Source organism: Tiliqua scincoides, chromosome 9 (genome assembly GCF_035046505.1).
Source record: "Tiliqua scincoides isolate rTilSci1 chromosome 9, rTilSci1.hap2, whole genome shotgun sequence".
NCBI classification, from domain to species: domain Eukaryota; kingdom Metazoa; phylum Chordata; class Lepidosauria; order Squamata; family Scincidae; genus Tiliqua; species Tiliqua scincoides.
In genome coordinates this window covers 598991-712909 of record NC_089829.1, presented here as the reverse complement: position 1 = coordinate 712909, position 113919 = coordinate 598991, and the positions used below count along the sequence as shown (strand labels likewise).

Here is a 113919-nt window from a genome sequence, read left to right as displayed (position 1 = left end):
AGAAAGCGCCTCAGGTTGCATTAGGCATAGTGGACATAGTGGAAATGGAAAAGGTGCAAAAGAGAGCGACTAAGATGATTACTGGGCTGGGGCACCTTCCTTATGAGGAAAGGCGTTTGGGCCTCTTCAGCCTAGAAAAGAGGCGCCTGAGGGGGGACATGATTGAGACATATAAAATTATGCAGGGGGTGGACAGAGTGGATAGGGAGATGCTCTTTACACTCTCACATAACACCAGAACCAGGGGACATCCACTAAAATTGAGTGTTGGGAGAGTTAGAACAGACAAGAGAAAAATAACCACACGCTGTGTGTGTGGTTGGTCTGTGGAACTCCTTGCCACAGGATGTGGTGACGGCATCTGGCCTGGACGCCTTTGAAAGGGGATTGGACAAGTTTCTGGAGGAAAAATCCATTACGGGGTACAAGCCATGATGTGTATGCACAACCTCCTGATTTTAGAAATGGGTTATGTCAGAATGCCAGATGCAAGGCAAGGCACCAGGATGAGGTCTCTTGTTATCTGGTGTGCTCCCTGGGGCATTTGGTGGGCCGCTGTGAGATACAGGAAGCTGGACTAGATGGGCCTATGGCCTGATCCAGTGGGGCAGTTCTTATGTAGGCCCAAGGAGCTGTTCCTTCGGCTTAAGTTCAGGGACTTCGCAGAAATGGAAAGCCTGGTTTTATCCAACCACCCACTGGGCCTGTTGCCATGGAATCTCCAGATTTGGGAAGGGGACCCTTTCTTCAACATGTTCTTGTTTTCTGTGCAATTACTTGCTTGAAAGGCTACCTCCATTACATCTTTTGGTTTAAGACAGCGCTTTTCAAACTGGGGCATCGTGACGCCCCAGCCTGTGGGCCCTGGCCTCTTTCCTCTTCAGGGGCGGGGGCAGCAAGGAGGTATGGAGGAGGCAGCGGCGCAATCCCCAGGATTGCGCCGCTCTGGGGGCTGCAGGGGCTTGGCTGCACTTACCAGAGCCTCCTGCAGCCTACCAGGGGTGCAGGGAGCCCTGCGCGAGTGTCCGCAGGGCTCCCGACGCTATAGAAGTGAAAGTGGAACGATTGTGCCCCGCCTCAGCTAAACTGGAAGTGGGGCGCAATTGCTCCACTTTCACTGTTGAAACATCAGGGAGCTCTGCAGACTCTTGCGCAGGCTCCCTGCACCCCTGGGAGGCTGCAGGAGGCTCTGGTAAGTGCAGCCAAGCGCCTGCAGCCCCCTGAGCGGCACGATCCTGGGGATTGCGCCTCTGCCTACCCCCTGCCTCCTCCCCTGCCCCTGCAAGAACTTAGAGTGGTTTCCAAACTCCCGGCAAATTTGAAAACTGCTGGTTTAAGACTTCTTCGTCTTGCCTCTTTCTATCTGCAATTATGATGTCTCCCGGCATCTCTTCCCAAGTTCTTGAAGTAGCCAGAGAGTAATTGTCTGAGAAACCAAAGGAAAGAGGTAGATTTCAAACACTGTCTCAGAGACTTGTTGCCTGGTGGATAACAAGGAAGTTCATTCCCAAAGCCAGCGACACCTGCCTGAAAATTTTAAGATGTCAGAGGTGAAATCATTGGGGCTTCTGGAACAGCCAACAGAAGCAGGAGCTTGAAGAAAATAATAGGTCCTCCCCAGTGAGTACATTAAATGGTGATCAGTGGCAAAATGTAGTCATGGGACTTCCATGTTATGCCACTTGGAACTTTCCCTGTGACAGTGACAGGGCTAGCTGGACCGTGGGGCTTGTAAGTGCCATGGTGACCACAGTGGGGCCATGGGAGCATTTGCTGTGTTCTGCCCATGCATATATGCGACAGGGACCAATGTGTACACCTGGGGGCCGGGCAAAAATGGGTTAAACTGAGCTGTAAATTTGAAGGTGCTGCCTGGGTGTTGCTTCACAGCATCTCTGCAGAGGCAATCAGACCATGCCCAGCTGCAGCGCACGGGCCCACCCAGCTAGTAACCTCCATTGCTGAGGCTACCAGAGGGAGGAAAAGGCTGCAGCCAGTCCCCTCTCAGCCAGGATGCAGCTCCAACCAATCCCCCAGCCCAAAGCATTTTTTAAACTGCATTTACATTGTTATTTGTGTTGGATTTAATTCACTTGGAACCAGGTTTGAGCTGGAGAGTGCCATAAATGTGAGTTTCAATAAACTGGGTTTCAAAGAAAGATGAGTTTCTGGGATGGAAAGCTTCAGCTTCCCACGTGGAGGGTTCTGAGTTTCCTCCCTCCCCACCCCAGTCCAAAGAGCTCATGAAATCTCTGACCTCTGTCAAGAGTTCTCTGCAGCAGGAAACAGGACATGAGGCAGGAAGGAGTGCAGTGGCTGGAGAGGATTGGTCCCTGCGTGATGGACAAGAACCTGCACGTTAGGGAAAGCACCCCGGGCCGTGCCATGGATGGTGATTCAGAGCCTGGAGCCCACAAAAGGGTGACTTCATAAGATATAAACCCAAGAGGCTGCACCCAAATTCTTCACAGGGCCTGTTCATTTTCCTCTTTTTCCTTTTAAGCAGGCAAAGTGGGAAGAGGGAAGGCGGCTGAGTCATGCAGGTGCTTGTGTTGTGTTGTATAAAGAACAGGGCTGGCCGCTTTGATATTTCTCTGGAAGCGTCACTCATGCGAGGAGGTCAGGTCTGCCAAGGACCCCGCCTGGCTCTTTCACCCAGGCAGAGATAAAGAGGAACAGGTGACATCACCATGGGATTCGTGGCCAAGCTGGCTACCAGCATGGCAATCCATCCAACAGTCACCTGGAAGAGATTCAGCCCAGACCCAGGAAGAGGAGATTAAGGGCCTGGAAAGCAGAGCCCAGGACAACCAGCAGGGCTGTAAAGTCTCATTAATGTATTGGCCGGAACTGCCACACGCCTTCTGACAGGCTAACAAGAGTCATACTAAGTCCATCTCAGAAGAGGACCCCCCTTCTCTCTCACCCATAAGGCCAGGCCTCCACCAGGATGCACTGTTTTCCAGGATCTCATCAGGGTTAGCAACCAGCAGCCTCCAAGCCACATCTGGTTTCCTTGGTGGTGCCGTCTGCCACCCCCCATCACATGTGCATATCCAGTTGCCAGAATAAAGGCAAGTGATGGAGGTGGGTGAGGTGGAGCCCCTTGGCAATGGGAGGTGGCAGCAGGGAGTTGTCTGTGGGGATTTCCTGCAGCTAAGAAGGTTTCAGTTCGGAGAGGAGGCTGCTCAACAACTCCCCTTGACCTATTGCTCTGGCTGTGCAATACAGCTGCTCTGAGGACAAGCTGAAACTGGCCCCATAGGCTTCAGCTCCATAGCCATTCTACCTGCACAGGGGAGTTGGCCGTGCCCAAAAGCCAGAAATGTGACGGAATGGCTGAAAGTTTTGCAGAAAGCACCAACATCGGGGTTGGGCAGACACTGGAGGAAGTCACCCAGGCCATCAGGATGTGTGGCTCTTGGGCTGCAAGGCAAGAAGGGACAAGGTGTGGTTCTCCAAGAACAGCCCGCAGATGAGAAACGGGTGTAGGGGCTAAGTGTCAGTGCCTGCACAGCAGTCCAGCAGGTGCATAGTTAGGCCATGCTGATGTCATGCTGCTGCTGCTGGAGAGACGGGCCGGGGCCCTTTGAAACCAACCTCGTGCCTTTGATGACGGCCTTAAACTGCACTCAGATGCAAGGGACGGCACCAGAATGCAGGTCTCTTGTTGTTTTGTGTGCTCCCTGAGGCATTTGGTGGGCCGCTGTGAGATACAGGAAGCTGGACCTATGGCCTGATCCGGCAGGGCTGTTCTTGTGTTCACTCCCTATCAAGCCAGAGAGACGGTGCACCCAGGCAGAGCCGCAGGAAAGCTTTGGTGTCAGCAGCATGAGTCAGCCCAAAGGAGCCGCAACTCCTTCAGAGCATTTGCTAACATCTAAGTGTTTTGGGGCGACGGCCCAGGGTGGAGTGGCAATGCCACCACACAGCCCCACCTGTCATTACTTTGCAGGTGCATAGCAGAGGCACCAGTCATGCCTGTGATGGTAGAACAGTCGAGGGAGGCAGAAGGGATTGTTCCAGATCCGCACCCAGCACTCTTGCCCCAAAGTGCCTCCTTTGTTTACAGGCAGACACAGAATCGGTCCTGCAGGCATTGGACTGGCTCACCTTAACACCAGAAGGAGCAGCGTCTCAAGTGAGATAACTCTGTTCAAAAGCTGGCATTCCTGCCCCTCATTGAACACATCGCATTAATATACCCAACTACGGAGTTATTTTTTTATTGTTGGCAACCTTCAGTCTCGAAAGACTATGGTATCGCGCTCTGGATGGTGGTTCTGGCACAGTGTCTAGTGTGGCTGAAAAGGCCGATTCGGGAGTGACAATCCCTTCCACACCGGGAGCAAGTGCAGTCTGTCCCTGGTCTGTCTCCCTGGCTGTGGGCCTTCCTTCTTTGCCTCTTTGCCTCAGTCTGTTGGCCAATTGTTTCTTCAAACTGGGAAAGGCCATGCTGCACAGCCTGCCTCCAAGCGGGTCGCTCAGAGGCCAGGGTTCCCCACCTGTTGAGGTCCACTCCTAAGGCTTTCAGATCCCTCTTGCAGATGTCCTTGTATCGCAGCTGTGGTCTACCTGTAGGGCGCTTTCCTTGCACGAGTTCTCGATAGAGGAGATCCTTTGGGATCCGGCCATCATCCATTCTCACGACATGACTGAGCCAATGCAGGCATCTCTGTTTCAGCAGTGCATACATGCTAGGGATTCCAGCACGTTCCAGGACTGTGTTGTTAGGAACTTTGTCCTGCCAGGTGATGCCGAGAATGCATCGGAGGCAGCGCATGTGGAAAGCATTCAGTTTCCTCTCCTGTTGTGAGCGGAGAGTCCATGACTCGCTGCAGTACAGAAGTGTACTCAGGATGCAAGCTCTGTAGACCTGGATCTTGGTATGTTCCGTCAGCTTCTTGTTGGACCAGACTCTCTTTGTGAGTCTGGAAAACGTGGTAGCTGCTTTACCGATGCATTTGTCTAGCTCGGTATCGAGAGAAAGAGTGTCGGAGATCGTTGAGCCAAGGTACACAAAGTCATGGACAACCTCCAGTTCATGCGCAGAGATTGTAATGCAGGGAGGTGAGTCCACATCCTGAACCATGACCTGTGTTTTCTTCAGGCTGATTGTCAGCCTTAACTATGGAGTTAAGTTAAGCCTTAACTATGGAGTTAAGGTTGGGGGAATGGGGTTTGGCAGGCCTGGTGTCAGTTACACAGCCAGGAGGCCCCTGCTTCTGACCTGGCTTCCACCACAAGCTGCCCAGGTAGCCTTGGGCAAGCCACAGTCAGCCTGTTTCCATGGGGCTGTTAAGGGAGAACAGGACATGTTTGCAAAGCACTATGAGCTTTTGAGAGGGCCGCATCAATGCAGGCATTCACTGTCTTCAGATACCACCTTGGAAGAGACTGCTCAACTTGGCAGCACACCACTGGTGAGACAGAGTGGGGACCCTTTCCCCAGGGCTCAGCAAAGCAGAAGCCACTGCAGGCCCACCAGACAGCATCTCTTACATGCCTCCCACCTAGTGCCCTGCTGGTGGAAGATGAGCCAGGGGTTGCCTGGTGCGCACCCCAGAGACCTTGACCGCACTGCAGGGCTCCATAAGGCAGATGCAATTCCTGTCTAGCAATGCCACTTGTCTTAATTGGTCTGCACGGTGCCCTTGCAAGGTTTAACCTTCCAATAAATCTCATTTCATTTGAAAGCAGGGTCTAATCTGGGAAAGTGTGCTATTAAAGCATTTAATTTAATAAAGAAATTTAATAAAGCATTTAATAAAGAAATTATTTTCCCCTGGCGGCTGGGGATAAGAACAGGCCCTCAGTTTGGCTGTACTTGTCGTAAGAGGCGACTAAACAGCCACCGGGTAGATGGGACTCGATAGCCTGGGAAGGCAGCTCATCTGAGAGAAGGAGAACTCTGATCCTAAACCTCCACTGCCTTGTGGCTACATCCAGTTATGGAAAAGGCTTCAGGAGTCAACCTCGAGGCAAAATCCGGAGCCGGAGTCCCTGAGGCAGTTCATGGCTGAACACAGTCACATTGTGGCAACTCCTGCGACGCCGCTGGAACCAACCGTATTGGCCTCTGCCTTTCCATTGGACCATTTCAGCGACGTGGAGAGGGGGGATTTGTTGCATGGGTAACGGTCTATCCTCCATATCTACTTTAACTAGGCTTTGCGCACTGGAGAGGACACTGTTCCAGAACCACCATTCAGCGCGTGACACCATAGTCTTCCGAGACTGAAGGATGCCAACACACAATTAAAGCAGAGCCTTCGCACCTTAAAGAATTATTCAGTCCCTCCTTCCATCCCCTCCTGAGCAGGCTATCCTGGGAGTGGAAGTCCTCTGTGACCAAGTGTCAGCAGGCACAACCTGTGCGTGGGAAATGATATGTTTCTACTTCCTCCCCCGTGGCATGTGAGACCAAACAGCCCTTGCCGACAGCCAAGCTGTTGGGCTAATTTCACTTACTCATGTATAAAAATAATTAAGGTGACACCTTCCCATCAAGACAGCTTATTGATGACTTGGCTACAAAGCAACAACATTTCATAAGAAGACTAGGAATTAAACACACAAAGAAGACAAAGCTCCACTTGAGACTGAGTCTTCTTCACCTGGAGCCTCACCCCAGCCTGCTAGAGAACTGGCAGATGGGCCTTGTGTGAAGAGGCCTAGAGCCTCCGTGGGGAGTGCAGGTGGATGGAGCAGCCCTCCCAGCAAGGGCCTCACTCCTCTCTCCCAGCTCTCTCTCTGAACAAAGCCTGGAATGATGTGGATGGGTCAAGATGTGCAGGCGCAGGTAGTGGGAATCTACACGTGTGCAGAGCTACCCTGCATTGAAGTGGGGAGGGGGCTGCACCTAGGCGGGTGCCTTGAGCGTAGGTGGGCCTCCCAAGTCCTCCGTTCCTTCTTGGCCACCGCTGAAACAGAACTGGGAGGAGGCAACCCCTTCTTGGTCTTTTCGGCCTTCACAAAGAAGACTCTTCCTTCAGTTTATCCCCTTGGTTTACTGTGTGCACCGTCCTAGAGCAATGATGGCATTGTTGCCAAAGGGGGGGGGGGCATCTGAGTGTTCCACACCAACCAGGACTTAAGACTGCCTGGCCTTTTCCAAGCCCAACTTCAGAGGGGAAAACCGCTCTGCAGCTGTTGTACATCAAGCAACCTGCCTCCTCCTGCACCAACAGAACCGTGACATTTCGGGCAGCCCACAGGCTCTTTTCTATGTTCCCAAGGACTCCACAAGAATGTCTCCCTCCACTTTGCTGAGAACCTTTGAGAACCTCCACCAGTCCCATTGAGAAGGGTCTCCTCCTCCGCCAGCCATGGAAGTCTTTCACTCCCATTGCTCAGCAGAGGAGCAGCATCCGTTTCCATCAGGCACTGTGCCCTGGCCCCAGCGTTTCTCGGTTTGTTCACTGGGTCATGCTGTTCTGCAGGCAGCTTCTCCTGACCCACCTGCACCTGCCTCCAGGTCAGGGAATAGGATCCTGGAGGAGGAGAACAGTTGCTCACCTATCCATACGGTTCCTCCAGTGGTCATTTGGACAGGCACCTGACCCACACAAACTATGGGTCTGGCTGCACCTAACTCCTTGGAGGGGGCAGTCCTCCTGGGAGTGGGAGGGGGTAGAATGCTTGAGCAGGCCCTGGCAGCCTCCATGGAGTACAGAGTTGCTCAAATGAAGGGAAGGCCCAGGTGAGCAACTTGCCTCGCCCCTCAGCCACTGCTTCTTTTTTGCCTGCAGGTCATGTCCCTTCCCCAGCCTCCCTTTGCATCTCTGACATGCTCTTCCCCCCCTTTTCTTGTACTCATTTTAAAGAGAGAAGCACAGGTGGGATGAAAGGGAGGCCAAATCACACCCAAGGAGATCCATTCACGCTCCTCCTGACGCAGCCAGCTGGTCTGTCTGTGGCACAGGACTGGCCACAGCTCTCCAAGACCTTCTGCAGCCCTGGCACCAGTGGAACCTGGGACCTTCCCCCTGCAAAAGCTCACATACCACCTCCAAGCTCTACCCCTGCCCTCCTCTCCTGCCAGGCAGGCACCTTTGTGTCTCTGCAGCGGTTCTGTGCGAAGCTGGCGTGTGTATGGGAGAGGGAGAGCTTGGCGACCACAGTTGCTGTGGGGTGAACTAGCACAAGCACCCCATTGCCTATTAAACAAGTCTGAGTAATTACCCAACTTGCTTGCGTTGTTCCTACTCTGAAGTGCGCTCTTAAGCCTGTGGATGTGTGCCAGGGTGTGCCAATTGCTCCAGGTCCTCACTTGCCTCCGTAATGAAAAGCCCAATAACTTCTGGATCTTAATTACTCCCGCACCAGGATCAAAGGACTTCCAGGGAAGCCAACTCCCTGTGATATGCCCAGATTCAAATGATTTGGGGAGGGGGGGGAATGAGGAAGGCTTGAGGTACTGGCCTAGTATGTAATTCAGAAAAATGCTGCCTGGGCTGGATTTACCAGCAGATACGGGAACCCAGCCCAGAATGAACCCAATCCTGGAAGCCCACAGAGCAAGCGTTCTTCAGGGGCACTCACACACCTAGGAAAACAAGGCCAAACTGGAAAGGTGGCTTGGCCAGCTGAGGCCACGGTCCATGCCACTGCTGCTAGGAGTTGATTGCCAAGAAAGCTCAGGTCTGTGGAGCTCACGTTGTCCTTGCCCAACTTCTCCAGCTGGGGAGACAGCAGAGTTTGAAGCTGATCCCTCAAGTTTTGCAACTATCCTGATCAACTATGTGGCCTGTTCAGGTAAATTGCACAGGAGCGAAGCTTACTAGGTCAAAGCCCAGCAATGTGCTTTGGCTTCCTCAGCCGCTCAGTTATCACAATCGTGTTAATATACCTCAGCAGCGAGGGCTTGCGAGGAGATCTTGCCAGACCTTCACTTTGTGCTATCAAACCAGGTTATTGGTCAAGGTTCAATTTCCAGCAGTCGAGCTTAACCAAAACTCCTTTGAAATGCAGCCCTGTCCCCTTGCAACTCAGCAGCAAGGGAGCAAGGCAACTGTGCTGGATCTGAATGGCCCTGTGGCTCAGGATTTATGCTCTTGCAAGCAGATCTCCCTGCAGTTTGCATTGGAGCAAGCTGGCTGGTCTGTCTTTGTTTGGAAAGTGTCTTCATAAGCTGTTTGTTTTGCCAGCAAGGTAAGCAGGAGCTGCGAATGTGCAGAGCAGAAAATACTGATCCCAATCGCTGTCATTAGTGCTCCCTCAATTACGCAATCTGAGCCGAAGCAAATATTAAACTTCACTTTTTATGACTTGGGGTGGAGGATTTCAGGGCCTGGGGAGGAGCTGGCGAGGGCCCTAAACTAGTTTGCCCTTGCTGGCTCTCCTCTATTGCAGTGGAGTTTGTGCAGGAGAACCTCCCAGTGGCTTGTGCCCCATAACCTCCTTGGATTTCCAAACGTTAACTTCCTTAACAGCTGAGCTGGCGGAGAGGGAAATGGGGTTTATATAACCCTCCTATTTCATCTCCTGCACATCTCAGCAGGATAATTGGAAGTATTAAGCACATGTGGAAATCCGTGACAGGCACTTCATTGTCACTCCCCGGATCACCATTGATCTCCACACCCATCCCTGAGGCTCCTGAAGGCAAAAAGGCAAGATAAAAAAAAATATCTTCGCATGATGAGGCACAAGGTTCTGTCAGCAGCTCAGTACCTTAGTGGACTTCTCAGGGCCACGCCAAGGTAAGGCCAGATTCACTGTTCGGAGGGAGACAGTCAGCAGTGAAGAAGCAGCAGGCAACAATTCCTGACATAAAGTGTGGGGCCTGCCCAAACAGGGGTGCCAAGTGGAGCAACACCTTGTTCACAGTTTATGGGTGGGTTAAGGACACAGCACTGCATGATGTCAGAAAGAGAACATGTTTGCAGTAACCTCTTGCAGGCACTGCTGTGCATCACTGTCGAAGCAGCTGTCCATGCAAGCAGGAAGGTGCACGTCCCATTTGGACTTCAAAAGAGTTCAAACTCAACTCAAAGACCTCAACTCAAACGTCTCTCCGCCACCCCAACAATTCCTTATATCGAACGTGCCTCTTTTGTGGCTGCCAAGTATTCATTTGGTGTTTTCAGTGAGCAGCTGGAGAACTCAAAGGTGCAAGAGGGCAAGAGCCACTGCCTGCGCTCCTTGTCAGGAGGCAGATTAAAACTCAATTTCATGGAAGTGCAGAACATTTGCAGAACGTGGCACTGAAGGCAGACTTGAGCTTCCTAAGAATCGCAGTTCCGAGCTTTCCTCCGTGCTTGAAAGCAGCGCCTGCAGAAATCTGCAGAAGCCCGAGTGGTGGTCAAGGAAGATTCCCCGAGATTGCTGACCCCGCCGGCTTCCTCCTCTCCTTCTCCAGCTCGTAAACCCAGTTATACAAAAACTGGCAGCACACACACCAATTAGGAGAAATTATGCAAATCGGCCCACTGTACGGAGGGTGCAGAACAGGGATTGTTTTGGCAGAAAGGCTCAGCGGCCCAGGTTCTTCCTCAGGTCTTTCAAGGGCAGCTGTGATTGTAGCAAGCCAGAATTGGAGGTTTGCTTCAAGGCTGTCTCGGTGGCGCCTGCGAAAAGGTGAGGTTAATGATTTGGACCTCAGCAAGCTGGGATTCCCAACACAGGCTCCTCCTGGCCCCTCCAAGGGTTTGCTCTCAGACTCAAATGTGACCTGATATCACCAACAAAGAACTTTGCTGGCTCCAGATAAAATCTGCGGCACCCGTGCAAAGCATTCCCCGGCAGCGTTACTACAAAGGGCCAGCCTGCCTGTCCTGACTACAGCAGCTTGAGAAACGGGGCTTCGCCTGCTCCTGCAAGAGTCACCCAACCCAACCTTCTCAGGCCACACCAGGAAGCTTTTCCATCTCCTGCTTCCAGCCCCTGCTTTGCCCCTCCCAGGATCAGGAGGTGAATGACAGAGAGTAAGCCCATGCGGGCCCATTGCCCTGAGGGTGGTTTGTGGTGGGGCCGTGCTTTGGTGCACTTGGAGTTGGTGTTTGGAGTGCAGAACCCATGGCGCCTGCTTGCCTGTTGGCACCCATTTCACAAGCTCTGCAGGTGGGAGCCAGGCCCTTGGACACCCAGGCAAGGGGCACGTTTGTCCAAGGGAAAAATCAACATCTTCCAAAGGGAACGTGATGTTGGTTGCTAAAATAGCACATCATGTACAGAGAGAGAGAGACAGGTTTCCCTCCTCTCATATGATGCAAGAACTTGGAGTCCATTGAATGCAATGGACGGGATTCAAGATAGAGGCAAGGGAGGACTTCCTCCTCAGTGCAGTGCATAACTAGCGCGTGACACTCACTATCACAAGCTGCGATGGCCACTGATTTATATGGCTTTGCAAGGAGTAAGACAAGTGTGGTGAGGAAGAAGGGTCTGGCAGCAGCAGTGGGTCAGGACCTGCGGGGCAAAATGCCCCACGTGCTGGCAGGCAGGCCAGCCTTCAATCCCTGGCCTCAACATCAGATGCCCCCGACTCTTTCAAGGCTCTTCTGTTCTGACCCATCATGGGGGCTGCAGCTCCCTCAGGGCTCCCTAGACCCAAGCATTGTGGCACCTTGGTTTCTGGAGTCAGCTGGGAGTCCCGCCAGGCAGGGGCGCCCAGCGAGCCCTGTGCTCTGCCTCTCCCACCTCTCCCTGGAGCGCTGGGACTGAAAGGCTCTTTGCTTGCCAGGCCACACAAAGCACAGCAAGGCAGATCAAATCTGCCAAGTAGATGCAGGCTTCCGAGATTGTTTTCTTCCTGCACGGCTCTTGTTTAGAATGGAATTTAGTGTCTGTCTTCTGGCTGCCCAGCCTTGTGAGAGACACACACACAGAACCTGGCACTCACTTTTGCTAGCAAACACTGACACAACACAGCATGAAGGTCTGTCTCTCCCCCCCCCCCCCCCATGATCCTGACAGGCTCTGGTTTCCTGCTTGAGGGTCAGACTAGCTCCTTTGACTCAGCCCATCCCACTCATCCTACAGCGGTCATGTCCCTCAGAGGAAGAGTTGTGGCCATTTGTCAGCCTCACACACAATGGGAGAGGTCTGGCTCATCCCAGAAGAGGCAGAGTGACTGTTTTCTAGCTAACAGTAAAGGAACTGGCAGCCACCAGAGCAGCATCTAAGCACACAACAGTGGCATGTCTTCCAGGTCTTTCCCACCATCCGCAAGGCCTCTAAATATTTTCCCAACTTTTTCCATGAAAAGGGGGGGGGTAGTTTAAAGTACTGCCAGTATAAACAGCTCAGAGCAGTTGCAGCAAGGTAGCTGGTTAATGCTGGGGCTCCAAGAAAGTGAAGCCTCACCCAGAAAGGAGGGCAAGCAAGAGCCAATGGTGCCTTCTCTGCTTTCCGGCTGGCACAGAGGCCAGGTGGAGTGCCTGGAAGCACAGAGGGTCTTGGCTGCTGGCATCATGGCTGCTCCAACATACACCTTGAATTTGGGTGCCAACTCCTGCAAACTCAAGCAACAGTGCTGCTCTCTGACACAGTCATTCCTGCGAGAACCATTCAAGGAAGGAAGCAGCGTTTGGGGCAGGCAAAAGAGGCTGTCGCTTTGCTGTTATGTGACACCCACCAAGCTGTGCGCAGCTGAGGGATGACCCTCCTTCACTCTCCTTTCCAGTAAACCTGGGAGCACTTCTGAGATCTGCTGGTATCTGTCACATTTGCACCCAAGCTCCAAGGAGCAAACAATCCTTTAATCACCCAAAAACTCCATGGAATGAGCCATGCCAATAAATGCCTCGGGCCGAGCAGTGAGCTTCATGGCTGCCCTGAGAGTGCTCTCCTCCTCCCACTTGTGCAGCCATCCCTGTTCTTCTCCAGTTCTGTCCTAAATGTCCTCACTGCTCTTCTTTGACATGCAGCTCACGGAACTCTTTCTGCTCCAACATCACTTGTGAAAAAGACTCATCTCCTGCCTTCCTTGCCTGACATGGGTGAAAACAGGGTGCTGAATTCAGATGGACCCTGGGTGTGATTGAGAAGGTAGCTCTTAGTGGTAGGCTGAATAGCAAGCATGATCCAAGGCAGCATACCAGATGGTGGGGATAAACAGGGCAGGGGGGGTTGTTGCCCTTAAGTGCCCTGCCTGGGAAACAGGAGCTTTGGCTTAGAGCAGCAGAGCTCTTACAATCACTGTTAACCTCCAATGACATCACTCTCCAAACATGTGGTTGTATCACCCCAAACACAGTGCAGCTCAGGACCAGCCTGGCCCCTCCCAAAAGCAGCCTGCAGGGGCCAAGGGAACAGCCAGGCCCAGCAACCTCGCACCATCGCTGTGTGTCTGATAAACGTGATGCCATTTGGAAAGAGCCAGTGAGCCCTGGAGACACTTGTGTGGGCACACGTGGAGCTGGTTGAAAAGCACCACAAAAAAGCCAGGGCCCCTGTGGTTTGGAGCGATGCTCTGGAAAGGTGTGTCTGAGAGAAACAGAGAACTGCTGGAGGCCAAAGGAGGAGCTGGCTTCAGGAGAGAAAGGAGAACGTCAAAGTGGCAAAGGAGGCTGGCCAGGAAAGAGCAGTGGTGCTCTTGCACACACCTTGCCTGGCGGCGCATAGCTGCCAATTCGCACTCCAGCAGGAGCCACCACAGGTGTAGGTGCACATGGGTTGTTTGCACATTCACAGCATCTCACTGGTACATGCAGTGCTGTTGTAAACATAGTGGGAGAAGCATCTTGTACCCTGGGAAGATGGACAGAGGAGACAAAACACTTTTATGACAGCTGTGGGACTCCGTTCTGCCCAAGTCAAATGTTCTAACCCAGCGGTTCTCAAACTTTTAGCAGCAGAACCCACTGTTTAGAATGACAATTTGTCTGGGACCCAACAGAAGTGATGCCATGCCTGGACGTGACATCATCAAGCAAATTAACTATAAATAATTAAAGAAAAACATAATTAAATAAGGGGAAGCCAGCCCTGTTCCACCAAGTGAATTTTCTCAGTAGCCTGCCAGTAAAAACACCTCCCCTCAAAAAAAGATTTTCAGCCCTACCAAGTGCCCAGATCAAGTTCTTATATTTAAACCATATCACTATCAGGACCACCTAGCTTTACAAGTCTTTTAAAAAGAGAAAAATTCACCTTACCAGCTCAAGCATGTTTTATTCTTTTTATGGGGGGGGGGATACCCTCTGGAGCATTTGTTGAGCTCCACTTTTATCAGATCAGGGATCATTCTGGTGGCCTTGCATTCCTCTTTGCCTGACCTGACCACGAGCCAAGGCACGTTTTCTTACTCACGAGTAAATGCAAACGTATAGCTCACAGTAGTTTCATTTTCCATAGGGCTCGATACATTCATCAGCTTTGAGGAAGGAACTTCCTTCTTGGGTGTTTTGCGGGGGCTGTGTTCATCAGATTGGGACCATTCTGGTATTGCTGGATTCCTCTCAGCCTGCCCTTTCCAGTGGACTAAGGCAAGTTCGCCTACTTGTGAATAAACGGCAATATGGCTCAGGCTGCAATCCTAACCTGTTTTCTGGGAGTAAGTCCCATTGAACACAATAGGACTTACTTCTGAGTAGACCTGGTTAGGATTGTGCCCTCAGTTTCACTTTCCATAGGGCTCCATGCATTTGCCTTTTCAGCTATCAGCTTTGTCAGTTAAAGCTTCACAACCCACCACAATCAGGTCACAACCCACCAAGTGGGTCATGACCCATAGCTGGAGAAACCCTGTTCTAACCACTTGGCAAGCAGAGTTCTGTTTTTCCTCTAGTGCTGGACTTCAAAGACAGCAAGTGGGCTGTCAAACCTGGCCCTGAGCTGGAAGCCAGTCTTAAGCTTACTGATGAAAACAATGACAGAGAAGAGGCACTTCCACTAGCTGCAGAAGACCACTTTGCCAGCCCCCTCCGACAGCAGGAGTCTCAAGGTCTGGGCTGATTACCTCCGGCGTTGCTTGTGTGACTGCCACAGAGTTCAGGGTTTGGGTGCCGCAACAGCGCAACGTGACTCCGGCTGGCTCTTTGCTGAAAAAGCAGCAGTCCCAAGGCCCAAGATGAGAAGCAAGAGGAAGGCTGCCAGGAGCCCCAAGGCAGGGTCAGTCTCACGAGTCTCTGTCTCTGTGAAGGCTCCATTCAGAAGCTGCCCAACAATAGGTAGTGTGTTTGGCGGGCCCCCTTCTGAATGCCCATTGGACACACTTCAGAGCACATTTGGCAGAAAGGCCCGTCCTGGACCCTGGCTGGAAATTAAAGCTTCAGTGACAAAATGTTCCCAGTAGGGCTTGCCCCGGACCTGCCAGTGCGGTCAATGTCTTGTCCGTTTCTGGTGAAAGAAGAGATTCTCCTGACAGGCTGCCTCTGCTGGATCTCAGCATCAACTCACACTTCGATCTCCTCTCCTTCAGCCCCTCTTCCTCCTGCTGCTTCCTGCACCTGGAGCAACTTTCCAGAACACCAGCAGGGTGTGCCCTCCCTTCCTGCAGTCAACTCCCTCCACAACAGCATTTTTGGCACAACCCCAGACCCCTCCGCTGCTGAATGCAAGCCAGCGTCCTTGTCACTGCGTCTGGGGCGCCTTCTTGCCCTGCGTTCTCCTGCCTCCTTCCACCATCATTGCCCCTGTGTCTCCCTTCTCAGCTGTGAGCCTCTTGGGGCAAGGACTTCTCCTCTTGGGCATCGTCCAGTGCAATGCAGCTGGATGGCCTGGCAATATTGCCTCTCAACAGCATTCTGGTGTGCACATCAAGTACAGGAAGGGGGAGGCCAAGACCTTCAGTGCTTCGCCAGCAGGCTTCACCCCTGTGTGTGTCACCATACTGTGCCCCACTTGCAGGTGCGCCCTCCCCCACCACTGCCACCCTGTCATCACAGCAGCAGCACAGAGAGGGAGAGTTGCCAGTGACTGTGAGCAACCACTTGGCAACCCATCCCATCTCCTTTTGGACCATCCAGTGACAATGAAGACCTGCTCCCTACTGTCCTGGGGAAGCATGGGCATCCCTGATGCTTCTTTTGGGTATGTGACCCCAGCTGTTCCAAAGGCTCAGGGCATGGAAGAAAAGCAATGCCCCCCCCCCCCCCAGCAGTACAAGCAAGTCCATCAAACCAACCAGCAAGACACCGGCGGCCACTCTTCCTGTTAACTGAGTCACAATGAACCGGCCTTGCCTGTTCAAAATGCAGCGCAGGCACAGTTATGGGGCTCAGGTGGGGCTTCCCTGTGCACAGGGCGACTTGGGAAAACATGACGGTTCCCCCACAGCGCCCTGTGAAAGTTTGTTTAACAAGCAGGCAGAGCCCAGTGCCAGTTCCCTGCCAGCTCAGCCAAACCACATCAAGGCTCCAGCTTGCGGACTTGCCAAGAGCTGCTGACACTGAAAGAAGCAGTGCTCCAGGTTCTGGGCTGTTCCCGGAATGTTCTCACACACCTTCTGGTGAGGCTGGCCCAGTTCCTCCTCCTCCTGATGAAAACGTGATCAAGGCTTACAGGCCAGGAATCGGCCAAGATGTAAAAGGTGGTCATACAAAACATCCCCACTAAGGGAAGGCAGGATGGGGGCCGAGAGGTGCTCACAGATGACAACAGCGGCAGACACGACTCCTTCAGGTCAAGTCGCCTCACCCGTGATGACGTGATTGGAGGACACTGAGCTGGGATGGAGATGGGGCAACACTCCCCTGCCTGACTCTATATACTACAAATGGTTGGCAACCTTCAGTCTCGAAAGACTATGGTATAAGCCTGCAGCACCCGGTATTCCCAGGTGGTCTCCCATCCAAGTACTAACCAGGCCTGACCCTGCTTAGCCTCCGAGATCAGATGAGATCGGGCAATATATACCACAAGGGGATTCTAAAATCACAGCCCCTTTAGGCACCGGTAAGGGAGTCTTACAATCTCCTTCCTTTCCCACTAACCACCTGCTGCAAGTCCTAAAAACTGACCCCCCACCTGAGGGATCACACAGCCCAACATTACACTGAACCAACACAACAAACCCTATTTAGGAAAACAAATAGTATCGACTTAGACGCAACACTATCTGCTTAACTTACTTTCATCCCAGCCTCTTACAAATGACTAGACCTGGTGAACCAGTACAATTCCCCAAGTAATTTTGGGAGCCAATTATCCCTCCCTGCCTCCACCCCAGCCACACACACTATTGCTCCTGAGACAAACAGGCTGGGCTCCACACTTCAGGCCAGCCCAGGGCCCTCGGGCCTCAAGAGGACATTCGTGGCTTCTGCCGCGTGGCTGGCTCAGCTCTTCACTCCAAAGCAGCCCTTGCAAGCTCCCTCCTATGACTCCCCCAGCTACGACACACCAGCTCCCATCCTGACCTCACAGGGACCCCTCTGGAATCGCAGCAGCCGCCGCCACCTCCAGGGCTCTGCTGTCCCTTTCAGCCCCCAAGACAAGGCATAAGATGCTCCCTCTGCAGGCTGCTGATTACTGGTCTGTTGCTACAAACCAACTGCATCTCACAGAGTGAATGGGGACTGACCAATTGAAAGGGGTCATCACCTGTTGCGCCCAACTGGAGCTGCAGGTTTAGGGCACCTCAGGCCACCCAGCTAGCCCTGGCACTTTCCTCCATGGTTCTGCTGCCTTCCAGTTGCTGGTGCACTTCTCTGTGCCTGGTGCAGACTCTGCCTCCTCCCCCCTTCAGCAGCAAGGCCCATGGAATGCCACATCCGTTTTCTTGCAGGTTCCCGGGATTCTCTTGACCAACCCATGAAGTGCCATCCTGAAAACAGTTGAGTGCATTGCCAGAGACACCTGGGGAGACGGGCATGCTCACACCTGTGTCTCTGCAAGGGCGTGGGTGGAGCCAAGAGTCTCCTCTGCCCAAGCCCCACACACTGCTGAGAAAACAGGGGTGCTTGGCTTGACCTCCACATGTGAATGCTTCTCCCCGGCTACTCCTTGGGCCTGGAGCTCCCTCCCAGGACTGTGTCCTCCCAGCCTATGCCTGGTTGCCTTCCCCAAGGCCCACAGATTTCCTGCTCCCCCCCCCCCAGCAATCCAACCCTTTCTCCTTCACCACCCCTTAGGCCAGACACTCCTTCCCCACATTTCCATGAGGCCACATCTGTTGTTCTGCAGATTCCTCCTCAGAAACTGCCTTTCCCATGAAGTGTTCTGCTTCTCACCCCAATACAGCAACCAAGCCAAAGCCACAAGAGTAACTGACCCAGGTGAGAGATAGCCAGCTAGCTTTGTTATGCCTATCTTCATTACACCTGTCTCTCACCTGGGTCAGTTACTCTTGTAGTTCTCTTAGCTCCAGGGCTACCTATGGGGCCAGGTGCCCATGATGGACAATGGAGCTCACACACGTGCAGGATGTCGCACCCAAAAAATCTGTCCAAGAAGGAACATTCACAGCCCCCGGGCACTCATTATTATACTTCTTATGCTAATAGTACTGAGGTGACTTCATACTTATTAGACTGTCCAATCAGAACCCTTGAGGAACAGAACCTTCTGGAAGTTGGCCTGGTTGCTATCCCCTCATTGTTCTTACCCCTCCCAACTGAAGATCCACAGCTGCACTCAATCACCCTTGATAAGGCGCCTCTCTGTCTGCTAAGGTGCTAAACATTCCAATGGGTTGTAATTCTTGTTATCTGTCCTTCCTGGCCAGCAAAGGAGAGACAACAAATCCTTTTGTTCATTTACTCACATTGCTGCAACTGGGAACTGCTAGCAAAGTCTCCCTTACACTGTCTTAGTTTGGTTCAGGCTTTGCATGCCAACCTAGGCCTAACATGCACTTATTCATGACATCCCTCCTCCCCCCAGTGTTGGTGCCACAGGGTGGTGGCCTGAGATGCTCATTCTGCTCTGGGGCAGAATAACAGTCATTACCTTCCCCAGGAATAACCAGGCCAGGCCTCACAGCAGCAGAGTCAGTTCCGCACCCCTTGCCACCAAAGGAATGGGCATCTCAACTCCCTGGTCTCTGTGACTCTCCTTCAGGCCAGGGCGCCCCACCCTCTGTTTCTTTTGCAGGGCAGCCAATTAATTTAATCAGGTCAAAGAAGACAACGGAAGGGGTGCCTCCAGAAATCGCCCAGGGAGGGCAGTAAGACAAGTGGGGGTGCCTCCAATCATCTGCCCCATCACTGGCTAAGCACATCCTAAGTCATGAACGCCTCCACAGCATCTGCTTGCAACAGGCAGACCCATTGCAAAAGGTGCCTGTTCTCTTGTTCTGAGCTCCTCCTGCCATCACCATTCTGATTACAGCCAGCAAGGGGCAATTCCGTTTCGTAGCCGGGGCAGGGAAGGACTCTGGATGCCAGGAAGCAGCTCAGCTCAGAAATCACCATCTCTTAGAAGACCAGGGGAGCATCTGAAAATCCAGGGGCTGAGACAGGCAGGTGGCAGAAAAAGGCCTCAGTTTGTTCCCATACACATGGTTCTTACACATCTCTGGCAAACACCAGAACAATTTTAAGCCCAGGTGCCATAGAAAGGATGTGAACAGCTCAGACCCCTTTTCCTAACAAGAAATGCATCAGGCTGAGTCCACCATCTGAATAGGCTTCCCAGCAGGACTGAAATGCGACTCCCTCCCTCTCTCAATGGGGTCCTATGCTTTGGCCTCTCCAGACTCTGCCCAGACGTACAGCTTGGGGGGGCATGCAAGGCAGCTCAGGACTTGCAAGAGCGAGAGATCTGACCCAAGTCAATGTGCTCCAACCCTGCCCTGCAGTGCCTCCTCCATGGCGCTCTGGTTGGAGTGAGACGAGGCTACTCAGTCTATAGCTTCAAGGTCACCTCACACGACTCCCTTAGGACAAGGTGCTGATTCCAACCCGTTGGGTACCCAACCCAGAACTGGTCAACACAGAGGAGGAGGAGCCAACAGTGGACGAACAGAAAGGTCCCCAGGAGCTCCTGGGAGGCTGTTTGTTTTCCCCCAAATACTGCAGGTCTGAAGAGGACCTGAAGATCTTTGTTAGGAGAGACAAGATCTTCATCGGTGCAGGTATCTGGGAAACCAAAAGCCAGACTGGGGTGGGGGCTTTCTTCTCAGAGGAATCTAACCGTTTGTGACAGTATTGGGGGAGGTGCAGTGATCTGCAATCAAGCTGCTGGCTCCGTGCTGAGATGCCATATGGAGGGGGAAAAAAGTGTGAAGTGTAAGGTTTAAGCTGGAAATTTAAGATCCATGTTGGCATCCTTCAGTCTCGGAAGACTAGGGTATCATGCTCTGAATGGTGGTTCTGGAACAGAGTGTCCTCTCCAGTGCGCGAAGCCTGGGTAAAGTAGATATGGAGGATAGACTGTTTCCCATGCAGCAAATCCCCCCTCTCCACGGCGCTGAAATGGTCCAATGGAAAGGCAGAGGCCAATACGTTTGGTTCCAGCGGCGTCGCAGGAGTTGCCAGAACGTGACTGTGTTCAGCCATGAACTGCCTCAGGGACTCTGGCTCTGGATTTTGCCTCGATGTTGACTCCTGAAGCCTTTTCCATAACTGGATGTAGCTGCATGGCAGTGGAGGTTTGGGGTCAGAGTTTTCCTTCTCTCAGATGAGCTGCCTTCCCAGGCTAACGAGTCCCATCTATCCGGTGGCTGTTTAGTCGCCTCCAACGACAAGTACAGCCAAACTGAGGGCCTATTCTTATCCCCAGCCCCCAGGGGAACAATTTAATTAAAGATAAGCAAGTGTTAATATTGTCCCCGGTTCTGATTGACTGATTGGCTAAAAGCCCTGGATATATTGGAGGCTTTTTAAGGAGCCTTTTAAAAGCCTAACGAGAGACTTTTTAAGGAGGTTGAAAGTGCTCTTTTTCTCTGTCGTGGAATAAATTGGTGGTGGATTATAATTACAACTATAACTTGGGTATGAACTAAAATCCAGAATTATTCTTGGACATAATTTAATATAAATAAAATTCTCATTAGATTTGAAAGAGCTTTGTTTTCTCTGCACCAGAGACAGTGAGACTGTTTTCTTTCGTTTTGTTTTTCTCTCCGTTAACCGCACTGGACTGTTATCTGCAAGAGGTATGTAAGGAATGTGAATGGCAGAGTAGTAATGACCGTGGTGGAAGTGAGGAGAATAATATGTTGTGGACATCTAATGGACTAGAGAGAAATTGCAAAATGGACTCTGTTCCAGAAATGTGGATACAGAAAATCTTGATTAATACGGAGAGATTGCTTGTTATGGAGCAACAACAGCTGAATTGGTCCTCACAGATTCAAGCCAGTCTGGAAACTCTTTCCCAACAGATAGATGTCTGTAAGGAACAATTGGAAGATGTGAAGAAACAAGCAGAAGATAAACAAGGGAGTGAAAAAGAAGACAAGGAGGAAAATCAACAGGATGATCAACAGGACAAAGAAGAGGCGCTAATGGAGATTAAGATGGACAGAGTAACAGGAGTGCACAAGTCACAAAATTTGTTGGAACAAGGAGAAAATATACCCCAGTTAACTGGAAGAATGAACACATCCTATATAAGAAAGTGTGGATTTATCAGATTCTGTTATAGAGATAAATTATTAAAGATATTACAGGAGAAAAAATGGAAAGTAAGAAAGAAAAAGAACCCTGAGGCGTAATCTGAGGGTTAAAGAAAATTGGAGGATTGGAGCTAATAACAATTGGAGCTAATAACAATGGTCCAAATTTATTTGAAGAAAAAAAAAGAATACGTATGAAATTGATAAATATGAATAAGAATGTATTAAAAAAATATAGCTGGAAATGTAAACGTGTGGAAGAATTGTTTTATATGTGGTTATTATGTCAAAGAAAAAAGTGTAATTAGATTGGAGTTGAAATAGCAGAGGTGATAATTTTGGTAATTAGATTATTTTGTTTTAATATTAATGAGCAATTGAAGTTAGTTTACGCTTGGTAGAAAGTGAATATTTAGAAAATATAGTATACGGCATTAGGGAAAATTTATTGTATATTATATAAATAAATGGATAAATCAATAAGAGGTAGAAATAGATGAGTAAGTAGATTAGGAGATATAGTATGATTAATTAGCAATGGTATATGGTATTTAGCACTCTTAAATGTATGTTATATGTTTGTATGTTTGTGTGTGTTAATAAAAAAAAAAAGAACTGGTCAACACCACCAGCAGCCAAGCCTTGTCCTCCTGGTCATAATTAACTTATTTATTGACTGGCAAAAGGGTCACACACACAGAAGCAGTAAAACCAACTGGGGCTGGCTTGGATCCCTCAAGTCTTGACGTGTCCCCCCTTCAGTGGCTTGGCGCACGCAAGGCAGAACATCGAGAAGGAGAAAGGGGGCCCAGAAAGACAAGCCAACTCCAGCATCACTCCGAGAACAGGACTGGAGGTGGGAGAGGGGAATTGGGCGGGGGGGGGGGGCTGGAGATAATGTAACTGCAACACTCCTGGGAGGCAGGATCCAGAGGAACAGAGGGAGGCGAGCTTGTCGCGTTCTCTTCAGACTGCCACTCCGGGCAGCAGGCTCAGGGGATGGAGTTGAGGAGGTCTCGGAGGAAGCCGTCAGGGTCACTGATGTCTGACAACAGTCCTGGAAGCAGAAGAGGAGTCAGTCCTGCACCGCCAAGAGCCATATCCAGGCCACCAAGGGAGCAAAATCAGATGGGTGGAACATTCCAGTGTAATTTCTCTGTGTACACGTCTGAACTGACATGCTCACAAACACAGTACAGCCCAGGCAACCAGTAAGCTGGATGTTACACACACACACACACACACACAGACAGGGGGTGGCCATCAGCACTAACCAGCCACGTCCAGAAACTCCGAGAACGTCTCCACCGGCATGAACTCCTCCTGGAAGGTTTTCAGAGCTTTGTCGGCCGCCTCGTGGATGGGCATGTCATTGTGGCGGATGTACTCAGCTAGAGAGCAGGACCAGCCCCCCTCCGTGTTACTCGTAGGCACCTTCTGAAGGAAGGAAGGAAGGGTTATGGTGGAGAACAATCAACTTTAAGAGGCATGCTTTGGACACAGATAGATGAACATGTTTGGAAGCTCTCTATCTCTGGACTGCACACAGCAGAAGAGGGCTTTTGCCTACCCTGGCAGAATCCAGCAGATTTCTTCTGAGGTTCTTATTCAAAGGATGCTGAACTCATTTATCAGGTTTATGTAGGAGGAAAGGCTTTTAGAACACACAGCCCATCACTCTACAGTGGTCAAAACTAATTGGGGTGGGGAAGGAAGACTCCACAAGCAAATTCTCCAGCTGCCAACAGTCATGCAACAATTTAGGCAACTCTCAATTGGGATCTTTCCCTGACAACCCCCACTCCATAGGCGGGGCCATACGAGGCCTGTGGGCAGGCCTAGGGGACGCTGGAGAAAGGAGCAACAATAGATGTGCTTGGAGTCACAGGTCTTACTTTGAACATGTTGTAGATGAGATCAACGAGGGCCCAGAAGAGGAGGCCAGAGCGGTAGGCAGAATAGTCCTTCACAGCTTTATCGGTGAGCCTGCGGGAAGAGGGAAGTCTCAAGCCCCAGTGCTCCATTTCTCTGCCAAACACTCAACCGGTAAATAAACCGTTCAAGGCAGCAGCTGGAAGGAAGCCCATCAAGAACACACAGCAGGCAGCACCCCAGTTGGACAGAGGCCTGCAAAAGGCTTCCCCTCCCCTCCCCATCACAAGCATGTTCATCAGGGGCACTCCTCGGTTCTCCGGAGGTTAACACCCCTCTGCCAGGACTGCAAGCCCTCGAACTGCAGGCAGCCCCCTTGGGGGTACTTTCCCAGCACTCCAGAGCAGGCCTGTGTTGGAGGCAGACTTCTCCAACGGCAGCAGAAACCTGGAAAGCGATCAATACTGCAGTCTGCGGCCCCTCGGACGGTTATGAGCCCACTCCAGTCCTGCTGGAAGGCATCCAAAAAGCACACCTTCTGTCCAGTGCACAGAGAACAACTGTGCTTGTGCAGGAAAGCGAGAGAGCTTGGGGCAAGAAGACGGACAGTGTGACCCTGGAAGACCCCTGTCTTCTTCTCGGTTCACACAGCCAGATCAGCCGCTAAACGGCCCAATCTCACCACCACCACCCAACTTCACACAAGCTCCACTCTTCTGTGCTGAGCGGAGAGAGAACCTGAAGCCCACAGTGACTTCAGTGCAGCGGCCGCAGGGAGCTGCGGCCACAGGAAAGCAGGCCTCCTGGCAGCCTTAAAGCAGGGTAGCTGTGACCTGTGGGGGTCATGGCTACGAAGCAAAATGAACAGACAAACGAGAAAAGGTCAGACTGTCAGCGTTTCCTGAGCTGCAGGGACTTCTCTTGCCTGCCAGTCACAGAGGCAGCCGGGGCAAGGTCTTCTTTTCCTCTGCTACTGAGCTGCACACATGCATTCATGTCACATGTCACACAGATCAGACACATCGTCTGGCCTAGACAAGGACTCTGGGGCAGCCCATTACATGCGAGAGCCCCACTCCAATCTGCCTGCCTCGCTGCAGGACAGAAGCACAAGCTTTCCACTCGCCTGCTCGCTCCCGCTGGAGACACCACCCGGGCTTGGGAGGTCACCAGCAGCCGCCTGAGGATGTCGATGCGCACGGCCTTCCACTTCTCTGGGGGCAGGATGTGGAGCGCCAGGACTGTGTAGTAGTGCGGCCCATCCACCTCAAAGGCACTGTCCACCCACTTCTCTTTTGGGTGCTCCAGAAAGCTCTGAAGGTTCTTCTCTTCCCGGGAGGTGGCTCGTGTTCTGGAGGGTGGGCAGCAAGAGAGAAGTCGGCAAAACCTCAGCTGCTCGCGACAAGAATGTAGCAGAAGGACTGTGCCAACTGCCCACATAACCCCGCCCCCCCTGCACAAAGATGTCCAGAGCAGGTGCAAGATTCTCTGCCTGCACAGGAAGCTGGGCTTCCACCAAGGCAGCTTCCTGGCCCACCCTCTGCCCCGCCCACTGGGACAGGAGGGGACGATACTGACGTGTTGAGGACGTAAAGCACCGTGTGAATGATGTAGGGGATGAGGTGGATGTTGCTCTCCCGCCCTCCACCGCCCGTGTCCACACTGAATGACTGCTCCATCGCAAAGCGGAGAAACAGCAGCTTGGTGTCATGGACGTTGAGCTGGTACGTGGGCTCCCGCTGCCCCGTGCACTCCTGCAGGTAGGTGTTGTGCCTACAGGGAATGCCCCCTGGGTCAGTCTGCAGGTCTCACCCCAGAGCTGAGAAAATCCCAGAACGCCCAGTGTGCAGTGGAGGGGGGCAGTTTCAACTTCAATATTCCAAGGGAATGCTGGCATCCCAGGGGCGTCAGAAAGGGAAGACATGCAGGCACAGCTGTGACCGCTGTGACAGGGCTGAACTCTCCCTCTGCTTGCTCCCTTCCCCAGGCATAATGATGGTGCTTATGAGAGAATGGGCCAGCTGCCCCTGCACAGACACACATTCCCCACCCAGAAACACAAGGTGGGCAGCTCCATGGGGTCCCTGGAAGGCCACAGGGTTGTTTCCCAGACTCACCGGGCTAAGCAGGTAGCAAACGCTGACTCTGGGACATGTGGCCCCCACACTGGCAGGAGGCCATTGCACTTCGTGTTGGCGTTCTGCAGGGCTGCGCTTTCCCACTCCTCTCGGCCACGCGCCAACCTGGGGGGGCAAAGTGGTGCTCACCCTGTCAAGAAAATCCCCACGGAAGCCTCTCCCCACAGAACCCACTCTTTTGGCAGCCCTCCAGATCCCAGGGCGCAGGCTGGGCCTCCCCTTGTGATGAGCTCTCAAGTCACAGGATTTCGGCTGCTTTGCCAAATACGTGCTATTAGCTTGTTAACAGAGCGACAACTAATTAAGGGCAGGGCCTTCTGCAGCTCCAGCAGGGCACCGGCACGGTGGAATCACACGCCTCCCAACGGGCAGGCACACGAGGGCCCCCACACCAGAGCCTTACCGAACTGCGGCCAAGTGGCAGTCGTAGTGGACGATGTTGAAGTGCGAGACGGTGCTGTAGCCCTGCTGCTTGCGGGGCTTGTTCTCAAACTCCTCCAAGGCCACCCGTTTGGTGAAGGTGTAAATGCCCAGGACTTTGGTTGGCTGCAGCAGAGGACAGAAGTGGCACTAGAGAGCTCCGCCAGGCCTTCACTGGCTAAAGGGCAGCCTGGGAGGGCAGCAGCTCTCTGGCACTTGGCCTGCAGAGACCAGCCTTGCTCCACTACCTGGGCCTATTTAGAGCCCACCGTTTCTTCCCCACAGAGATTAGCAAAGCAGCTCAGCTGCAACAAGAGTGACCTAAAATGCAAAAAGATCCAGAAGCCAGAGGCAGAGCATCAACCAGGCTTAAAAAAGCTGGAAAAGGTCTGCCTTCAGCACTCACCGAAAAGCTGCTGACCACCGAGCCAGCCGAATTTTCTTGGAGAGGGAATTCCACTGCCCGGGCCCTCCCTGAAAGCACCCCCTGCCCAGTTAACTGTGGTTCTGCAGGCAGCATGACATGCAAGACAGGCAAGAGGGCCAGTGCTGGGCTCTGCTTTGCTACCACAGCCAACACGTACCTGGAACTTGTAGCCCTCCCTGCAAATACAGCAGGTCAAGCCGGGCTCTTCGATCAGCTCCTCCATCTGCTTCAACAGCGCCGTCTTTGTTACTACCTGGCCCTTCTCATTGGTCTGAAAGAGGAAGTAGGACAAGTATGCGAAGAAGGGAAAAGTGGGGCGGGGAGAGCACCTGCAGCCAGCCCCAGGCTCTAAACAACAGGGGGGCTGTCCCTGTCTTACACCTGCCACAGCCAGGGTCTGCAGGCAAAGCCGTCACTTACTCCCCCCCCCAGCTCTTGCTCAAGGAGCAGCTTCCCACCAATCAATTCTCTGCCGTGCAGGCCTTGCACATCACCTACAGTAGAGGGAAAAAGAGCATCCTCTTACTGTCATGCCAAGGGTGCCTAAGGCCTTCTGGCGCATGGCCATGGCCATGCGCTTCTTCTCAGCCCGTGTCTCCTTCCGGGCAGCATCGATCTTCTTGTTCACATCTGGGTGCTCTCGCAGCGCCTCCAGGAGGTTCTCTGCCAGCGTCCCAATCCCCTCGTCACTGGAAACTTGCTCCAGCTTGTGCAGGTTTGTGATGGAGTCTGTGCCGATCAGCACCTGTTTGGGGATGGTAAAGCACACAGCTGTTGTGGGACAGCAGGCTTCTGCAGGAGGAGGGCAGCAAACCCTCATGCATGGACCCCTGGTGGGTTTGCTCTGGAGAAGGCCAACCGAGCGCAGCCACTGTCCTCTGGAACCAGATGTGGTGCAGGGAGGGGTACAGAGGAAGACCATGGAGGGGGGGGCTGGATTGGGCCTATTGGTACTTGACAGGAAGGCTGAACGTTCCCTGCCACTACAAGGTTAGGGGTGGAAGGGCAGGGCCAGGGACACTTCCCCTCACCTGCGTGGCAGAGTGCTGCGTGGCAAGCCCTCGGAGCAGCCTCAGGATGAACGGAAGGGCTGGCCGAGACAAGAACTTCTTCCACACATCAGCATCAAGACTGCACAGGGATAGCAAAACATCTGTCAGTATGGAGGCACCAGGGTGGACTGGGAACCACAATGTCCCCCCACCAGCCCCCAGCCTCCTGGCTTTAACCTGGGCCATTCTGTGGGATGGGAGACCGCCTGGGAATACCGGGTGCTGTAGGCTTATACCATAGTCTTTCGAGACTGAAGGTTGCCAACCAAATTGTCTGTGGGTAAAGTCTGGGGGAGCAACCCAGGGACCTTGCCCCCACCTCCTATCCCAGGGAGGGCACTCGGCCCAATGGCAGAGATGGACCACTGAGAAGCACATCATGAGACCCCCAGCCCTGCAATGGCCCTCACTTCTTAGCAGTGGGGATGTGCTTCTTCATGTAGTCCAGGGCGTTCTGCGTGATGCCCTTCTGCAGGATAAGGTCCTTTAGCAGGTGCCCGTTGGTGTTGTTCTTGATGCCGGCAGCTATTTTGCAGAAGCAGTCCAGGAAGACCTTGTCATCCCCACTGTGATCCTCATCATACCTAAGGAGGAAAAGGGAGGGGGGCTGTCCGAATCTGTGCATCAAGATGACCAGTATCGCAAATGGTCAGATCTTTGGGAACACTGTCCCCTGAAGAGGCCCAGCCAACCTGCAGTGTCCAGCTCTGGCCTCATTGCCCCAGCTTTGCAGATTTGGACCCCCATTCAGAATGCAATACCAATGACAAAGAGACATTCCTGCAGACGTACTACTCCTCCACAGCCCCTTACACATTAGGGGAGACAAGCAACACCTTTCCATGCCTGCTTTGCCTGGGGCAGGAAGCATGACCTCAAGAGCCCATCAGACAGGCCCCGTCCATCAGAGAGGTTCAGTAACCAGGGACTCGGGCGAGTCAGAGCTTTGCAGGAACACAAAGAAGGTACAGAGAGCAGCTGTGAGTTTAGAGGCCCAGGTACAGCGGCTCTTGAGGCCTTGACAGAAAACACACAGGCAATGCCTGCTGAAGGCCCAGGAACACAAGTGAGGGCTGAGGCAGGCACTCTTCCCATGGCTGGCAGCAGAGCTGCAAGGTCCTGCTCCCGCCACGACCAACACAGCAAGCCTCCGAGAGGCAAGCTGGCTGCGCCTGCATGATGCAGACAGTTGTTCTTTGGTGTCGTGTGCAGTCTGTCCTGGACATTACCCGACTATGCAGGTCATCCCGCAAAGGGGGCGACCCCCTCCCCGTTCACTCAACAGATGCCCCTGCTGGCGTGAAATGGAGCAAAGGGTCAGCTTGCAGTGCTCCTACTTGTCGAAACTGCAGCAGGGCTTGAAGCGGTCCACCAGGATCTGCATCTTCTCTGTCTCCCCAAAGGACAGGTACGGGATGATGCGCAACAGCCCCTGGAGGACGCTGGGGTTCGAGCGGACGAAGGTGCTGTTAATCTGGTCCAGCAGCATGACCAGCTGGTCCTTGTCCCCAGTCAGGAGGAGGTTCCCCTGCAGATACACCAGTGAACCATTGCTCCGGTCAGGCCAGGTCTCTCTTGGCCTCCTCTTTTCCTGCCCCATGCTGTACCTCCCCCCCACACAGAGCAGGCCTGCTGTTCTTGTCCTCAGCACAAGCTGGAGGCCTGGCAGCCATCAAATGTGGAGACACTGCATGCTGCAAGCTCCCCCCCCAATGCTCCTGTGCCTGCCTTTCTCAGGCCCACCACAGTGGCCACCCCACCTCCCCTCCCCCCTCTCTTCTGGCTGTAAATTAGCAGCAGAGCCACCTCCCTGCCCCCAACGTTTCTCTTCTGGGCCTAAAGTTTTAGCTGCCTCTGGGCTGCAGTGAATCACTGGCTTAACCTTCGCCCCAGTCTTCTGCTTTTACGTTTTGTGGCCTCCGAAAACACATTTCCTACATTTGTTTTCCCTCTAATTAGGTGATGGGGGAGGCAGGGAGAGCCAATTCACATCTCTCTGGAAGCCGGATTTGACCCAGGGATGGGGGCTCCCACTGCCTGAGTTAGCTGGCCTGAAAGGGAAGTGTGAGAATAAGAATTGCCTGTCACCAGGTGTGCCCCTCCATGAGTTCCTGTTCTGCACATGCCTCCTTATTGAAAGGCAATGCAACCTCCTCTCTCAAAATTGCAATTCTCCTTTAGAGATGCAATCACAGTGATGAGGCAGACGCACCAGAACAGCAACTCCTCATGAGGCACAATGGGAGGCTTCCCCTGTACTTTGAGCTCTTGTTTTGATCTTTTGGCACATCAGCTCTGTTCCTGGCAGTGCATGGAGACCTCCGAGGCCACCACTGGAGCTCCCCCCTCCCTCTCCCCCAGGAAGGACATGCGACAGGCTCCATCAATCCACCCACCTGACTTCCTGCGACTGCCATTAAAGCCCTCTCAGGGTCAGACCTCCTTCAAACCCCAGCCCCAAAGGCAGGAAGGGCTCCTGGCTATTAGTGATCCCAATGGAGCCAGCAACATAATGGAGGAGTGAGGTAATGGAAGGCTGAACTCTTGCACAGACCTGCTTGATAACCACAGGCATGGCCCAGACCAGAGCACGGGGGGTGGGGGGGCACAGCACTTCCAGCCCCTCAGGCCTTGTTCTCCCCGAGGGGGCACTCCCGGCACTGGCCTCTGCATCTCACGAACAACACACCAGGCAAGCCATGGAAGAGGGGAAGGGAGGCTTGCGAGCAGGAGGGCGGCATCGCTCCACCCAAGCCAGAAGGCACCAGCCAGCTCCACGTTCTCCTCCAGTGCCCTGCCTGTCCGTCACCCTCCCCAGCAGGCACGCACCTTGTCCTCACTCAGGGGCTCCGCGTTGGACTCATCCAGGATGATCTCCATGATGCTGAGCACCTGCTCAGCCACAGCTGCCCCCCCACTGTCTTTGCTCTCCTGCTCGGCCACCAGCGCCTGCGGAGAAGACGGCAGCACACGTGGCTCAGCTGCAGGCAGTCAGAGTCCCCCAGCCTGCAGGCAGCTTCCCTTTGGCCCGCACAAGGCACAGGGGGAGGGGTAGCCGCGCGGCTGAACAATTCGGGCAAGAGGCTAGATGAAGTTTGGCCACATGAGCACCTTGCAGAAGCCATGCTTGGAAGGCCAAAGCCTGTGGGGCCCCTGCTCTTCCCCCAGGACGGGAAACTCACCAAGTTCAGCGTCCCCAGCATGACGTTGAGGGTGTTCATCTCCAGCTTGACCAGCTGCTGCCGGTTGACCTTCACTTTGACGCAGTAGCTGAAGAGCTTCAGAAGCACCTGCACGGGGGAAGAGGTGGCAGTTGTGGGGCCCTCAACAAGCACCTCAGTCTACTGCAGATGGCCCCCCCCAGCCTTCCGCCCAGCACTCTTCCCCACCAGGTGCCACAAGCCACAGACCAAGATCCATGTTTCCCTACGCCAACAGGGCTGCTAGGGTGGCAGATACAGCTAGTTCCTTTGTGTGAGAGCCCAGAAGCCTTCTAGGGATACTGGAGCAGCTGCTCCCCTGGACTCCAAGTCCTCCCTCTGCACCATCAACCTGTTGGCCCTCAGCCCACCTGTCCTCACCCTCCTTGGACCTGGCACCTCGTCTACCTGACCCCCCCAGAACTACTTTTAAGGTCCAAAAGGAAAAGAAAATGCTGGTAGCACTGGTGCCACTGATGCAATCACCCACAAGACGCACCAGGAAAACACAGCACTGCAAAACTGAGAAGAAACTTTGCAACCCATTTCTGGTCAGCAATTAGCAGATTCTTAAAAACAGATCACAGAACTACCCCCTCGCAAACACCCCTTGGCTGGTTCTCAGATTCAGACTCTGTAAACCAGAGGAGGATCCCAGGAAACTTGGGGCTGTGTCGGAAACAGGCACTCACAGTCAAGAGGTGCCGGCCCTGCTTGAAGTCTTTGATGCCTGTCAAGCGGTTCAGCATGCAGCCCAGGCCACCACACTGTGCCATCACGCCTGCCATCTTGTACACCTCCTCTTCATCCTCCTCTTCATCTGCAGAAAAGAAAGAGGCTGGTAGGAGAGAGGCAGTGGCATCAACAAAGCTTGGAGGAACCACACCAGCCGCGGGCAGTCACAGGGTTAAGCCAGCAACCCCTCCCTCCAAGGACCCTGCCAAAGGCCTCACTTACCCACAAGGGGCTGGTGAAAATGGGTGAATTGATCAACTCAGCCATTACTGTTTAATTCCCCAGAAACCACAAAGTCACCCTAAATTGGAGTCCAAATCCAAAAACCAAGTCAAAGGCTTTTTGGGTGAACCAGAACTGCCCCAATCCTGAGGCCTCTTGGAAACATTGAACCAGAACTGAGCCTTCTAAACACAAAAAGTGTCGAGAGCAAAACCAGAGGTTCACTAGCCAGGCATTCCGTTTTCTGCTATGTAATTAATGGATTGCACACCCCACCCCCATTCATTTTTATCTTGTTTTGTATTTTTGTATATTTATTGTAGAACTCCTTAAAAATTCAGCAGCAAACAGTTTTTACAGATAATTTTTTTCTCTGGTTTGTCAGTACTGATGGTGGCACTTGTGCTGTGCCCACTGCAAGTCTGGTATCGCTCCTCTGCATGGCCATGCGTCTAAACTGGTTCACAAATTCCTTTGCAGAGCAGCTGTCTGAACCGAGAGCTAACACGGGTGGCGAGTGACCAAGAGGCAAAGCCGAATGGTCCGTCGTTCAGTGCCCCGCCCAGAAGCACCATCCCTTTGGCAGGGGCCGGCTTGCCTGTCACTTCCTTGCACGGGGGTCCAGCTGGCTGAGTGGTGGAGGCAGGCTTGGCCCTGCTGTGCTCCACAGTCCCTGGAGATGCCACAGAGCCCCTCCTCAGGAGCCAGCAAGAGGAGCAGCCCTCCTGTGCCAAGGGAGCAGCCGGCACTGTACCTGTCGTGGAGTCCAGAGACTCAATGAATTCTTCTGTGGCGTCTCCCAGCAGCCCTCGCATGCGATAGATGATCCTCATTGGTTCTCCCTGAGAAGGGGTGGAAAGGAAGAGAACACCAACATAGCTCCTTCCCTTCAGGTGGGCAGGAGGAACAGCCGTCCTCAGAAATGAGCTCCTCTGAGGGGGGGGCGAACACTACAGGCAGGCAGGCAGGAGAGAGGAGACCTTGGTGGACTCTCCAGGCTCTGGGACAAGCAAATCTCTAACCACCCCATTCCTAGCCTTGCCCCCTAGTGCAGCCCGCAGGGTCTCAAGCAGGGAAGCTGGGAAAGGGCTCAGGCCTTCAATGGACTGCAGCAACATCTTGAAACAAAACTCCTGTGGGTGGAATTTGCAGAACACATTCTCAACAACGAAGTGACCCAACAAATAGAGCAGGAAGTACTCTTAATGAGATGGGAGCTTTAAGAGAGAAAAGACACAAATCTCCCACTGACGAAGAGATGCTGGCGGGCATCGAGGGAGGGAGGGAGGAGAGAATGGCAGCTTAATAAGCTTTTAAGTTAAACAGGGTATTAGGGGGAAAGTGGCTCAGCAGAGCAGGGACTGGTGACGACTTCCCCGGTGGGGAGAGAGCTCGCTCCGTGCCAGGAGCCTGCCTGCTTCCCTCTCTCTCACACTGAACTTTCTATTTTAATACTGTTTAAGTCTCAAGACAGAGCAGAGAAGAAAGGAGGGTGGGGAGAAATCCCGGCTTTGGAGAAGGGGGCTATCTGGGGGGAGCAGGAGCGGGAGAGGGGGGGGACCTGTCAGGGAGCCTGGTGCTAAGCCGACTGAGGAATCAGCAGCGCTTACTGTCAGAAGATCTCGAAAGCGCTGGGGAAACCCTCGGGGGAGGATCGGCTCAAAGGCCGCGCCAGAGCCCTGCAATTAGCACCACGGGGGCGCTGGTAAAATGGCAGGCGAACAAAGAGAACGCCGGTAAAAGCGAGACAAGGGGAACAAACACAGCCCTGAGGTGAGCTCCTTGTGAGCCTGTCTATTTCCTAGGGAACCAGAGAAGGGGGCTCCGGGAGGAGGGAGGCATCACAACAAGGGAGACAGATGAAAGCCAGCCTGATGACAGCGATGCCGACAAACTCCAAGCCTCTCTCAAGCAGCTCGGCATCCTGGGAAGCAGAGCTGCAGCCGGGCGCAACAGGCAGCCAGGCACGATCTGCACTCCAGTAGGTGGGTGGCCCCTTCCATGCTCCTGGCAGACCTGCAGGGGCTGTCAGGCCCAGCGAGTGGGACATGGCTCAATCTGGGTTGTTTTCCCTCTGCCCTCAGATGCTACAGGATGCATCCCGCTCACACAGATACATTGGCTCATTCTGTGGTCTAACACATACATTGCAACCCTCACACTCTGCCTTAAGAACCTAGTTGGGTATGAGAAGAGAGCATAAGCTAAACTCTAACGCATTTTTAAGCCACATTTCAACTCATCCCCTTGCGCATCTCAGTTTTCCTTCACCTCTCCATAAAGACGGGCCTCGTGCCAACATTCAGTGTGGTAAAAATACCACAAGGCGAGTTTTGCGGTGCTGGTTTTCCCTACACACCCTCAAGTGGCAACAGCTGGTACTGCACTGGTGAAAGTCATCTACAGACACAAGCTGTCATTTGATGCACAAACTCAGAGTTTCCCCCCTCAAACAGGCTGGCAAAGAAAACAAACTGAAATGCGGGGCAGAGGAGCATGCTCAAGGACGCACCAGCTCCCATTTGCCACCTTGTGCACACATCAAGCGAGGTCCTCCTCCTTACTGACTCAGGTTCGTTTTGAACAAAAATATGTGCCATTTCACCAGCCTGCCACTTTTAATGCTTCTTTCTCTGGCTTCAAAACACTGCATGTGACAACACGCTGTGCTTGCGCAGCATGCCCTGCACCTGGCCTGGCCTTCTTGCTCCCTTTCCACCCTTGCCAGGGTTCTGTCAAACCCCACTCCAAAAGGCAGGCCCCTATGCGACAACTGACAGCCTCTTCTGAGATGAGGGTTGTTCGGATCCAGTTATCATCACTGTGCACTAATCTCCCAGCTGCTTCTCCACAAACATGAGATCCTTCTGAACAGGGATGACAAGGCAGGGGCATTTTAGCATATTCATTCCTACAGGCGTTTTGAGGGGATAATACCCAATGTTTGGCACTGATATAGTCAAAGCAAAGATGTCAAAGACTTCCCAAAATGCCCCTTTTGCACAGACAAAACCCTCCCAAGTTTCTCTGCCTTCAGAAGAGTACTGCCATTCTGCATCCCTGCTGGCTGTCACCTACACCTCTTTTTCCACGAAGCCTTTTGTGACACAACCCTCAGTTGCAGTAAGAGCTGAGAACTAAGTACAAGCACATACACTTCAAGTACTGCACGTACCCCCCAGCTCCTCCTCACCATTTCTGACCCCCTTCCTCAAGCTCACCCACTGATGGCTCTTGCTGCATCAACCACTCTTTGAGAACTCTTCTGCTAGGAAGCTCCACACAATGGCAGCACCTCAGCAGCCCACCTGAATCTTACACATACTCTAGCTGACAGAACCAACTCCTGTTAACAAGCTCAGCAATGCCTTGTCTCTGCACTATCTCTTCTTCCTTAAACCTGGCCTCTGCAAACTTAGGGTCTAGAAACTTCCTAATTCGGATCCCCAATAGCCTAATCAGCTACTAAATTGCCTTGGGGTGTCTGGCAGCCCTCAATGCAACAGCACAGCCAGAACGCAGAAGGCACCTTTCTTTGGCAACTCAACTCCAAAATGGAGCCATTCTGGACAAGGGAGACTTCGGCACCCACTCCTCTTTGTAAAAAGGGGGCTCTGCCTGCTTGCCAGGATCAAGATCTCGGAGACCCATGAAGAACAGTCAGAGGACAATGTGGGGATCTCTGTGCAGAGAACAGTAGCCTGGGTCCCTGGCTGAGCATACTGGCTGCAAGCAGGGAGTCAGCAGCCAAGGAGCAAGCTTGACCACAACCCTCAGGAGGAGGGAGGAGAAACCTCTGGATGAAAAGAGGCCAATCAAAAGTTTCCCTCAACACACACACAACATGAGAAATGTCAGGAGCTGTTCCTGAATGTCTAAAATCCCTAGATGCTGCCCTTCTGGGAAGATGCCCAAAAGCACAAGACCAGTGTCTGGGAAAGGCAAAGAGCCCAGCACAATACCTCATTAGTTGGACACCAGACTTTCTTGTACACCTCAGCCACAGGGAGGTCCAAGCTGATAATTTTGTTGTTCACCAGAAGCTGAAAGCGAGGGTGAGGGACAAAGGAAAGATTAGTAACCTAATTGCTAAGGACTCATTGCCTCAAGAGGCCTTCGCGGTCTTCCTTTCTGGGCAGCACTTTGAACAGGCTTCTGACAGAGGCCTTCACAACTCCCATTTTTCCGGATGGGGAACTCAAGCTGAAGCCACCCAATAAATCCCAGGTCGAGTCAGTGGAACTGGGACTCAGATGTTGGATTTGAAGTCTGCCCTCTCAACCTCACATACCACACGTGACACAGGGAGGGGCTGGTGACATCCTGACACAAAGACTGCCCCACCACCCCTGTTCAGGCCCTGAAAGAGCTGCCAGGAAAGCTGCCTGCCCTGCACAAGCAGCAGCTCACCTCCATCCCGCTGTCGTCCTCCAGCAGTGCCACCAGGTCGCAATCCTGGCAGATCTTGTTCTTGATGTCACGCATGAGGGGTCCAATGCCCGGCTCGTTGCTGCTGTAGGGGTTCCCCGGCATCCGACCCTGCAGGAAGTCCTCCTGCTGAGGGTCCTTCTCCAGTGTCACAAAGAACTCCGTCACCTCGTTCTCCTCCTGGAATGCAGTGCAGGAAGCGGGTGAAAAGCCAGCCACCGCCCCCCCTGCCCAGGCTTAGCCCCAACACGCTGCTGCCAGTGACAGACCCAGACTATTGGGGAACCGCAACAGGCCCACTGAGCTTTGCAAATGAACAACACAGACAAGTTATTCCCCATGTTGCTGCAACGCTGTGCCAGGGGAAATGAAACTCATTCCTCAGTGAAAGGGCCCTGGTGGGCCAAAGCGCCCGCACCATCTCTGGTTCGGTCACAGCTTAGCCTTGCATCTCCCATCACCACAATGCTGGGGGAAGGGGGCACACCCGCAATTCCGCCATTCCGACCGCAGGTACAACTCGATTGTTCCGTTGCTCCCGGGTGGACAGGTGGCACAACAATTCTCAGAGGAGGGTGCCCACTACTGATGACTCACTGCTCTGGGCTGCCCTCCTGCCGATCAAGAGGCACCACCAGAACAGAGAAAGCAGAGGGGAGAGGGGAGGAGGCTCGTTCAGAAAAAAGCACCACACAAACGCTGGCATTGGAGGGTTGGCACTTTTTTATGAAACAATTTTAACTGTGATCCAATGGAATTTACTGTGTCTTATTATTTTAATTACTTTCATGTTAATGTTTTAGTCACTATTGTATTGTTTTATTTTGTAAGTCGCTTTGAGGGCCCTTAATTTTTTTAAGTAAATATCCAAGATCTGGAAGTAAAGCACGACCAGGGAGACTGCCTGCTCTTCCACTGGAAGCCTCCCTTGTTCTTCCCATCCCTACCCCTTGCACCTGTGCTTAAATCTCAGGCAGCCACAGTGGAGAGCAAAGGCTCCCAAGGCCTGTCCCACAACCGCAGGAGCTGACCACTCACAGCTCAGAGGATCCAGGGCTGCCTCACACCCACAGCCAAGCAGATACCCTGCTTTGTCTGCCTGGCTAGGTTCACCCTACGGGTCTCCTACCGGGTAGATAATGCTGCAAAGCCTCTCAAAAATGAAGACGGGTGTCCGGTAGTCATCCAGGCTGTAGCGCTTGGCTGTCTCGATGCAGACAGCCATGAAGGCTTTCGTTTCCGATTCTGTACCTGCCAAAAGAGGCAAGGGGTGGAGAGAGTCTTTCTTACAGGGGTTCCCTACTGCAGCTCTGGCCCATCATGGAGATGCAGGGAGGCAAGAGCAGAGGGGGAGGCCAAGCAACTTCTCCCCATCCGTAACACAGAGTTCCTGCTGGGAAAGGGGATGTGAACCTGCATTCCTCCCCCCCCCCCCGGGTGACATGCAACTCTGCCATCAACTCACCATGTGGCCTTAAGTAAGAAACTGCCTGGCTCCACTCCCCCCCCCCAGGTATCCCCCAACAGGGGGATCTTGCCACCTGACAGCGAGGCTGACAAGACTGCAGGGATTGCATGCAGCAAATCCTTGACTGGCTCCCTCTCCCTCACTGAGGGCATCTGGCAAGGCCTCTACCTGTGGTCATGTCCTCCAGCATCTCGAGAAGCATGTCCTGCGTCTCATCAATCAGCTTGGTCCGCTGCACCACCAGCTTCCTCAGGCACAGGTAGCCGTTCAGCACCGTCCCCACCAGCCGGCTCTTGAAATGCCTCTTGATGGACTCCACCTCCACGAAGGAGGACAGCAGGCCTACAAAGCAGGAGGGGGAGGGAGGGAGGGAGAGCAGACTCAGTCCAGGAATGGGGGGGAGTCAGTGGTGGCACAGGAGGGGTGGGGCTTCCCCGTCACAGGGCAACACACCTGTGATGCTCTTCAAGGCATATCCCTGCTGCAGGTCTGTGCTGAGCGTTGCCTCCTCCAGGGCCAGGAGACGGGCAATTTCCTGCAGGAAGGAGCAAGAATTGTGAACACGGCACAGGGGAAGGGTGAGGGATGCAGGGCACTGGCCTGGGAGCAACTGTTGACCATCAAAAGCCCCCACCCCCACTCAAAGGACAAACTCTCTGGGTGCTGGGATGGGGAAAGCAGCAAGACTGCTCCTCCTCTGCAACAGCCGCAAGGAGGGCAACCACCTGCTCCCTACCTTGGTGATGAGGTTGCCAACATAAGGCAGGACCCCCCTCGCAGCCAGGTAGACCTTCCAGCGGGCAGGCTTGATGAGTTTTTGGTAGAGTGCCAGGTACTCTGCCGCACACTCCCCTGCGACACTCAACTCGTCCAGGTAACTAGTGGGAGGAGAACACAGCGGGAAGCTGCTGGCTCAAATCCAACAACTACTTTGCAATGTTTACTGTACATTTATTTTCTGCAACTCAATTATTTAAGATTACTTATCCTCACTCAAGATTCAGGTGGGCTGACAGTACAGACACGTGAGAGGAAGTGGGAATGGCTTAATACATCTGGCAGGTGATGTGGAACTGGAGCGTAGAGAGGTCCCGGGGGGGGGGGGAGGAACTGCAGTGCCATACCTGGTGAGCAGGTCGAGGACTTGCTGCTTCCGACTAGGGATGGTCGCCAGAGCTTCAACGATGGTGCAGGCGGCCTGCCGGGCAGCCTGGGTCGCAGGCGTGAATAGGACCTGCAGCACGGATAGCAATGAGGTGCCAGATGCCCAAGAGGTTGCGGGTGCCACAAGGAACCACCACCAGCCCACTCCCACTGCCTTGTTTAAATCTCTGGAGCACAGGCCACTGGGGGCAGGGGGCTCTCACCTGTCGCAGCCAGTTGTTGTGGCCCAGCTTGAGGTCAAGGGGGCAGGTCCGCTTCCCCCGCCTGCTCATGAATTGCTTCCACTTCCAGGTGTACTTCTCTGTCAAATAGAGATGGCGCAGCTCTGCCTTGCTGGGCGACTTCCCATTGGTGTCAATGCCTGGGTCAGAGAGCAAGTGGCAGTGAGAGGGAGGCCTGGGCCGGCACTCAAGAACACCAGTCATGGGGTGGCAAAGAGGAAGTCACAGGGAAACCAACATTCCCTTTCTCCTCGGGTTTTGGGGGCTCTGGGATGCAGGGCTTTCTGAGGCGGGACCTCCACTGCCAAGCTCTTCCCCACTCTTGGGAGGACTGCTTGCCCAAGGTAGCATCAATGAGGCCAGCACCAGCGTGGCAGTGCTTTGGAAAGGGCTGGGTCGCACAGCTTGAAAACCACTTTGACAGGCGGGCAACTCCTGCATGTGGCAGAGTGGCAGAGAATAAGCCCCCGTGTCTGGAGATGCCAGGCAGCATCTCAGAAGACTTTCAGCCTTCTAGAGACAATAGCTGAGGAAGCCTTGGCTCCCATGCGATGCAGCAGAAAAGGGCATGGACAAGATTCAATTTCCTGCACTCTGTTGCTCTGGCCAAACTGCAACAAGGATAAGTACACATGCCCAAGGCATACGAGTCCCCATGGTACAAAGGAACTGGGGCAAAACAAGGGAGATGCCACTGCTTCTGAGCACTGACAGCTAGAACCAGCCTTAGGGTCAACACTGGGGCAGTTCCAAGCACGCCCTCTTCCTCAGGAAAAAGACAAGGCCCACTGCCAAGGGGCCAGGTCCTGACAAGCTGAGGGGCTGCCAGCCAGAAAGGCCATCCTACAGGTCAGTTCACAGAGGAGCAGGTGGCCATGGGCTCAGCCACCCTCAAGGCCTTGAGGACCAAATTAAGGTTCTAGGCAGGTGGTCTGAGAGGAGAACCACCATTCAGAGTTTCCAGGCATGGCACAGACCTAGAAGGAACAAGGCAATACCCCCAAGCTCTAGAGCAGGAGTCTCTAAACTTTTCAGCCAAAAGGCCGCATCAAATACCTGGCACAGTGGCGAGGCCCAGAAAAAAATATATAAAATTTAAAAAAATGCATTAGAGATGGAACTTAGATGAAGGAATAAATGAAAGGGCTCACATATCCAGGACTTCTCCAAGCACGAACACAGCCCAGAAATAAAGCACACACGTAGATGGACCCCCTTCCGCCACCCCAAAAGCACAACTCTGGTTGTGTTTGGTCAACTGGGCCAGAGGCTCTCAGGAGATCAGAGGCTGGCCACAGGCCGGACAGGGACTCTCCGCAGGCTGCATCTGGCCTCCGGGCCAGGGTCTGGAGACCCCTGCTCTAGAGGGAAGGAGAACTGAGTGCTCCCTGCCCCAATGAGGTGGAAATGAGGCTTCCAGTACCTCTGGCTGGCAGGCACTTCTTCCAAGCCTCATATGAAGCTTTGGGGTCCCTCTTTAGCCACAGTTGAGCCTGAGCGTGGATTTCGTTGCTGTACGGTTTGACTGTAGTCAGGGAGTCGACAGGGATGTCCTGGAAAGCAAAGGGAAAGGGTGAGAGTCTCTGGGAGCTGATACAGGTCACCCACCACAAATCTCAGTCACACTCCAGCCACTCAGATCCCCAGCATACACCTCTATACCAGTGCAACCCTAGTGCCAAGCTAGGCTGGCATCAACACAAACGTTAAGAAATTTTGCTCTGCCAAAGTACATTCCACACAACTCCCCCCCCCACTCCAGCAAGGGGAATTCACAACGGGTGGACATGGAGTGTTTCACTAGGAAACCGGCTTAAAGTAAGATGCCATTATTGAACTTGTGAGGACAAAAATGTCCCTGCTAACAATCCTGATCAAAAGGTGCTGTGCCTAAGTTCAGTGGTTTTCCTCATCTTTTTAGGAGAAGGGAGAGTGACTGACCCCAGGCATCCCATCCGGTGACAGCTGTCTCTTCCGTGTCTAGGTTTTGGACTGCAAGTCCCTTTGGGACAGAAAACCCCGCCCCCCCCATTTATTCTGGTCTGTGGACACTGTGCCCTGGAAAACCAGCAAATAGATATTCTACAAACCCAGCGCTTTCCTGTGTGTTTACCTGGACCTGAGCTCACCTGCTGATCCAAAGTTCACATGGCCTGTTTCCTCAATAGCCCTTTAGCCCTCTCCCCAAAGGCTGCCAAACCCATCACCAGATGCAGGCAAAATCTGGAACAATTCCTCCCTGCTCCTGAGCACAACCCAGCCAATTCTCAAATGGGCCAGGAGTCATAAGAATTTTGCTGGGATGAGGAGCCACCAGGTACCTTGTTCTTCTTGCTGGTGGGTGCAGGGGGCCTGATCAGCTTCTGCAGGATGCGAAGGCACATCAGTGTGATGTTCTCCACCACCACAGGGGTCTTGACATTCACTGCCATCAAGAAGAGACTAAGAGCTGGAGCAAAAAGAACAAGGAAGAAATAAGTCAGGACTCCACAGTGTGTCACAAGCAGTGGAAAAGCCTCCCTCCCCCACCAGGCCGTGACAAAGCTTTAAGGGTGAAAATTCTCCTACACAGCAAGGGGAATGATCCAGTAGTAGCACTAGAAGCTGGGAAAAGGAGGGAATTGACAAGTGATCGGGGGAGAAGGAGCGCTTTCAGCACTTAGAAGAAATGCTTTCGGGGGGGCCTCTCTCTCTGTCTCAGCTTATCCATAACTGCAGAGAGATTATCCATTCCTGGGATGAATGTGTGAGTGAGGCAGTGGAGCTGAACTGTCTTCAGTTCAACTGAGCTGCAAAACTATACCACCTTTAGTTTCTGATAAACCATTTAAAGAATGGCAGAAAGATATGGCAAAATTTATATGGCAAGGGAAAAACCCAAGAGTAAAGTTTAAAATTTTGCAGTATGCAAAAGAAAGAGGAGGAGGACAGATGCCAGATTTGAAAATATATTATGCATCATATTGTTTTCTGTGGTTGAAAGGATGGCTGTTATTCTAAAATAGAAAACTGCTAAACTTAGGACATAATTTAAGATTTGGTAGGCATGGATACTTGTGGTATAATAAAACACATGTTGAATTTAAGAACCATTATGTTAGACGTACATTGAGGAGGATATGGAACTGAAAAATAGGTTTTGCAGCAAAACTCCACTATCGACTTAACCACAAGAAGCATATTTTGTTCTGGGTACAGTACAGAGAGATAAATGGTTATTATAAAGAAATTTACTGAACAATATAAGTTGAAGAGAACTGAATTGAAAGGAATAGAGAATGTTAATCTGAAATAATCTGAAATGGAATACTCATAATAACAAGATAAGAGGGACTGTTGGAAATGTAACAAATATAAGGATTGAAATTTAGATTATTAAGATATAAAACTGTAAGTACTTAGAACATTCGACTTCGCCCATCCAACACTATTAGAGGTATTTTTTAATGTATCTTTAACGTTGTTTGTTTTTCTTTTCATTTTATTGTGTTTCTTTTTTTCCTTTTCTTATTATAAATAAATAAAACATATGGGGGGGGGGGAAAAAGAAGAAAAACTGAGCTGGGCAGTTCTACTGCTGGACCTGAATCTGCAACAAGCCAGAGCTCCAGCTGGCCAGGCTCCCTCCTCTCTGAGGCAGCCAGTGAGGGGATGCCCACCAAAGAAGAAGCCAACATCCTTAGGCATTCAGCCAGCCATCCTTCCAAACTGGAGGGGAGCCGCTACCCATGTGTCTGAGAACCCACTGCCACCCGCACGCAGCCTCAGGTCTCACTGCTGAGGCAGGGACTCACCACAGCGCAGTCGCAACTCCCAGCAGCTGTCCTCTTTTGAGATGGAGTCCGTCAGCAGCAGCATCTCATACTGGAGGCTACTGGCCTGCAACCGGGATGGGGGGGGGAGAGAGAGTGCTATTTGATAAGGAGACCAGAGGAATGGGCAAGCCTGAAATATTGCTAGCCAACACCATGTGGGAGCTTACTGTCCTCCAAAAAATCTCCATTAGGCTGGATGTTATGCAAAACCCTGGGGCAGGATTGGAAGAAAGAGGCTGCCACTGCGCAACGCAAGAGCCACAGCCTACGAAAACTGAGATATTTCCAGAATGGAGAGAGGGAGAATTTGAACAAGCAGAGTTTGAAATACAGCTTTGCAGCCAAGGCTGCAGGGACGCTGCTCGAAACAGAAGCCAGTCTAGGGCAGAGATTGGAGAGTCAGGCAAGGACCAGAGCTCACTACGGAGACTCACGCTTCGCCGACCCCCTTCCTCAGGCACCTCCAAAGGGAAGCCAGGGAACCCACTAGCTCTTTCCAAACCTGCACACCCCCAGGCATGGAGCGCCAGGCGTCTCAACTACACTAGGGTCGAAGCCGCTGCCTCTTTGTGCAAGACACAGCTGGGAGGGACAGCAGAGAGAGGGAGACACAAACACTGGCTCTCCTCACCAGGTCGGGGTTTGCCCAGTGGCCCTTGAGAGCAGCAGACACCTTGCCAATGATCAGGTCGTTCATCTGCTGGGTGGCGTCCGGGTTGTCTCTGTTTCCAAACACAGAAAAGGGCCTGATTAGGAAACTCCTCACACTGCCATTTCTCAGCACACAGACCCTGCGCACTGCCTCCTTCTGTCCGGCTCATGGTCTGATGAGCTGCTACTTCAGAGTCAGCACAGCTCCCTTCTTTTCTCTGCACAGACAGTCTGAAAGTCTCTCCCTTTGGTTGGGTGCTGGCAGCAGCAGCAAGAATACCAAGGACCGACAAAGCACCTCACAGCCATGACAGCCCCAGGTTCCATGGTAGTATACCCCTGCATTTCAGCTGCTGGGGGACAGCACTTGCCTTCACACCCTGCCTGGTGCCTGGAGTACTGGGTGTGTTCCAAAGGCACTCAGTTTACACAGAGACCTGACTGGGAATTCAGGCAGCTGCCTTATGACAGACGCACCCTTGTGGCCGAGCCAGTTCCCCCCCTGGAAGTGTAACTCAACCCTGTCAAGGAGGAAAATGGCCAAGCTCCTCCAACCTGGTGAGAAGACACATGAGCTGCCGGACTTCCTCCCGCATGGATGCGGCCCCACGACGCAGGTTGTAATCAAAGAGCTCGCGGATGAGGCCCTGGGAGACAAGGATGTGACGGATGGCGGCATTGGTGGCCAGGGCCCGCAGCAGGGTGATGCAGTGCTCTGTGACAGCCGAGGCGCAGCCATAGCACTTGGTGGAGGATGTGTGGCCACAGCCTAGGACCGAGAGAGCCCGGTACTGGCTGGCAGTGAAGGTTGGCTGCACTGCAGAGCGCGAGGACTTGCTGGCTGCTTCTCTTTGCTGCAGATCATACTCTAGGAGCTCCTTCCGGGAAGCAAAGACTTTCTGCAGAGAGGCAAAGGAGGGAAGACTTTAGGCAGGCTGCCGCTCTCCTCCCACATAACTCAGCCTGTCCAAGCCAAGGTAACACGAAGTGCACTTGTGTGGAAGGCAGTCCCTTGCTGCAACCTTCCCCCCCATTACGTTCAGCAACATCACCACCAAATGTTGAGACAAGCACACGTACATGTGCTTTGACACATGTACTTTGACACATGTGCTTTGACACATGTGCTTTGGCAGCATGGAGACCTTTACCTGGATAATCTTGGAAAGCTCGTCAAAAGAGTTCTTGCAGTCTCCACAGTACTCCTGAGCAAGCTGCAGGATGTATCTGTTCACGCTGGCTGAGGTGGAGCTCATCCCTCCACTGCCACCAGAGTCATCCTGAAGATACAAAAAGGGAAAAAGCCTCACACAGCTGAAGCTTGGAGCTGCATGGACTGCCAGAGGAGGGTTCCTTGTGCCTTCAGCATAAGAACTGAGCAGGGCACCCGGCTACATGATGCTCCATCATCAGAACACGGGCTGCAAATGTTGTGAAATTCTCCACCAGGGCAGGAGTTCATGTTGGGTGCAAAACGCAGAATGCTGAAAAGACCTAGCTCAGTCACCTGGCAAGCTTCAAGCCTCTAAGGCCACAAGCACTTTAGACATGCACAAGCAATGCCCAAGGTCCTCATTCTCTGGCCCTCAAATCCAGCATCAGCCAGTTCCTGTCTCCTGGTTCTCTAGCGCCCCGCAGGTGAGCCACCTGCCTCTCCTCACCTGTGGCTTTTCGGGCGCAGCCTCGTTCACTTTGCAGAGCAGGTTCTCCAGCTGGGGCCTGTGACCCATCAGCTGATGATACACTCGGTCGGCCTTGTCCAGAAGGGTGTTGATGTTGGTGACGGCCTTCAGAGCGGAAACAAAACACAGAATCTAAACATTATTTCAGAACTGACTTTCATCCCATCCCTGAAAGGCCCAGATGATGCAAGCAGCAGAAAACCCTTTGCTGCCACTTCATCGCTGCTGTTTTTGGAGTGTTCATCTTCCCAGCCCACCTTCTTCCTGTCCTCCTCATTCTCAATCGGGTCCACTGCGCAGCAGGGCTTGGCATACAGCATGAAGTCAAAGCGGGCGTACTTGCAGAAGCCACAGGCGTTGCACAGGAAGGGGTCTTTCTCGTCATAGTTGATGGACCTGGGAAGCAGAGCCAGGAGAAAAGCAGCCTGCTGAGGTCCTGCGACTCCCCTCGGGGTTGAACAATATTTCCACTTTTTGTATTCCCCATCAACAGCATACTCTCAGTTTTGTTACATATTTTCTATTCTGCTTTTTTTTTAAAAAAAAATTGCTGTGATTGTCTCACTTAGCACTTCACATCTTGTGGAGAAAGTGAAATGTGAATCTTTAAAATGAACCACAACTTTGGTGATTGCTGCAGGGTCTGCTATGGTCAGCCATGTGCGCTGGAAGGCCTTCCTCCCAAGGTCACGCTCCTGCCCCCACCCAACCCCTGCTCTGAGCAGCCAGCCCACCTGCACTTGTGACACTGGTAGACATTCTCTCCGCAGTTCCCACACACCCCGGGGTTGGCAGGGACGGAGGCACTGCACCGTGGGCACTGCAAGGTCTCTGTTGAGGCCTGGTAGTTCTCGTAGAAGTCAGCAAACTCAATCATCAGGTTGGAGGCCACAATGGGCAACGGCAGGTCGATCTTCACCTCCGTCTGGCCTGGGGTGAGCTGCGCCTTCTTGGCTCGATGCCACCGGGCCGGCCTGGGCAGGCAGGATCAGAGACAAGAGGGAAGTAATTGAGAAGCAGCAAAGCAAGACAAGAGCACCTCACAGTCCATCACCCCTTGCTCCAGCCAAGTGCTGCTGTAGCCATAAAAAATCCCCTTTAAACAAGATGCCTGGAGAGGGGCTCTCGGATTCATTTCCTCCACTTCTGTGTCAATGTGATAGGGAACCAGAAACACACTTTAAGCCATTATCCTCTCCATTGCAAGGATGCTTTGGATTAAAGAGCTGCTGATGCCTCACAGAAACAAAATCATATATCTTTAATTCTACTTATTAATTTCCCTCCCCCTTGGGATTTTAACCTCTTTTGTCTCATAGGGAAGGCTGTTTAGTGCTGAAGGAAACAGGGGAGAGGGAGAGCAGGGAGAAACAAGCCTGACCCTCAAAATGTCCTCTGTTCCTCATCCTTACTTCTTAGATCAGACCTCCATGCACCCAACCCCTCTGCAACTCACTGAGTCTCAGCACTCCACACTCTCCTCGAGGCCACGCCTCTCTCCAAACTCTGCTATCTCCGACCTTTAGAACTGGATTGAATCTCAGAACTTCTGCATGAAAAGCATGTCCTGCAGCCCACTGCCACCTGTTCTGACTGGCTGCAGCCTACAGGGTCTTGGGCAGTCTGCTGGCCTTGGCCTAGCTACCCCAGATCCTGTTCTAGTTGGAGACATTGGGACAGCGCATGGAAAGCAGTGCTCTACCAAGCTGAGCCCCTCCCCAGAACTTGGGACGCTTGTGAGTCAGCCAGTGTGGTTGCATAAGAGGATCTTAGCTGTGATCAGAAGAGTTCAGGGAACGTCAAGGGTGGGCCTACAGCTCTGTGGGCAAACCCCCAGGTTCTCCAAAAACACCACCCCCTGGTGAGGGCCCCATACTTGTTCTTCAGCTCCACAATTGCCTGCACCGTCCTGTTGTTGTAGTAGAGGTTGATGGTGCGGACCATCTTGGTGCGCTTCAGGTCCCCGATCTTCACTGTCACTTTGCTGATGGTGTGGCTGCCAATAAGCTTCACCACCTGCTGGGTGGTGGTGTAGCGGGTGTCCACTTTGATAGAGGAGAGCTTGATGTACTGCAGAGAAGAAGTCAGGTAGAGAACGGCTCTTAGCGCCCAACCCGTGTGGAACCAATGGGCCAAGAGACCCATTTTTTTTTAAAAAGCACTAAGTGATACTGAGCAGTGGCCACTTACACAGAACGGCACTTCGGGGTTGTTGCAAACTAGGCAGGGGTCACTTTCCAAGTAGTATCCGTCAAATTCAACCAGACCAGAGAGGGTGCTGGAAGGGGGGAAAGGGACACTTGGAAAATCAGGCAACAGAGATGACGATAATATCCTGAGCCCTCTAAGAGCCACCCAGAGCAGCATTCTGCTTTCCAGAGCAGCCGACTGGATGCCCTTGGGAAGCCCACAGCCCTCTCCCACTGGGCTTGGAAGGCAGGCTGCCTTTGAACACAGGTGGCTCTTGTCTGGCCATCGCAGCCTCCTCTGTGGTAGCCAAGGTGGCACACATGCATTGCTTGCTGGCAGAACAGACCACGAAGATGCTCACTTGTAGATATTGGAGTTGGGATGGTTGGTTAGGATGTGGTTTTGCATTCGCAGGATCTCAACAGCCTTCTGGGAATACTCCTTTAACTGAAACAGGAAGAGAAAAGGAGTGGTCAACACACTTGCCAGGCAGGTCAGCATCATTCCTGGCTGAAGCCCTGACCAGGAATGGGAAAGACCAGGCTCAGAGCCAAGCCCATCACACCCCTCCAGCCTATCCTCTCTCACAGGCTTGTGATCAGAACAGAAGGAACAGGGAGTGGATTCTATGCACCACCCTGAGCTCACTTTCTTTATGAGCAAAATGTTTCAACAGCAGCAGCTGTGGCTCAGAGTGTCTCAGAGCAGAATGTTTCTGTACCTGCAGCCTCTCTCAGCAAGGCTGTAGTTGCACCTGGAAAGGCACTCAGGCCTCATGACCAGTTTCTCTCCTAGCAACAGTCCACTGCAAGCATCTGCCTGGACAACCAACAGGACAACACCCCTGACCTCTAGGCAGCAGAATGTCTTAAGAGAAAAAACCCAGAAAGCTTCTGCAAGCGGATGGGAGGACACACACGGACCAAAGGCTTCCCTACCTTTTTCTCAGTCTGCTGCGTTTTCAAGGAGAAGTAGCCCAGCAGATCCACAAACTGGGCAGCCTTCCGCCCGTATGCCGGGAGCTCTGGCCAGATGGACCACATGAGATCCAGCAGCAACTCCTGCTGAGACTTGCTCGAGTTCCTGCAGGACGGGTGACAAACAGGTGCAGATCAGCACTGGGGTCTGCTCCTAGTCCAGGTTTGCTGCCACCACCCATCCTATGTGCTCTCTCCTCACGCCTGCTGCGCTGACCCCCAGATGCGAGGGGGGGGCCTCAAGCCACACCTGGGCCCCAGAACTGGCTCAGAGAGGATGCTGAATAAACTGGAACCGAGCCAAGAACTCGAGCCATCTGGGCTGCCTTGAGTGCTTCCCTGTCCTGTTCCCTCAGTGCAGTACTTTCTCGACACTCACCTGTAGATATGGAGGGTCAGGCAGTGCGCCTGCCACCGAACGGAGGACGAGTTGGACTCCAGCAGGAAGCAGCGCAAGAACTGGACCAGGGTCTCCTTGTCGGCAAACTTGTTCAGTTGATTCACCAGAGCCGTGCATAGCTGGTCCTCCTGGCTGCTGGAGCCCTCCCCTGGAAGACAGCCGGAGCCTGTCTTTGGACTGAAGGCGCTACGCATGCACTTCAGAGCCCTGCAAGATCAGCCTCATCCTCCCACTGCAAGCACACCTGTCTGCTTGTAGGCTCTGCACAGGCTTACAGGTGAACTCACAAAGCTTGGAGCAGGGACAGCATGTGTGATCCTGACCCACCCACCGTGTTCCTGAACACAGGAAAAGAGGGCCCTTTCTTGCAGCATTCCCAGTTTCAGTGCAGGAACAGAAGCTACAGGGGGTCAGGGCCCAGGAGCCTCCAGTCAGATCATGCTGCAGACAGAGGCTAGCTGTTGCCGTCACGCCCTATGAGCCAGCAGCTCTGATTGGCCATTACTCTGGTTGGTGCTGGGCAGGAGGGCTGTTGGGCTGGTTCCACCAGGGCGGTTTTAGAGGTGCTGCAGTACAGAGACCAGCCCCCTGCAGGAGGCCAGCAGCTCACCTTCCCGGTCTTTCTCCTTCTCTTCCTTCTTGCTCTTCTTGGTGGAGGATTTGCTCTGCCCGGCAGGCTGCCCGCCCCCGGAGCTGGAAGAGGCCGAGGCCGATGTGCTAGACAACCCAGCGGAAGCAGCGGCTGAGAGGACTTTGCTGCCACACAGGCCACAGGAGAGCAGCTGTAGGAGGACAGGGGACACGCCCTCGTCGACCAGGAAGCTGACTTGCAACAGGAAACAGAGGACAGCTAGGGAAGAGAGAGAGAAGCAGAGGCCCCTGAACAGTGTGTCTTGACTGTCCTCATTAGCCCTCACTGGCAGCAGGAGAGGCAAAAGGAGAACACCCATTCAGAGGGCATCACCAGCTGTTTTCATCAGAGACCAAGTTTCTAGACCTCAGTGTCAAAAAGGCAATCTTGGGAAAGGGGAGGAACAGCTCTTCTACCGCCCTTCCATTTCACCAGACAAAAGAGGTCATGAGTGGTGCAACAGCCTCTCCACCAAATCACACTGTGAGGAGGAGTAGGGGGAGGAGTCTCAGCACAATTTCAACATCCCCCCCCACTTCTGCTATGATACCCCCTCCAAACCAGGAACTTACAGTCGTCTTTGATGCAGAACTTCTGCCAGTTCACTGTTCGCTGAGTGGCAATTTCCGCACAGGCCTTTAAGTGCTCCATCTGGAAAGCATGGAAGGGTCAAGCAGGGGCAGGAAGGAGCCAGCTGACTTCTCCTTGTTGGAAAACATCAGGTGGGCCTATCCCTCGGCCACTGGCCACACACACACACACACGCAACACATACACTTATATGCCCACTTGCAACATTGCAGGGATGGAGACGCTCTCCCTATGCCCTGTAAGCTGCCCCCAACCCTTCACCCTCCGTGCCCTGATGTAACACAAAGGTCAGAACTCGGCCTCTGCTCCCCGGAGTGCCCCCAGAGCCCTCCTGCTGCCTGCAGTGGCCCACCCTTCCTCCCTTGCTGTCCTGCTTGCCTCCCTCCCACGTTGCCTCTTGGGTGCCGTCTCACCCTCCCTTCCTTCCCTTTCTCAAAACTTCAGCCCAACTCTTCTGCCCCAGGCTCCGCTTAACCAAATCCTCTTCCTGCAGTCAATAAATGCTATTTCCTGGCATATACCTCCCTCTGTGGCCACCCTAGTGCCCCAATTCCAAACTAAGCTCCTTGGGGCCAGAGCCAGCCCTCCTGTGCTTGTGTCAGCTGCCATGCAGCCTGGGGGTGCTCCGGCAGCCACAGCCAAAGGTTCAGTGTGGCCACTGGTTCTTCTTACCAAATTGATGAGTGTATCATACTGCAGGGCAGAGCCGGAGCTGGCCGTCACCACGCTGGCCCGCAGGAAGATCCCTTGCTCCTCCAGGAGCTTTTTGATCCCCCGGACATGGGAGTCCAGAGTGTGCAGGTCCCGGAGCTGGCGGTACTTCTCCTTCGAGCCACAGATGAAGAGCAAGAGTTTGCGGACCTGACGGCGGACGAAGGGCGTCTGCTGGATCATCAGGTACTAGGCAAGGGTAGGGAGAAAAAGAAAGCACTTTAATACAAGCCACTTTTTCACAACCTTGCAATCACTGACTGCAAAACGCAGGACAAAAGTGGGAGGCATCTCCTAGCCCAGCTCTTGGCTGAGTCTGTGAAAGAGCTTGTCCCTCTACTGGACAGAGAGAAGCAAGTAGGGAGAAGTACCTGGAACTGCAGGGCTCAGGTCTCCCTCCCCTCCCACCCCTGCAAATTCTGCCCACTTTGCCAAGAACATCATGCTACCCTACCTCCGACAGGAAGTAAAACCAGGAATGGTCGAAGATGGGTGGCGGGATGCGGGAATTGGTGTCGGCGATCTTCTTGATCTGGTATGGCAAACGTAGCACCATCTCTGTCAAGAGCTGGGTGTAGGCCTCAAACACGTCAGCAGCGTGACCCTGTGGGGGGGGGGGAAGGTCTCTGACTTAAACCAAGTCAGGCCACTGCCCTCCTTGCCCAGTCTCGTCTCCATTGGCAGCAGCTTGGGGCCCTATTTATCTACTATATTTCAAATCTGTGTCCCTCGCCTCCCCCCACAACAGGTGGGGCACTCCCGGTCCTGCTAGCCAAAATCCTGGGGGGAGACCTGGGACCTGCCAAATAAAGGGTAGTGTGAATGCCAGGCTACCTTATATTGTTGGACCACGGGGCTATCTGTTCCAGTTCTCCCTTGATTCACAGCTGCTCTCCAAGGTCTGCTACAAGAACAACCACCCCAGGGGATCCCACCAGACCACAAGGGCCAAGGAACTCTTAACTGGGCAGGAGACCTACACCCTGCATCACGAGGACAGCTCTGCTGGGGGAAGGAACTGCTGGTCTGCCCTCTAGTGGGCAGACAATGGCGTTGCAGCTTCCAAAGGAGCAGGGGTCAGGTGACTTACAAGGGCCCACAGGGGATCACTTGGTCCTATAAAGCTGTTGAACTCTGTTCTGCCTCCTCAGCCTCAGAGTGCAGTCTCTCCTGGGTTTATGACCAGTCTCAACTAGAGATGCCAGGAATGGGGCCCAACGCCACCTTTCCATACAGCCTTTGCCAACAGCTGTATCCCCACCCTCGAGTTTGACAAAAACCTGAATGGAAGACCTCAAAACTCAGGAAGACAGGATAGGGCATGAGGCTACCCACCAAATCTGACCCCTGGTCCATCCAGCTCAGAAGTGTGTGCACTGACTGGCAGCAGCTCTCCAAAGGCAAAGGGCTTTCCCAGTTCTACCGGAGAGGCTGCCAGGGACAGCATCTGGCTGCCTGCACAAAGAGGAGGGGCTCTCTCCACCACCACACCCTACACAATTCTCTCTCTCCCAGTCTTCTCGACTACTTTGGCCAGGACCTCACTTGTGAGGTCGAAGAACCACCTGTGTTATTCCCAGTTCTGCACTTCACTCCTGTTGCCCCCACCTCCTCCTGAAGTTGTGGGGCCTACATGCAGACCCACAAGCCTCTCTGATGTAGTATGACTGGGAAACAAATGGGTCCATGATGCAAAGTAGCAGCAAAACATCTGCACAACATCCCTTTTGATCCTTAAGAGAGAGACTCTTTTTCCTGCTCCGGAGAAAAAAAGCCACATTGCTTTAACTGACAAGAGTAATAGAAAAACAGCAGGATCCTTAGAAGAACACAATAAACGCAGAGATTAAAACTGCAACTCTTGCCACGGGCCTGGAGAATGTCTGCACATGCCATTCTTCTGGCAAGGGGCACCCTTGTGCTTAATTCGGCTTATTCTATTGTGCCCCACCAGAACTGAGAAGAACATAAACGCTGTGCCACCAGAGGTCTTGAACAAAGGAAGCCCCGGGGTGGCTGAAGGCCCACAATGTAAGCCTGAAAATCCACTCTCACAGACCTGTGAGAAGCCAGGAGGGGTCCTTGCAGCTGCATCCAACAGCCACTTCCTCCACTGCCCCTTGAAAAGTGTCCCTCTTCTCCACAGGCATCTCTGCCACTGTTCCAGCTCACCTTGACATACTGGCGCAGGAAGAAGGGGCTCATGTCGGGTGGGGAAGAGGTGGTGTGGGGCTTCAGCAGCTGGCTGGTGGCAACAGGCTCCTCGTCATTCTGCTGGCTCTTCCAGTAGTCGAGCAGGGACTTCAGAACGTGCAGGCAGTAGTCCACGGCCCCAGAGCTCAACAAAGCTGCAGCAGTAGCGCTGGAGATGAGGGAGGAAGACTGCAGAGAGAAGCAGAAGACAGGTGGTTTCCCTGGTGTGCTCTGTCGATCAGCTGGACCAGTGGTGGGGAGTTCATATCCCAGACCCACAATCTGCTTCCCCTGCCCCAAGTTCTGGTTTTAAAAATTCCCCACATGATGCAGGAGGCAAGCAGCGGTGACACAAAAGACTGCCCACCTATCCCACCCAGTACAGTGACTGGGGGAGGCTTTCAGAGGGGAAGCCTCTTCTCCCACCCCACCTGAAGATGCTGACAGGGATGGAGCCTGGCCTTTCTGCACACAAAGTGGGTGCCCAACCTCTGAGCGTGGGCCCCCTTCCAATCTCCCAAGAGCATCCCGTGACAGACAAGTGGACACAAAGGAGGGATGGGGTGGGAGAGACTGCAGGCCACCAGAAATGATGGCAGCCTGGGTGCGACTTGATCCTGGGCTCCTTTGGACTCAAGAGAGTGAGAGGTCACGGAGGCGCAGAGCTTGCTGTGCTTTACTGTTCAAAAGGTCCCAGGCTCAACTTCTAACAGCCTCCCCTCCTTCCGGGCTTGCTAAAAAGGAGTTGAGGAGCCACTTTTCAAATCCGGGGTGGGGGGGGGGGAGGAATTGCACCTTCACTTGTCTGTCCTTTACAAGAGAGGGCAATGACTGAAGGAGTCATCTTCCCCAAGAACTGTTCTTTGGAACGAGCACTTAGTAAAAAGAGGCAGGAAGGGGAAAAACAGCAATCTGCTCTTGAGTCTAATCTCCCCTCCACACACGTGCCAGAGGGCACTGAGCCGGGGATTAGGAGCAGAATTGAGAGGTTCTGTGCACAAGCACTTTTTTTTGAAAAAAAGTTACAACTCCCATGTCTCTGGAGTTTGGCCAGGTGCGCAAAAGAGGCCAGGGCTCTCACAGGGAGAGGGGGCCCCGGCTCAATGTCTCCCTGGCCTCTGCCTTTGAGGGCCAAATCTGGGACCTGCCTCCCCTCTTTTGGGGAGCTTGGATGTTACAACAAAAGGCTGCTGAAGAAAGGGACTGTAAATAACGCTATTAGAGCAGCCCAGCAAATCCAAACAAACCCCACAGCTTATAAGCTCATTAAAATTCGACGCACTTCGGTCTCCATTTTTAACCTCTATGCTTTTGTTATTAATCCCCTTCCTTCTGCATACAACACACACACACACAAAAAATCTCTCTCTTTCTGGTTTCCTCACTTTTTTAAAAAACCCTTATTACTGCACCTTTAGCAACAAAATATCAACAGAATCCTCTTAGTGCCTCTGAACCATTAATGCTGCAACGACTTGGCTTCCCAATAATCACATTTGCAAATCCCCACCCCCTTTATCACCCGCTTCTTTGCCAAGCAGGGGAGGGCGGGTTGCAGGGCAAGAGAGAAAGTGAGGCTACCTCCTGAAGGTGGCCTTACTGTTACTGAAAGATGTACGGCACTGTGAAAAACTGTGCATGATGCTTCCAAGGGTAACAGCAAGAATGTCCCTGCCCCACAGAGCCTGGATCTCAAATGTGAACCTGGAAGGTGACAGAGTGTCGTGAATATGTACTTGTTAGGCCTTGGTTAGCATATGGAGCCTGAACCAAACTAGGTCAGTAACGGAGAAGCTGCTAGCAGTTCCTAGCTGCAAGACTGTGAATAAACGGACAAAAAGATGGTTGTCTCTCCTTTGCTGGCCAGAAAAGACAAACAACAAGAATTACAACCCATTGGAATGTAGCATCTTTGCAGACAGAAAGGTGCTTTATCAAGCTGATGAAATGCAGCTGTGGATCTCCAGTTGGGAGGGGTAAGAACTAAGAGGGCTAGCAACCAGGCCCACTTCGAGAAGGTTCTGTCCTCAAAAGTTTCTGATTGGACAGTCTAAATAGTATGAAGCCACCTCAGTACTATTAGCATAAGAAGTATAATAATGAGGGCGCAAGGGGTGTCCGGGTTCCTTCTTGGACAGAGTTTTTGGGTGCAACATCCTACATGCTGTGAGCTCCATTGTCCAACATGGGCATCTGGCCTCACAGGTAGCCTGGAGCTAAGAGATCTACAAGAGAAGCTGACCCAGGTGAAAGATAGGGATTAAGAGAGATAGCCAACTAGTTTTATTATTTTATTGCTCATATGTTTCCTAGATGTTTATGCCTCTAGCATTTGCTGCCTTATGTAACCTTATGTACGTAATAAACTAAAATCTCTTTTACTAAGTTGTTTCAATGTCTGTTGGGGACAAAGGTTCAGAATCCTGCCTTAGCCATTCAGCAAGCTACCAAGTGCTCATTGAGGTCTAGTAACTTGAGGACTGAAGCTTTAATTGGAGAAAGCGCTCAGTGCCTGCAAGGGATACAATTAAGGCTAGAAGGTCTCAGTGTCCCTGGACTCTGGCACGTACAGGGTGGTGGCAGTACTACTGGACAGGGGGGCCTTGAGGGCTTTAGGGTTCGAGAACCAAGAACTCTGAGCACCCCAAACCACCCTAAGTTTGCGACACAGAGGGATGGGAAAAAGTCTTTTCTCATGGTGGCAACACAAAACGCCAACAGTTTCCTACCTCACAAATGGAAGTTTTGGACCCCGACTTGGTCCTGGACATAAAGACGCTCAGCAGCCGCATGATCACCAAGTGGACCTCATTGAGGGAGGAGCGCTCATTCTTCTTGGACACATCCTGGAACAAGCGGGAAAAGAAAGGAATGGTCTTCCCTCCAAGGCACACAGAGACAACCAGACTGGCACAGTCCAAAACTTGAGAACTGAGAGGGTGAAATAAACCAGTGGCCAGAAACTTCCCACAGTGAAGAATCTGGAATCTCAGCGCCAAGCATTACGGTTTTTTCTTGAGTGCAGAATACTGGTGGCCCTGAGAAGCAGTTCCATTAATCCCCAAGAACATCTGCTCAAACTCTTCTAAGGAAGAAGGGGCCGCTTCCCCGTCTCTGAATCACTCCACCAATTTGAGTCATATGGGGCAGGGACACTGAGCAAGCCCCAAAAAAGTACCTTCTTATCCATGCACAGTTCAGCAATGAGCTGGGCCAGGAGGTTGTCAAGGGCACCCTTGTCCTTCTCATCATCGCCATCAAGGTCTGTCGTAAGCATCAGGATCACCTAAGAGCAGGGAATGTTGTGAGACATGAAGTCAAGTGTGAGCGGAAAGGGGATAGGGCCTTGTGGGTCTAAGGCCAGCCGGTCTTCCCCAACCAGCCTCAGCAGCTCACGACTGAGCCTCCATGTTGCACGACGGCCAGCCATTAGGCACTCAGGCACTGGATCTAGGACTTGAAAAAACAGCTTGCAGGACAGCAACAAGCCATAGGCTTCACATATAGGCCTTCATATTAGCCTTCACATATAGGCTAATGGGTTCTGAGTGTCTGTGACAGATCAGGAGAGGGATCTTGGGTTGTTGTACAGCTCAATGAAAGTATCAACCCAATGTGCGGCGCAGTGAAGAAGGCCAATTCTATGCTTGAGCTCATTAGGAAAAGTATTGAGAACAAAATGGCTAATATTATAACGCCGCTGTACAAATCGATGGTAAGGCCACACCCGGAGTATTGTGTCCAGTTCTGGTCGCCACATCTCAAGAAGGACATAGTGGAAATGGAAAAGGTGCAAAAGAGAGCGACTAAAGTAACTACTAGGCTGAGGCACATTCCTTATGAGGAAAGGCTACAGTGTATGGGCCTCTTCAGCCTAGAAAAGAGGAGCCTGAGTGGTGATATGATTGAGACATAAAAAATCATGCAGGGGGTGGACAGAGTGGATAGAGAGATGCTCTTTACACTGTCACATAACACCAGAACCAGGGGACATCCACTAAAGGTGAGTGCTGGGAGAGTTAGGACAGACAGAAGAAAATATTTCTTTATTCAGCGTGTGATTGGTCTGTGGAATTCCTTGCCACAGGATGTGGTGATGGCATCTGGCCTGGATGCCTTTAAGAGGGGATTGGACCAATTTATGGAGGAAAAATCCATTACAGGTTACAAGCCATGATGTGTATGTGCAACCTCCTGATTCTAGAAACTGGCTGCGTCAGAATACCAGATGCAGGGAGGGCACCAGGATGCAGGTGTCTTGTTGTCTTGTGTGCTCCCTGAGGCATTTGGTGGGCCGCTGTGAGATACGGGAAGCTGGTCTAGATGGGCCTATGGCCTGATCCAGCGGGGCTCTTCTTATGTTCTTAGGGGACTGTTGCTTGCCTTACCTGCATGTAGGGGATGGCACGGACCCCGCCAACATTGCGCAGCTGGGGCAGGGTCTGCAGCAGCCTCTCCAGTAGCATCAAACGGACCATGTGCAGCCTGAGGGGTGAAAGAGGCGACGGTCAAGAGATAAGCCAAGGCTTTAAGATCTCAGGATGCCCAGAGAAGGGTCCAACAAAGTTGCCGGAACGACAGGGTCAGCCTCACACTGTCAAGAAATGGCAGCGCTGCAAGACAAGCGGTGCCTCTCATCCCCATTCCACCCCGAGCGGCAGGGACAAGCCACAGGCCAGAGAGAGATCTACAGGCCTGCCGTACTCCAGCCAAACTGGCGGAAGCACAGGGAACGATGGCCTGGGAAGAGCCTGCCCAGGATCACGGCCCTGAGGATCCCTGCCAGCCCCTAGAGCCTGGGCCTTGCAGCCAGAAAGGAAGCCTTGCCTGTTGCTGGCGTGAACATCTCCCTCTGCCTCGCCTTCCCCTTCGCCTTCCGAGCCCTCGCCCTCCTGCTGCCCTGTGGTGGTGCTGATGGCGCCTGTGCTGGAACTGACGCTCCCTGGTCCAGCAGGGTGGCCCTCAGCTGTCGTGTCACCATATGCACTGCTGCGGCCGGACACTGGAAAACAAAGTGATGGGAATGGAGGGACTGCACAGGTTGCAACCAAAGTTCACATGCGTACAGCAGTGGGGAGGAAGAGCTTCACGCAAGAATCCTTTGGATTATTTTGGATCCCCTGGTAGCCCTGCTGGTTCCCCTCTGAAAAGCCACCTAAGCTAGTGGCCATCAGGCATCACCTGCTCCCACTAGGCCCACAGAAAGGCAAGCTGAGGGAGGGACCACAGCTCAGTGGAAGAGCACCTGCTCGTGTACGGAAGGCCAGCATGGGTCTTTGGTCTGATTCAGCAGGGCTCCTCTGACATTCCTTCTACCGCGGGGGAAATGGTTCTAGAGTAATTAACTCAGCTGTTACCACTGTGCTCGCCTGCCACAGAATCCACTGCACTGCCACCACTCTCAGAACCCACGCTGCCACCATGGTCGGCTGGGGAGGTTCGCAGGGTGGAGCCATCTGTCGCCGCTGTGCTGCCTTCGTCATCAGAAGCTGGAGCTAAGAGAGTAAGGAGAGCTGTTACAAGTAAAAACACAGTCTTCAAACAACTCAAACGTGGGCCCAGCAGAGAAGGACTTTTAGATGCTCTCTAAAATGCCGCACAGTACTTCCAAACCTGCACAAACCATTCAGTTGGTTTAACAGATATACTAAAAACAGGACCCCAATTCGCTAGCCAAAAGGTTTTTAAAAATGTATATATCTGCACTAAAACTGCAGATGGGAAGCATCGCCCCAGAAGGAACACTCCCCCCCAGGAGAGCAAGCAAAGAGGGAAGGGTACAAGGCAATGCACCCCCACAATGTTTTCTTCCCTTTGGAGTTAGTTTTCTTACACATGTAGTCCTATGCATGCTTACCTGGAAGTAAGTCCCAGTATGTTCAGTGGGGCCTACTCCAAGGGAACTGTGCCTAGGACTGCAGCTTCAGACTACTCCACCCTCGCAGGCTGCACTCAACACCTGAAGCTCATCCCCACATGATTCTACACGAGTAAGTTATGCAAAAACTGCAGCCGGATCTCTCTCACACACACTTGTGCAAGTAGCAGAATTTCTCTGCCAGTAGAGTTGGACACAGCTTGGTCACAGAAGCTACATATCGCAGCAGAAGGGGGAAGAGGACAGAAAGCACTAGACTCTTCCCCATCCTACCAAGGAACAACCCGAAGCAGAGAAACTAAGCTGAAGGTCACCAACAGAATGCAGGGTTTTCCTGAACCCACATTTTCCAAGTGCAGCATGTCTTAAAGACCATCTCCTGCACCTGTGCTTCACCGCAGTCTCTCATATCAAATAAACACACCTTCCTTCTCCCCACCCCACTGATTTCACAAGCTTAGAAACTGTGCTGCAATACGTAGTTTTTATCACTAGGTGCTCTGTGGCACAGAGAGCTCAGCAGCACCACCTGGTGACTAACAAACATCCCTTAAAAACAGTCCTTCCTTCGCAGCGGGAGGGAGGGAAAGACACACTACCCTCCCAGCATGAAAACATGAAGGTATTGGATATGCGCAGAGGTCCCATGGTCTCAAGTTCAGCACTGCACCGCCCCCACACAGTGAAAGCTGGAGAGAACGCGGAAGGTGCTAGGCTCATCCCTGCCAGGCCCATGAAGGGATCAAGTGGCAAAGATGAGAAGGGTGCCTGGGACCTTGGGAGCACTGCTGTCAGTCAAGACAGCAAGACATCCTGGGGACGACCAGGCTCAGCACAAGGGCCGCTTCCCCGCGAGTTCAACGGCCTAGCTGTGAACAGTTACCTGATGCAGTAGTGTCCGAAAGAGTCCCAGCGTCAAGAGATGACGAGCTGGGGGCTTGGCCAGACAGTCCCAGGCTCTGCAGGCCGAGCGCACTGCTGCTGCTCCCTGCAAAACGGGGGGGGGGGGAGGGTCACAAGCACTGCAGATTAACCAACACCACCACCATTAGCCCTGCAAAGCAGTAGCGTCTCATTACTGCGGAGTCCGAGCACAACTTGCCCGTGGCCTCCGAGGAAAGCAGAGGTGGGATTCGAAGAGGGGAGTGCCCAGACAGTCGCGCCCTACCAGCTGCCACCCCCTCTCCACGGGTGCTTCGCACCTTGCTGATCTTGCTGCAGGCTCAGTGCAATTGCCAGCTCCACCATGGTTTCATCATCTGCATCTGGAGGAATGTCCAGCATTGGGGGGAACCCCTCGGCCCCGGCCAGCAGAGCCTCCAAAGGGGAGGGGTTGCCGTTGTTCACATTCTCAGCCGTCTCCAGCACCATTGACTCAGACTAGGGGGAAGGACAAAACCAGGGCTTGCGCTTTCTGCCAGAACATCACAGACCCACTCTGCACCATCAACCAGAACGTTTGGCTCAGCCAGTGTTTCTCTGTGGGTCACATGACATCCTGGGGGACCACACCATACTTCTAGGGGGCCATGTGGAAAAAAACGGAACACTGAGGGGTCGCAGGAAGTTTCCAAACCACCCAAACTACTAGGAGGGCCGCAGAGGTGAATGAGGCTCAGAGTGGGGGCAGGAGCCAACCTGGCCACAAGGACTCACCACCATCTCAAAGTCCCCGTGATCCACCTCACTCTGCTCTTGGCTTTCCTGCCGGATGTGCTCGCCATTGGGGATCCCCGTGCTCTGCAGCTTGTCCTCGGCATCGTCGTCATCATAATCGTCTTTATCTCCTGGGTGACAAAAGTACTTTTTACACAGGCGCACACATGTGCAAACGCAGACACAGGAGCCACAAGGATCTCTGAGGAATGCTGCAACTGGCACAAGATCAGCATGTGGCGTATCAGGCTTTGACTGCACAAAGTGCTTCACGTGCACTATCATGTTGTGATCCTAAGGCCCACCCTGTAAAGCAAGGATTATTCTCCTCGTATTGCGATGAGCAAGACTGAGGACAAGAGAGCGGCTGGCTCAAGGCCGCTTGGCGAGTTCAGGGCAGAGGACGTTCCAATTTCCACTTCTGTCTCTTAGCCGCTATACTAACATAGCACAGATAGAGCCCCACTGCTCACAAGGGTCCACGTCCCTACTTGGTTACTAATCCCCTGGGTGGCACAATTGCCTGCACTGGAACATATTGTGGCAGATCAAATGCAGGAAACGGGCAGGAATTATGATCCTTGTAGCCAAAGGATCAAGTCCCAGAGCCTCAAAGGGAGACTGGGCTGGTCTTGTGGTCTCTCTGCCAATGCCAGAATTCCCAGACATTTCAGAGGAGTAGGTGCTTCAAGCAGCCAGCTGACGTGAGATTTTCTCTTGACTTCACTCATGGCACAAACCCTGGAGCCCAGTGGTATTCAAACTGGGGCGTTGCGACACCCCAGCCTGAGGGTCCTGGTCCCTTTCCCCTTAAGAAGCGGGGGCAGCCAGGAGGCAGGGAGGAGGCAGCAGCACAATCCCCAGGATCTTGCCCTTGCCCAAGCCCCCTGCAGTCCCCCGGGGGTGCAGGGAGCCCTGCACGACCTTCGGCAGGCGGGTCAGGGAAGGCGAGTTTGAAAACCGCAGCTGTAGCCAAATGCTAAACTTGGGGGGGCCTCTTTACCCATCGGGGTGTTGCTCCGAGGAGATGATGGGAGCGTCACATGCCTCCGCTTGTTCCGTGGTCTCAGCACGCGGATTAAAGCTTGCTTGCAGGAAAAGCTCACAGCAGGATCCTGGAAGGAAAGCAGAGCCAGTCACACCAGTGTCTGAAGATGATTGGCTCACCACACCCCGAGCTTCCATTCTTCTGTCCGACTGCAAAGCAAGAGACACTGGCAAGGCCCTCCCATCCTATACACACTAAGGGCACAATCCAGAGTTGCCCTTGGACCAGTGCAAGTCCCTTGCGCCAGCCCAGGAGGGTTGCAAATGTGCCATAAAGCACATTTCCTCCTTCTATAGAGTCGGCTGGGCCGGCACAGGGACACACACCAGCCCAAAGAGGCTGAATCCAGCCTCTGCGCTGACTCGGGGATGGAGCCTTGTGTCAGCTGCTTGGAGCCCCACAGCAGGGTGGCAGGCGGGAAGAGGGTACATCATGGGGTACAAGCCATGATGAGTATGCGCAACCTCCTGATTTTAGGAATGGGTTAAGTCAGAATGCCAGATGTAGGGGAGGGCACCAGGATGAGGTCTCTTGTTATCTGGTGTGCTCCCTGGGGCATTTGGTGGGCCGCTGTGAGATACAGGAAGCTGGACTAGATGGGCCTATGGCCTGATCCAGTGGGGCTGTTCTTATGAGGGCAGTCCCGGGTGCAGGCTGGGAACAGGAGGTGGGGCTGGGACCCAAGCAGTTCGGAATGGCTTCAAGTCGCTCTGCTCTTCCTGAACTTAAGCCACCTCCAGAGGTGGCGCAAGTTTGAGGAGACCCATTGGGGCTGCAGTGGCTTACCTGGGGGTAAGAGTTTCCCCTTGCCTCCAGTTGAGCCCCTATCTGGTGTTGGATACAGTGCAGGCCTCCTGACCTGCCTGTTCCAGTGCAAGATAGGATTGTGCTGCATGGCAGAGAGAGAAGGTCAAGAGCAGTTGCTGACAGAGCTCTGCCCACTAGGGAGCTGCAGCCTGCCTCTCTGGGATCATAGGGCAGCGACTGACCCAGAGCCAACTTTTATTGTCCTTCCCCAGCAAGGAGGTCTTGTGAATAAGCCTGGCTCACACCTTATGCCACCTGTGCCGACCGCTTCCAAACCTACCGGGCAGAGCAACATCTGCATGTAAATTTTAGCGGCTGTGTTGATGCAGTCCAGCTCACAGGTGCAATAGCCATGGATAATATCCACCAAAGCATTGACAGTTGCTTCTACATGGGTCAGGCCTGAAACAGAAGAGAGGAAGAGAAGACAACCTGAAGCCTCAGAGGACAAACAGGATGAAGACTTCACATGTGATGAATCCCCCAGCTGGCTAGAAGAGGCACCCACAAGTCGAAACACTTCAGGTACATCAGCCCAAGACACTGAGCGTTCTGCCTACTTCCACCTTCAAAGAGACCCACAAACATTTGGTGGGCTAAGGCCCAAATCCAGCAAGAGAGGAGGAGAGGAGGCTGGGAACAGCCGTCGATGGTGCTGTGTGACGGTCCTGTCAGCCCAATAGCCTCCCTGAGCTCCTCCCACAGTAACCCAGAAGGAAAGCCTGGGAATTAGTGGATATTTGCAAATGGGGATGGGGGGGTGGAGATCCACCACACGTTACCTGGTAAGCAAGCAGGAGCCAAGAAGGCATTTTTGGGCTTGGATGCATGCAGCTTCCAGAAGTGATTGACCAGCTGAGTAATAAAACTGCACCCTTCTCCTTCCGTGCTCTTCTGGGCATCTTGCCCTTCACTGAGGCCTTCTGAAAGATTGATCCAAAACAACAATTTAAGGCGTGCCTCTCCCCTCAGCCCTTGCGCTTCGCTCCATCAGACATCCCACTCTGTGTCCTTCCACAATCACAGCTGGGAGGTGCAGCAAGTGGAAGCCGAAGGCAAGGCCGTCTCGGTGGTGGGATCTGATCTGTGGAATTCACTGCCCCAGGAAATCTGACCCATCCCTCCTCCTCCTCCTGCCTTCTGGCATCAGGCAAAAAAAAAAAACAACAACTGTACTTTTTAGACGTGCTTTGGCAATACAGCTACATTTGTGTTTTGGGGAACCTACCGTTTGATTTTTAATTGTGTTAGAATGTTCTTGGCCATTATTTGACTCTGACTTGTAAGTCAAGCTATGCATAACCAACAAAAAGGTGCTGCAGCTCCCCTGCCAACACTGTGACCACTAGGGCAAAAGCCCCATCCCATGGAGCACATAAACATGCACACAAGAAGCAGAGAAGGGGGGATGATGGGGAACTTGGCCCACCTGCTTCCAGCTGTGGCAGTTTCGACTCTGTGAAATGGACCAGGTTGTTGGGCCTCATGATGGCGATGGAGCGGGCAGTGATGACAAGCCGCTGAAAGACTTCCGGGTCAAGGTCCTTCCCCTCTTTGCTTGAGGTGGTCAAGTACTGGATGGCTTTGCTCAGCAAGGCCTGATCCTGAAAGTCAGAAAGGATTGCAGAGAAGCAAGCCTTTCCCCCCAATTTTCACCCCACAAGTGCAGTAGTTCTCAGACTACGCTCCAGGAGACTCCGGGGTCCTTCAGAAACGGAGCTGGAGCTCCTTGAGACAGGCAACTGGCCATGGCAGCAAGTTGCATGGCCACTTGCTCACAACTCATCATCCCTGCAGGGGAGGCAGGTTTTTGGGCACGTGACCCCTTCTCAGTCACAGCTGGGAGTGGGGAGGCCTTAGGGATCTAGCTAGCACCACATATGAACCAGGACTGCAGCCCCAGAAACGTGACTCGCAATGTATTCAGAGTCATAAGAGGGAGGAGATTTGTGAGGACAGGACATGTGACAGGAACCAAACTGCAGTCAACTACGGGCCTGTCTTGGAGACATGCAACTCCACGTCAGCTTTTTACCTTGTGGTTGTGGTAGGCAGAGCGGCTGGTGTGGAGACTTGCCAGTAAGCTCTTGGTCTGCTGCTGGACACTGGCGGGGGCTGGTGTGGAGAGGAGCATGGTCGCCAGCTCCTGAGTGGCCGCTTTGCTCTTCTCCTGCCATAGTCACAAAGGGGGCACAAACTGAGCTGTCGGCACCCTGAATAGCCATCCCATCCCCCAACAAGTCACAAAGGCTGGTAACAGGCAGGACTCCCACACAACAAGCTCAAAGTTCAGAGAAGCCTCATTTTCAAGGTCAGTCAAGAACTGTTTGGCTTCACACTAGACCAGAGCAGAAGTACTAGTCCCACAAACAAAGTCTCCCCTGCTGGTGGCAAGCAGAAGTGCCAGCATTCAAAGCTGGCTCCTTCACTACTCTGCTGTGATCGATGATGCTTAAAGCAGAAAACTAAGCGAATACCAACAGGGCTATCTCCCTGGGGATCAGGACCTTCCAAGGCTGCAGTAGTGGCATATCCCCCTTTGCTGCTGTGGTAGCAGCACAACCCCTCATGCCTCCAAACCCCCAGCAACCTCCTGATGTCCCCCAAACCTCAAGGAAAGTTACTTGCCTTCTCATTGACTGGTCCGATGGCAAAGCAGCTTTCCAGCGCTTCTAAAGAACTCACCACTAGCCTGGAGGGAAAAGCAGAGAGGAGAAAGCCGGTTTTCAGCAGAGGCAAATGCCTCCTCCTTAAGACTCTGCTTCCTGGCAGTTCTGGGTGGCTCAGCAAGAGAAAGTGACAGCAAACAGATGCCAAATCCCCCCCCCCGCCCACAAGAAAGTAATTTTTAAAAAATGTATCAAAGCGGGATAAAAACTGCCACAGGCACCATGCATATCTTGGGCATTGTGCTGCTGAAGCCCAAAGAGTTAAACCTGGCTCAGGCTACAGACAAACTTAGGGCTGTTTGAGTAAATCCACAGCTGAAAGGCAAGGAGTGGGGGTAGAGGGGGAAGAACGCAGCCTTTTCTCTCCCCAAAGAGGATAAAAATGATGCCTTACTCCGCCCGCAGCAGGGATAACTTGGATTGTCTTGAAAGGGCCGATTCACCACGCCCTCCCCCACCCTTCCCTCCCAGAGATGTGTTTACGGTGGAGAGATCAAGGGGCTACATGCAAGCCTTAAGACGCTTCTCAGATGGTCCCCCAGGAAGGGAGGTGCTGAGGCATGTGTGTCATTTCCTAAAGAGGTGCTTTTGCCCCCAAAGCACCCCCGTCGTACAAAACATTGCTTTAGCAAACCTACACAGCAGCAAGTGGGTAATGGCACTCTCAGTGGAGGTGATATGCACCCCTCGCCAAGGGGTCCCGGCTGCACATGACTGGTCACCTGTGGTGAGGATGATTCTCCTCCAGACGACCCTTTTCGTGAACTAAGTACCGCCTCAATTTGAGCCATCAAGTGTGACACAAAGGAAGAATTCTGATCGACTCCAGATAAAAAAAGGAAACCACTGAACTGTTAATAAATGGGGCAGAATCAGGCAGCCCCTGCCCCCCTCCCCATTTTAACCACATGATACTCCTGTGAGGAATGTGGAGCAGTCCAGGATCACTCTGCGAGATACTCATCCTCCCAGGTGCATAGCCCCAGACTAGCCTCAACGTCTCCTGAGGAGGACTGCCATCCACACAGGCTGACGCCAAGAGTCACAGATACACACTGCAATCTGCATACTGAGTGTCCAGACAAAATGGCCAATGATCTCGGGATCTGGGAACCCCCAAAGGGACCCCCCTATTCACAGACCCCCTCCACTCGGCATTCACGCTGGGCTGACAGTTGCACACATCACCCCCTCCCCTTCTGACATCAGCCAAGCATTTGTATGGTATGACAGCAAAGGCTTGGACACCATCACTTGCAAGGCTGCCTGTGGCAAAGTAACTCTCTCCAGGCAACCTTTGCAAAAAAGACAATCAACTTGACAAGTTTTAAACACATCACATCTACTTCTGCACTGGACTGAGGTGGCCAACATTTTTTTAAAAAATGCATCAGTTCGTGTTTTCATTCCTAGCCCAAGGACTGGACTGGGAAAGGCCTGTTGCTCGACAGCAAATGGTCTCCATGTACAAGATTCCCAATGCCCAGAAGGAGGATGGGAGAGCAAGGAAGACAGGTGTTGTGTGGCAAGTCTGGCAAAGACTACCAGGGCTGCCCCATAAATGAGCTGACTGGGGGGGATGGGGTCACTGCAGGTGAGCAGACTGTTGAGGGTGCTGCCTTTGCTCACCCACTCGCCACAACTTCTCCCTCTCCCTGGGTTGGAAAGGGGGGGCGGAGGAAGCGTGATTCAGACGAGAATGTGTGGGGGAGGCTGCAGCATGCCCAACAGTTCAGTCCACCACTCTCCTCTCCTGCAGGCTTTGTGCCCCCCTCTTCCTTTTCCAATTCAGGGAGTGGAAGGAGTAGAGGGTGCTACCTTCACCAGTTAAGGTGGGGAGCACTCAGCATGCTGCCTCTGGTACAGGAGGTCCTGGGCTGGCCCCAAAGACATCCCCTGGGAAAGCTGCCATCGAAGACAGAGGCCAGGCTTATGCAGAAGTTGCCAAGAAAGCCAGTGCATAGCTCTGTTTATTTGGTGGGGGCCAACAGCCAGTGGTTAAGTGCCTGCTTGGCATACAGAAGGTCCCAGGCTGCAACTCCAGTTCAAAGAACAGCACCAGGAAGGGGGTTGAACTAGATGACTCCAAGCTCCACTCCAACTCTGATTCTACACACCCTGAATAGCACAGCTCTGCCTGAGATCTGCTGAGACCCTAGAGATCTGCTGTCAGCCAGAACAGACCATCCTGTGTGAGATGAACCCATCTCTTGGGGCAAGGCCAAGAGAACAGCAGCCGGAAACCACTCCAACCATAATGGCTACAATTAATCAGTTAACAGCCCAAGGCGTTGAGCTACTTCATGGCAGAAGCAAGACAACAATCAGAGGTTTCCAAGGTCCTTCAATGTTAAGCTTGTTTAGCTTAGCAAAAGATAGACACCAAGCAAGTCCCAAAAATCACTCCCGCCCAACCAACAGCAAGAGGAGCAAAGAGGAACGAGGGGGAAAGCAGAGCAGGGGAAATAAAAGCAGCAAGGTTCTCAGCCAGATCTCTTTCATTACCGCCGATTTATCTGCCATGCAAGCAGCCCCCATGTAAAACAGGGTGGATCTTGGTAATATATATAGTTACACACACGCACACACCAAAACAAAAAGAAGCCAAGAAGCCATGTGTGGTTATCTCTGACAAACAACCATTCGTGCAGAGAAAGAGACAAGTATACTAACCGGTCCAGCGTGGTTAAGGACTCAGTTTCAGGACTTTGGGGGAGCAAAGGAAAGGGGGAAAAATAAATAAAGATATGAAGCTCACAGAAAAAATACCCGACACACACATCCTAAGTGAGTAATAATAAAAAAGGAAGCAGCAAATTAAACAAAGGAGCTGGGAAAGGGGAAGACCCCAGAGAGGACACACACAAGATCCAAAGCGACTCTAGAGCCACGTTCTTTCCACCAAATGCCATGAGCAGATTCTTCCTTGCAAAAGGAATTCAACAACAGCTCCAAGCCTAGGAGCAGCAGGGAAACACCAGATAGGCTGACAAGAAGGGCCAGCCGAGGCACCCAAGATCTCTGCAGGCATCTGACAGGGATGCTTCTTGCTCAGTGGCGCGGGCCAGGTACAGACCAAGCCTGGCACACTGCTGGCATTCTTTCCAAGCAGGCAGCCAGGTCACAATCAGAACTGGCTGGAAGCCTCAGTCCTGCAAGAGTGCAGAGAGCCTGAAGGGGGAATTCCTCTTCTTGGGAATCTCAAGTTGATCAACATTTTAAAGGTTCTGGTCCTTCTGGTTGCAAACATATGGCTGAAAGTGGGCAAGCAACACCTGCTGGAATCTTGGCAAGTTTTGGGGAGCCTCATCTCCTGGGGCCAAGGCAGGCCTTCAGGGGCTGGCAAACCCAGAGCTATGCAACGTGAGAGCAATTCTGCAAATCGACATGATTTACAAAAGTGGTCAGAGGTGGCCTTTCCTTGATGCACGATCTCAGGTGTTATTCCTTAGTAGAGCAGAAGACACGTGGCCCAGACAATGGCAGTGCTGGAGCAGGAGTTTGGAGCCATCATTCCCAGCAGAGGCAAGGGCCTGCTCCCCTGTTAATCCCTGTGAATTGCAGCAATGCACTATGTGACAAGTGGTTGCAACCCCACAGCTCCACAGTGGTCTGTGGCCAAAGCCCTCTCACAGCCACAGAGCAAATTCTGTGTAAGGCCAGAGGAAGGCTCCTTTAGGGAGTATGTACAGAGGGGTTGCGGTTCAGCAAGTGCAGCCCCTGGTTTGCATGCAGAAGGTCCAGGGTTCAATCCCTGTCTTCATCTCCAGGTAGGGCTGGAAAAGACACACACCCCCTACAAAAACCCTCAGTTACTGCAGACAGTTCTATGATGGAAGGACCAATTCTGTGCAATACAGCTGTCCACTGTTAGTTCTCCAATGGCCAAGAACCTCTCAGAATTGCACCTCATCCATCAAGAGATTCCAAGTCTGGGCACTCTTGCTTTTGGACATTTAAAACACATCAGCAAACCACAGACCTTCTGACAAGGAAAACACCAGGATCCAGGAAGAGAAAGTCCACTCATTCCTACCCCCAGAAGGACTTTCAACGGACAACCTCTCCACTTGTCCTGTTCAAATAGCAGGCCTCCAGCTCCACCAGTCGAAACACAGCTCTGACTGCACCACTGGCTCCTCCTTCCCAACAGGCAGGGAGGAGGACCGGGGAAGGTAAACCTGTAAAGCAGTCCTGTGTATCAGAGACTGCTGTTCTCTTACAGTGCTTTTTCTGCTGCCTCCCTCAGAACTGCACAGTAGAGTTTGGTCTCCCAAGGAAGAGTGAGGTTTCAGCAAGACAGAGACGGAGTAGCACTTCCCTGGTGTTGGCTGCATGTTCTGCCCCTTTATTAATAGGGCAGAAAGCAAGAAGGAATCCTCTTACATAGTTCTAACACTCTGAGGCCCAAATGACATCTTCCCGCCTCCTCTCTCTCTCTCTCTCTCTCTCTCTCTCACACACACACACACACACACACACACACACACACACTCACTCACTCACTCACACTCATCAGGCCATTCAGGAAGCTGAAGATGGCAGACGGTGCTCTATACAACCAAATCACAAGATCAAAACTGCTGCAGCAGTTGTACCTATAGAAAGTGGCAGGGAGGGGGCAAAGATAACCTACCTCTCAAGGACAGTGCCACTGGCGGTTGCTGGGGCAGCCGATTCTGCATCCCCAGTGCCGTTCCCCTGATTGAGGTTGGGGGGACAGACATTGCTCACAGACGCTGCCGGGAACTCCTCCGGGGGCTCGTCTGGCCAGCCAAACTGCTCCTTGGTTTTACCGTAGATCTTGATGGCGTCCAGCATGGTGACACCGGCAGGGTCCACCGATGCCCCAACTGCAGGAGGAGAACAGGCCTGTCAAAGGCAGCAGGCCAGAGAAGAGCCACTGCAGTGTGGCTGAACCACCAAGCGCAGACCCTTACCAAAGATGGTCAGCTTCTTGTCGGCCTGCAGTGCCTCCTCTCGGGTGAAGGGGAAGTCAAACCACCGGGGCCGGGTCAGGTTGAGCTGCATGGTGCGGCCAAAGACCTCCAGGTAGGAAGGGGCTCGCTCAATGGCCTGCGTCCCAATCTGGACCCTCATGCCGGTGATCACCATGGTGCTGTTGTTGTTGGTCACCTCAATGGTGAAGCCGCCAGGCTGCGGGAGAGACGACGTCAAAACATAAAGAGCACGGCCGGGGGAGGGAGATGCCTCCGCAGCCACCACCCCACTCCATGCAGGGGATCCCCGCCAAGCCTGGAAACACTTCTGTGAAGGCACTGCACGCAGTCACTGACCTTGGTGTTGGCCACATACATGCCAGTGGAGTTCAGCCGGTGCTTGATCTGCTGGGCATTGTAGACCTGCAGAAGGTCGTTGCCTCCAAACTCCACATCTGTCAGCTGTTGGTTGTGCTCAAAGAAGTCGATGGGGAAGTTCACTTGGGTGGAGGTGCGGGTTGCTTCAGGGAGAGAAGAAACACAATGCACACTGTGTTCAGTCAGGGAGTATGTGCTACAGGATGCAACTAGTGGGCAATCTGAGGGGTGCTTAATCCCCCACACATGACACCCCAAACATAACCATGCAGATGCACCTGCAACAGCTCTCCCTCCCCTCCCCACCCTCTTTCGCCTTTCTTATAAGTAGTAGACCAGGGGTGCTCAATAGGTGGATCGCGATCTACCGGTAGATCGCGAGGCAAAATGAGTAGATCGCGGAGTGCCGACCCCCCCCCTTCAGGTGCCTCTGGGAGGAAACGCCAGGAGTAAAGCCCATTGTACTCAATGGGGCTTACTCCCAGGTAAGTGTGGCTAGGATTGCAGCCTCACAGCCTAATCCTAGGCGTGTCTACTCAGGAGTAAGTCCTGTTATACTCAGTGGGGCTCAAGGTACACCAACATACATTGTACACATAAATGTTATATGTTATGATGGTGCGAACATTGTAAAAAAAAAACTCTGGTAGATCTCTGGGCCTTGCTGGGTTTCAAAGTAGCTCTTGAGCCAAAAAAGTGTGAGCACCCCTGTAGTAGACTGTAAGGCCACAGCAGGAACAAGGACCTGCCTTCACCAGCCCTGGTCACTTTTAAATGGAAGTTCTCCTGTATCTAGTGAAGGGAACATAACCATTATCAGCAGATGGGCTGCTTGCTCATGTCTCTTCTGTGCCCCTTAAATTGCAAGTCTCTCTGGACAAGGACCCGTCTTTTCACTGACTCCGCTATGTATTTGTGAGGCTTTTGTCATCAAAAAACAGGATATAAATAGGAACAACCCATGTTCTGAAACTCTGCAAAGAACGCTGTACACTGTTGATAATGCGTGCGCGCGCACACACACACAAACACACAGCTCAAGCAAGTCCAGCCATGCACCTCAAAAGAACTTGGCTTCCAAGTCACTAGCCAAGCTGACTTGTGCGACTCTCCCCCCACCCCTCAACCAAAACGGAGCGACTTACTGATGGCGGCTGCTTTGCGCTTGCGGACTGGTTTCATGATGCTAATGACGCTGCTGGGCTGGAGCGAGGGCTGGAGCCAGTAGGACGTGTTCTCCACGTTGGCCATGTAGATCCGCAGGCTGCCGTCCTCGCACAGGAGGATCATGGTGGTGCGCTGCTGCTCGTTGCAGGCCGTGTGGCGGATCGCCACCATGTCCTGGATCTGCGGTCCAGAGATACGAGGATAAATTGTTTAGAACAAACATCCGAGGGAAACCATTCTGAACAAATTATGCAGCTAGTGCTGGTTCCTCCCTCGGTGATGCAGGAAGAAGAGACCCATGTTGAAGCTATGAAACTGCCTTGTGCCCAGTCAGGCCGTTCGCCCCTCATCCGGCACGACCGTCTCTGACTGGCAGCAGCTTCTCGGGCAGAGGAAGGTCTTCCCCACACACCTATCTCCTATCCTTTTAAAATGACAAACTGCATTTTGGACCCTCTCTAAGCAACCACCAAGTTCTGCCCGCCCCCACCTTAAGCCCTGAAATTCAATCCCGCCAGCCTACTGGGTGCTCCTCTTGTTCCCACTCGCAAGCGCCTTTACCTACTCCATAGAACTGGCTGAAAGGCCAGTGAAACTGACCTTGGCTTTCGCTGGCAAGGTTTTAATCTCCTGGATGAGGAAAGTGTCTGGTTTGACCATCACCACCAGAGGAACACCAGAGGCCTGCTGGACACAGCACACCAAGCCTGGGTGGTTCATCACCTCCGACCACTGGCAGAGTGCTGGCGGGGTCTTGCTGGCACCATTGCAACTGCAAGAAAAGGAGGTTGGAGGGGGCATGAAGAAGGCACCACACACCGAGGGAATCCATCCGCATCACCAGGAGAAGGCAAACCCTTCAGGGAACTGTCCAGAAGCTTCTCCATTCAATAAAACAAAAATTTACTGTTTCAGCTTACAGAAGACGCCTGCAAGGGGAGGGCACCCTCACCTCTTGACGTTGATGGGGAAGAGGCGCATCACCTCCAGCGTGGCTCGGCTGACTGTGGCTGCGAAGGACTTGCCCTGGCAGTAGCTAAAGAAGAGCATCTGCAGCACATGGGAGTAATATGCAGAGACACCCCCTCCGGCCACCTGCCCATTACTGTCCTACAGGAAACACAGGAACAGACACACACATGTGGATTTCAGTACCCATTAACTGCATGCTACAAGTGCAGCGACAAAGAAGAGGGGGGAGTTGTAGCTCAGGGGCAAGAGCCCTTGTTCTGCATGTTGAAGGTCTCTGGTTCAATCAGCAGCAGCATCTTCTGGCAAGGCAGAGAAAAATTCCTCTCTGAAGAGTTGCTGCTAGTCACTAAGCAATCCTGAGCTAGAGAAAGGGAGCAGCTGACTCAGGAGGAGGCAGCTACCCATGCAAAGCTCCCTGCAAACCCTTTTTAGCCAATTTCAGGACATTGTGAGCTGCCCTGAATCTTATAGGGTCAGGTTGTGAATTTTTTTTCAAACAAACATGCTTCTATATAAGCCCTCTCTAGAGCCAATTGACTATGGGGAGCAAGGGCCATGTTGTAAACCTGGAGTCTCTGCATCATGCCCACCACAACCAGATCCTGACCAAGGAGGGACGAAGGAGGCCAAGTCACCGGGACCCTCACACCCAAAGGGAGGCTTGTCCTTGCCAGGGACCATCAGTCTGGCCCTGGACACTGGAAGATGCCTTCAGCCCAGTCAGGCTCTTGGATGTTGGCTCATCGAATGCAGCATCTTCCACACTGATGCTCTCCAGCGGACATCTCTCTCAGCCTTACTTGGACATGCTGCTGGGGATGGAACCTAGAACTTCCTGCATACAAAACAGGGGCTCTGCTGCTGAGCTACAGTTCTTTCCCAGAGAAGCAGAACATACAGCAGGGCCTGCGAGGACAACCTCTGAAACCAGGCAGGCACCAGGCTCTGTGGAGCCAAGCAGCGAGCTCTAAATTGATAATAAGCAAACCGAGTCGCACCTTCAGGTCCTCGTGAGCAATCTCAAGCACATTGGTGACATAGAAAGGGCCATGCTGGGCACTGCTGGCTTCCTCCATGAGCTGTGTGTAGATGTAGCCAGCTGAGGACATGATGACGACAATGTTCTTGCCCTCCTCGTTGAACAGGAAGGTGATGTCCCTAATCTTGGAGCTGGGCAGCAGGAAGTAGAAGGTTGGGCTCAAGGCATCCACAGAGAGGTCATAAATCTGTCCAAGAAGAGAGACAATCAATAACCTGCAAACACCAAAGTGCTTATCTCCTGTGGCAAGGAGTTCCACAGACTGTCGCTGTAGAGAACAACATAAGGCTTTTGAGTATGGAAGTTCTGTTCAAGTATCATGACTAAGATGCGATGAAACCCCCTCTCCCTCCTCTTTGAGTTCATGTAACCCCGTTTTAGGAAATGGGAAAGTTGGTGAACTCCATAAGTTAATTTTGAATTGTATGATGAACTCCATTTTGTCTCTCCTGAATCCACTTTGCACCGCTGAATGACCCCAATTCATGGTGTTATAGGAGAGGGAGGGAAAAAAGCATTTCCGTTCACTGTTCTTAAACCACTCTTGATTTTATCCATGTCAAATGTCCCATCCTCCCCCTTGTCTCATTCTTCATGAAAGCCACCAACATCACGAGAATTTGACCACACCTTCACAAAGTCTGCTGTGACAATGGCCAACTCTGTTTGGGATCCAGGCAGCCACACGGCCTTGATGATGAAGTTGCCCGTGGCAAGCTGAGGGTGGAGGACCAAGTGATCGGAGACAGAGCCGGAGCTGCTGAATGTGAGGACGTGGCAGTCCTGCAAGGACAAAACCCGTATTTATGCCTAATAAAGGTTTGATTGATTGATTGACAATACCTGTAAAGCTAAACCCTTCCCAGTTTAACAGGGGCAGAGGCCCCGAGTTAAATAAATAGATACTAACAAATAATCTTGAAGACTCACTTTCAGTCCACAGACAGCCAAGTAGTCCTCCTTGCAGGGGTTCCCTGTGAGGCTCAACACAGTGAAGGGAACAGGGGCGGATGCGAGGCGAGTCAGCGTCAGCTTCCTCTTGCTGGAATCGGCTTGTTTCAGCAAAGCCGAGAGCTGCAATACTGTGATCTGCATTTTTAAAAAGTAATAAAAAATGGGAAGTCAGATTGTGCTTGGTTTTTGCCCCCAAGAAATCATCCAAGCCAGGCTAGTTCACAGCCACTGTCACTGTGACCGCGTCAGCCAGGCACAAGAATGAATCAGAAAGACTCCACAAACACTGCAAGACCGCAGAGGAGACCGAACTGGCACGAGGCATGGACTTCGGCCTGGAACAGCACAAAGCTTAGTCTGTAACAGGGAACAACCCATTAAGCCAGAGCTTTTCAAACTGGGGTATCGCAACGCCCAGCCAGAGAGCCCTGGCCACTTTCCCCTTAAGGGACAGGGGGCAGGCAGCGACGTGATCCCCAGGATTGCGTCGCTAAGGGGGGCTGCAGGGACTGGGATGCACTCACCAGTCCTGCAGCAGACTGTCGGGGGCGCGGGGAGCCCTGCGCGAGTGTCTGCAGGGCTCCCCACAGCTTAAAAAGTGAAAGCTGATTGATCACGCTCCTCTTCCGTTTTTGTGGAGGCGGACAGCGATTGCTGTGCTTTCACTTATTAAGCTGCAGGGAGTCCTGCAGACACTCACGCAGGTCTCCCCGCACCCCGACAGGCTGCTGCAGGGACTGGTAAGTAAATGCCAGTTGCTGAAGCCCCCTTAACAATGCGATCCTGGGGATAGCTTTGCTTCCCCCCCCCCCCCGCAAGAACTTACTGCAGTTCAAACTCTCCCTGAAAGTTTGAAAACTGCTGCATTAAGCAATGAAAGAGCTTGAGTGAATTAGTGTCGCAAACTTAGGGGGGTTTGGGGTGCTCAGAGTTCTTGGTTCTCGAACCCTAAAGCCCTCAAGGCCCCCCCCCATCCAGTAGTACTGCCACCATCCTGTATGTGCCAGTGCCTCAGTCCAGGGACCCTCTAGGCTTAATTCTATCCCTTGCAGGCACTGAGCGCTTTCTCCAATTAAAGCTTCAGTCCTCAAGTTACTAGACCTCAATGAGCACTTGGAAGCTTGCTGAATGGCTAGGCAGGATTCTGAACCTTTGTCCCCAACAGACAATGAAACAACTTGGTAAAAGAGATTTTAGTTTATTAAGTACATCAGGTTACATAAGGCAGCAAATGCTAGAGGAATAAACATCTAAGAAACACATCAGCAACAAAATAATAAAGCTAGCTGGCCATCTCCACCAACACCTCTCTCTCACCTGGGTCAGCCACCCCCGCAGATCTCCTAGCTCCAGGCCACCCGCGAGGCCAGATGCCCATGGCGGACAACGGAGCTCACAGCGTGCAGGATGCTGCACCCAAAAACTCTGCCCAAGAAGAAGCCGGACACACCCCTTGGGGAACTCATTATTATACTTTTATGCTAATAGTACTGAGGTGACTTCAGTATTTAGACTGCCCAATAAGAAACTTTTGAGGACAGAACCTTCTCGGAGTGGGTCTGGTTGCCAGCCCTCCTAGTTCTTACCCCTCCCAACTGGAGGTCCACAGCTGCATTCCATTCCGCTTGATCAGGCGCCCCTCAGTCTACTGAGTGTTAAACATTCCAATGGGTTGTAATTCTTGTTGTTTGTTTACTCACATTCCTGCAGCTAGGAACTGCTAGCCACTTCTCCTTTACCGACTTAGTTTGGTTCAGGCTTCACATGTTAACCTAGGCCTAACTGTACATATGCATGACAATTAGGGCAAAAGCCGTTTTGGTCTGCACACGCAGCTGATGGAAGCCTCTGACCTGAATTAACACTCTTTCCCCTTCCAGTGCTTTACAGAGCATGGAACTACTAAACGTTTATTAGTTACGTGTAACATCAATACAAAACATGCGCTGGTCTGTGGAGCTGTCTCGAGTGCATGCTCCACTAATATTGTACTCTTGAAGATTCCCTAGACATGCATGCTCTCTCCCCTGCCTGCCTGCCCACCCACCACACAATCCAGAGGCCTCAGGGCCCAGAGCCAGGCTCACCTTCCCCTTTTCGTGGCTGACGGCCAGGTGCTGGCGCCGTCCATGAGGCGAAGAAAGAACACACATTGCCACACGACGCAGGACGTGGGCACTGATCAGCTGCCGAATGGTCTGGCCTTGGTCCCCGCTATAGTTCATGCGGACATTTTCAAAGGCACCTTCTTGGGAACCAAGAGTTGGGACCTGAGCAGGAGAGAAAAGGAATCAAACCAGAAGCCATCTGCACTCTGCTCCGCGATCCAAGGAAGTCAATGGTTATCCCCTGCCCAGAACGCCACAGCTCTCACCATCAGCTGATCGGTCATTTCCACCATCTTATCTAGTGTGTGAAGCTCATTGAGGGCCTGTTGGGCCCGGCTACTGCTGCCCATGGCTGAGGCCTGCTGAAAGTTGATCTGGATTGCTTCCATGAGGAAGTTCAGCATGTCCAACACCAGCGGAGCAAAGGAAAAGTTGGCCTGCAAGGCAAAAGTAGTTGCCAAGTGAGGGACAGTGAGGAATTCAGCAGCTGCCTCCTACCTCAGGAGCTCTGGTGAAGCCAAGGGGACCAGTGTGCACCCGCCCACCCCACAGATGCACAGGATTCCCCTCCTTCAGAAAACACAGTCTGCCAGAGCCAGCAGGCCCCACCTGGGACTGCAGCTGCTCCCGGCAGCCTTCCACATTCCTACACAGGCTGCTCTTCTTGGGCCTCTCCTCATCGGGACCTCGCCCGTCACCAACAGAGCCTTTGGACTTGTCCGTGGGAGAGGTGCTGGAGTGCCGGACGACGCTCTCCGGCACACGGGGTTCACTCTGGAAGGCGGACTCCTTCATGGTGGAACTCAAGCCACTGCTGGGCGTCCTCTTCACCAGGGCCTGGGAAAAACAAAGAAGGAGATCACAGCTGCCTCAAACCAGCCTGGCCTTTACATTGCTGGGAAGCTCCAGGAATCCCATCAGTCATGCCTGCCTGCAAGCAGCGCAGAGTCTTCTGGCACCCAACTCCCATTCTGTGCTAGCTGTTTCCACCTTGCAATGCTAGGCACATTGCGTGAGCATCAGTCAAGTTTGTTCATACTGCGATGTCACAGTGTGCACTTCCTTGGCCTCGCCAACAACAGGTGCCAGCAGAGGAAAGAGGCAGGACAAAACAAGGGGCTAAGTATGGCTGCCTTTTTCAGATACAGCCCTGCATCAAAAACCCCGGTCCTCACAGGGCTACCGTACCAGGCAGCTGCCATCTTCCTTGGCACCACAATCACAGAAGAAGGAGCCGTATTTGGCGTACGAGATCTCATGGTCTTTGTGGCAAACTTTGGCACACACAGTACAAACACCGACACCATCTACCATCTTACAAGTGTGGCAGTGATACCTGTATGGCAAGGAACAAAGACGGGCTGGTGAGGTGCAAGTCATGAACTGCGCTTGGCACAGCAGTGCCTGGCACAGAACCATCACCAATGAATGCCCAAACCCCCCAGCACAGAGAGGCTCCCGGGCCAAATTCCGCTTGGCAGCAACTCACCAGTGCTGGTTCATGAATTCTTTCTGCGTGATGGTAAACGTGCAGAGTTTGTTGCAGAGGGAGTCTTCATCCTAACCATGCACACAGAAAAAAGGCCTTTTAACTGGAAAGTTACACAACATCTGCTGAATCAACAAGGTGCAACAGAGCTAGGTGTCGTCATCACTAGGGTAAAGCCTGTGTCCAGTCTGTACTATTTGAAAAAGGAGGGGGGACAACTGCACAGCCAAATGCAAATCTATTACAAAGAATCTCCCCACATAGAAACAAGCATTTTAGAGAGAAGACTGGGCTAAAACCTTCTAAGTACAAGGAATGTACTGAGTGGAGAATTCAGACTCCAGCCTAGTCCTCTCTTAAAGAGTGTGCTTCCAAGAGAATTTGGCGCCTATGATAATTTCTTTGTATGGCTGTTCTAAACTAGCATTTCTCCCCAAGGCCACAGTTATGAATGGAAAGGGCGATGGAGAACAAAATGTTTGAGAACTGCTGCTAAATTGCATTTCCATTTAACACAGATGTTCCTGATACTTGGTACAGGTCAGCCTTGTTATTCACTAAGGTTCCATTCCAGAACCCCCAGTGGATTTTTTAAAAAAATCAGTGAATACCAAAATGGAAAAATAGCTTTAAAGTATTCTTACTCCTCTATTGTTGGCCCCAGAACCCATTGGTATAGACACTATACCACATTCAGCCACTAGGTGGGGTGAATCATGGAATCTAGTGAAATAAAATTATAATTATTTAACTGCATGAAGGTGAGGAATTGGATTTTGGCACTTTTTCTTTGTTACAAGACGTTTAATGGTGGACCTTGGAATCAGTGGTGAGTCAAATCAGTGGGTACCAAGGTCCCACCTATACTTGTAGTGCATCCAAAGTTTACGTATCCATGACTGAACCAATCACACACACCTTCCTTGTGTCAATATCTAGATTGCAAGCCTCTCAGGGCAGGGAGGAAGGTAAGAACATAAGAACAGCCCCACTGGATCAGGCCATAGGCCCATCTAGTCCAGCTTCCTGTATCTCACAGCAGCCCACCAAATGCCCCAGGGAGCACACCAGATAACAAGAGACCTCATCCTGGTGCCCTCCCTTGCATCTGGCATTCTGACATAACCCATTTCTAAAATCAGGAGGTTGTGCATACACATCATGGCTTGTACCCCATAATGGATTTTTCCTCCAGAAACTTGTCTAATCCCCTTTTAAAGGCATCTAGGCTAGACGCCAGCATCACATCCTGTGGCAAGGAGTTCCACAGACCGACCACACGCTGAGTAAAGAAATATTTTCTTTTGTCTGTCCTAACCCGCCCAACACTCAATTTTAGTGGATGTCCCCTGGTTCTGGTATTATGTGAGAGTGCAGAGCATCTCCCTAACCACTCTGTCCATCCCCTGCATAATTTTGTATGTCTCAATCATGTCCCCCCTCAAGCGTCTCTTTTCTAGGCTGAAGAGGCCCAAATGCCGTAGCCTTTCCTCATAAGGAAGGTGCCCCAGCCCCGTAATCATCTTAGTCGCTCTCTTTTGCACCTTTTCCATTTCCACTATGTCTTTTTTGAGATGTGGCGACCAGAACTGGACACAATACTCCAGGGGTGGCCTTACCATAGATTTGTACAATGGCATTATAATACTAGCCGTTTTGTTCTCAATACCCTTCCTAATGATCCCAAGCATAGAACTGGCCTTCTTCACTGCTGCCGCACATTGGGTTGATACTTTCATCGACCTGTCCACCACCACCCCAAGATCTCTCTCCTGATCTGTCACAGACAGCTCAGAACCCATCAGCCTATATCTAAAGTTTTGATTTTTTGCCCCAATGTGCATGACTTTACACTTACTGACATTGAAGCGCATCTGCCATTTTGCTGCCCATTCTGCCAGTCTGGAGAGATCCTTCTGGAGCTCCTCACAATCACTTCTAGTCTTCACCACTCAGAAAAGTGAAGACTAGAGTGAAGTCTAAAAGTGAAGGTGTCGTCTGCAAACTTAGCCACTTCACTGCTCAACCCTGTCTCCAGGTCATTTATGAAGAGGTTGAAAAGCACCGGTCCCAGGACAGATCCTTGGGGCACACCACTTTTCACCTCTCTCCATTGTGAAAATTGCCCATTGACACCCACTCTCTGCTTCCTGGCCTCCAACCAGTTCTCAATCCATGAGAGGACCTGTCCTCTAATTCCCTGACTGTGGAGTTTTTTCAGTAGCCTTTGGTGAGGGACCGTGTCAAACGCCTTCTGAAAGTCCAGATATATAATGTCCACGGGTTCTCCCACATCCACATGCCTGTTGACCTTTTCAAAGAATTCTATAAGGTTCATGAGGCAAGACTTACCCTTACAGAAGCCATGCTGACTCTCCCTCAGCAAGGCCTGTTTGTCTATGTGTTTTGAGATCCTATCTTTGATGAGGCATTCCACCATCTTACCCGGTATGGATGTTAGGCTGACCGGCCTATAGTTTCCCGGGTCCCCCCTCTTTCCCTTTTTAAAAATAGGCGTGACATTTGCTATCCTCCAATCTTCTGGCACCGTGGCCGTTTTGAGGGACAAGTTGCATACCTTAGTCAAGAGATCTGCAACTTCATTCTTCAATTCCTTAATAACTCTTGGGTGGATGCCATCAGGGCCCAGTGACTTATTGATCTTTAATTTATCAATGAGGTCTGAAACATCTTCTCTTTTAACCTCTATCTGACTTAACTCCTCGGTCAGGAGGGGCCGTTCGGGCAGCGGTATCTGCCCGAGGTCTTCTGCCGTGAAGACAGATGCAAAGAACTCATTTAATTTCTCTGCCATCTCTAAGTCTCCTTTTATCTCCCCTTTCCCTCCCTCACCATCCAGAGGGCCAACCGCTTCTCTGGCGGGTTTCCTGCTTCTAACATATTTGAAGAAGCTTTTATTATTCCCCTTAATGTTGCTGGCCATGCGTTCCTCATAGTCTCGCTTGGCCTCCCATATCACCTTCTTACATTTCTTTTGCCACAGTTTATGTTCCTTTTTACTCTCCTCATTAGGGCAAGACTTCCATTTACGGAAGGAAGCTTCCTTGCCCTTCACAGCCTCTCTAACTTGGCTGGTTAGCCATGCGGGCACCCTCCTGGATTTAGTGGAACCCTTCTTTCTTTGCGGTATACACCTCTGCTGGGCCTCTATTACTGTTGTTTTAAGCAGCCTCCATGCACTCTGGAGAGATTGGACTCTTTTTACCCTCCCTTTCAACCTCCTTCTAACCAGCCTCCTCATTTGGGGGAAGTCTGCCCGTCGGAAGTCAAGGGTTTTTGTTAGAGATTTGTTAGAGAAGGTAGTGCTGATTGTGTTCAGTACAGGCATAAATAGCCCTTTTGTCTACGAAATACTTCATATGCATCTGTCAACAAGCCCTGCAAGACAGGCCTCTCTAGTTATTCCTCACTAGTGAAGGCAGGAGGGAGGAGAAGAGAGGAAGACGCTGCAGCTGAGATTGGCCTACATGCATAGCCTGAAGCTACCTAGGTAATTTGTTTCCAAGGGGAGATTTGGACCAGGGACTTGCTGGGTCACAGGCTCTCAGCCTTAGTAAGTTCTCTCTGGGTTTCACAGCACTTACAGAATCTTCAGCTTGCGAATCCTCCTCCTCTACGGCCAGCTCTTCCACCCAATCAGAGTCCACTTCAATGGCCCGCTCCTCTCCATCAACAGAGAGGTGGCTGGGGCCTAGGCCACCCATCTGACTCAGTGCGTTGGTGACATCAGCCAGGTAGGAGACAATGTGACAGGTGCACTCCAAAATAGTCATGTGCTGCAAGAGACAACTTTATTTGCCAGGTTTTACAGATACACACTTGCCCCTAAGGTTCCTCAGGCTCATTTTTCTGGCTGTGTTAAGCCACCCAAAACACACACACTACTATATCCTCCAACTGGGTTTTACCACCTTAAAATTCAAAGTGAAGCAATTCATTTGAATGCACTCTCCTATGGCAACAACGATCTATTTATCAGTGCAGGCAGCCAGAATCAACATCCCCAGATGCACTGGCATAGCCCATGTGCACAGCCCTGCCTCTGACACAAGCCACTCCTGGATAACTTTCACCATCAAAGAGTGCCCACCCCCTCCTGGCTCCCCCCTTCTATCCCATAGACAAGAACAGAATTGCACACGTCTCAAGAAAGACACGGTGCTCAGTCTTACCTTTCCATGTACGACGTTGGCATTCATTTTCTCAACGACATTCTTCTGGGACAAGTATTTCTTGCTAGGAGGAGACAGAAGAGGGTAGTGAGTAGGATAACCTGGACACCCCGTGAGCAGCAAAGCCTTTGGCACTGGCTTCAGAAACCTTATTTTCTGTGCATGCATCAACTCTACTTCTCATTTTCTGGGCTTAAACCCGCACCTCTAGCTAAGCCACGGGGAATCTGCCTTGGCAAGTCACTTCTGCATGAAGTGCAGCCCTGTAAGCAGTGCACACTAACCCCAAACCCTGAAGTCCATTATGCGGGTCTCACTGAAGCAAAAGCTGCAACAGACAGCTGACAATTTCAGGCATGACGGGGCACTGGTTTGCCCCCAAGTCAGATCTTAATCCATAACTGGCCTTTGGCGAGCAGTCTGGCTCAATCCTCAGTGATAATCCCCTAAAGAGAGTAAGACCCACCCTCCCTGTTCTGTCACATTTCTTACCATCTCCCCAGCCAGTCGAGAGCAGCACTGTGAAGCTGGAGATGCCCTGCCCCTTGCCCGGCACTGGCCAAGGTTGCCATGACCACCATGAGCTCAGGAAAGCCGGTTCCATCTCCGTTGGCCAGCATCTCGGTGGCCATGGGGATAAGGGTGCTCAGGAGGACAGTGCAGGCTCCCTCGCCCACTTGACTGGGGGACAGAGAGACAAACAAGACAAGTTTTTAATCACAAAATGTCTTGAGCTCCTTCTTCCTCTCTTATCATATGGGACTGCTAACTGAGTGACAAGAAACCATTCTTGGTGGAGGCTCTCATCAAACTGAATGGGGGAGAGAGTTCAGCAGTTGCCCCTATTGATTCCAGCAGAGTGCCCCTCCTAGGCTGTTGCTGGTCTCTTTCTGAATAATGTGAGACCCCCCAGGACAGGAAACAATCTTCTCTGCTTTCTTTACCCCTGCTAATTGGGTAAGAGGCACTTTTTCAAGTGGGTGCTCCTTTTTTTAGCAGGGGGAGAGTAACTGGCCCATCTCACCCCAGCACTGTCTGTCCTGGTGGCTGTCTGCTGGTATTCATTTGCATCTTTTCAGACTGTGAGCCCTTTTGGGACAGGGAGCCATTTAGTTATTTGATTTTTCTCTGTAAACCGCTTTGTGAACTTGAAAAGCGCTATATAAATACTGTTAATAATTCTCCTTTTTGCTATGGAAGCCTACAGTGAATTCTTTTAGTGAAAAATAATACATCAGCATTCTGCATAATACAAGTCAGTTCCTGCATTCCAGAGTGTGCAAAGTTTGTTTTTTTCGTGAAAGGAGAGCCATTTCCCAAGGGAATTCTGCCTTTGCACTTGGGGACGGAGAGTGTCCCCCATTAGGATGGAATCTCGTCATACTTGGATCAGAGGAGAGCAGAGAAGAGGCAGCCTCCCTGTTCCCCAACTCCCCTTTCAACCTCGCCCATTTCCACCTGGCACAAGGGCCTCCCTGCCTACCTGTTCTCCCGGACAATGTACGTTGTCAGTAGCTGGAGCAGCTGTCTATTCTCCTGCACCACATCCAACTGGTCGGACTCCTTTGGGGGTGAGGTGGTCATCCTCGTCAGCCAGGCCTGGAGACGTGCTGGCTCCACGCAGGCTAGCTGAGCCAATGAGCCACACAGTCGCAAGAGACTGGGGTTGGGGCTCTTCTCAGCTAAAGGGACAGAGAAAGAGCAGCAGTGAGCAGGCTGGGCACCCTCTCTGGCAGGCCAGGAGTCTCAAGGGGAACTGGCCTGCACAACTGTTGCATTTTTTACCGACGAAAAAGTCAGTGGAACCAAGATTATGGGAATTCTCATCAAAGAAAGCCATATGCCATAACCAGTTTCCAGATCAGCAGATAGGGTAAAATATGTATATTTGGCTAACTGGGAAGATGTCACCTACCATTACCCACAAGGCAGATCAGGGGCTTGCAAACGTCATTATTTCCCAGAAAAATATGCTCAACTATTGCATTCCTCACACCAGGCCCCCTTCTCCAAGCTCCCCAAGTCACGTGGGCGGCAGCCACCAACGCAGCCTTCCTAGCTGCGATGCCCTATATCTGTGGTGCCCTATATGTGATGCCCTTTCAAAGTCAGGCAAGACATTTTTGCACCCAGATTTTTCAGCTTTTAATTGTTCCCCAGTTCTTTATGTGTTTTTACTGTTTCTACAACACTTATTTATTGTATTGCATTTTTTTAATCCTGTAATTTTTATAAAAACTTTTTGATGAAAGCGCAGCATATATGGGAAGTAAGTTCTGTACAAAATCACATATTAAACATCTGAAAGCTCAGTTTCAAAAGAACTCATGTAAGCACTGGAGGAAGTTCATTGTCTCAGAACTCCCTCAAGATATGGCACTAAGTTGCATGGCTCTTTCAATCAGGACCTGAGAAAAGGAGAAGGCACAAGTTGTGCATCAGAACTCTGTGGGCCGGGGGGGGGGGGGGAACAAGAGGTCTTAGCTGGGCCTGGCAGTCACCTCCTCCCTGTGTCCAATGGCCTCAGCAATTACCACTGCTAAGTCAGGGTGGAGAAAAAGAGGGAGATGTTTTCGCATGGAATGGGCTTCAGCAAAACGCTAGGTATATTATATACTTTTCGCCTATATACCATTATATACCTTTCGAGATAGCAGCAACTGAATTCATCATGGTCCTTAAACACAGTCAAAAGTATAGCAGAGCTGGGTTAAACAGTGCTACTCACTCAGCTGGAATAGTTTGGTGAAAAATTTTAGAACTCTGTTGCAGAACTTCGCAGAGAGACTTTCATTAGCTGTTGCCATCATGATCTGAACCAGTTCTCCACTAGACAGGCGAAAGGAGAGAAAAATAGGAAACCACTAAGTGAAAATTATCTGGACCCTCCTATGTACGTTGTTGCTCCAGGTGCTTAAGGAAAGGGAGGACCCTTCCAAAGCCTCTGCCTATATCCACACTAGGGAGAAAAGCCTTTTGCTGCATGTCTCAGGCACAAGGCACATTAAGCCATGTCTCCTGCAACGTGGACTTCAGGAGACCCTGGGAGAACCCTTGAGCCTTGAGAAGTATCTCTGCTACTCACTCCCATGCCAATCCAGAAAAGAAGTAAACTACAGTAAGCAGCCGAAGTTAAAAGAGGACAGGGTTCCACCAAATCTGCTGCTGCTATTCAGACCCAAGAAGGGGTTTATGAGCCCTCTGTCAACACTCTCCGTTTGTACAAGTGCTGCTGCCCCCCATCAAGCTACAGTTCAAAACATGGCCAACAAAGTGACTGGAGGAATCACACTAGGATGTGGAAAGGCCTTGATTCAGAACCCACCCCAATCACAAAGCTTGCTAAGCGGCCTTGGTCAAGTTGCTCTCTTTCCTTAGCCACAGTCAGCAAAAGTTTATCACTGGCTACTAGCTCCATGAGAGCTATGCTCTGCAATGCACAGAATACCAGCAAATAGGCAAGGAACAAAAAGAGACAGGGCTCTGGCCTTCATGCCCCGATCACGAGCATCTTGAAAGCATCATAGTAGCCACTGCTGGATAAGAACATAAGAACAGCCCTGCTGGATCAGGCCATAGGCCCATCTAGTCCAGATTCCTGTAACTCAGTGGATGAGAGTCTGACCCAGTCACACATTCTTCTTGCATATCCTGCTCTGTCAGTGCTCACCCAAAAGCCCCCAGGCAAATGTCACCTCAAAAATCTTAAGCTGAAGGAACAAATGCGGCAGGCAGCTCACCTCTCTGAGAAAAACTCTTCCATGGCTTTCCGGGCCTGGCTACTCTCCAGCTGCTTCTCCAGGTGCTGCAAACACTCCTCCAAGATAGATTCACCAAGTCCACTGGAGAAGGATAATTTTTCTTTAAAAGAGTCACATACACACACCTCTCCAGGCCAGGACCCAGGGGGCTGCAGAAGCAAAGGGAAGCAGACCCTCTGGCCTCTGCTGCTGCTGCTGCTGCTCAGAGACTTGAGGGCTGCTGGGCATTCTGTGCATCTGCATACTGCTACTGCAAGCCACCCTGAGGACCAATCTCTCAAGAGGCAGCTTGTCAGCCTTGTAAATAAATGTTTCTGGGAGCAGGGCTCCCTTTCAGGACTTCAGCAAGCAGGGAGACTGGTAGATGAGGTGGCAGACCCCGACACACTCTGACCCCATCAATAAAAGGTCAAAAGGGAGCACCTGTTGGGGTCCGAGTGATTCGCCAGGATGTTGTAGCAGCCCATTATCAGCTTTTCGTAGACACGAGACAGGAACTCATCCGACTCCGCTGGGCCCAGGATCCTCTCCAGGGAGTTGCTGCTCATCTCTGCCACGCTCTCCGTGCTGGTCTCCAAGAGGAGAGGCAGCAGCGTGCGGATCACCTGGGGTGCGTTCAATTCATCTGACCAGCTGGAAAGGAGAAGAAGAACCTTCAGGACACTTCTCAATGAAGATCCGTATGGAACCAGTGCCCTCCAGGCCAGAGGCCAGAACCCAGACCCAGAGAACTTTCTCACTCACACAATGAGGTCCCCAGTGAGTCTGACCAGGGAAAGAAGGGTGCGTTTCAGAGAGGCGGCCAGAGGGAGGCTCTGGCTGCAGAGGGTGCCAAGGTGGGCGGCCTGCACGACGCTGATGTAGCTCTCTGCTGGGATTGTGTCATTTGCAAAGGCGTTGCGCTACAAGGGAGTAGACAGGCCAGAGGTTAGGAAGGGGAAGAGAACCAGATGATGCACCAGACGATGAGCAAGGCACGAGATCTGCACCATGCTGTTTTACTTTTACGGCCACAAGCATTCGCACTGCACTTTTTGAGCCTTAAAACCTCCAGGAGGGCAGGTACTATTGCTCCATTTTGCAGATTGGGGCTAAGAGGGAGGATAAGACAGTAGAGAAACAGGGAGAAGAGACCACGAAGGGTCCTGAAGGCAAGGACCGGGAGAGGGCAGGAAGCCAGTCAAAGTGATTCACGGCTTAGTCATCATAAACAGGGAAGGGAAAGAACCCCCGCAGACTCACCCATGAACCAATGTTTGGGAACTCGTTGGTATGGACATTGTTCCAAGATTCACACAGCGACTGCACTGCTGAAGGCAAGTTCTGGACAAGGGTGGGTCCTGCACCAGAGAGAGGGAGGAAGTTGAAGATAATCGAATAGTAGCACATAAACCGTCACCTCCTCTGACCGGATGAAGCACTGTCTCTTTAGCCAAACCTCCAGTCATCAGTTTGGTGACTCTGACTATATTGGCAGAGGTTTACAGGAACTGAGGCACGAGGGCTCTCTCTCAGTCCTGCCGTGCAAGAGGCCTGTTACTGAAAGAGCTGAGGGCTGAACTGAAGGTCTTTCTGCACACAAAGTTTGCTCTTTCACCAAGCTCCCCAAAACACGTCAACCCCACTCACCCATGTCTGTGCCAAGGAGCTGAACTCGGGACCTCTCAATCCAAAACCAAGACTAGTGCCCCCAAGCCAGTTGACCTTGACTTATCAAAAGGCAGGTCCCACCACCAAAACCCAACCTGCGACACAAGACCCACTTCAGAAGTCAGCCTGCAAGATGGGTGGGAGAGCCAGTGGACACAGTTCCTCTTTCCCTGCCCAGTGGCAGCTGATCAGCACGCACTGCTGTGGCACCATTCCGCCCTTTCCCCCCTCCAGGCCAAGTGGAAGGAGAGGAGGGGCAGAGAGCAGCATGGCCATTGGTGCGCACTCGGTTGGGATGAGGAGAGGAGTGAGAAAGTGATGCCAGGAAAAACAGAGGGAGTGTCACGGCAGGGGAGAGCATCCAGAAGGTGCTGAAGCCTGGCTACCATTCAGACTGTCCAGGCCTAAAAGCAAAACATGCACCTGCTGCCTCTCAGCTTCTGAAGACCTCTGCCTTAGACAAACAAGCCCCCCAAATGCCTGCCTGCTACATCAGGCTGGTGATGCCTCTCAAGGTGCTGGGCTCCAGTCTGATTCATCTGCCCAATTCCACAGCAGCGAAACCGTCCTTGGGAGGCAGCAGCTCACCCAGGGTGTTGGCCTTGCAGCGGCTGGACCCGATCGTCAGGACGGCAGCATATCCCTGCAGCTTCTCCTCGGTTGGTTTGTTCTCAGCAGAGCCCTCCTCAAACAGACTCTGCAGCAAGTAAGACCTGAGTTGGAAGGAGAGAGGAGCCTTGGTTCGGAGGGAGCTCCAGGCACAGAGCATCAGGGGATACAACGGGCAGAAGCCAACCTTGCCAGAGCTTACAGTTTTGAGAGATGACGACTTTCAAGAAGGGCACTGGAGCCCTGCAAACTTTGAGGTCCCTACCTGGTGAATGTGGCATAGGTGTCAATCAACTGCAAAGTGGCCGGCAGCAGGTTCTTGGTGATCTCGGACGATTTGTGTGGGTCAGTCTCAGCCGCCAGCTTGGAGAAGTGCTCGTCAAGGGAGACCTGCACTTTGGAGATGGCGGCATCCAGGGTGTAGATCGACTGCAGGCTGGGGACCTCATGGAGCATCAGGATGGTGGTGCAGTCGACCCCGCAGAAAGAGGAAATCTGGGAAGGGAACAGCAGTTCTGACACACACAACCTGGATCAGGTCCTTTCATGTTATTCAAAAAAAAGACCACTACCTTGGGAAGTAGAGAGGAAGAGACCGACCTACAAGACAATGAACTATGTGGCTAAGTCAGGATCGGAACCCAGGCCTGTCCACATCCTCCAAGCCTCTTCGTTAACCAAGCCTGAACTCAGCTGGGACTGAAGGACCAGCAATGCTGGTTCCATTCACAAAGTCCCACAGAAATCCCCTTTTGTCCCTCTCCTCCTGTCTGAGCAGCGAGAGAGGCTTGGGCGTGAGTCCCTCCCCCCAAGTACCTCTGCAGCTCACTAGCACATCCCTACACTTTGGACCTCAAAATGGCTCCCTGTCAGAAAGAGCCTGAGACCAAACCCCCTCTGCAACATGACCCAAGGTTTCCTTCAGGTACCTCAGTTGCCCACTTGTGCTTCCCTCTGTCCAGGCAAGATCAACAACGGCAATGGGCTCTGACAGAGCCTCTTTAGCGTCTCACTGCAGCAGAGGTTATTAGCAGAGCCTTTTGGTCACAACTCCGCTTGGAAGAAAGTCTTCGAGATGTATAATGGGGGAGGGAGTCAAGAAATAGGGACCAGATGCAAAGCCTGTGGCAGCTGGGCGTGGTTCATGGCTTGCTGGCTGCCCTCCAGCCACTACCCCACAACTGCCCAGGGACTGCCCCTCATCTCACACACCTGCCTGGCAAAGTACTCCTCAGCTATTTCCACATCGTACTTCACCGAGCTGCACTTGATGGATGTCAGCGAAACGAGAGAAGTGGCGTGCTCAGCCTTCATGCCCTGCTTGATGAGGTGGTCCTAAGCAGAAGATCCAGAGGGAAAAATGCACCAAAAAAAGGGAAGACATAACATGTGAGCCCCTCAGAATAAGGACAGAGTATCTACATGCAAGGTTAAGTATGTAAAGCACTTCAAGGCCCAATATTGGCAAGGCTGGCTCCACAACACCCTTGCAAGATAAGCCCTGCTATCCCCATATTGCAGATGAGGAAAACTGAGGTTGAGAGGCTTGCGTAAGGCTACCTAACAAGCATTCATGACACAGCAGATGTCTTAACCAGGGAAAGTCCTATTTCCAGCTCAGCCCTGTCATGAAAAAGTACGTGTTAGGCCTAGGTTGGCATGCAAAGCCAGAACCAAACTAAGACACTGTAAGGGAGACTTTGCTAGCAGTTCCCAGTTGCAGGAATGTGAGGAAATAAACAAAAGGATTTGTTGTCTCTCCTTTGCTGGCCAGGAAGGAAAGATAACAAGAATTACAACCCATTGGAATGTTTAGCACCTTAGCAGACAGAGAGGCGCCTTATCAAGGGTGATTGAGTGCAGCTGTGGATCTTCAGTTGGGAGGGGTAAGAACAATGAGGGGTTAGCAACCAGGCCAACTTCCAGAAGGTTCTGTTCCTCAAGGGTTCTGATTGGACAGTCTAATAAGTATGAAGTCACCTCAGTACTATTAGCATAAGAAGTATAATAATGAGTGTCCAGGGGGTGTGTGTGCATCCTTCTTGAAGAGTTTTGGGTGCAACATCTTGCACGCGTGTGAGCTCTATTGTCCATCATGGGCACCTGGCCCCATAGGTAGCCCTGGAGCTAAGAGAACTACAAGAGTAACTGTCCCAAGTGAGAGACTGGTATTAATAGAGATAGCCAGCTAGCTTTATTATTTTATTGCTGATATGTTTCCTAGATGTTTATGCCTCTAGCATTCGCTGCCTTATTGTAGAGTGGATAACCTTATGTACTTAATAAACTAAAATATCTTTTACTAAGTTGTTCCACTGTCTGTTGGGGACAAAGGTTCAGAATCCTGCCTAGCCGTTCAGCAAGCTACCAAGTGCTTGTTGAGGTCTAGTACCTGGAGGACTGAGGCTTTAATTAAGAAGAGTTCAGTGCCTGCAAAGGATAGTATTAAGCCTAGAGGGTCTTAGTGTCTCTGGATTGAGGCACTTGCACGCACAGGGTGGTGGCAGTACTACTGGACAGGGGGGCCTTGAGGGTTTTAGGGTTTGAAAACCAAGAACCCTAAGCTCCCAAACCCCACCTTGTTTACGACAAGCCCCCTAGCTACAATTCCTCCCTGACTCTCTTGCCCATTCCCTTCCACTTTACAACAATACCTACCTTCTCAGCAGTGGAGAGAAAAGGACAGGGCTACACAAGAGATTCTTCTTCCCATCCCTTAAGGGTGGCCAGCCCCAGTTTCAGTCCCATCATGTAGCCTTGCCTCCAGGAGTAAGGAGGGGGGATATGAGGTGTGCAAGAATGCCCTCCCACCTCCTGCTAAAACCCTATGTTTTTACCATATATAAAAATATGTGCAAAATGTGTGCACCATATGTCAGCACCATATGTGCAAAATGTAGGACTGAAGCAACAGGAATAACCCAAAACAAGAGCCAGTCCTGCCCAGCACAGCCTCTGTCCTCAATTGTCTGCCTCCAGTTCTTACGTGTCTGCACATAAGATAGCTCAGGCACGCCTTTGTGGGAGGGATTGGTCAGCATAATTATATCAGAGTACGAAAACATTTGGCCCCCTTCCAGAACCCCCAGCTTTTTCCTTCCCAGAATAAGCTCAGTTGGTGATGCGGGAAGCATCCATCAAGCCCCTCCTCCCAAGCCCAGAATGCCTCCAGTCAACCACTACAGATACCTTGATCCAAGCGACGTAGGAGCTGATGCGCAGGCGTGAAGACCAGCGGAGGGTATGGAGGATGTCGCACTCGCTCATCTCGGGGCTGTTCATGGCCAGCTGGTTCATGTAGTTCTTGGAGGGCGGCAAGATGCCCAGGATACGCCAGACAATCAGGAAGTAGTACTGAAGCGCACAGGCCTCCTGGAGGGGGAAGCAGACGGGTGTTTGTTGATGCACTTCAGGCTATAGTGAGGTCCGTGGTGCTATCCACTTGGCAGATCTGCACACGTGTCCCAAACTGCAGAATTCTGTTGCACTAGTCTCCAGGCAAGAATGTGTGAAGCTTGCTGCCTGCTGAGTTAGGCAACTGGTCCATCCACCCAAGACCAGCAGCAGTTTTCCAAGGTCTTTCCCAGCCCTGCTACCAAAGAGCCACTTAACTGGAGATGTTGAGTGTGGGACCTTCTGCATGCAAGCCAGGGGCTTGGCCACTGAGCCCTGGGTCACCCTTACTGAACTACGGACACCGACAAGCTACTCAACTGATCAGTTCATTCAAATCCAGCACTCTCTGCTCTGATAGCAGCTCTTAAATCTCTTCCCCGTCTTTGCTTCTAGAAATGCTTTTTACTGAACTTGCTTCTGTAGAGTCTTCATACCCCGATGTATGACTCAACATACACCCCCATGACTGAATAGAAGTACATGCAGCTCTTTGAAAATGCATCTCAAAATAGTTACAAGCAGAAGTAGTTACACTAGGTACATGTCCAAACTTGGGAGATATGATGTGATCTCAAGACCTGGGAGACACACGTACCAGTGCAGTGACATTTTTATTCTCCTTTCTGCGGAGGGTGTCAAATTGGGAGCCGGCTGCCAGCAGTGAGATGAGGGCGGAGTAGACGTCGTCATATTTCATGGCCTTGGAGAACAGGACCTCACACACCTGCAAGTTAAGGAGAGTGCCACTCATGTAACCAGCGAAGAGAAAAAGCCTTCAAGAACTAGCCAAGTCCAGGGAGCGGGGCAGAAATCCACCAGCACACCCCACGCTGACAGCAACAGCCCAACAGAACTGCTGCACTGGGTAACTTCTCGCCCAATACAAAAGATGACAAGTCCTATGAAAGCAGGGTAGAAAACATGGAGAAGCTGGACATACTGTGCTGTCCAGGCGGTTCAAGTCATCTTCAGAAGCTTCCGGTGAGAGGATGCAGTAGAATCTGGGCTGGGGAACCGAATCTGAAAGGGAGAGAAGAGTAATTGACAGCACTGGATCTTATAAGCACTGAGTACAGAGACAGAAAAGATACCACACTGCCTCTAAGCTTTCAATTTCAGGAGGACAAGACCCCTTGAGAGGTTAATGTTTACATGAATAACTGCAAGTGGATACACCTCTCCCAAATGCAATGCTAACCTTGAAAGAAAACAGACTGCTATGTATCAGAATAAGGACAGCAAACAGGCATACTGCACATTCCTAAATGTTTCACATCCATTTTCACAACCATCTTTGCAGGGCAGGCCATTATATTTACATAACATATCTTGCTTTTCTAAATTACTGTTATCCCCATTTCTGCAGATCTGGAAGACAGAATAAGCCAGGCAATTGCTAGCTGGGCTCTGAAGCAGGAACCTTCTAGCACACAGTACACCCCCTGAACTACTATGTAAACCAGCTCCCAGTAGTAACTGGTGCCAAACACAAACTCTGTGATTAAACTCACATAGATACTCTTGAAGAGCCCCTAGAACGTGCAAGAGAAGTGGGTGAGAAGTGGGTGCTCCTTTCATTGCTGTTGCTGAACACAAGAATAGCCTTACAGATGGGATCCCAGACAGTCTAGCTCAGGATCCCATCTCTAACAGAGGCCAAGAAGGAGGCCTCCTCCTGAAGGCCCCAGAGCAGAAAGGCAGCAGCCCTCCACCCCCCTGCTGTTGCTGCCAGGTCTGGCATCCAGAGATGTCTGCCCCTGGACACAGAGGTTCCCCTTTGTTATCGCAGCCTATCCCAATCCCAGCGAGTTCCCAAGAGACTCCCCCCCCCCACCTTGTACCTGAGGAGCAATGCTTGGTCCAGTTTTCTTCCACTTCCTTGAACCCATGGTAGAGAGGAAGGGAGGTTCGTCGGCCACCATCCTGGGACCCACTGGCCCACACAATGGGTGGGGTCAACAGGTTGTACTGCACCTAAATGCCACACAGAGAAGGCAGAAGTTGGGTAGATGGTTTCAGAGCCCAGTAGGGACAAGTCATGAGGAAGGATTTGCAGCTGGTCTGCAGAGGCATCCTGGTCCACTAAAATGGAGGAAGTTGCAACCTCCGACAGACTGTTCCTCTCACAAGGCAAGCCCTTCCTGGAACTAAGCAGGGATGGATCTGGCGGGGGTAGCAGCTCCCCCTCAACTAGTCTTCTTGGGCACAGGTCTCTCTCTCTCTCTCTCCCCCACCACCAGCTACCTGTTCCTTGCTGGAGAGGTCAGGGATTGAATATGGGACCTTCTGCATACAAAGTGGGGTTCTGCTACTCCCCTAATCACCCGTTACTGAATAATCTACCCAGTTGCTAGAGGTAAAAACATGTCCCTGTCCCATGTTGGACAGTCCCAGCTGCAAAAACCGAGAACAGAAACGATCAGTACAAAGAGGGAAGGATGAAACAATGAAGCTAGGTTCCCAAGATGCCCTCTAAATATGCAGTGCCCAATGGAATACTGGAATATGTGCCACTGGTTACTGGCAGATGCAGGAGAATTGCCACACCACAAGGATGGTGGACACCACTGCCGCCACTGAACAAGCAGGGGTGTGTCCCTCCCTGCCTACTGGGTTCCAACTAGATTGCTCCTAGGAACAAGAGAAGGGAGATACCCACAAAGAGACATATGTTTTTATTTGATTTGACAGTGGAAAACACCCCAACACACATGCCCTGGAAGCTCCTACCTGCTCAAATAAATACGTCGGAACCTTCGAATATTGGTGAAGCAAGTAGTCAAAGACCAATAGGAGGCGGGCCAGGAGGAGAGGGACACAGTACAGTTGGGAGTCCAGGTTGGCCGTGAGCTCCAGGATGGTCTGAATACAGAGGGTCAAGACTGAGCGCCGGCCCTTCTCAGAGAAGTTATGGAAGATCAGCAAGAGCAGCTGGAGGTGCTCGACATTCAGATCCTCGGTGTCACCAGGAAGAGTCCCCTGCATGGCGTTTTGCTTCAAAGTGCCCACAAATCTGCCAGACAAAGAGATGAGGTGACTGTCCCGCAATCAGGCGTCTGATTAAATTATCCTTCCCATGCATAAGTTTACACAAAAATGAAGGACTGCAATTGCAAATGGAGACCACAATTAGACAGGCAAAAAACATGGAAGACCTTGCCCAAATCCAAAGAATCCTCCCTGAGCTGCCCAGATATCAAAACACTCCTATCTCTGCAAGTTGAAGGGGGAGATATCACACTCCCAGCCACATGCCAGTACAAGGCCGAAGGCTTGCCCACAAAGTACCCCTCACCTCTCCCAAACTTTCAGGCACTCCGGCACATCAGGGTCTCCCTGCGCGTTGGCTTTATGCTGCCAGATGAGGAGAAGCCGTGAAAGCACAGACAGGCTCTGGGGGTGGATGTAGAGAGGCCAGGGTCCTTCCGAGAAAGGGGCTACTCCGAGCTGCTGCAGGAGGGTGTTCTGGCAAGAGAAAGAGGAACATGTTTGGGGGTGCAAAGTCCAAAATCATCAAAATGGCCATTCCGGAGACAATTTGGGCTTTGCTCTTTAAGAAAAAAAAGGCTTTGCCATTGAGTTCAGCCTTTGAGCCAAGGCAGATGGCCTGTACAAGGGAGGATTCCTCCTCATCTGGGATAAAACAGAGGCACACACTCCAATCCCTCACAGAACACAATCCAAAAGATGCTTGCAAACCGGGTGTCAGATGACACTTCTGAACTCCAGCTTAGCCTTAACGTCAGAACTTCCCATCTACCCTGCATACTTTTCCCCCAATTAATATCCCTGGCCAATGCAGTCCCATATTTCTTTCACTAGAAGTAACAAGCATTTTCTTAGCAGGTCAACTGGTCTGCAGACTCACCTGCAAGGTAGGGGACTGGAGATCAGAGGTCACCAGAGAGTGATTGAAGTGGTACAGTACAGCAGCAAACTCCTCCTCCTCCGCAGTACCTATGACAGAGTGGAGTGAGCGGATTTGACTTTGGGAGGAGAGGAGCCAGAATCTGCAGATTGACAGGTAGACCTCCTCCCCGCTGCTCAACGAAACCTCTTGATCTACAAAGCAGTGATGCTTCAGCCTCAGAACCATCACGCGATACACAAGTGCTTTTAATACCCAAAGTCTCAAAGCAAAGATGGGGAACTCAAATGTTTGCAGTTTAGGGAAATCATTTATGTAGTGAGTATAACGGAAACATGGTGGAATGAGAAGAATCAGTGGGATACTGCAATCCCAGACTATAAACTCTATCGGAGGGACAGGGAGGGGTGGCCATCTATGTCAGGGGTAGAATCAATCCAACAGAGATTGAAGGCAGATCTGACTCCACCACAGAATCACTTTGCCAAGTTCAAGAAGCAATGTAATAGTGCGGGCACGCTATCATGCTCCAGACCAAAAACCTGAAGGGGACTTTGAAATGAGAAAACAGATCAGGGGGGCGCCGAGGACAGACAGGGTTGTAATCATGGGGGACTTCAGTTATCCTACTACTAACTGGGTCAATTTGTGCTCTGGTCATGAAAAAGAGACCAGATTTCTTGACTTGCTAAATGACTGTGCCTTAGAGCAGCTAGTCATGGAGTCCACCACAGGTGACTCTGGATTTAATATTGTGTGGTATTCGAGATCTGGTTAGAGATGTAAACGTTACTTAGGGAACATTACATTGGGGAACAGTGACAACGCTATGATCTGTTTTGCCATGCATTTTGGAGGAAGAGTAACAAGCAAATCTGACACAAAACCCTTGACTTCCGAAGGGTGGACTTCCCCCAAATGGGGAGGCTAGTTAGAAAGAAGTTGAAAGGAAAGATTAAAAGAGTCCAATCTCTCCAGAGTGCATGGAGGTTGCTTAAAACAATGGTAATGGAGGCCCAGCAGTATACTGCAAAAGACAAAGGACTGGACTATGCCCAGGAGGGTGCCAGCGAGGCTAATGAGCAAAATTAGAGAGGCCGTAAAGGGCAAGGAAGCTTCTTCCATAAATAGAAGTCTTGCCCTAATGAGGAAAATAAAAAGGAACAAACTCCGGCAAAAGAAATATAAAGATGATATGGGAGGCCAAGAAAGAGGTTATGGCCAGCAACATTAAGAAAAATAATAAAAGCTTCTTCAAATATGTTAGAAGCAGGAAACCAGCCAGGGAAGCTGTTGGTCCTCTGGACAGTGAGGAAGAGAAAGGGGAGATAAAAGAAGACTTGGAGATAGTCGAGAAATTAAATGAGTACTTTGCACCTGTCTTCCTAGCAGAAGATCTGAGGCAGATACCGCTGCCTGAACGGCTCCTCCTGACTTTAAGTCAGAATTAAGTCACACAGCAGTGGTTCTCAAACTTTTACCACCAGGACCCACTTTTTAAAATGAGAACCTGTCGGGAACCACCGGAAGTGATGTCATGCCGAAAGTGACATCATCAAGCAGGACAATGCTTGATGGCTGTAATTTAGCAATTCTTGGCTGTAATCCTACCCACACTTAACCAGGAGTAAGTACCATTTACAATCATTTTTAAAAGCATATACATAGTAGCCTGTTAAAAGTCTGTAACATTTCCCCAAACGCAGTCACATACCATTGTAGCATCAAGTTTAATATATTTAAAATAAAACATTGAAATGAATGGGGACCCACCTGGAATTGGCTCGCGACCCACCTAGTGGGTCTCGACCCACTGTTTGAGAAACACTAACAAAGGTTAAAAGATGTTTCATACCTAATTGACAAATGAAAGATCAATAAATCACCAGCCCAGAGGACATCTACCCAAGAGTTATTAAGGAACTGAGGAATGAAGTAGCAAATCTCGATTAAAATATGCAACTTGACCCTTAAATAGCCATGGTTCCAGAGGATTGGAGGATAGCAAATGTTATGGCAACTTTAAAAAAAGGAGGGGGGACCTAGGAAACTATAGGCCAGTCAGCCTAACGTCTCTTTCGGGTAGGATGGTGGAATGCCTCATCAAAGATAGAATCTTAAAACACATAGACAAACAAGCCTTGCTGAGGGAGAATCAAGTTGCAAGTTGTGCCTCAGGAACCTTTTAGAATCATTGAATCACAGAGTTAGAAGGAGCCTCTTAGGTCATCTAGTCCAACCCCCTGCCTTAGGCAGGAAATCCTCTGAGAGCATCTCCAACAGGTGCTTGTCAAGCCTCTGCTTGAAGATATCCAGTGAGGGAGAGTCCACCACCTCTCAGCAATCCGATCCACTGCCGAACCGCCCTCACCCTCAGGAATGTTTTCCTGATGTCTAATCGAATCTCCCCTCTTGCAGTTTGTACCCCTTGGTTCTAGTTCTACTTTCAGAGACAGCTGAGACTAAATTATTCCCTTTTTCCACATGACAGCCCTTTAAGTATTTGAAGAGAGCTCTCATATCTCCCCTCAGTCTTCTCTTCTCCAGGCTGAACATGACAAGTTCCCTCAACCTTTCCTCCTGGGGCTTGTCCTCCAGCCCCCGAACTTCCTCGTTGCTCTCTTCTGAACCTGCTCCAGTTTGGCTGCATCTTTCTTAAAGTGGGGTGCCCAGAACTAGACACAGTACTCCAGGTGAGGTCTAATCAGTGCAGAGTAAAGTGGAACCACAATTTCTTGTGACTTGGAAGCTACGGCTCTGTTAATGCAGCTGAAACTGCATTTGCCTTCTTTGCAGTCGCATCACACTGCTAACTCATGCTCATCCTATGATCCACCACAACTACAAGATCCCACTTACATGTAGTGCTGCCAAACACATGTAGCAAACACATGTAGTGTTTATACCTGCATCTTTGGTTGTTCTTGCCCAAGTGCAGAACTTTGCATTTATCCCTGTTGAACTTCATCTTATTCATTTCAGCCCAGTATTCCATTTTGTCCAGGTCTTCCTGAAGGCTTCTACTGTCTTCTATTGTGTTTGCTACTCCTCCCAGTTTGGTGTCATCCGCAAATTTGATGTGGCTCCCTTGTATCCCCTCATCCAAGTCATTGATGAAGATATCAAAGAGAACGGGGCCAAGGCAGAGCCCTGGGGTACCCCACTCAAAACCACCCTCCAGGTTGACACGAACCATTGACAAACACCCTCTGTGTACGGCCATCCAACCAGTTGCGAATCCATCTAATAACTGTATCGTCGAACCAGTATTTTACCAACTTCCTGATTATGATGTCATGTGGGACCTTGTCAAATGCTTTACTGAAGTCAAGATATAATACATCTACTGCATTCTCACAGTCCAGTAAGTTAGTAACCTGATCAAAAAAGGAGATGAGATTTGTCTGAAAGATTTATATTTGACAAATCCATGTTGGGTTCTACTGATCGCTGAATTGTTGTCTAGATGTGTGCAAACTGTGTGTTTGATGTTTTGTTCTAATATCTTCCCTGGTATTGAAGTCAGACTGACAGGTCTGTAATTTCCCAGGTCTTTTTTCCCCTCCTTAGAATTATCTGAAAAGGTCAACAGCATGTGGATGCAAGCGAACCCATGGCTATTATATATCTAGATTTTCAGACCGCATTTGACACGGTAACTCACCAGAGGCTGCTGAGAAAACTACAATCAAGGAATAAGAGAGCAGGTCCTCTCATGGATTAGGAACTGGTTGAGGACCAGGAAACAGAGAGTGGGTGTCCATGGGCAATTTTCACAATGAAGAGAGGTAAAAAGTGGTGCACCTCAAGGATCTGTCCTGGACCAGTGCTTTTCAACCTGTTCATAAATGACCTGGAGACAGGGCTAAGCAGTGAGGTGGCCAAGTTTGTGGATGACACAAAACTTTTCCAAGTGGTAAAGACCAGAACAGATTGTGAAGAGCTCCAGAAGGATCTCTCCAAACTGGGAGAATGGGTCACAAAACGGTAGATGTATTTCGAAGTAAGTGTAAAGCAATGCACATTGGGGCAAATAACCAAAACTTCACATACAGGTTAATGTGTTCTAAGCTTTCTGTGACAGATCAGGAGAGAAATCTTGGGGTGCTGGTGGACAGCTTGATGAAAGTGTCAACCCAATGTGTGGCGGCGGTGGAGAAGGCTAACTCCATGCTAGGGATCATTAGAAAAGATATTGAGAATAAAATGACTAATATTATAATGCTGTTGTACAAATTGATGGTAAGGCCACACCAGGAACATTGCATCCGGTTCTAGCTGCCACATCTCAAAAAAGATATAGCAGAAAAGGCAAAGTTGCAGAAGAGAGCAAACAAAATGATTACTGAGCTAGGGCATCTCCCTTACAAGGAAAGGCTACAACGTTTGGCGCTCTTCAGTCTAGAGTCTGAGGGGGGACGTGATTGAGACATACAAAATTATGCAGGGGATGGACAAAGTGGATAGAGAGATGTTCTTTTCCCTCTCACATAACACCAGAACCAGGGGACATCCACTAAAATTGAGTGTTGGGAGAGTTAGGACAGACAAAAGAAAATATTTCTTTACCCAGCATGCAATTAGTCTGTGGAACTCCTTGCCACAGGATGCCACAGTGATGGCATCTGGCCTGGATGCCTTTAAAAGGGGACTGGACAAATTTCTGGAGGAAAAGTTCATCACAGGCTACAAGCCATAATGGGAATGTGCAACCACCTGATTGCAGAGGTAGGCTACCTTGGAATGCAAGATGCGAGGGACAGCACTAGGATGCAGGTCTCCTGTTGTCTTGTGTGCTCCCTGAGGAATCTGGTGGGCCACTGTGAGATACAGAAGGCTGGACTAGATGGGCTCTTGGCCTCATCCAGCTGGGTTTTTCTTAAGCTGTTCCCATGTACACATCCAGAGAGATGTGCCAAATCAAGATCTGAGGCTGCCTTCTTTCAAGTCTTTCAACTGAAGCTGCCGGGAAGCGGATTTGGACCCTCACAAACAGCGTCCTGGTTCTGCCACTGAACAGTTCCTCCCTATGGCTACTGCTGTACTTCACAGCAAGGAGGGAATTTCACCCTGGGCCTCCCACATCCACCTCCAACACTCCAGTCACAGCGTTGCCCTTGAGCACTGGGTTGGGGTCTTTGAGCCCTCTGACCTTTAAGCCCGTCCTTGTCCACTTCTTTGATTATGCCAGCCAGCGTGGCCATGTGCTGCTCCGTGAGAGAGACGCTAAGGTAGTTGCGGATGAAGTTGTTTCTGGAGTCCAGCATTGAGGAGGTCACAAAGCTCAAGATATTGGATGCCAGGCTTAAGAACTGCAAGCGAGGAAGAAAGGCATAGGCAACACAACATGGAACAAGAAGGAAACTTATCAGATGTGCTTCCTTGGTTAGCTGAAATGTGCCCCAGTCCCTCCAGCCCTCCCAACTGAAAGCACTCATGGATACGAAACCAAGTCTGTCTCCCAGAATTCATCCCATTCCCAGGTGCCTCATCTGTAGAGTGTGCCCATTTCCCACCCCCAGCTCTTAGAACAAGTCACCTGTTATACAGCACTGGTAGTCTACAAATACCCAGAACCTGTACGCAAACTAGCACAGCCTTGGTTCTGAACCAAGGTTAATGCAAACCTCATCTGGAGTAATGACTAAAAAATGGAGACAACACTGAGAATGCTGGAAAGTAACCAGCAGGCAGAAATGGAACTCGCTTTGTATTCCGTTCATCAAGCTTGCTAAATCACTTGAGATGCCTGCCTTTGGTGGCCCACCACCTTGCTTCACACACACCCACACTGCACACACCAGTTCAGGGTCCTTGCGGCTGGCCAGGATGTTCCCATTCTCGCCAGCTGCCTGCTTGTTGGGGCTCTTCACACGAGGCGAGCTCTCCAAGGGAGGAGGTGGTGGGGGCGGAGGTGGAGCCACCTTCTCTTTACTCGGCGAGATGGTCTCTTCAAACCACTGCCCAAGGATGGGCTCACTGTCATCATCTAGCAGGAGCAAACAAACAAAAATATTTACTGGCAGACCAGAGCTGGGTCCCTGAAGCACCTAATTCTCTTGCTGCTCCACTGGTTCAAGACTGGTTATCACCTTTAACACCCTAAATGGGTCAATACCAGGACAGAGAAAGGACCGTCTCCTCTGCAATCCTGTCTTCCCCTTAAGCGTCACAGGAAGATTCTTCTCCCTATCCCACCTCTCTCTGAAGCACAATTGCTGGATATGCATGAATCAGCCTGATCTGCTTTGGCACCAAACTGTGGAACTCCCTGCCCCTGGATATCAGTCACTGATTTTTTTCCTTACTTCCCTGTACGTATTACTGCTGCTAGATTCTTTTTTTTTTTTTAACATGCTATTCTCTTTGCTTTAAACTTATTAGAAAATAAGTATACGTAAAGCATGAAATAAATAGGCCTTTTGTATGTGTGTTTTCTTATGTAAAAACGTATCCCTAGTTCTAAGGAAGTGCCCCAATGTGGCTAATAAATCCACTTTTAAGAAACATTTGTTGCAAACTTTTTCCTTCTAAGGTTAACTGCCCACCCCTCTTGGTTTTTCAGTTGTCCCCACTCCAGAATCCAATATTCCATGGCCCAAAGAGGCCAACATCAGCCTGCCTCCTTCTAGACACTCACCCTGGCTGCTGTCTTCAGTGCTGCTGAAGTCATCCTCATAGTATGTGTTGGAATCTGTGGATGCACTCACATCGCTGCTCATGGAGCCCTTGCGCTGCCGCTGAAGGACACAGGCCTGTGGGGGGGAAGCAGAGCAAGTAAGCCCCCCTCAATTTTATCTTGTGGAGCCAAGCTCAAAAGAATCATGTTTCTAAACCAGAGATTTTCAACCTTTTTCATCTCACAACACATTGATAAGGCACTAAAATTGTCAAGGTGCACCACCAGGTTTTTGACAATTCAAAAGGCACACCATACTATTGGTGGGGGCTCACACCCCCCATTGGGCCTACTAATAAATATCCTTTCCCCCAAATTCCTGTGGCGCACCTGTGAACCACTCACAGCACACCAGTGGTTGAAAATGGCTGTTCTAAACCTTAAGATTACAAAAATAACCTTGAAAGATTATAGCCAATATGCTAGAAAAACAAATCTGAGTCCATGATGAATAATAAGCCTCTTCTCTTCTGTGAAGGTGCCTGCTCCACAGTTGATTGAGGCCATCATCACACATTGGCCACAACCTTACCTTTCGGTACGATGTGGACAGCAGGGTCAGCAGCAGGTTGGTGAGGGGCACCGAGTCAATCAGCCTCTGAATCCGCTGGATGGAAGTGCTCTGGGCCATGATGCTCAGCACTGCTGGGGGCCCGTCCGTCTCCCAGCCCTGCAGCAGGCAGGCAAAGCAGAGGAACAGTTCTCAGTGCCTCCCATTTTTGCTTCTAATTGCTAAAAAGTGGAACAGCTGGAGAAGGGACTCCACAGAGCTTGCCCTCGCTCACCTTGTGAAGGGCCTCGACTTGCAGATCTTGGAAGAGCGAGGTCAGCAGCTTAATGGCATGGTTTGCCAGCACTACGGATAACACACCAAAGCCCTGATGCCTGCAGGAGGGAATGGAGGGGAAACCACAGCACCTGAAACTTAAAGCTGCTCCACTGAATCAACTTCACGTTGATACCGATTTGTTCACACCAGGATTAAACTGTGATTAGCTTGAGGGAAACCCCCTCAACGCTTGTACCGTCAGGTCATTCAGAACCTAACTTGTCAATACAAACTGCAACTTCACATTCAAAAGAAAAAGGAAAGAAAACAAAACGTAACAGACATCAGCATTGATAACAAAAGACTTACCCTTTCCCAGGTCCCAGCTTGGGAGATCCTACTCCCTCTTTGGATCGAGCAATGATATCCCGGACCCTAAGGGCAGCCAAGGGGTCCTTCTCCTTCCCCTTGTCAGCCAGGGCTGTGGGGCTGAGGTTCAAGATGAGGAACAGGCTGTTCAGCAAACACCAGGCCCCAAGCAGCTGGAAGTTCTGGTAGTGCTGCATTTCCAGACACAAAATCAAAATGCAACATTCAGCTACAGGTGCTCATGTGACACGAGGAACACAGGAGAAGTGATTCCTCAAAGAGAGGCCGTCCTTACCTCCCCGCCTGCGCGGCGTGAGTTGCTGATGGCCTGGCCGATCATGTCGTAGATTTCAAGCTGTAAAGACACCCCAAAGATGATTTTCAGAACCTAATGGAACGCAGTCACCCAACACACAGGAGCACTAAGTTGCCATTTCACCGCCACATTTTCCTTCTCAGTCAGCACAGAAGTGGAAACACAACAAAAAGTCCCTCCCACGCAGCCAACTCACACATTTCTGCACAATGGTAGCTGCGTCGTTCTCATAATCTTCTTCTTTGGAGCTCGTGGAGCCAGTGCGGACTTGCTGGGTGCTGCCCACATGGAGGATGGCCATACAGGTTGCCACGCTGACTCCTGAGAGGAGAGAGGAGCCCCAGCGTCACAACAAACTGCACCGCTGCACCCCACAAGGCCAACAGGAAAGACCGCCAGACCTTCGGCCCACCCAGCAGAGGACTGTCCATGCAGATTGGCAGCACTTGAAAGATGGAACCAGGGACCTTCGCTGGGCAGAGCAGGCATCCTGCTCAGCAAGGAGCCTTAGCAACATCAACTACTCCCACAAAGGACAAGCCAGAGAGTTGCCATCAAGGGACAGGAGAGATTCTTCCTCAACATGCATCTTCACTGCAGCATGAGGTTGAGCCCCATCCTTTCCCTTTAGATCAGTGTGGGGAAACTTATATCGAATTTGCTGGTTCTCTCTTTGTAAAAAACCTACTAAACTTTAAACAAATACATTCAAGAGCTACCCACTACACTTGAGTACTATTTTACTGTCAGAGGAGCACGCACCTGCGTAGAGACAGCTGAGAGCCAGAACGGTGACATCCTGCAGCCTTGTAGGAGTTAGAGGCTCTAGGACGGGGAGAGAGAGTGTGTCCAAAGCCATGGTCACGTCAATCACCAGCGAATGGAACCTACAAAGGAAGCAAAAAAGACATTGTCAGTTGGTGACTTCCCATGATCAGGAAGTCATTTTGCTTCCCAGTGCCAAAGACCCAAAGGAGAACAGGGGTGGGCTAGCGAGGACTTTCTGGCAAAACCCAGTCCAAACTGGGTGATGCTGGGGCAAAGGGAAATGCAAGTTCTCTCACCCGTTACGGACTGCAGTGGCATCCGCAACTGTGGCTGGCATGATGAAAAAGGAGTTGGCAGACACAGCATCTTGGAAGCGGTTTATGTAGCGGAGGAAGTAAGGGAGGTTCAGGCAGACCCGCAGCAGCTTTTCAGAGCCACCTGTAGGATACAAGGACGGGAGAACGACGAAAGTGTCAAGTCTGAGCAGCCCTGCTGGACCAGCCCAAGGATTCATCAGCTTCAGTGAGCCGCCCAGATGCCTGAGGGAAGTTCACGCAGGTGCAGAAGGCAGCAAACCTCCCCTGCAGATATTCAAGACAGACTGCCTTCAAACATGGAGGTTCCATCTACATCTCCCAGTTAATGCTGACTGGTAGACCCACCTAAGAACAGCAGGAGAGCCCCGCTGGATGATACCAAAGGTCCAGTATCCTGCTCCCCACAGTAGCCAGCCAGATGCTGCCAGGAAGCTCAGAAGCAGGGCATGAAGGCAGAAACTATCCCCCACCCCCACTGCCTTACAGCAGTAGTGCACAGTGGCAGATGGGAAGGGAACAAATTCTTAAACCAAAAGGTCAATGACCAGGAAGACCCCACTACCCCCACCACTCCCTTTGAATGGGACAGGAAGAGTTGCCGCCGAGGATGCTCTCCTTCCTACCAAGCTCTTGTAGGCTGGCCACATTCTGAGCAATGAAAATGCTCTTGGTCTTGGCCACAGAGGCCTGGTCTGTGGATGTCTGGTCATCACTTTCGCCTTCCCCCTAAAAAAGAATTAAATACTTAGATATCCCACCATTCTTCCAGAGAACTCAAGATGACATACAAAAACAACCCTGTTAGGTAGGGCTCAGCGGAGATCCAGCAGGATACCCAGTAAGCTTCCACAGCTGAACACGGATTCTAATTCAGTTCTCCTTGGTCTGGTCCAACACCCTCAGCCACTACACCACACAGAGTCTACTCACAACAGAGCCAATTGTGCAGAACATTCCAGAGGTGGGTGCACTTCTCTGCCTAGGGTCTGTCAATTCAGGCATGACATGAAACCCAAAGCAACACGAACTTGCAAATCCATTTTGATTTTGAACTCTGAATTGCAGACTGTTGTCAAACCACCACCACTCAGTCCTTTCACTATTTTCGCCTGATGCCTTAATAATATGTGCGGTTGCCCATCTATTTCACCAGGCACAGAAAGCCCAAAACTTGCATACTTGCGCACCTGGGTCTGTGGCGAGACTGACGAGGATGTGGCCACTCTAGGGTTGAAGACTGATGTCAATTGGTTCAGGAAGTTCATCTGCACTTCTTTCTGCCGCAGCTCCGGGCTGACTGGAGAACCCAGCTCTTTCTGATCCTCCACTGGACAAGGAAGGCAAAAAGCACACAAGTCAGCACCCTGCAACCGGGAGGGGGAAGCACACCTGACCAGCAACACACAACAGCAGGGAAGTGTGCAGTGAGCACCAGGCGACATTCAGCGCTTACCATCAGAGAGGGTCCTCACGGTCTGGGGCAGTTTGGCCGATTTCATCATCGCTGTAAAGGTGATAATTTCAGTCCTGTCCAGGCGGCTGCAGCCAGTGCAGAGGCCCTTAATCAGCAGGATCAAGTGTTTCTGTGGAGGAGAAGAGGCAAGATGTGGACTTTTCTGCATAGCCTGGGCTGTGTGTTCAGCATGTGCTCTACTATACAGCCACGGCCCTGCCCATAAGAGCCTACCTCATATGGAGTAGGGCTATAGTCCACCTAACCCAGAACAACCTGCTCCAACCGGAAGCAGCTTCCTGGGCAAAGACCTTTCCCAGCCCTGCTGCCCAAGCTCCAGGGACTTAATACCAGGGACTGGGGTGGAGAGAGGCCACAGCCCAGATTCTCATGCAGAAGGGTCCAGGTTCAAGCCCTTGTGGCATCTGCAGATAGGGCTGAAAACCTGGAGAGCCACTGCTGGGCAGCAGGGGCAATACTGTGCTGAGGGGAGGTTAGGAGGGCCTGAGTCTATCCAGCCTGCGAACCCAGAACCTCCAGCATCCAAAGCTGGGCATTCTGCCCTCAAGCCATTCCACAAGCTTCCTCGCCACCAGCAGCTTGCAGGATATGAGACATGTCTCCCTTCTCACCTGTGAAACAGCACAAGCCTCATCGGGGTTCTCAAGTCGCAGCAGGGAGAATTCAATCAGCACCTTGCAGGCTGCTGCCACCGACTGCAGCTGATTTCGAGGTACTGGAAGAAGGACACGTCCATCAAACAGATGCCCGGCGGAATGTCTTAGCACCTCCTCAGCTCCTTTCTGTCTTTATCCCCACTACGTAAGTTGCCTTCCTTCACTCATGATTCTCTTTCCCTTGCAATTCAGTTTTCCCCCTCCCCTCTCTACTCTCCTCTTCATCTCTCAGCAAAGAAACTTTGGTTTTTGCTGCTGCCTCCCCTGTTCATTCCTGGTCCAAAAGCCTCCATTCCCCCTGTCCATCTCCTGTATTCAGGACCAGAAGCCACCAAGACTCCGTTAGGAAGAGCCCCTTCTGTTGAGAACCATCAGCAGAATGGCAGCCTGGATCACAAAAGCACAGCACTCACCCAGCCCACACACTGTGGTGATGTAGTGTGTTGAAAGCGCAACAAAAGACGAGTAGAAAGGCTCATATTGCTTATCATGGTGCAATATTTCTGACTCACTGCAAAGAAAAAAGAATCACAAAGCAGTCAGTTAGAACATAAGAACATAAGAACATAAGAACAGCCCCACTGGATCAGGCCATAGGCCCATCTAGTCCAGCTTCCTGTATCTCACAGCGGCCCACCAAATGCCCCAGGGAGCACACCAGATACAAGAGACCTCATCCTGGTGCCCTCCCCTACATCTGGCATTCTGACTTAACCCATTCCTAAAATCAGGAGGTTGCGCATACACATCATGGCTTGTACCCCATAATGGATTTTTCCTTCAGAAACTTGTCCAATCCCCTTTTAAAGGCGTCTAGGCTAGACGCCAGCACCACATCCTGTGGCAAGGAGTTCCACAGACTGACCACACGCTGAGTAAAGAAGTATTTTCTTTTGTCTGTCCTAACCCGCCCAACACTCAATTTTAGTGGATGTCCCCTGGTTCTGGTATTATGTGAGAGTGTAAAGAGCATCTCCCTATCCACTCTGTCCATTCCCTGCATAATTTTGTATGTCTCAATCATGTCCCCCTCAAGCGTCTCTTTTCTAGGCTGAAGAGGCCCAAACGCCGTAGCCTTTCCTCATAAGGAAGGTGCCCCAGCCCCGTAATCATCTTAGTCGCTCTCTTTTGCACCTTTTCCATTTCCACTATGTCTTTTTTGAGATGCGGCGACCAGAACTGGACACAATACTCCAGGTGTGGCCTTACCATAGATTTGTACAACGGCATTATAATACTAGCCGTTTTGTTCTCAATACTAGCCGTTTTGTTCTCATAACATCATAGGCCCATAACATCATAGGCCCAGAGCAAGCGGGTATTAGGCCAAATAAGTCTGCAATTGATCAGTGTGTGGTACTATCCCACCTAATCTCTAAACAAAGGACCCAAAATAAATCCCGACTATATGTGGCTTTTTTAGATTTAAAGTCGGCCTTTGATTTCATAGATAGAGATAGACTCTGGGATAAACTTGAGAAGATGGGAGTGGACAAAAGGTTATTAATATTAATTTGTGCCCTTCATTTAAACACCTCATGCCAAGTGAAATTATCTCTGAGGGGCGGCCTCTCGGCCCCAATTCCAATCAACAAGGGGGTCAAGCAGGGGTGCGTTCTTGCTCCCACCCTGTTCAATCTCTTCATTAATGATCTGGCTCCCTATTTAGCAAACTTTGACACGCATTCCCCCAAATTAGGTTCAGTGGATATCCCTCTTCTTTTGTATGCTGATGACATGGCCCTGATATCCCAAACTAAAATAGGATTAAGGAGACTGGTTAACGCCTGCATAGAATATTTTACCAACAACGCCCTCCAGCTAAACTATGAAAAGTCCAAGATTGTGGTGTTTGGGCACTCTTGGAAACCACAGTCCTGGCTTTTCAATGGTAAATCAATACAACAAGTCAAGGAATTTCAGTATCTTGGTCTCCGGTTTCACTACCAGATTTTCTGGTCTTCCCATCGTCTTACAGTAATCAACTCATCCAAACTAGCTGTTCAGGCTATTACTTGTTTTTTCTTCTCTTGGGGTAACTCTTTCGTTCCAGCTGCTCTCCAGGCCTTTAATGCCAAAGTTACACCTCAAATTTTGTATGGCATTCCTACAACGTTCCATGCTGAAATGTCACAGTTCAGTCCTGCGTACGCTTGCCTCAAAGTAAGCTCCCCTGAAGAACTGGGACTTACTTCTGTGCACATCTGCTTAGGACTGCATAGTCAGTGACTGCCCTGAGCTTCAGGCCCCTACAGCTGCCACATGCCAGGGGAATTCCTGTGAGCCTCCCCTGCCTGAATCTTTCAGCTGGAGATGCAGAAAATGGACCCTACCTCCCTGCTCTGCCTAACAAACATGAAAATGCAGGGTCACCTTCTGACAAGCGACTGGTCTCGCACAGAGCTGCCCGGAGCACCTTTCATCACACTTGCTAGAGGGCAATGTGAGACCCGCAGCTGGCAAGCAGAACTGTGGACGGACCCAACTGGGGCTGTAGCTTTTTTTCCTAGCCAGTGCAATGCTGCTATGGGGAAGCCCTGTCCACTCCTCTCTTTACTTCCAGATGTGTCCCTTCTGACAGTGGGTGACAGTAGCGTCCTGGCTCTCTGACAGAGAGCAAAGGGGTAACCACACAGTGCATGACAGAGCTGCAACCCCATGCACGCTTACCCAAGAGAAAGCCACAGAACGCTCAGTGGGACTTACTCCCCAGAAAGCACCCACTGGATGGCTCTGAAGGGGAACAGCAGGCTCCTGGCAAATGCTCATTCTGGCTTGACTGCCAGTCCACACGTGTGGCCTCCTGAACATGAACACACCTCCACTATCAAGAGATGTCAGTTACCTGCAGTGAGGCAGGCCCGCATGTGTACTTGGTTTCCCTACGCCAAGCAGAGAGAACAGCAGGTACACGTGAGCAGCGGTTTGCAGTGCAAACTGCTCCAGAGAACTCAGCCAGGCCAGGCCCAGCACCTGACTGGCCAAAGCACCCCAGGGCTTAGAGAAAACTCCGCCGCAACGTCAACAAACCCACTGCCAAGCGGGACAATATCCATTTACTGAGTCTTCCCAAGACAAGCACATGTGACACAAGGTTCACTCTCCAAAAACATCACATGACCTGCACATCACACACCCTGCATTGTTTGCCAATCTGTGATGCTGCAGAGGTCATGCCAGAAGAAAAACACAACCCCAAGATTTCACCACTTCCAAATTCCTTCCAGACATGGCCGGGAAGTTTATCCAATTTAGGGACCAACTCTAGTCACTACAAAAAGACACACAGAAAACACTGCACTGCTAAAGAACTGGAAAAGGGGGAGGGAGGTTGGCGACATCCCTGAGCTGAATTAGACCCCATCACAGGGTACATGACTGTGACATGCACCTCTGAGAAAGAATGCTGCTGGCACACCCTCCTCTCCAGGGCCATGCATGGTCTCAGTAACAGAGGAACACTTATTACGATGAGAGAAAGCCCCCCAAGACAGCACAAAAAGGAGTCCACAACTCCACCCACCATAGCGTCACATCACGCTGACGGGAACAATGCAGGAACTCCAGATTCCTCTCCATTTTGAAACTGGGGGAGGGTTAGGGAGCATCTTCACACAGCACAAGTATACCACTAAAGGTACAATCCAGAGGAGGCATTAGGCTGGCACAAGTCCCTTGCACTGGCCCAGGAGTGTCACAAACATGCCATAAGGAGGCCAAATCCAGCCTCTGTGCCACACCCCAGGAAGGTAAGCTTGTGCCGGCCTGCAGAAGCCAGCATGGGGGTTGAAGCCATACAGAAGGGCAGGGGGAGGGTAGAACTGGAGTGTTTCAGAGTGAGGGGAGGGCAAGCGACAGGTGGACTGAGCCCAGGAAAGGGGTGGGACCAGCCTCCAGCACTTGGGTCTGATCCTAACCCCCCTACTGAGCAGCCCGTCATTACAGCGGGGTGGTCAGATCTTCACCAGCAATTTAGCTGGCACAGATCTGAGTAGCCCCATTGGGGTGGCTGGGGCATTACTTGGGTAAGGGGACATAAGTCTTCTTACTCTGAGTTGCAACACAGCACCTTCTAACCTGTGCTGGATATGGCGCAAAACAATTGGCCTGCCTATGCTAGTGCAGGTTAGGATTGGATTGTAAAACAAGCTTCAATATTTCTCTTTTAGATGTTAAGGGAGCGGCCAGAAAATCCTTCTTGCTATTGCGCTAGAATTCCAAGCACCTCTGCAGCCCTGTGGAATTTGAGGGACAATCCCTACCCTGCCTCTTCCCCAGATGAAGGCTGGTGACAGGAACAGTGGACAGTTCCTGAACTTACATGAAGGCACAGGACTGAGGGAGCAATCCTGTGCATGCTTATCTGGGAGGCAATCCCACTGCACATAGTGGGACTGATCTCTGAATCAAACACATAGAATTGCTTTGGGATGTGGGAGCAGTGCTCCAAGGCCACAGAAGGTGGCTGCAGGTCCCTCTGCGTGACTTAGAAACTCAATCACTGATCAGCAAAACTCTCAGGGTACTCTAACAAGAAGCCTCCTGCAAACTGACAGAAAGACAAAACCCAGCAGTCACAGAGATTCACAGAGAAGTCAAGGGCCCCCTGCAGGATCCAGATAGGCTAATGGGCAATAAGCAGCTCAAGAGAGGTATGCACAAACACAAGCCCACAAGAGTCAAGGCTTCCAGCAAAACCGCTAATTGGGCCCCAGCACCTTTCCATTGTTTTTCCTCTCTGCTGCCTCAACAAGGTCCATGCCATTTGCTTTTTCAACATCCCGCAGCATGCAGCAGAACTCTGGAAAACATTTGCATTCATCACTCTCTGCAAAAGGCACAGACAGGGCTGGCTAAATTTTGTGCAACTCTACATAATGCAAGGCTCTAAACAGCCAGCTGCACAACATAGGAAGATCCAACAGCCTGGGGCAAATGAGAAGTGGGAGAGGGGGGCATTCTCTCTGCTAGGTCTGGGAAGCACATGCTCAGGATTCAACAAGTTTCAAACGTCGTAAAGAGCTACTCTGCAGGAAACCAGCCTGTTGTCAACAGCAGTGTGGCTGAGCAACATCCATTTGGAGATAATCTGTCCAAGAAACAGAACTGAAAGTCATTATCTTCAGATAAAGCTGGGCAGGAACGCTTGGAGTTTTTGTACATGCACACACCATACGAAGCTGCAACCAAATGAGTCAGACTACTGCCACACTGCCTACACTGACTGGCAGCAGCTCTCCAGAAGCTCAGAGAGAGATTTTTTTCCTTGCTCTAACTGGAGATGCTGCCAGGGACTAAACCGGGGATCTTCCACGTGCTCTGCCACTAAGAAACATCCCCACCCATATAAAAGGGAAGCTAGTGAGAGGCTCATGGCAGGTAACAGATTCAATCCCTGGAAGTATTGCAGATAGTTGACCAGTAAATGATCTTAACTTCCAACTCCTGTGGAGTTGCTGCCTACAGTAACCCTAACTCCAATCAGATCACCCTGTTCAGGTGAACAGGGGTTTCAGTTCAGGCTCAAAAACAGTTTCTAGCTACGCTACTTGGGGTGAACGGGGAATCATTTCCAGGTGATCAAAAGTATCACTTATATGAATGAGAAACATCACCTCCGCTTGCCCATCATCTTACGAGACCATGAGGCACAGGGAGGGACAGCAGTCTTCCCCCCTTTCGAGAACAGCATCTGGCACACTTCAGGGCAATTGCCGGCAGCCCGACCCCAACTAAGCAGAAGAACAAGGCTCTGCGGCAGTGAACATGTTTCCTCTGCAATCCCATCTAAGCCAGCAGTAGCCATTGCTGCACCTTGCAAGTTCCTCAGCGCCAGACTGCAGGAGGAAAGTCTGCCTTTTCTGTTGTTCACCACCATTTAACATTTCTTTAAAAAACAGCTGCTTCCCAGTTAACGCCTCCCAAAGCACTTCCCAGGGCACAGAGCAACAGATGCCACAGAGCGCAGCGTGACTACAGAACTGCCATTTCCTCATTCACAACTGCTGCCACCTCACTATTGAATGTGCACCTGCAACAGCAACTCCCACTAATAACTGCTGCAACCATCAAACATTTATTTGTTTCATACTGTTTAGTGCAGTATCAGGGCCCAGCCCCACCCAAACTTCCAGTGCCGGTGCAGCTGTGCCAATGGGGGCACACTGCGTCCTGCGGTGGGAGGCCACAGAGGCCTCCTAGAGGTGAGGGAGCATTTGTTCTCTTCTCTCTGGGCTGCACTGACTGGGCCCCTGGCTGAGTGGACAGCAGGGACGCGCGGTGGGTGGGGGTGCGCAGGGCAGAGCCTCCCTGCCTAGTTCTTCAAGAGCAGCGCTCAGCCCCACTAAGCGCTCCTCGTGTGGACAGCGGGAGGCTCTGCCGCACCTGCCCCCCAGCAGCACCCCTGCTCCACAGCAGAAGACAGGACGGTCCTGCCTGCGCAATAACCAGCAGAGCATAAAAGGACTCGTTTGGGGGCTCAAAGGCAGCGGCCACTGCAGGGCCCTCGGTGGCGTAGCTGGGGGGCGAGCGGCCCCTCCCTTCCCGTACGGCTCCGTTTTGCCCCCCGCCGGGAATGGCTCCGAAGGGAGGGGCCGCTCGCCCCCCAGCCACGCCACCGTAGGCCGCGTCCCACCTGGACCTTCCCTGCCTCTTGCAAGGGGCGGGGCCGAGTGCCCGGGAGCCCCGCCCCCCCTCGAGGCCCCGCCCACCTCTCGATGACCGAGGCCAGCAGCTGCGGCAGCTCCCGCATCTCGAAGGCCGAGTAGGAGGCGGAGAGCAGCGGCCGCACCGCCACCTCCCAGCCGGGCACGCGCTCCGCGGGCGCCGCTGCGGGGGGCGAAGAGCCGCCGCTTCCCTCGCCAGTGCCGCCACCGCCGCCGCCCCCCGAGGCCGCCATCTTGCCGCCTGCCCAGTCACTTCAGGAGCGTTTCAGTCGCCGAGGCGAGGAAACGACGGTCTGAGGGGCGCTTCCGGTCGTGGGCGGAAGTGACGTCTCCCTCTGACGTCGCTAAGGACGCTTCCGGGTCTCGATGCGCGAAATCGGCCGTAGAGGCTGAGGGACAGCGGCACTTCCGGTCGCCAGGCGAAGCGCTCTTCCACCCCGACGCCCAGTGCAAAGCTTAGGCCACGTGACCAAAGAGTGCCAAAGGCAGAGCGACACCGGTGGGAGGCCCTTCCGAGTTCGGAGAGTTCTGGCTCGCCCTCCGAGAAACAAGCGCGGGGAAGGCGCAGCGAACTCTCCGGCTTTTGCCAACCCAGACCCTCATTGGGGGTCGAATAACATCCGGTGGTGAGTGGTGGCGCCGCTCCTTCTACCTCTAGGCCGCTCTGATGGGCGCATGCGCAGAAAGT

At 51.7% G+C, this 113919-nt stretch overlaps 1 protein-coding gene across 1 annotated transcript; it reads right to left on the bottom strand.

Annotated features, from left to right (window-relative positions):
• Positions 1–22096: 22096 nt before the first annotated feature.
• Positions 22097–113516, bottom strand: UBR4 (ubiquitin protein ligase E3 component n-recognin 4). The gene is made up of 106 exons (XM_066637807.1): positions 113277–113516; positions 106980–107077; positions 106522–106625; positions 105890–106019; positions 105624–105763; positions 105060–105162; positions 104416–104557; positions 104114–104238; positions 103548–103672; positions 103331–103390; positions 103036–103226; positions 102683–102782; positions 102430–102567; positions 101859–101973; positions 101020–101207; positions 100371–100530; positions 95219–95307; positions 94646–94815; positions 94081–94363; positions 93192–93324; positions 92291–92370; positions 91946–92074; positions 91144–91326; positions 89167–89289; positions 88220–88449; positions 87934–88058; positions 86938–87035; positions 86440–86597; positions 86119–86328; positions 85675–85776; positions 84663–84763; positions 83418–83616; positions 82427–82615; positions 81935–81998; positions 81347–81538; positions 77742–77812; positions 77441–77588; positions 76862–77089; positions 76519–76689; positions 76232–76414; positions 74121–74279; positions 73821–73973; positions 73150–73377; positions 72132–72289; positions 71780–71951; positions 71158–71359; positions 69992–70155; positions 69635–69851; positions 69331–69547; positions 64654–64717; positions 64061–64195; positions 63455–63629; positions 62808–62948; positions 62306–62427; positions 61174–61285; positions 60171–60301; positions 59717–59894; positions 59398–59502; positions 57994–58131; positions 57464–57638; positions 57025–57121; positions 55815–55922; positions 55366–55482; positions 52616–52825; positions 50898–51047; positions 50405–50632; positions 49714–49792; positions 49121–49360; positions 48490–48658; positions 48072–48216; positions 47495–47580; positions 47134–47221; positions 46820–47013; positions 45678–45917; positions 45201–45339; positions 44923–45048; positions 44413–44541; positions 43817–44160; positions 43242–43332; positions 42590–42674; positions 41117–41244; positions 40219–40348; positions 38778–38935; positions 38535–38644; positions 38147–38288; positions 37864–37945; positions 37579–37752; positions 37072–37193; positions 35925–36122; positions 35477–35557; positions 32269–32356; positions 31250–31377; positions 30540–30647; positions 30187–30306; positions 28695–28885; positions 27768–27941; positions 27337–27436; positions 26832–27050; positions 26463–26576; positions 25862–26004; positions 25438–25563; positions 24899–25093; positions 24447–24671; positions 23344–23434; positions 22723–22885; positions 22097–22505 (listed from the first exon to the last, which is right to left on the bottom strand). Exons 1-106 carry the CDS (start codon positions 113462–113464, stop codon positions 22441–22443), a joined length of 15552 nt encoding a protein of 5183 aa, XP_066493904.1. The 5' UTR covers positions 113465–113516; the 3' UTR covers positions 22097–22440.
• Positions 113517–113919: the final 403 nt, after the last annotated feature.

Excerpts from the sequence above, each read along its gene's own strand:
- UBR4 (XM_066637807.1), bottom strand. The coding sequence starts at position 113,464 with ATGGCGGCCTCGGGGGGCGGCGGCGGTGGCGGCACTGGCGAGGGAAGC. Across the intron at positions 85,777-86,118 it reads AATCACTCGGACCCCAACAG|TGGACTTGGTGAATCTATCT; the intron begins GTGCTCCCTTTT and ends ATCCTTCTCCAG. Across the intron at positions 63,630-64,060 it reads CTGCCTACCACAACCACAAG|GATCAGGCCTTGCTGAGCAA; the intron begins GTAAAAAGCTGA and ends TCTGACTTTCAG.